The sequence below is a fragment of the Mugil cephalus genome, chromosome 10, assembly GCF_022458985.1.
Source record: "Mugil cephalus isolate CIBA_MC_2020 chromosome 10, CIBA_Mcephalus_1.1, whole genome shotgun sequence".
NCBI classification, from domain to species: domain Eukaryota; kingdom Metazoa; phylum Chordata; class Actinopteri; order Mugiliformes; family Mugilidae; genus Mugil; species Mugil cephalus.
The window spans coordinates 5,808,160-5,942,693 of NC_061779.1; the positions used below are offsets into that span (position 1 = coordinate 5,808,160).

Genomic DNA, 134,534 nt, shown 5'->3' on the forward strand with positions numbered 1-134,534 from the left:
TGCGAGCCCGCCGGACTGTGCGGCTATGCACATGTGGGCAGAATGTGTACGTGTGTGTCCTGATTGCTCATAAAAGCGTGAAGCCCTTTGAAGGCAGACCAAGGGATTGGAGGGGCCGCAGGGGCAGGGTTGGGTTACCAGGGGGTGGAGAAGGAGGAGAATGGCGATGATGTGAGGTGAGAAGCATGAAGGAGGGCCAGGGACAGCAACCAGGAAGAATGGATTAACACACTCGGATGAACCCCTCCCCTCCCCTCACACACACACACACACACTTGGACGCATACACACAAAAGTCAGTGGCCTGCAGGTAAAGCCGGCCAGGTATCAACTGCAAATCCCACTTTCCCCATCACTTACCTGCAAGTGCTGCAGTGAATAAGGCGCACAATGACATTTAGAACATGTGTGCGGAAGCCTTCATCATAAAAAGCGACTCAAGCCCCGAAAGCAGGATGCATTGATTTCCCTCAAATGTCAAGAGTGAACGTTACAATAAAATGACACACCCTATAAATTCCAGAGGCCGCATGTTTCTTTTAAACTGCACCGAGAGCCTACAAAAACACAAACCAAAGTTCATAGATTTTTTTTTTTTTTTTTTTTTAGAAACATAAATATCTTTTACCACATTTCACTTGGGCCCTACAGTAAAAACGTGACGTACTGCAAGAGTTTTATATTTTTCCTCTGAATGACTGAATCTAAATCTGGTAACATTTGGCAGGTTGTGATTTAGACTGATCCAACCACACATTATTTATTTATTTTTTTTTTTTGAGATTCACATGCTCCACAAATGAAATCTCGACCACTCTGTGTAGCGAAATAGATAAAATTTAAAAAGGGCATTTCCAATTTCTTTGAGGCCAAAGTTTGACAGATTAGTCCGCGTGTGTAAAAAGGATACAATTAAACTACCTGTCCGCTCCAGGCAAAGGTCAAACCTTGCAGCGCGGGACGACGTTGCGACGGCTCCAGGAAGACGCGGCTCATAAATGCTCAGTAAGCTCAGTTAAGTTCTCCCGCCTTCTCTGTGCCTCCAAAAAAATAAATAAATAAATAAAAAATCATAATTACATTTTTACATTTTCTTCTCCTCTGTGGCGTTTCCTCTGCTGCAGTTGGCTTTGAGGACGCCACTGGTGGACTGAATCTGACTTGGCATTTTTGCACATGTTTTCCACTGTGGCACAGTAATCACAAGAAATGTTGAACCGCTCTGAGTTGGAATGAGTTTATTTTGTGTTCTGTGCCAATGTTTGTACTCGGTTACGTTCAATATAATCAAACATTTCAGTCAAATGAAATGAAATGAGGGAATTTCTGTTTGGGGAGAAGATGAAGTTTTGGATTTGATGATATAATATGGTCGGGATATGTCACACTTGGCATCCAAACTCGTCAAATCGAACTGCAGTCATTGTTTATTTTAAACGAGATTTCTTGTCCCTTTAAAAGGTACTTTTCAGATTAAATTTCAATAGTTTTTCTCAATTTTATTCGCATGGCATCAGTAATAATATAGATTGCTCCGAGACGCTTTGCAGAACCCAGAGCCTGCAACCCCCAGGAGCAAGATGAAGACAAAAGGCCTATAAATCCCCGACCTTATCAGAACAAATTAAAATGTGAAAATGCCATAGCCACCACTCTCTGACTTCTCTGGTCACTGCGATCTGTAAAAAATTGATTAGCTTCATTTGTAAAGCAATTTCCTCCGAACGAGGGGCAAGAAATGAAAAAGCAGCACCGGCACGCACACATGCACTTAACAGCTTGAGAAAAAAAAGAACTGAAAGGATTGTTTGAATTATTTTATAGATGGGGCATGAATTTCCAGAGCAGACCGTTTGTAATCAATTCCAATTAGGTCTTCTGCTGCCGCTTTTGTGGGAAGAGTCGGCTCCGAGACGTGTCAGATGACGGAGCAGTACGATATTGAACTTGGCTGGGAATCCATTATCAACATGTGCAGGGCTGGAAATGTGACAAAACTGTGATTTGATTAGATTAAAAAGAAAGTAAGAGTGGTGAAAGCACACCAAAGTAGGACCTGTCAGTGATCAGAATATTTGCTGCTGCATTAGTCTACAAAAAGCTCTGACACCCGAAGCAGATTTCACTGCAGTTCGATCACATTGTCAACCGCTGCCTTTGTTAGCATGACACTTAATTAGACTCATTTGTACAATCGTTTTTAAATTAACCCCATGTTACACTTGACTTGTTCACCGTGTCTTTGTTTATTTACCCATAAAATTAATAAAAGATTTAACATCAGAAAGGTGCACAATTGATTCCTCCTCTGAATACCCTCCACTCCTGACATTTCATTGAAAGTGACCCGATTGGCCCCTTTTGTGTAAGTAAACACCATAGATTGTACAGTCTATGGAAAACACAATGACGTATTTTGTTTGGCAGGGTTTAGCTGGTTTAGCCCTTAATTATGTGGAATTTTAAATCTTAATAAAAACGTATTATTGAGTTCGAAAAAAATTCACCCCCTGTACATTTGTCATGAACAGTTAAATAAACTATTAAGACCAAAAGCCTTTTTTTGGTTTAATATTGTAGTACAGTTGCTTTTTAGCTTTTTAACATGGGGGTCTATGGGGATTTGCTCCCTTATGGAGCCTCAAGTGGCCACACGATGAACTGCAGTTTTTTGTACTTCCACGTGGGGCTATTACACAGGATAATGGCACAGAGGCCCATGCAAAAGCTAAATGTTGTTAGCTGTGTCGTGCTTACCAAAATATGAAGTAAATGAAGCTTGCTCTCAAACTGCTGGCGTAGCTCGTTTCTCTAATGTTAGCTAACTTTCTAGTGCGAGCTAGCAAATGCTATTTTTTCTACGCACACGGAGGCATTTTTGAGGAGCCCTATCCTCTTATTTTATTGCGCTTAACACCGTATTATTATTATATTTTTACTCAGAGTGACAGACGGCATGCGAGAAATTTTCACTTTTTTTTTTTTTTACAATCAAATTTTATTCAACCTTAAACTTATTACAGTGAACGGAGACAAAACAAAAAAGAAATATGCACATGTATCAACAGCAACTGTAAATACTAAATTTACAAAAACAAAACAAAAACACAGAAAATTACATTATGATATATTGTCAACATGTACTTCCTGGGTCTCTAGTGACACATTAAACACCAAGCCATGATATTTTTAGTTCAGTGAGACTGATTGCATTCTTTGGAAGTGAGAGATGACAGGTTGCCAACATCTGTAGAATTTGTCTGTTGAACCACGAGTGGTGTATTAGATTTTTTTCCAGTTTTAAAAATGATAACAGGTCCTGCAGCCAGGATGTGAGAACATGAGAACATTAAATTGTTTAGCAGTCATTTTAGCCCCCTCCTCAGTTATTCCAAAAATAGCAATTTGAGGTGATGGGACTAATGTTAGCTGTAGTACCTCTTACATAAGTACTCCACCAAGCTCGGGCACGACCAGAACATATGAACTAGGTCTGCTGGTGCCTGAGAGCGTCTATCATAAATGTCAGAAAGGTTCGGGTAAATCCTCGATAATCTGGTCTTGCAATAATGAACCGTATGAAGAACCTTAAACTGAATGAGGGTAAGCCTCGCACAGGAGGAAGATGAATTTATTGTGTGTAGTAATGTAATCGGTCAAGGTGATGCCCAGTTCAGTCTCCCAACTAGTCCTGATCCTATGAAGGGCTGGAGGTGGGGCTGTTGAAGATAAATGGTTATAGATAAAGGAAATGTGTCCCTTCGCTAAGCTACCAACCGGGAGAAGATGGTCGACGCCCAAGGCCGGTGGGACCTGTGGAAAAGTTGAGAAGTTGGATTTGACAAATTTTTGAGCTATTAACAGCACTTTCTCCAATTCTGGCTCCCCACAATATAGCATTTTTTTTTTTTTTCGCCTCCAGCTAGCTACCCGTCATGGTGTGGTTATAACTTCGACCGTAAATCTGATCTGACTTTTAAAAATCTAAAAGAAAAAAAAAAAAAAAAACGTAAAATAAAATAAACATCACTCATCATCATTATTCTCACTTCATTTATGAAATAGTTCCCAATTAAAAGCTGGGGGAATTTTTAAACCAGCTCACGGCTCCGTAGCCACTGCCATCGTCGGCATGGCAACCGGTTCCATATTGTCCGTCCGCCTCCATTGTCGGGAAGCCCTGCCACCCCACGGAACAAAAGAAATGCACGGGTGTCTCATTATTGAGCATCTCCGGAGACCCACGCTCGTCTCTCAAGGGCATCCTTTAAACAACTGTCCTTTTTATACTCCTTTACACTCCTCCCCGCTACTTCACAAGTGAAGACTATCAATCTAGCCATTTACTTTAACTTTATTTCTCACTCCATTAGTTTCTAGGACACACGGCGGCACGAAGAGAGAAAATGGTGGGGTGGGCGCGGGGGGGTATAAAGACGGAGAGTGTGAAAAAAATGAAAAGAAAGTTTGGCTCCTCTGAGAGATAAAATGTAATTTCACAGTCAACTTGCTGTGATATATTATTTCACAACAATGGGGTGTGGGCTGATATGAGCCCTGCTTGGCACCTGTATGGAGCAGTTAGAACATCAGCGATGGCTCTCTGGAGAGATTGGTCGTCTCTGTGTGTGTGTGTGTGTGTGTGTAAAGTCCAAATTATCCAAAAAATAAATAAATAAAATAAAATAAAATCACCTGAATGGAATTACCAGGAGGGTCCAGCCCAGTGGGTTAGCGTGAGCACAGTCAACTGTTAAATATAAGCAGCCACAATACATGTACAAGAAAAAGCAAAAGCAATTTTGTTTAGAGTTATTTAATATGAAGTAATATTTCCACCCTGTGATTTCACGCCTTTGTGTGTTGAGCTTTAGTGGGAATAAGCAGTGTAACAGCAGGTGGAGAGAGGAAAGAAAAAAAAAAAAGAGACCAAAATCCAATTCCCTCCCATTCTTCACGTGTTTGAAGCGAAACAGAGCAGTCAAATGAAAGAATCTAAACATCATTCACTCCTGTAGCTGCACTCTCTTACCAGTGCACACGCTGTTATCCACGAACGTGCACTGGCACTGATAGATGCCTTGTGCTTCATTAGCTGCAGTCTGTCCTGGGAATCGCTCACAAAATATCAAACAGCTACGGCCAGAAATCCAATGAGGCAAATAAGTAATAATCAGCTTACCCCTGCCTCCTGCTTTTTTTTTTTTTTTAAATCTTTCATTGGGCGAAACATGCCCAATATCAACAATCGATATCAGTAATATTAACAGTCAATTATCAACACCAGGTGCAACGTAACCTGCAGCCCAAACGACTAAGAGTGTTCCTGGTGTAATCTTATCTTCTTTTTACAGTTTGCTGTTCTTCTGAAATTGGGACACCAGCGCCAGCACCTGATCCGTCGCCGTGATGACCTTATTCTGCAGGTAAAGAGCGCTGTTCTTAGACGTCTCGTTGAGGAAGTAGCGATAGTTCACCATGATCCCGCAGGAGTTCGCCACGCCCCGGGGGCTGGTGTCCGCGTGCCAGTTGAGCCGCCACATGGTGGCGCCGTTTTGCAAGTGGAAGTTTGCCACCGGGTTGAGGGCGTAGCCCCGCCTCTTCTCGCCGTAGAGGTACCAGGCGCAGAGGCGCATCAGGGCGGGCTCCAGGACGCGGGTCAGCCTCTCCGAGCGCATCCACTCGCCGGTGCTGATGAGCTTGCGGAGGGAGTCGACGGTCGCGGCCCCCGGGCTGGAGTCGGTGGCCTGTTCCACCTCCTTCCACTCCTGCTCGGAGAGGAGGTCGAAGGCTCTGCCCTCCTTCCTGTACTGGCTGAGCAGGCCCTGGAGCCAGGAGGAGAAGCCTGGGATGGGTGACAGGCTGGAGAACTGGGCCATGTGAGGGAACTCACTCTGGAAGACATGAGGAGAGGAAGAGAAAGGTTAAATTCAACACATGGAAGAGGCTCTTTCTTATCTTGAATTTCCTTCTTTCCCAGAATCTGTAGGTGGTGTCAATGTTTTCATGGTTTTAGAGCACAACAGTTAATACATGTGACAATCAAGTAATGATGTTCAAATATTGTTAGGTGCTTTGTGTCCAATAAGTTGTGACACACTCAGGTATGCCCAATAGTTGTGGGGTAGTGGGAGGCTGGTCCATAGTGGTTTAGGGTTAGGCTTCATGTTTTTTGAGTTGTTTCTAAATCGTTTTTTTGTGTGTGTGCATCCTGTTGGGGGACGGCTGCCGCCATCAAGGTGGGTCATTGCTATGGGGGTGGATGTGTGTGTGGTCTGGTTCATGTCTAAGTAGCATCCGCACGGATAAATGCCAGGACCAAACGGCAGTGGTTTTAATGTTGTGGCTGATCAGTGTGGTTGTGCATGTTTGCAGTTTCTTTGACCAAAACAGTGAGGAGGAATGTTTGGGTGAAAAACTCAGCATTTAAGGTTTAAGAAAAAAAAAGTCCTTTTTTTCCATTTTCTGTTTTACAAACAGAACACTGAATCTTATTTATGAGATTTGTAAGACATGAACATAAATAAATCATAACCAGCTAGGACAGAAAAGAATATACAACTACAACAACAAAAGAAAAATAGACAGGGTAAGGCAGCAGAGATTTGATCTACAGTGGAATATAAAGGGCACCAGTTTTGCAACAGTGAGAATAGAATACAGAGATGAGCGCATAACCTCGACATCAAAGCGCGAACAGAAATTTCTCGTTGCGCAGGGCTCTCCTTGGACCTTTCGTACGTCAGGCAGGGGAGGCATTACAAATCCACTCCACCGCTTGACCGTCCTGCCCCGCTGACGGAGATGGATGATCCCTTCCCTCCCTCTTATTCTATCCTCCACCTCCTCCTCCTCCTCCGTCCGTTGCCTGCTCACATTTAATACCTGCCCTCTTTCCTAAACCCGGCTCCCTGTCCCGTTGCCCCGGCGTCGCCTCGGTCGCGCACAGGCCAGTCACCCACCCGGTCTCGTGAGCCCTCCTCCACCCCGCTACCCGTCTCTGTGCTCCCGCGTCTCGGCTGATAAGTGACGGAGCAACGTGGCAGGCGGAGGAGTGAAAGGCTGCCGATGAAAGTGGAAGCATCAGACAACCCCTGGAGGAACACGCTGTTGTCTGTCTGCCTCACTTTGCAACATTGTTTTCCTCCCCCCACCCCTTGATTTCACCCTCCTTTCACTTCAGAATCAAGCCCTCTCGCTTCACACGTCCTTCTGGTTCTCCCTTTGTGTTGCTCCTCACCACACTATATCACAATCTCGCCGTCCTCTCTCCATCCTCTGCTTTTAACTATTGTCTCTTCACATGTCGAGAGCGGACAAGGTTGGCAGAAAGAAAAAGAAACGGGGAGATGGAAATGAGGACAGAGGCAGTAATAAAAGGAGGGGGAAGGAACAGAATACAGAGGTGAAAAAAGGATACAGAGGGAAAGAAGCTGCCGCGCCGGAATTGCGCTCCAGGGTCCAATCTACAAAGACAAGCAAGACGTCCTCTTTTCACCTCAAATCACGACTGTGACCTTTTCTTTTCCACTCTATCATCCATCCATCATCGGAGTAGTCCCTGTGTGGCTGTGCTGTTCCTATCTTCACCTTTTATGTAAGGTAAAGCCCTGGGCTCTCTGCAGAATACGAGTCTGGTACGGCGTACTCTCCGAGGTAAAGCACTGCACTTACACCGTCAGGGACAACTCCCGCTGGGATCACACGAGTTTGCATTGATGGGATGTTTCGTGTGAGGTTTAAAAGTTGCGCAGAAGAGGTTTCTTTTTAAGACTTTATACTTGCCAAAATACAATGTTCATGGTCAAATAAAACGAGTTAAGGCTAGCAGTGTAGCCTTAACTGGACTCTCTACTACAGAGAGGCGGCTGAAACACAAAGTTCCCAGACCTCTTACAGATACAACATCATTTTTAAGGCTTTTCCAACCTTTGACGCAACCATGTTTGCAGAGCTCATTCAGTGGCTTGTTGCCATTAATGAAAATACCAATAAGTACACCGCTCACAGCAAACATCAAAACAGCCCTGTTACATGAATAAATAAAGTTAAGAAACAGCTTAAACCTGATTTTTATGAGGACATGCTTTAAAGAGCAGTCTCCCATCTGGTGAATAGAGTGACTTTTGATGTTACATTCAGCGTTCCAATCATTTAACGAGTGCTAGCTGGAGTGACTCGACATGAAGGGCTCTTTCGTTGTTATTGAGAGGGATTGACGAGATTTCATTACCGCGAGCACTGCTCCGTTTTTGTGTATGTGCACTTACGCCTGTGTAAGCACGACAAGCCAAAACAAGCATTTATGAAATTTATGATTTCGCTCCGGAAAGTAAACTAAAATTGTTCCCGTCTTAGCTTTATTTCTCATTAGAATAAGGCTTTCACCAGCCGAGCAACACCTGAGGATGAAAGCACTTCATCGCAGAAGAGGAGCTAAGGGAGCTGCAGAGGGGTTAATACCTGAAACTGTCAAAATAAGGTGTTATTATCGAGCCATAATGAATTAGTATTTCACAGTAAGCATTTTAGTTAGCGCCGAGTACGAAGCCCTCCCGCACACTTTCACCCACCTGCAGTTCTCGCACCACCCTCTTGATGAGGTAGTTGCCCAGCTCCACCCCTTGCAGACCGGCCTGGGTTGAGGAGATGGAGTAGAAGATGGCTGAGTTTATCTTATTCACATCCTCCTCTGAGTCAACGGTGGCGAACTCGCGGACAATGCTCTGGAAGTAAAAGAAAACACTTCTGCATTACTCATGCAGATGTAAACCTTCAGTATTCCAGACGGCCTTAGCTGAATATCTGCCGCAAGGAGACCCGTGAAAATAAAAAAAAAACTGTGGAAATCGCTGCACAATATGATGCCATAAAATAGTCTTTTTTTTTTTTTTTGATGAAACCACCTTTTCATCACTGCAACAAGCAAGAAGAAGATGAAGCGAGCACTGCAGAGGTGCTCCCAGAGGGACGTGTAGTTTAAAGGTCATGGCATTGTTTTTCCACACAGAAATAATCCATTTGTCGACTGAGAGGAGGAACAAAATGGTAAATCCCAGATGTGTATCTAACCTCTGAGTCGTGGTAAAGAGAAACAGTCCATTACAGCAGCCTACGGCTATTGGTTCTAACCTGTATGTTATCGGAGATGTCTTCCGTGAGGGCCACATGTAGTACAACCAGGGGCTCTCCCGGCATGGCGGCGTGGGTGAAGGCATAACAACGTCGGTACGGTCCCACTCTGCGCTTTAGGTCAGTCCAGTTCCTTACGGGGTGCACTGCCTCATACCTGGAACGGGATTTACATTCAGTGATATAGTTTTCATTCTTTTTGCAAAACTTTTTTTTTTTTTTTCATTTATTGATGTTAACATGCTTTGTACTGATAACGGCAGACTTCAAAATTCAGGGTTATTTCTCAAACAGTGCGTCTGTGCAGTACTATAAATTAGGCTTAACCCTGTTGACTGCCTAAGTACATGGACAAGTAAAATATAAGTAGCCTCATGCTTTTAACTTTACCTACGAAAGCGCCTCTTACATGACAAGTTTGATGGTTATAGTAGATTTCAGAGCGCCAGTTCCATTATAGATATAGACTACAATATAATAAACCATAGGTGAGTAGCATCCAGGACTGACTCCTATATAGTGGGAAAATTCTACACATTGGATCTGCTAAGCGCAAAATGCAGGTACAGCTAATGGTATTGTCCTTGGTCTTGATAGTTAGTAGCGATAAGTTAGTTTAATGTTGGCAAGGGTACGATTTTTGGAACTGGGAGCTTGGGAAGGTTCATGACTTCCCATTTGTAATCAGAGTAGTACTGACCATTTGACAGTTTGTCTGTAAGCAAGTTGTCACATTTGTCAAACAAACACTAGTCAGTGATAACTTAGTGTTAACTGTCCCATTGTAGATGTCATCCAACTCCATTCTTGTGTCTCACATGATATCCTGAGGCAACTAAACCATGACAGATTACCCTTTGCCCCTAGTCTTCGGACAATAGCGTAAGGATTCCCAGATTGGGTTAATGTTAGTACTATAGATATTATTCTACCTGGACGTCAGGGCATCTGAAGTTAGAGAAACTGAACACTGTGTTTGATGTATTCCCACTGATCTTGTGCTTTTGGTTCTGAGAGATCGAATAAAAAAGCCACAACCCTGCAAACTGTTTAGATGCTCAGTGTTGCCCTCGCTATAGCCGTGTGTACTGCATTTAAAGATGCGCAGGAATCTCTCGCTCGACAGGCCTGCTGCGTCTGCCACCGGTTACTAAGCTGTGAGCGGAGAGGGTTTTTAGCAAAAAGTCGATTTTCATGCTATGTTATATAAAGGACACGCAAGAAAGTGAAATGGGTGCAGAGAGAATGAGGAGAAACACAGCGTGGGGTGCACGATTGGCCTTACTGGCTGATCTTCTGCAGGATCTCGCAGGGTGACTGCCAAGTGATTCTCTCAAGCCGGAGCAGACCCACTGAAAACCACTCGGACAGCAAGCTCTTCAGCGTACCGTTCAGGTCCTGCCAGAGTTAAGAGGCGAGAGTTTAGAATTAACATCCACATCCAGCTGATAATCAAAAACTCAACACATTCTTTCCCCTTTTTTTGTGAACAGCTCAGCGGCCGCTCAGACTATGAAAGTAAGTCTCACAAGGAACAATAAGGCCACGGAACACGCTATACCCAGGTATGTAACCATTTGTACAGAATTTTACTGCAGCGATAGACAGATTTCTTTTATATCTTTTAAAGAGATAACACTATAAAATGTTCCCCAGAGATTGCACTTTTTATATAAAGAGCGACAGGGAAGTCACTTAAGTTTGTCTGTAGGCGATGAGCAGTGCCATGCCAATTCTTACACATTGTTCCAGCTTTTACTTGGGTGTCTGTATGTTGTTTGACTGCCTTCACATCATGAATAGTGATTTGTCCGTGTTTGCATTGGGTATGGACGGGGCACTTCAATAAACAACTTGCCATTTCAAAGCAGGCCTGTCCTCCAGCAAAGGTCAGACTTCATTTAAAGCAAATCTCTCGCAAACACACAAACAAGCGCAGACAATGCACACGCTCAAGCACATAAACATGCCTCATATTGGCTGTTCCATAGGATGGCTTCTCTTCGGGCTTACTTTAATGCCGGCTTGTCAATCATAATAACAGCTAATACAAACAAGCGCGACTACAGTCATGGTATAAAAGCCGCCGGACTGAATTTCTCGGCGAGCAGATATCAAACAACGTTTAAAAATTATTCCCCCATATACGGAATATGCGTAAGGCTCTGAATTATTCAGCTCAATGGCTGGGAGTGGAAAATGCTGCGGAGTGAAGAGCAAATCAAAAGTAACCGTATGGAGTTAAAAAGAAGTTGAGCAAACTTCCATCACTGCTTGTTTGTGTTCCTCAGACTTCCTCGGAAGCTGCCCGAGGGGAAATAATCTACGATGGCCGATAATCCCAGTTTGCCTTTTTTTTTGTGCGGCACATGAACAACACCGCGTGGGGGTAAAGCCGCCGCCGCCTTGGGTAGCCAATTCTCACCCGCACAAAAGGGGAGGTCAAACTGAGATGTGTATTCCATTGACCCAGCAGAAGATGAAGTCTTTAGAAATGGAAGGATCTAGCATTCAAAGCCCCGGGTTAGGAGAGAGACGGAGGAAAGGACGGAAGGGGCAGAGAAGAAAATCCTTCATTCCATTAGAAAGAAAATGAAGCAGCACTTTTTGACACAGAAGCCGTATCAATGTATTGAGGCGCCGATGCTGTGAGCTGATACGGACTGTGCTACAAGGCTGTCTGAGCTTGAGTTATTTTGTGATTATACAGAGGGACAGAGGCTGCAGTGCTGGGAAGGAACAGTCCGTCTACCCGAGGCCAAATTACCACTGACTGCCTCAGTGTTTATAGGTCACACTCAGACTCTGCCAGAACCTTTACTCCACTAGGCCACATGCCACTTGTCAGCCAGGCCATGTGTCACTGGGAAAAAATAGTCACACGGATGTTTTATGTAATCAACCACTGTAGCCAACTAAAATCCCTGTCCCTCGGTCAAAGCTGTTCTAGCTTTATGACTGAGAAAAAAAAAATAAAATGTTGCATGCAAACTACAATTATTATGGTAGAAAATGTTGTGAACATGTGATTATGCATGAAAAAAAAATATAGTGATACCTCCAAAAAAAAAAAAAACACCCAACCAAGAGAGACTAATCTAGTGTAAAGTCTAGAGACATTCTTGCAAGAACCTTGTGAATTTCAAACTTAATTCTCATATATTCTTTCCATTCTTAGCTGATGCTTTTTATCATCATGTTTTGATTGCCAGCTGTCCCTCCCCTGGCAGGCGCATACCATCAATTCAGGTGCTAAAAGCATCAAATTTACCATGACCTTTTCTCATTTTTAGCTCAATCAATTTTTGAAATAACAACAATCAAAGATTGCTGGACACCACCGACACCGAGGTGGTCAGCACAGAGTAGGAGTGAGAGCTCCGTAGGTAGCTTAGACCTTTCTACAAAAGCTCTCAGTGTGCCCCGGTTATTGAAATTAAATGTATCTGAACCACCTCACAGCAGGAAAAAAAAATAGATACTGTGCAGGAGAAGGGAGATGAGAAGTCCTCTGGCGATAGTGCAGTCACGGCCTTGGATAATCAAATTACACTACAGCACTTGACACTTGATATTACATGATAGCCAGGTCAAAGAAGGACATTCGTTTCTTTTACAAAAGTAAACTTTAAAAATGATCGGAAATGCGAGAAAAACTTTTCAATTTATCGTCAATCCGCCCCCAAAACGACACATAACAGGATTAAGCACTCTTACATTAAATCTCAAGCTGAGAGGACTCATACACTTCATATAGAGACCCAAGCAGAGGCAGACATTGCTTTAAATTAGACCATTAAACATTAACATTGTTCTTTTCCGATACAAAATGAAAGCTTTCATTCCTAATGGCGAGCCTTTGTATTTTGTATTATGCCTTCATCGTTACGCCACTGGGGCTTTCAGCTTGTAGTATGGATAAAAGAGCTGCTGGTGGCCTATGATACATAAAAAGCCATTCTCCAGAGCACAGCCTTACATAAAGCCAGTGGTCGATTTATAAATCCTGCTTCACATCATTTCAGTTTGACTTCAACTTTGAGCCGCGGCGAACACAAAGGAAGTCGGACCGACCAACGACAGACATCAAGCTCAGTGAAAAATTCAACCTGGAAATAAATTAGACCTGCATACTAATAAGAAAGAAAAATGAATAATGATAAATAATGAGGTTGTTAAGGGACACGTATTTGGCAACATCAGCAAGCTTAACGAGTTATTAATTCGAATTTTGAATAACTTCTGTTTTGTCTTGTGGACGATTAAGTAGTGCGGTTTGAATAACGATTGAGTAATGAAGACAGTCACTTGCTGCAGTTTATGCAATCCACCTCAGAAATATGCTCTCGGGTATCGATTTTTGGAACTTGCTGTGAGTCCAATTTTCTTCGCATTAAATGACTGGCTGTGTATTAAACTTGAAATTATTCGATATTTCTGTGGTTTGGGGAAAACAAACTAAACCACCAAGACACATAATTTGCATTTATTCTGTCAAACTAAGTGCACAGAATAAATTTGTGCTACCCTGAAAAAAAATACCCCACGCTTAATCTGTGGTCGGCATGAAAACTGTGATTATATCTCATAGATTTATCTATCTAGCTATCACAAAAAAAGTATTGGAAACTATTATTTGTGGTAACAGTGCTCCTGAAGTTAAAACAGAAAAAGGTAAAATGATTTTCAGTTTTTCGGCTCCTGCTGCTTGGAATATGTTGCTAAACGACATAAACTTGAGAATTATTTGATGTTTTTAAATCCATGATGAAGATATGAGAGGTATTCCTGTTGTATGTATGTTGTATGGACAGGTCTTTCTTAGAAACAAAACAGATTTGCAATCTTAATGGGACTTTTCCTGGTTAAATGAAGGCTAAATGAAAAAAAAAAATCAAATATGAGGTACATGAATACAGGCTTTTCTGGAAAAATAAGTCACTATAAAATGTGCAATTAAGGGGGCAAAGAGCAAGAGGGCCATGTCAGCGTGATTGATTTTTCTTTTCCTTTTTTTTTCTTTTTCACCTACGCCTTCAAAAGATTCATTCAAAATATTCATTACATGCCTGATTTATATTCCGCTCTTTTGCTTTGTCGGTGCAGTGGAGTGGCTCTTGCCTCTTTAGGTACAGAGGGGAAAATTGTTAAGGGGTCTATTTTTGTTAACACAAGCGCTTTCCAGTAAATGTGGAAGAAAGCTCTGATCAGGGCTGTAACTTGATCTGCTCACCCAAGACATGCCGGAAATACTAACGAAGCCTTACAGTGGTTAGTGTCAAGCTTTTTTGCTTAAGTGCCATAAATAATGAGGAAATAGAACGATTTAGTGCACCATTGAGGAACTGGGGCAAAGGTTCATGGCACTCCAGTCGTGTTGAAATGTGAACCATGCGACGTGTGTATGTGTGCGTCAGTCAGCGTTACGCTATACCCAGCTTGCAGGTTCTCTTAAATTACATCACATGAAGTGTCTATATTGGTTCCTGTAGCATAAACTCGAAGCGACTCCTTAAGCCATGCGGGCACCCGTAGCAAATGTAAACAAACGTATTACCCTGATATGCGGGCTCTCGCTTGCTTTGGACGAGATTATTTCGAGCACGTCGGCTCGGAGATCCACCAGAAACTTCACTCCCCCCTCGACTTTGCTTATATGACTGAGCAACTGTTTGTAACGGGGGGTCAGGTAGTACCGAAGCCTGTCCTCTACTTGTAGAATAGTCGCCAAGTCCCGAAGCTGAGTGTCCAACAGTTTCAGGGCGAGCTCCGAAGCGCCTTTATGGTCCACGCCGAAGTCCTGCGACAGCTTCGCCAGGAAATCCCGTTTGTCTTCCTTTTCGAGACTTTTGTAGAAATGCATGAACTCCAGGCTGTTGGACTCGGGAGGAGGGGGGGACTTGTCTCTCGTCTCGTATGAGGGTAAAGGTACAACGACTCTCGTCAGAATGTCATCCATACCCGAGTCACCGTTGCGAATTTTGGTAGAGTACCAGTGACAACCGTTGACGGCCGGGGCCTCCAGAGCCAGTTTGACGACAGTCCGGTGTCGCCAGCACCTCGTACTGCTGCGGAAAGCGCAGATTGCACGGAGGGATATCATCGCTCGGGAGGGAGCTCAGCTGTCCGTTTGGAACCCGCGACCAGTGAACACACGGAAAGGAACCACTTCCGGGTGCCTTAAAGAGACAGTGCACACAACAAGAAGGTTACACTGCCCTCAGTATAAAAATTGCAGTGATTGGAAAAAGCAAGGACATGAACTGGCCAAAAAAAGTCGCCATCTGTATTTAACTAAAATATAATTACTGCATAGTGAAAGTAAGAGCATTCCCACATGTACATTGCAAAGGGAACTCAAGGGATTGGGACTGTGTAGACCACTAATCAGTGAGGCTAACTGGGAAAAAGGCTTCAGTTTGTTAGGGAGCATAAAGATTGGACTTTAGAGGAAGAAATGGAAGAAGGTCATGTGGTATGGTGAGTCCAGATTTACACTGTTCCAGAGTGATGGGGCTTCAGGTTAAGAAGAGAGGCAGATGAAGTGATGCCCCCATCGTGCCTAGTGTTTACTGTACAAGACTGTAGGGGCAGTGCTATGATCTGGGGTTTTCTAGGATCAGCAACATTATGCCCGAAGAATGAGGTCAGCTGACTATCTGAATATACTGAATAACCAGGTTATTCCATCAGTGTATTTTTTCTTCCATGCTGGCACGGGATGACAATGCCAGAATCCTGACATTTTTTTCGTGGTGGCTTTTGTTTGGGTTAGGGTCTTTACACATAAACATGCCAATGTAAAGGGTATTTACAGTCGATGCAAAAGATCATGAAAAGTTTCAGTATTTACAGTGAGATGAAACATCTAAATATCTGTGGTCTGTAGGTGAACAATTGCTTTAAGATGTTGGATAAAACCTCCATAAGCTAAAGCTATCACTCCAACACATGATGAACAGAAAAGACACTTTTGTATAATTTATGGACAAAGAGGCTAATTTTGTAATAGGCCTATAACATAACTTATTTTGTGTAACAAATCCATAAGCAAATGTGAAAAATAAGTATTATTTCTTTTTGGTCATTTTGTAAATGTAAATGATCTTGCATTTATACAGCAGATTTCTACTTACTGGACAAAGACTCTTCGTTTCACTTCAGTGTCTTGCTCATGCTCATGCTTGGGTGCTCTGAGTACCAATCTATAGAAATACAAGCTCATCTACCATTTACATTCAGCTTGAGTGGCTTCAGTGTCTTGCCCAAGTAGATTTTGGCATATGGTCCATAAACTGGGGATCAAACTGCCTACCCTCTGGTTCACGGACAACCCTGACTACTGAGCCAAATCTATTCCAAATCAACTTGAGTAAAATCAGCTGATTTCTGATAATGTGCTCATACATGAATAGCTGATGATACAGTTTTTTTTACTCCGTCCTCATTGCCATGCTGATTTTCTATGTGTCCATGTGTCCTTAACCGACCCATGTATCAGTCAAATGGGATAGCGGGGTAAGTGTTGTAATTCTAGAACAAATTCTCTTGTGTTTATTTTGCCTGTGTATTTTATTTATCTTGAAGTTCCTTTTCTGTCTATGTGTAAAACAGCTGCCAAAACTGCTTATTGAGTTACATACAAGTGCATCCAAATTTTTTGAAAAACAATCTGCATCTCAAATATTAGCTTGGCAGGAAGATGATGATTTCCAAATGGAATATAGTGGAAACATTTTGAGAGCTCATTGTGTATTATCAGATCATTCATGATTCTTTATGGCTGGTAAATGCAAGAAAAGTAAGTGGCCACGTTGCAACACAGTTACATTCCTTTTACCACCCTTTGCTTTTGCAATCTGCAGACTGTTACATCTTTAACACGGGCTGTTCACCTTTTTGTTATTCAGCTACACCTTTAATTAAAGTGAACTGCCTTTAAGAGTTTCCGGCACATGGAGTGTGTTTTTAAGATCCACCCGACAGCTTGTCATGAATATTGTCTTTTGATTTCACAATGAATAAGCATGTCGCCTTGAGCACAACAAGGCCCTGAATCATATATCTTTATTTTAACATAGAAACTAGTGTAGGCTACATAAATCACAGTACTTGAGTTTCTATTACTATTATCAGCAAAGAGATGTAATTGAAAAAACATCCTCTCAACAGTGCAGGTAATGGATTTCTTCCTTTTGGATAAGTATCAAATAAATCCATTAGAAATATATGTCACTGTGTTTATTCTGTCACATTTGAGTATAAGGGAACTACCATTTGATGGGTCGCATTAACATGCAGAATAGCATTTAACAGATAAATGCATAAAGGGGAAATGATAGGGCAGACAATGATGCTCGTCAATTTGTTTCACCTGTATCTGATTTGGAAGCTGCAGGAGGCCGTTACAGGTACGGACGTCACTGAGCATTATATTACAATCTTTATCTGCCTGCAGAGTCTTACTTATAGAGTTTTTCATATCGCTGACACCTAGCAGCAGACATTTATTGATTGGAGTTTTTTTTTTTTTTTACCCTCCCTGAAACTATCTTAGTGTTAATGTAACATGACATGAGTTGTGTTTGCGTTCAACATTGAAATTTCTCCTCGGCAGCGATGGATCACATTAGCCTAAAGTGAGAACTAAGGATTGCTCTTCATCATCCACAATAAAAGTCTTTCTTGTTCCTATGTATTCATTCTTCTTGGCCTTGTTATGTCTCTTACAGTACAGTGTGCTTTGTCAAGGAAGAGCTCTGGCAACCTTCAGACGTCTACCTTAATGGGACGCTGTGGGCTACACACATCACGCGTATTATCACTTCTGCCCGCAACACATTTCCACTAAGATGAAGCCTCCTCCTCCTCTATTGGAAACCATCATCCAATTAAGAAGAGAACAGTGTAAAATAGCAGTTGTTTTTTGTTTTTTTTATCTGTAAATAATTTATATCCTGAAATGTCTGTTATTGTTTCCAGCAGAAGCAATAAACAAAAAATAATATTATGATCCTGTTTTTTGTATTAGTCCCATAAATGATGTATTAGGTTTCCATGTAAACAGAAATACAAATTCCAAGAAGTATGTCATACATTTTTAACTTCATTCCTGGGGAAATTAATATTTAAAATTTGACTTAATGTAGTCTCTCAAAGAGACATTTGTTTTGACAGGGATGTTACATTTCCAGGAATTCTTGGCAACCACCAAGTATTTAATGAAATATTCCCTCTTGGTGTTGATGGAAATGAATGTTTACCTCGGAAAAGGATGGGCTGAGAAAACAAAGAGGGCTGATTGCACTGTGGACTAGATTGCCCCTTTAGAGAGGATAAACGAAATGAGAATCAACATTGCAGACCTGAAGAGCTGAAATGATGACACTGCAAATATGCAAGCCAAATGATGATGCACATGTGTGTTGAGAGTAATCAGCTGCCAGAGTGAGGTCACCAAAGACAAGAACTTCTTGAACTTTTCTTGCTTCCTGAAAGGTGAAGCTGCAATGACACTACAGGATGCTTTATACCGGGTTCCATAAAACCAGATTTGACATGTGCATTTCTCAGGGTCTCCTGTGGTGTCTGGCAATACAGTGTTGTTAGTGGGGGCTTTTGGGTCTGGTAGGGGAGGGGCCTCTGTGGATCATTCTCACAGATACTTGATCAGTTTGGGATCTAGTGCAGGGGTCTTCAACATTCTTCATGCCAAAGACCCCCAAACTGATGGAGAGATTAAGTAGGGACCCCCTACCTATTATATATACTATATACCTATTATTATTATATATGCTCCACATCAAACTCTGCCTATACATTATTATTATCATTTTGCATTCAATATATATATATTCCATTAGATTTTAGATTTTGGAGAGTAATTAATATCCCGAGACCCTGTGTCCTCATATGGGGACATTAACTTTAAGGTTTTATTGCAGCTTATTCTGCTTCATTTAAACTCGTTGTCCTTGTTAGTGGACACTTTAGCCATCTAGCAGTAGCAAAGGGTCAATTCTCTAGTCGGTAAAAACATGATAGCCCCATCAAATTCTACAGTTAAAACTAGTTTCTTTACACTTTTTAATGATTCTAGTTCGATATGACCCACAAATTTAACTAATTTTAAAACGATAGCAAAAAGCTCGCTATGTAGCAATCACTTGTTTGAGGACATTTGACTTCATTGTTCGCAATTCTGGTTTTGCTCAGCCAGACTTTATTATAATATAAATATTTAAATAATCCCAGTGTCCACATATGAGGACCTTCAGCTTCCTGTTGAAAGGTCATGCTTAGTTTGTATACTTCTTAGGCCCAATTACCTCGGAGAAATTAAAACTGCATATCAAACAAAACCTGTGTGAGCAGAGTGAGGCGAAAAGTAGCAGAGTCATAACTAAGGATCGTAAATTTCAGTAAATCACAGTTTGTTTATGCCCTGCGAATGCGCCACATAAAACGCAGCCATCGGGGGTAATATCTGAATCACAGGACGTCCCACGTAAAACTAATCCCGTGAGAACGTCAATCAGAATTCAGCTGAGGTTGACGCATGCTCAGTTCAGCGCTAGCAAAAATCAGACCGGTGAGACTGCGCGCTGGTTCACCTGAATTTGGACCTCTTAAAAGGTTTGTATTTTCACACGAAAATTATTATTATTTTTTTTTTGCATGTTTTTAATTAAATTTTGTGTTTACTTTATATGCAAACTTAGGATAAGATATATGTGCCGTAAGCTGTTTAAGTTTTTAAGTCTGCTCGTGGAGTGCTGAAGCTTGCTAAGTATTTGGCTAGCTAGGAAGGCCAAGTTTTTTTCTTTAACAAGGCGGTTAGAATATAAATGCTGTGAACCGTGGTGACCATTTATTTATTGTTTATTCTCTTATATGGTTTGTGGTTGTTCACAGTTTTCAACCAAGGGACTTGAGAAATGGGAAGAGAGAAGGACGCTAAAGGAGACGCGAAGGCCAAGCACAAAGCGACCAAACTGAAAAAGCTGAGCGACTGTGAAAGCGCAGGTGCCGGGGGAGATAGCATCACGAACGGGTAAATTGAAACAGAAAGATGGATTTTGGAAAGTAAAAGGGGGGAAAAAAAAAAAAAAAAAATCTTTGGTGGACATCTGCAATTTAGCCAACATTTGATCATCGTCCCACTGTCGTGTTATCAAATGAGCTGCGTGAATTGATGCAGCTGAATTTGCTCTAATGATATTAATATATGCACATGACATCTGCTCAACATCCACACAGGGCTCACATCAAAGCTGTTTTTTTTTTTTAAATTTCTTTTTTGCATGAAACATAGCCTTTCATGTCGACGAGATGTAGAGACAAATTAATTTGAATTAAAACAAAACGTATACTCATAGGCTGCATAACACGTGGCAGTAGCTGTGTGCCAGTAAAAGAAAGAAAGAAAGAAAGGAAAGAAATAAACTAGTATTGCTGCGAGGAGGCTGTTGCTGCCTTAGGACCGTGCAACATTCAGTGTGTGCATTCATTTCAGCGGGTACTCCATCTTCGTATGAATAAATTAATTTACTTTGATATCTGATGCGTTTATTACCTTGCCTATGTGAGCAGACAAATGAATGCCGAGTGATCTGTCATTGGCTCCTGTAATTGATGAGAGCAGAGAGATGAATAGACACCTGTAAGCGCCACTGGCAGTAGAGCAGGCAGCTTTCTGTGACAGCTAGCCTCGTGTTATTTCATGGCACGCTGACTGGATTACTGATTAAGGACCAGCTTATCCTCCTCCAGCTGCAAGAATCGTGGAACTAATTTTCCCCGAGCAAGTGTCACCTGCTTTAACCGTTGTACTGCCGCAGTCGGATGTTCGAAATGTGCGATTTCCGAATTAAAAACAATTAACTCGCGCAGCTCCGTTTTTATGCTACGTTCAGCCCTGAAGGTTGGAAAGGTCAGACTAAAAAGAAACATGTTCAGAGCTCTTGGGGCGCGGGCGTCCTCTTGGGACACCGCTTGTCTGATTTGTGACATTTCAACATGCCAGACTTACACAATCCTAACTAGGCACAGACATGAGTCTAACATTCACCTAATACGCCTGAAAGCCTTCACTTGGTAACCGCGCAGCTTGAACTGTATCTTAGTGGCCAATTTAGTCATGTCAAAGGAGTAAAGGTGGAAGTGAAGTTCTCCTTGCAATTTTTTTTCCCGTTTTCTGTAACTGCCCATGTATTTCCGACAAGAATCCTGCATCACTAACAAGCCTTTTCTCTTCCCTCGCGATCATCCCCTTCCTGATGGGAAGCACAAAGCTGACTAAATCCAGAGAAAGGACTGAAAATGGAAAATCTCATAAGAAGGTAAATTAATTCAGTTCTTCTTTTTCTACTGTTGTGGCTCAAATGTGACCCCATATCCTATTTAGTGTGAACTTGAATCAGGACAGGACTCAATTGGAACTCAGCTTCATCGTGACCCGGGACGAGATGGTGATGATGGTCATGTGAGTCCATCCGGTGCTCGTCCCGTGTCTTGAATCAGTGTGCCAAATGCCAGGATGCAAATTCCATCCTTTGTCAGTCACCCAGTAACGCCCGAGCACTGATTGTGAAAACTACAGTATGTGAAACAGCTTGTCCTAGTAGGTCATGTCCATTCTATTTTAAACCAACAACATTGGTCAAGTGTGTTCACATGCATCTCTTTATGCAAACAATCATCATAAATCATCTTAGGGCAGCATTTTTACAATTAATCCTGCAACTGTTGATTTTTTATTTATTTATTTTTTTAAAGGTATTATCATAAAAATGTTTGAACTAAACACGTTTGCAGTGATGGGATTTTTCTGTTTGATCATTTTCTGTTTATTTCTGTATGTACGTCCCCTATGAAATAAAGAAATATGCTGGTTTAGATTTGTTCACTGGACTGCGCTTGTACCTTCTAATCAAGGGGCTCAAATAACAGATTTCTGACCTATAAGCTAAATATTGCCATAGTATGATGATGATTTCTTGCATTATGTTACTGTACGGCTATGCATAAAAACAATAAAAGAGCTATGTGAGTGTCCTTTCAGTGCAGATATACCATGCTGAATTTTAGTGTATGTCCTCCCCTTAGGTCAAGTCACCAAAGACGGAGACCCCGCAGTCGACCAGCAGTACCAGGTAGGGATGAGGTCCCAATGCCAGGAGATTATATACTAATAAAGGCTGAAATAATAACAGGCTGCTATGGTGCAATTGTGTTAGTACATCTTTCTTTTTTTTGCCTTCTCCCTCCTGAGGTGATGGAAATTAATTCTTGTGTTTTGATGTTCGGGGGGCCCCGGACAGAAGCATTCCCATTTTATACAATGTGTTAAGCTGTCGCACAGAAAATTAATTTGACTCTGCGCTGAGGACAAAGATCTGTGGCTTGTCAGGAAAGTAATAAATGAGGATGCATCGTTGGGAGTAGTTGGATTCTCAGCAGGGTCTTGCCGGGATGGCAGACTGTGGCTGAAGGCTCGCTGTGCGGAATCTGTCTCTCAGCGGCGTTTCTATAGACTTGTTAATGGATTATTTTCCCGATGTTGATTCAGCTCGGCCCAGCGTTGTGAGCGACATTTCAAAGGTGATGTCGGTAGGAAAAACAGTTTTGTTAAATTCTGCCTTTTAATGTTTCCCTCGAGAGCGTTTTTCTTTTTCTCCGGAAAGGGCTCAGGTGGCGACAGTGATAGTCGAGTGGGTTTCATGGAGGGAGGAAAGTTGAGGCCATGCAGCAGAGTTGGGAAACATAAGGCCATTAGAACCAGTGAGCGTAAATGTCAATGGACGCAGTGACCCACCCTCTTTTGTATAGCTTTTTATGGATTTTGCTCAGCGAGGCAGTGTACCAAAGAACATCACAATTTCTAAAAGTGGTCTTTTTATTTCCCTCCACATTCGGCACTTGAACACCAGCTTGAACTTGTCCTCGGTACACACTTAAAATTTGCAAAGCTTTCTAAAATAGCAGCGAGGAGAGAGCCGGATGCGAGCTTCTCCGCTGTGCTCGCTTTTTAGTGAAGCTCCTGAGGAATGGCTGTGAATGTGACTCACTGTGACACCTGCAGGCTGACACCGGGGTTGCTGCATGCAGTTGTCACATTAAAAAAAAAAATACATAACCTGATGGGTACTGATGCACAAAGCCTTATGCAAGGGGAACCTGTTGTAACGTATTTAATCAGGGTGGTTGTTTTCCCCTTGCTCTTAAATAAAAACACACAACATATAGATGTTTGTGACGTTTGACTTAACATCTAAACTAGCTTTCCACTAATAAACCAAATAATAATATCCCAATGAAGATCATCTGTTTATTAGCAAAATATTGCTGGATAGTAACTGGAATAAATAAATTAATTAATTAATAAATTCTTCCTGCTTACGTTTCTCTACAAGCATCTACACCTTGATGGTTGAAAGGTTTGAAACAATAAGTTGTTCAAAGAAGTGTTTTGGAAGGATGAATAAAACTCGACGAGGACATGGCCCTCCCCCGGGGTAAAAAAAAAAAACATTTCAAGTGCATACGTCTCATCAGGTCGTCTTATTCAGAGTCCACGTAAACAGTTTAATTGGAATCTGTAGCCAGTGATGTTGTTTTCTTCTAAGCTTCAGCACGAATCCGTCAGCAACAAAACTGCAAAAAGAATCTGTCATAGTCTTGAATAAAGCAGGTTCTACTTGACACCAAAATGCTAACAGCTTATTATTATTTATATTTCAGCAAACATTTCCCTTACAATAGAAGGAAAGGTGCGCATGTTAATACCACGAACCATCTCTTTGGTGGGGATGGGCGATATGGGCTAAAAAAAAAAAAAATCATGATAAATTTCCATTTTGCTATTCTGGCAATCAGGATAAAAATCATGATAAAAAATATTACAATTTACAATCCCTGTTTGACTCAATCTGTCGCTGCAGTCTGTCTATCGAGCTCCAAGATGATACGTACCAGTTGTAGTCAAATAAGCTGCTTAACTGCAGGTTTAGGTTGGAAGTTGTGGAGAAAAATGTAGCGAGTAATCAAACGAGTCTGAAATGTGAAAACAGCCACATGTCTTCCACCAGGCAAAATTAAATCCCTTTGTTTCTGTCTTTCCCTCAATTGTTCTGCTTATCATTCTGCTCATCATCGGCTGAGTTTTTTATTATTTTTTTTTTTTAAATTTACTGTGAGGTGACCAGATTTCTGAAATGATATCCGGGGAAATTTACAGCTTGGAGATGATAAATAAATAAATAAATAAATGAAATGAAGAAACGGGGACAATTGCGATTTCATTTATTTTAACATAGTCATTCATATTTAAAGTGCTTTGTCTGTAATGTCAACAGCAGCACAAAAAAAAAAAAAAAAAAAAAATAGCAGCACAACGACTACCGTAATAGCTGTAATCTGCCTGCAAAATGTTTTTTCCTCATTCATAAAATGCTGAAAACTGGGCCATTTTCGGGGTCGGCTTTAGCTGGGGGACGGGACATCCAAAACGGGGACTGTCCCCAGAAATCAGAGATGTCTGATTGGTCTGTCCGGAGGATGTGGCTGCTTTCTCCTGACGCATTTGCTGGCTCTTGTCGTACTCCGGCTTGTGGTTGCTCTTAAGGTGGTGGGATAAATTTACGCCATTATCTTTTTTTGCAAACCTTACATTTGGGGCAAGTTTGTTCCACACCCACCTTATGATATCTGAACCAGTTCCAAACAAGTACGTCATCAACTTTTATCACAATTATCACCAGATGGTAAATTGTCATCGTGGAGGTTGTTTTTTGCGTTTTTTTGTACGTTAAGTTATCGCCCATTCCTACTCTCTGGTATATGTCATGCAATTTAAGCCATGATATCTTGACAACTATCCAGCATATATATAGTACCTAAAGCAATACAGCCATTCTTTATTGTTATTTACACACATGCTTCCTCTGTTTTGTGTATAATGTTGAAAAGGCAAAGCTAAACGATGAAACCGTAACGAATGCTCCTTTAGTTTGAATCTATTGGAATCCACAAATGATTTAGTTGTAAAACAAACAGCTCCTATGAGCTTTGTTTTCAGCCTGTACTCTCATAACATTTGCAAACCCGGTGGAGTCTTCAGAACCTGAGGGAAGGGTCATTATGTTCAATCTGAAGCCATCGGGGGTCACGCTGTAGAAGTGCAGAGACGGTGCATTAGCTACGTAAATGTGTTCCGGGTATTTACAGCTTTTACCAAACCGTCTCCTAACTGGGACTAGCCAGTGTCGCAATTAGTTGCTTGCGTGTTCTCCATTTCCCTCCTTATGTGTGTGTTGTGAAGCTCTGTTATTTATTAGGACTCCAATTAGTTGATTTCTTAATTTGGGCTGTTTCTCTAACCATCAATTCTTGGCTCAGTGGGGAAATCCAAGCTTGCTGTTAAATAATTATTTTTTATTCCTGACTGCATCAATTATGTCATTACCATTGCTGTTTCGATAATGTCACTTAATTATAACAATTATGTGTGATTTCTTGTGGTCAGCGAGTCATCATTGTGCGCTTAAAGATTTTTTTTTTTTCTGTTCCACATGGAAGGGTAATTCCAGTGTGGCAGGCAGCTGTTAAAAAAAAAAAGAAAAGAAAGCTATTAAGCTTTTATCTTCCCTGGTTATTAGCCTTTTAAGTAGGGGACTAATTTAAAATCAACAGCTCCAGACAGATTATAGCTGATAAAAATATAGAACACTTAATAAGATTATACAAATGTCTTTATTGAATTGATAACATTACATACCATACAGGAATTGGTTATTAATAATGGTGTTTGCTGTTTTACCCTAAGCTCAAGATGGTAGCTGTGGTTGTGCATGTTCTTAGATAGCTGAGTTATGTTTAACTCAATTAGACTAAAAAAGATCGCAGACCTGTGATTAAAAAAAACAAATGAAATGAACCACTCTTCTTTTTTGTGTTTGTAGCGATCCTGTGAAAAAGCAGCCACAGGATGAGGACTTCACTGAAAAGAAGAAAGGGATGAAACGGAAAAGAATCAAAGATGAGCCCGTGGAAGGCTCTTCTCATTCCACCGCTTCACCTGCGTAAGTCTGACCAGGTGACTGAACGTTTGGATGAGCCTGAATTAAAAAGAGTTTCACGTTCCTTAGTGTGGCTGCTCCAATACCAGGAATGAAATGAGGAGACATGAAGTACCACAGGTGAATTATCCAGCTTAGGTTAGTTTTATTTATTCATATCATTTGCAGTATATAATTACATCATCAACACAAGGACATTTTTAAGAAAATAGAGGAAATATCTCCAACAAAATCCATTAACCAAACTCCATCCCCTCTCTTTTCCTTTTACTATTCATTCCTTCTTTGCTCTTTTACCTACTTACTAAGTTATTTTCATTTTTACTGATCTCAGAAAAGGTGTAGACTGAAGCCAAAGCTTATTTTGTCCCCTTTCAAAACCGATATAATTACCTGAAACCTGTAGCTTTGTTCCTCATCTTTTTCAAGAAGAGAAAAACAAACACAACAAAGGCTTTGTTTTCCTCAGTTGGTTCCCATAACAAAACAGAACCTAAATTCTCCAGACACCTGATCAAAATAGTTATGCACTTGTTTTGATTTTTAAATAATTTCTTGAATATACCCATATGTTTATCTTTTATTCCAATTCAGTCCATAATTTCACTGAATTGGTCAGAAAATCATTATTTATTTGCTGCACATAATTACTTTTTGTTGGCAGGCAGAACAATTAAATACTCTTCCACCAGAGGGCAGAATGTAAATAATTAACCTGTCTGTCTACCTGCTGCCATTCAAACAACAGAATAAGCTATAAGAATAAATGCTGGACAAGAAAAAGTGCTCAGTCTGAACTGGGTTCTGGAGAAAACTCTAACCCAGATGAAGGTTCTGGTATGAGTAGTGGTCGGTGAGCCCAAGATTATACAATGAAAATGATCTTTGCTCTGGATTTACTTTTACTTCAACTGAGCCGACTCCGTTCTGCTCGGTGTGAAGGGAACAGCTGTGTAACAGAGCCGTGGTTCCAAGCAAACTTAAAACGCCATCTCCAAACAAAACACCAGTCCCTTCAAAGCAAAACACAAAATACTTTGTTCAACTGTGTGAACAGACTGGGAAACATGCAGCTTTATTCAGGGAAACCACAGAGATGAATGAGAGAGCTCTCAAGGCCGGCTACCAATTTGCTGAACTCATCGCCAAATTAAAACAACCACACACCGTAGCAGAGACAATAAAACTACCTGCCTGGAAATAAGCTGAGCTTTTCAAGCATGACTGCCTTATAAAACTAAAAAAAAAGAAAAAAAAAGAAGACTTCTATGTGTGTTTCTTCAATTCCTGTGAGTATATCAGCTTAAACAAGCCCAGATTTCACACTGAGTAAGTAAATTAAGAGTAGATCGTCATTATCTCATTATTTATACTACTTGTGACATTATTATTTGGTGGTGTGACTGTGGGGTTTTCCTAGTGTAAAATATGTGCCGTTGGGATACACTGAAGCACCAACACTAACGAAAAAGATGAATATAACGCATGGAAGGTTTTCACGGCGCGTCACCAGTGCGTCATAAATCTGGAAGTCGCCATGTTGGAAGCACTCGGCGACGTAAACAAATCACATGGTCTGGAAGTGGATTGTAAAAAATGGTGAATTGTTGTCGTGTTTCTGGCTGTACCAATTGGGCAGATCGAGAAAAACATGACAAAAGTTATTACAAGTCAGGGAGAGCAATGCCAAAATCAGACTAAAGGGGGCGCTTGTGGTTAGCAAAGCTAAACCAGGCAAAACATATGAATTTCAGTCCATTTCTCGTCAGGTAATTGAAATGTTGATAGCAGCGAGTCTGAACTAATTTGCTAGTGTGCTGATAATATAATTCATATCAAGACTTATATCTGATTCTCATCACATTTAATAGCCTGTTACCATAGCTACACTGTTCTTAAAATGTAGAGCTAAAATCTGCTGTATTTCTAATTGTATTCCAGGTAAAAAGTCTGACCTTTATCTAAAGGATGACCCAGACTGGCTGCCATCTGTCTGAATGATGGGTCAGCAACGATCCCCTTTAGAACGAAGTAGCTTGATATTATTATATATTATTATCAGCACACCAGAAAATTGGTTAAGAGCCACTTTTCAATTTCACTTTTACCATTTCAACCATTTCAAATCCTGAAAACACGTTGCCTCTAACATGGCAACTTCCAGATTTATGACGCACTGATGACGCGCCATGAAAACCCTCTATATCATTTTTGACTGTTCGGGACCTTGAAAACTGTATCATCGCTCCAAATTATCCATTGAAACACTGATGAAAAAGTAATTGGCACAATCACACCAATTGCTAAAAGTGCTGGGAAAAGTCCATGATAAACAAAGAGGTAGCTATACTTTATTCAGTGGTTTATCCATACATATATTATTGCATCTCTGTTAGAGCGAGCACCTGTCCCACTAAACTGGCTCCTAAAGGCTCCTTCAGAAACGTGCATTAAGAATCATTTATTGTGTACATCAGACTCATTCCTCTTATCCTTCGTATTTAAGATCCGCCGCTGTATATCAGGTTAACCAACTTCAGACTGCTTTATTTTATATAACTCACTGAACAAGTTACTTCCTTCATTTCATCCTGAAATGTATTCCTGCTCATGTATTCCCGTCACCAGTTTCAAAAACATTCCACCTGCGATAACTTCAAACTCAGACCTCCCATCTGTCAAACATCTGAGCTACAATTTGGAATAACTCACAGAGGTTCAGTGATATGGAATGCATTACCATCTCAATTTTCAAAAGTCTCTCCTGCTAATTTAAAGTCGGCTATAAAAGGTTTGTTTTTCATCGCTGCAGTTTTATCCTTATGGTTTTTCTCTTGTAAACATTCCATAGATCCGATCTGTACAGAATACATGTAAAATTGTAAATACCGATCGGGGTATGCGTTATATCAAACCCCAGTGATATGCCACATATTGCCTGCTGCTGTTGGCTAGGCTAGTTAGCTGTTGTCTTCTAGTTGGTTGCTAGCTGGTAGCTGACTGCTAATCTGCTAAATGGTTTTTTACTTAGGATGGGCTTCTATATTTGTTTTTCCTCGGATCTTGGCACAAAGGATTGTAACATCCTATCCTGTGTAATAATGAATGTCATCTTTTGTCTTAACTTTCACTCTTTTTCCATTTTCCTTTTTTCAGACCTCCATTTAAAACTTTTCTCACTTTAAATAGTGTAATTCTCACACTAGAGAGCACCTAGAGTAACTCCTTTGAGGGTTTTTTCCCACTTCACCAATGCATCTTTTTGTTTTCTATGTCCTTATCTGAATTATTTATGTATAAACTAATAAAATAAAAAACAAAGGTGCACCCCCAAGTTGGAGCAGATTTGATGACAGTTAGTTGCTTTTTGATTCTAATTGTGGCTTTTTTTTTTAAGTACCATTTGAATGTGGTTTCCAGCACGTTTATTCTTGTTTTCTCCTTTGCCTTGGTGAGCTTATCCTACTCTTTCACCGACTGCTTCTTCAAATGCTTTAAAAAAATAAATCATTGAAATTGGCAGCACTTGTGCCACACCTTCAAACTGCTGATGCATAAGACGACGTGGCTGCTAATCCCTGAGCCTGAGTTTTAGGCAAGAGGAATTTTACGATGCTGGCATTGGAACAATTCCACAAGTCAATATTGTTATATGAATATAAATTTACACCTGGATCATAATTCTTTTCATACTGCTTAAGCCATTAGTGTTTTTTTCTCTCTGAATATCTTGAGCAGTGTAAAGAGAAAACACAAGCAACACGGCCACGAAGAAGAAAGTGATGGAGAAGTTGAGAAAAAGAAGTCAAAGAAGAGAACAGAAAAGGTAAACTCGGTTTCTCTTGATGTAATCTGCGTCCGCCAAAGATACATTCTACTCTGACGTTGTTTGCTGGGAACGTTCAGGGCAGGACTGTTTGAATCTTATGTCTTTCTCTGCACAGGCGGTTAAGAAAGAAGACGGCGAGCATCCAGTCTCGAAAAAAACGAAGAAGACAAAGGAGGAGATTGAGGAGGCAAGACTGCTGAAGATCAAAAAGAAGGAGGAAGAGGAGCAGAATCGCTGGAGATGGTGGGGGAAATGCTGCTCTTTTCATCTTGACCTGAACTCACGCCCCCACACATACAGCCAAACACAAATTGCACAGGGAAGCAGGAGAGCATCAATTTTCACTTTCTCAAATACATCCTTATACTTTTTTTTCTCCATCTTCCTTTTTGTCAGGTGGGAGGAAGAGAAGTATGAAAATGGGGTGAAATGGAAGTTCTTGGAACACAATGGACCCTACTTCCCCCCTGAGTACCAGCCTCTACCTGACAATGTTCACTTCTATTATAATGGTCAGTCGAGCATGGAAGTGGAGTGTGTAAGAATGGGTGATTGAAAGTCGATATTACTTGAACATGTGCCACGCACCTAGACCAGACCAGACCAGACCAGGCGCCCCCGTGCCAAAGCGATGACGCTTCTTTATGGCAGCAGCCTGACACAGACACACAAAAATAGTTTAGAAACAACTAAAAAAATCATTAAAAACAGCACTAGGTGTTAAACTGTCCTCCAAATTCACTAGATCCCAAACAGACCAAGTAACTGTGTGATGATCCACAGAGGCCCCTCCCCCTCCACCAACATGTTCCCAGACACCACAGGCACAAGGAAAACCTGCGCACCTATTAGAAAGGTGGTCATAATATTATGTCTGATCGATGTATGCGTGATTGGGTCCTTAGAAGGCCAGTCATGTACCGGATCAAACACTGATTGATGACTCGTAATTGTTTTTGCTTTGTTTAGCAGCCAAGCCACACACTTGTCCTATGGGGAGTTGGTTTGATCTGCTAATTCCTGTGCGTGCATGTTCTTGTAGCGGGTAGTGGGCTTGAATGTAGATCTCCGTCCTTGTGTCCAAACCTGCCTCTATTAATTCAGGCGCTGGCCTCACAGCCCTCTAGAGGAGCTGAGGTGGGCGGTGTTGCACGATAGATTTTGATCAAACTCTTCCAAAAGCTTGCTGGTGAATTGTAGAACTTGTTAGGTGTATAAGTAATGTAAATGTTTGGAAGCAAGAGCAGATTTGTACATAAAAGATTTTCAGGAGACATATCTGCTATAATTATCAGGTGTTTGAGTTTTTCTTTCTTCAGAGTGACCTCCTCTGGCTTTGACAACAGCATGGCATTCGTTCCACAAGACATTTGTATGCAGACTCTAAAAAGGCAAAGAGTTAAAGTGCAAACTGTGATTTGTTTTTTTGTTTTTTTTCTTACTTTTGCACTGAAGTTTCGACTCTTGTAAATCTTCTCGACCCTAAAACTAAGCACTTCTTTTCTTTTGCTGACATTTATTCAGCAGTAGTCTGGTAACAGAATTACGGGATAATCCAAGACTAGACTTTGATCAAAACACCTTTCAGTGGAAACACATAACGCAATTGTACTTTATCGGAATTTCAGAAGTATCGCTTTTATTTTGTGAAAAACTGTAATGGAAACGCAGCTACTGAAGCGCTGTGCTTGTGTTTTATGCTCAGGTAAAAAGGTGAAGCTGAGCTTGGCAGCAGAAGAGGTGGCGCTGTTTTTTGCCCAGATGTTGGACCATGAATACACCACGAAGACGGTGTTTCGGGAGAACTTCTTTAAGGACTGGAGGAAGGTAAAGCCATGCTTTGTGTTAAATTGCTTGCAGGTGTAATTAGTAGTGGGACTTGATGCGTCCACCTTGTTGCAGACCCGTGTTCTAGCATTAAAGTGGTGTTTTCTTTATAGCTTTGTGTTACAATATATGTGTGTTGTAAATAGTTGTGTGTAAGTACAGGACGTGTGTGCGAGTGTGACTCGTACATGCTTGCTGGTGTCCTCTGTATGGAGGAAACACCGTGCCGAGCCCCAAGGCATATCATGCAGAATTAATTTTGCGCTGCTTAGTGCTCAATGCACTTGAAAATACGATTTATGTGAAGGCATTGATATGCTAATCCAGACAACTAGCTCCCCTGCATATGAACAAATCCAATTAAACTGTTTTATTATAGCCGGAAAAAACTCTCCTCGCTCCACTGCCCTCGGTGCCCGCCCACTGTCGGGTGTCATTCATGCTTAGACACGCGGACTGACGCCGTGTCCACACTGCCAGTGTTTCTGGGAAGAGGTGTGTGCGCTCACCTAGCTGCTGGCATTCGTGTCTCATCTGTTATGACAAAAGTGGACTAGATCATTACTTCTCCGCGAAGGCTCATGAGTCATTTTCTTTGTTCTTCATATTTGTGTTCAAGCTTCATTTGTTCGTAAAATACTACTTGAAGCCTTCCCTACGCATTTTTATGATAACTATAGGGCTCACTATTGTGGACAAACACTGCTGTGGCAATGAGTGAGGGAAATGAGATCAAGATGCCCACCCAGTGCTGTTTTGTTCGGCTGCTGGAGATTGATATGATGTGAAAAAAGCTGTCTCTCAGGGGGAGCATTTAGGAGTGAGGACTGGGCATTATTAAAGGAAAGGCAAAGCCACAATTTTCTCTTTTCCCCCTACAATGCCTGTCAGCTCTCTCGTAAACAAGCTCCCTCTCCTACTTTTGGTCCGGGGGCGACCTGAAGCAACGAAATGTCAGTCGGAACAAACAACATCCAAAGTAAATGCAATTTCAAGGTAATGGAGGAATACCGTAATTTGGGAACGGGCTCCTGCAAAAACACACTCCTGATGATCCTCATTTGATACAATCATCTTATCACTTACCTGTTTGTTTGTGTGGTGAACCATCATCACTAATATAACACAAAAACTGTATTATTAACCATTTTTATATATATGCAGGTAGTGTATACTGATAAGCCACAACATTATGACCACTGCCAGGAGAAGTAAATAACTTTGACCAACTTGTGACAACTGAGTGTTCTGCTGGGAAACTTTTGGACCTGGCATTTGTGTGGATGTTAATTAGGCATGTACCACCTACCTGGATCAGACCAGGTACCCCCACCCCGTAGCAATGACACCCAGTGACACAGACACACAAACAAAACCACTTTAAGAATAACTAAAGAAAAACAACAGCGACAAAAAAAACTTGAACAGCACAAGGTGTTGACTTGGCTTCCAAATTCACTAGATCCCAAACTGAGGGACCCTCTGCTGGTACTGAGTTTTGCTGCTTCTCCGTTTTGTTTAAACTTTGCTTCTTTTCATGAAGTCTAGTATTAAACAAACGTGTAGTTTTATAGCTGGTCAGTTGCACTGCGCCAGAGGATATTTACATGTAGTTGAGCCTAAATTGACTTCTCACTGTAATGCAGCCTGTTGAACTCCACGTCTACAGAACTGCGATGACGGGCTGCATTCTCCATGAATTAAAAAAAAAAAAAAAAAAAAAAAAAAGCAGGAACAGCAACAGCTGCCAATCTGTATGCGTTCACGGTTCGTTAGAGGAAATATTCTACACTCTGGCCTTTCATGACAACACCGCTTTGGTTTTTTTCTTGTTTGTCTGCCTTGCCTCCATAAATATGAATGATTAAAAGAAAGGTCACTGATCTGTTTTCATTATGCTTGTTTAATTAGGTTTTATATGACATTATTGCTTTAATGTGTAATTTGAACAGACAAAGGTTATACCCTCTGTTTTTATAGCACCGAGTGTATTTTAATAAAGCTGCGTTACGTGCTGATGCTTTGTTTTGTTTTTTTAACCCGTCTTAAAGGAAGGCTTGTGCGTACTTTCTATTATTAATGGCCCATCACTGTGTAACAGGGTAAATCTAGACTCATCAGACCTTCTTTTATTGCTCCAGAGTCCAATCTTTATGCTTCCTAGGAAACTGAAGCCTTTTTTTTTTTTGGGTTAGCTTCACTGATAAGTGTTTTTCTTAAGTCTACACAGCTGTTCAGTCCCAGTCCCTTAAGTTCTCTTATTGCTCTTATTTTAACTATTAAACATAGCTCCGAGTTGTCCTGTTGTTTTTCTTCAGTTTGGTTTCATCAAACGTTTAAAAGGTTGCTGATCACAATCAATCAGGATTTTTTTCCGACCACATTTCTCCTTCGACGACAACGGTTCCCAACTATCCTTCCAGTTTGTCATATTGCGTTGCACAGTTCTTAACCCAGTTTTAGTAGTTTCTGCTTTAGTTTCCTTGGATGTTTTTTCCGTCTCTGATGCATGCCAGTGATTTGAAGCTTCTGAAACAGACTAACATCTTTTCCACGACCACGGGATTTATCTTTTGAAAAGGTTGTTTAAGAAATGAGAAGCTACTTGTTGCATCAGTTCAGGTTAAATAACTTGTTTCCAGCTGAAAGATATTCGTCCATGCAGTAATTATCCAACAGGAGGCTGGTACCTATTTGTTTAGTTAAATCCAGATGGTGACTTTTTTTTGGCCAGGCAGTATATTAGGATTTTGTATCTCATGCATTTGATTATATCAATGTTTCCCAGCTCTAACTGAACTCTGGGCTAATTGTGTGTGTTGTTGCCTTCATTTTTTTTTTAATTACTTATACTGCTATTTGGTAATACTTTGAATCCATCTAATCACTATTTTCATTATGGTTTGATAGATGACTAAAAGGAATAATTGATGTTTAATTGGTATGAAGTGGTATAATATGGAAAAATAAATAAAAATAAGACTGTACTTCAGAATAACACACTTTATGCCTTTTAAGGAAATGAACCAGGAGGAGAGGATGCTGATCAAAAATCTTGACAAGTGTGACTTCGGAGAAATGCACGCCATGCATAAAGCCAAGGTGGAGGCCCGGAAAAACCTCACCAAGGAGGAGAAACTGGTAAAGCGAAGACTTTTTTTTTTCCTTTGTGCGTTTGTATACTCTCGTAGTCATAAAGCGTAATGTTGCAGTTCTGTATGTGATTGTAGGCTATGAAAGAGGCCAACCAGAAGATAGTGGATGAATACGGCTACTGTCTGCTGGACCACCACAAAGAACGCATTGGGAACTTCAAGATTGAGCCTCCGGGGCTGTTCCGAGGTAGAGGGGAGCATCCCAAACAAGGCATGCTGAAGAAAAGGATCCAACCAGAGGATGTCATCATCAACTGCGCCAAGTGAGAAAGAGGATTATTACATTGTAGTGAAGTTACTAAAACACATTTCCTGGATGTGAACATCTGGCTGGAAGAAAACAGAATGGTTCCAATGCAGAAAGTATTTTAATTATACGTCTAAAAACAGGGCCTCTGTGACACCTAGGGGATCTGTGGAGGTACTGCAGGGAGGTCGTAAAGTCTTTGGATGATTATACAATTTTATACATTTTTTTTTAAATTGTCCCTCTTGTTGTACATGGTTGAAATATAAAAAAAAATATTTGAACTTAGGATGTCCCGATCAGTAATGGGGCAAATCCAGATGTCTTTAGCCAGTAATTATTTTAGGTCTGCCATAAACCAAACCACATTGCTATAGCTCCAAATATCCTCCTTTTTCTTTGTTATTAGCGGTTAGCTAGCATTAAAGCTGCCAAAAATCAGAGGTATGTTTCACATGGTCTTAGTAGGAGACTCATTTAATACTAAGAACTTGATTCGCCACCGACAAAAACAAAGGCAAAGACTGCGCTGAAAGGAAAGCTGCGTTCAAAAATATTCCAGAGAATGTTACGCAGGTTAACGCTTTTATTTAGTAGAGAACACAGGTTTTTGTCGTCTGTTGGAGCTCCTGGAGCCAAGGTACAAGCTACCCTCTCAACACTGTTAACTTAGACGGCTCTGTATTGTGCTTAATACAGTCGTAAGGTGCACATGTCACCAAGGAGTAAACAAGTAAAATGAGAAGAGTTGTTATACTTTGAAAAAATCATGTACATTTTGAAGTTATTTCACCCTGCTATAAAGAAAATATCCCCTGACGATTCATAACTGCTGCAGGCGTGTAAAAGCCCTAGAGTTTTAATGTTTGTGTTTTCTTTGCTTCTGAACTATAATGTGTTAAAGGAGTACATTAGTCAAGATTATGAATCAGTTGTTTACACACAGTGCTGTGGAAAAGAAAAAGGCACTCTTTGTACTTTTCATACAGATAAATGACTCCTGCACTACAAATGTAATCTGAGGCTTGAACCTTTGAAGGATGTGTTAGCGCAGAAAGGGGTTATTTATTTATTTATTTATTTTTATTATTTTTTGAACATTTTCTTGCTCTGGCAGAGAATCCCGTATCCCCGTGCCGCCCGCTGGCCACCACTGGAAGGAAGTTCGACACGACAACACCGTGACATGGCTGGCTAGCTGGACTGAAAACATCCAGGGGTCTATTAAATACATCATGCTCAACGCAAACTCAAAACTGAAGGTAAGATCTCTGCTGAAAACAGAGGACACATGCAAAGATTTGATTATGGCAGCAGTGACAAGTAAGGATGTAAAAGTCACTAACTTTGTACAGCCTGCTCACATTTGCCATTACAGCTCCTGTACAGAACGGCTTACCACTCAGCAGAAGTGTACATATATATATTTTTATTATTTTTGTACAGACCAGTTGTATAGTTTGCATTTAGATTTGGAGTCACTTACTTGAATTTCTGCTTTAATTGGTCATAACATCTGAAAATTTTCTTTCAAGTTTTGAAAAACACACTGTGTCAGAGCTAATGCCATAAAAATCCATAAAATACATGGTGAAATGTATCAGTAAATACAGCGAGACCAGAGAAAATGTGGATCATCAGATCAAATTAAGGACAATTGGACTCAACAATGATCCATACAAACTAGTATGGATTTGGAAAAGTGGATTAGCCTCAGTTTAGGTTAGTTTAAGTTAGTTTCAGGTCATTTCAGTTTCTGATAAATGTAACTAAATAAAAGATGCTAACGCTAAGAGCTTTACAGAGAAGTAACGTTAGCCATAAAATACTGTAGCGTCCGACCGAACTTTAAAAGGATGACGAGGAGTGTTCACAGATATTATGTTTATTGTTTTATTTATTGTTGGAACTGAAAAAGTTACTGTCACTTTTTGCCACTCGGTGGCCGCAGCCACAGAGACTTGTCTTGCTGTGACGTCACGTGCATAACCTCTATAAATGGATTAAGATTCACAGTGCTGGTGGAAACATAAGTGAACCCATCTCAAGGAGCTGAAAGTATTCTGGGCCGTTCTTCCCTTTCAAAGTGCTTCAGATCAGTCACTTTTATTTCCTGGAATGTCTGATGTGACTGCCTCTCTAGAGTTCATTCCACAGTATGTCTGAATTTATGTCTGAGTTTGAAGTCCCTCTGTTGTATATTTGTTTTGACGTCTAGAGTCGTTGACCTGCTGTGTCACTGAGCCTCACCAACCACACAACAGCCACCCTGACATTATCCCTTATGATACTTTGATAAACTTAGGAATTCAGTTTCTGAGGATGAGGAGCTGTCCAGACCCAGAGGCAGCAACGCAGCCTTTCAGAATAATTGAACTTTAGATTGAACAGTTCACTAAACATCCTCCTTGTAGTGTAATGGACGTTTCCAACCTGCACAGTGAACATGTCTTTTCTCTCTTTTCTACTTCTTTTTATTTTTTAAATTATACATAAAAGGTTTGACTATTTTGTGTCTTTCCTTTCTTGTCTCATGCAAAACCTTAGCAACACCATTTTAAAATAAAATCTTCAAGTGATTGTTTGTCAGATCCACAGTGCTATAAAAAGGTTTGAAAAATAAACAAACAAACTAGGCAAAGGCACAAAGCATTTGGATTTGCTCCGAATGTTGAGTTTCTAACTACTGTGAAAATTGGTTTCTAAAACCTTTTGGAGGCGCTACAAAAAAATCTGATAGGAAAAAAGTTAACTTAAGAACTTAAAAGTTCTTAAAAGTTAATTCCTCCTAGAGTCACATCCCTGCTTGAGGCTCTTGACTAGAAACATGTCTGAATCCTGAATTCTATTGAAACGCGTGTGGCCAAATTGCACTGTTGGTAATGAATGCAGTAGGTGGTAGGTGCCAGATTTTGACAAGGAATAAAAATGCAGAGGATTGAAGCTTCAGTATTTGTAGTTGTGCTTATTTTCTTATTTTGAGCTCAGAGTTTGACTTTTATTTTTGTTTAACTGATTTCATCAGTGCTGAGGAGATAAATGCTAAATTGGTGGAATACTCATAAGGCAATTCAAAGCGTCATTGAGATCAGCTTGATGTCTTAAAATTGCCTAACACTAATTGGCAGCGTGTCTCTTGCTTGGCACACACCAAACCGGCTTCCCAAACTATTTATATGCTGTGAGAGTAGTACAAACAGAATAAAACTTTCACAGCAAATTATGTAGATTTTAAAAGTGGGTCCTTTGGAAACGAAATGAATAGAAATTTCCTTTTAACAAAAAACGGCTAATTGCAATTTAATCACAAATAATCTTGAGTGACAGCTTGTCCTTTTCCTTCCTCTCATTTCTCTGCTCCATTCGCTCGTTCCTTCTTGCCATCTTTCATGTTGAAAGGTTAAGTTATTCCACTGTTAGTCTCCATGACAATATCTGCGCGTGTTGACTGATGGTGGGCTTAATTGCATCTTGGACTGGATATATAACCGGCAGCAAAGAACCGCCATCAAAGTTGCGTCTTTGTGTTAAACTAAAGCATGCTGCGTTTGTGCCATATTCAGTCAAGGCTTCTCAGGAAAAATAAGTTTAACTTCAGTTCTTTGGTACATGTTTACTTTTCTCCATCTTTGTCCTTCTTACTCACCTTCTCCATTTTGTCACTTTTACACAGTGATGCCGGTAACTCTGGCCACTTTTTTCCAGTACCAAGTAATTTAACGCATTACTATTTCCAAACCAGTCTTCAGATTGAAGTTATTAAACAACAATGGAGGGAGGAGAGAGATGAGTGTTTCCAAGCTTTCAAGTTACTGTGGTAGTCGTTAGAGGCGCAGCTTGAAGGCCGAAGGGTCAGAGGTTTTTATTCCCTGGAGGAAAAAAAAAAAACCCAAACAACCAAAAAATAAAAACCTTGAAGTCTCTAAGTCAAGACTTTGGAGCGAAGTAAAACCAGTAAGTTGGAGAGAGTTGAAGAACTTCGTATGTTGTACTACTTAGTATGTTGTAGAGTAGCGGTTTTCACAGCCTGAGGCATGCCTCCCTTGGGGGCGCCAGAGGACTTCAGGGGAGTTGGGAGTCCTTGTCCCAGTTAACGTACAATGGAGAAAATAGAATAACTGATGGGAACATGTCCTCCTCCTCCACACTAGGTGGCGATATGTGTCTTGTCAGCATGTGTCTGGCACCCTATCCGGTTGACCTAATACGTCAAATAACAAACAACTGGAGTCGTTATGTGTCAGACCGGCATTTCAAACAACAACCAGATGGATAATAGTGCAGCTTTTTAATGTCGTACTTAGTGTGCGCGATACTTTTGGTGCAGATAGGACAAATGCGAGCCCTCTGTTGGTTCTTCTATCGCCTCTGTTTGCCTTCTTCTGCGACTGGCTTTCTTGGATGTTTTTGTTCCGGGGTCATACGGCAGCGCATTGGTTGCAGAGCATGCACACACACGTTGTCCAGTTAAACTCTGATTAAGGCGTATACATGGCGGAGAAAATCAATTTCCAATTATCTGTCTTAATCTGTCTCTAAATGGGTCGGTTTTCCTTAACCGACCCGTTTAGAGACAGATTAAGGAAATAATAAATTTTTTTCACATGCATATAAATGTACTAAGTGTTATTTGCAAAGAGGTGCTAGTTGGCAACAGTATGCGACCATGTAAATTCCACCATCATATGAAACTAAAAGTTTAAAGACCAGCAGTAACAGTAATAACGAATATTAATAAGTAAGTAATCAAGGTAACGGTGGCAACACTGCTTTTACCTCTTCTTTATAATCTTGTTTCCCTTTTTATTTATACCCCTCTTCCTCCTCCTTTTCCTTTCTGCCATCTCACGAATGCAGGGAGAGAAGGACTGGGAGAAATATGAGGTTGCTCGGAAGCTGAAGTCGTGTGTGGACGGCATCCGCAACCAGTACCACCAGGACCTGAAGTCTAAACAGATGGGCACGCGGCAGAGAGCTGTGGCCCTTTACTTCATAGACAAGGTCCGGTCTCCAGTCATTGCACACACACACACATCACCCATCACACAAAAAACACAACACACACACACACACACACACACACACACACACACACACACACACACACACACACACAAAAAAAACAGCCCTAGAAGTAAACCACTGTTGGTTTCAGGCACCCCTTGGTGCGTTATACTTTTCCAAGAACCATGTGACCATATTGGAAATCAATGCAATGTATCTTGATTGCCTTTCTGTTTTCTCACATAGCTGGATGAAAGATCTTTCGCAGAGAGAAAATGGATTATATGTAGCCATTTTCTTCCAGTGACCCCCGAGCTAATTATCTAAGTCCACATGGAATGAAATGATAGATTGAGTATGTGATTACTTTTGGCTCATGCCACATACTATTTCAGTTCTGATTTGCCATGTTGCGTTTTCTGCGCTGTGTTTGTTTTATGTGTTTATGGATTTAATGGTCACCTGACTGGCGCGTGTTTTCTCTGTAAATAGAATTTCGTGCGTTTGAGTCGTGCCAATCTCTTGTATCTTTTGATCCACCTAAGCTGGCCCTGAGAGCTGGTAATGAGAAGGAGGAGGGGGAGACGGCAGACACCGTGGGTTGCTGCTCGCTTCGCGTCGAGCACATCACCCTGCACGAGAAACTGGAGGGCAATGAGTGTGTGGTGGAGTTTGACTTCCTGGGTAAAGACTGCATTCGCTACTACAACAAGGTCCCGGTCATCAAGAAGGTAAAGAAAGAAAAGATGCGCACACATTCACACTTACATATGGACCTTAAAACTACAAAGTAAATCGGTCCATTCTCTTCTCTAGGAGAAGACATCAGTAAATGACACTTCAGAAAGGCCAACTCACCCAGTATATCTTATTTTAGTATAATAACCTAGGTTTTGTCCGTTGGGTTCCAGTAGAAGTCTCAGCTGAGAAGGTCACTCGCTCACATATTGACGTGCACACAGACCCCGAAACCCGGGGGCGGCTGAGAGTTGTCCTCCGGTCGCAGTTGGAGATTGGATTCCCGTGGTTGTGTTAGTTTAATTTGTCTCTTTTTAAATTAGCTGAACTGTCCCTCTGCTCCTGTGTACCTCTCTGGGATTCAGTCTTAATCAAGGGGAATTCTTAACCCAAAAACTGACGTTTAACCAGAGCTGGTCTGTGTATCAAAAGAATAGCCTGGTGGTGTTTCTCTTACAGGGTAATCATGTGACGTCACTGCCACTAGGGCCACGCCCCCCTGAGTGGCAATTCGTGGTGAAATGTATCCGAAAATACAGCGAGACTGGGAAAATGTGGATTATCAGAACAAATTAAGGACTTGATAATGATGTCTGGAAAAGTGGAGTAGCCTCAGTTTCAGTTAGTTTTAATTAATTTTAGCTACAACGATAAGAAATGTAGCTAAATAGAAGATGCTAACGCTAAGAGCTTTACTGAGAAGTAACGTACAATATTCTACCGTCCGACCGGACGTTAAAAGGATGACGAGGAGTGATCACAAATATTCAGTTTATTATTTTATTGTTATTTGTTGATGGAACTGAAATAGTTACTGTCGGCCTTAATTACGCCAAAGCAACAATAAAATATATCTCTGGCTGTTCTTCAGATCTGCTGGTACAGTTAATCACACAACCATGCATCTCTTCACCTTTTCTTGTTCAGTTTTACAGTTTAGATGGTATTAGAGCCTATGATTCAAACTAATGCTGCTAATCTCCATGCTCATCTGTCACTTTTTGCCACTCGGTGGCCGTAACCATGGCGACTTGGCTAGCTGTGATGTCACGTGCGTACCCTCTATAGGAATCATCATTTCCTTTCCTTGGAGCGAAAACCCTGGTCAGTTTTTACTTAATATATTTCAACATGCATGTAAAATATCTGTGTTATGTAACACGTAGCACAAATTGGTTGGTCTATGAGCAGTGGACAGTCGTCTCACTTCATTGTAAAGTAAATTTAGCTAACAGCTATTGCGCTCTTATTATAAAAATTGGTTATTTTCAGCAGACAAAAAAAAACCTTGGTGAAAATGAAAGCAGTGGAGGAAAGAAATAACCCATATTGAAGCTACTAGCTTCACAATAGCCGCCTCTTACAGTTCCTATAATGCAGCTCAGTGGCATCTTTCAGTGGACTCTAATTATTATATCACGGTAACTCACGGTTATTTATTTATTTTTCCTGACTCTTTATCACCATTGCGAGTCGCATGTGCTCGTAATGACAAGTAGACTTTCAAAACCATTTAGGGGCCATTTTCACACCGTAAAGGCTGTTATGACCAGAAGCTCACTCCGAATTTCCCCAGTGCTTCATATTTTTCCACAGTTCACAGTACAACTTAATAGCTTGTTGCAGAGGTTCACAGCTACTTTGTGTGTTTTATTCTAAGCCATTCAGCCTGTTGGGTTTCTTATTTAGAAATAATTGAGCGGAGATCACTGCAGCAAAATCACTGAAATTGGTCATGTAAATAACAACTAATTTTGTAATTATTTCGTTAAAGATGTGTGATAAAAAAGTTTGCCATCTTTTTTTCGTAATGTGAGCTGTTTGTACAGGCCGGACTAATACGTAACTAGACAAAGAGGTGACATCAATACGTGCGACAACACTCATCAGTTGTTATCTGATACAGTAAGTGATGACTGTAAAGAGCAGTTTAGCCAAAACCACAAAAGCAGAAAACAAAACTTTCTTTTTCTTTCTTTCTTTAAAAAAAAAAATAAAAATGTTTTGAAATGTGTCAAACAGCTGTCACATTTGTGTGTGTGTGTGTGTGCGTGCATTTGTGCGTATGGAAATTTCCAACCCCTCCCCTGGTGTCAGCACATGCTATCTTATATTCCAGGGATAGAAAAGGAAATGTTAGCACCTGACAGCCAAAGTGTTCTGTTTCTTGGCAGAACATATAATTATTCAAATGAGCGCATTCAAAAGCATCACATTAGCTGGAATTAATTAGTCCCTGCATATTTTAGCATCATCAATTCCCTGGCAAATCTGGGAGATTGCTGCTAAATGTCACTTTGAATAAAACGGAACAAGAATGGAAGGAAGGATTTTCGGTTTTAACCCCTACAGTTGTTTGCAGTCATTGAATCTAATACTTGGGCGAACGCACTCGCCTTATAGTGGATACTGCATGTGCAGTTTTTCTGCAACGTTTCTGTGTTCAGATAAAGAATGCAAAATGGTCCTAATTTGTAAACATGAAAGCTGTTTACCACTGGCACTGTTTTGATTGTCCCATATGCATTTTTCTTTTCTTCTTTGTAAAGAGAAAGTTATTTTAGTAATTCTCAACAGAATAAAAGAGCAGCTGTTAAAAGCCATCCTTAAAAACACTGCTTTACCTTTCTTTCCTCATTCCTCCCATGAATGCCCACACAATATTGCTACGGTTATAATTGTACTTATCAAAGTATCTTCTTTACTTATTATTCAGTTTGAACGGCTGAATTACCCGAGAGATTCCACATGGAGAAATGTACAGTTTGTACTTAAAAACCGTGCAAACATTTGAAAATCCCAATTTAAGGCCTTTTTTAAGAATTTTTAGTCTTAAATATGAGCATATTTTGCATTTTAATACGTTTAGTCAAGTCTTAAATCTTTATGTCTGTCCTTATTGTATGGGGTCTCAGATTTTTCCTTACTTTTCGTATTTTGTGTAGGTCTTGAATTTAACCCATAATGGTCTTAAAAAGGTCTGAAACAGTCGTAAATTTCACTAGTTCACGAGTACTTACCGAGCATTTATCTCTGCACTTCCATTCTCCATAAATTCACCCCAAAGGCAGATTCACAAAAAACAATTAGGTGAACTCACTTTACTGACGCTGCTTTTCCGAGACCGATGCCGATTTACATTTTTATCACAAAGACACGAGGGGCACTTTTTTATATTTCCCTGCCGTTTTCCAAGCGGAAACAAAATTGGGACACGAATCAGCCGGCGAATACGTCGGTGTGTTTTCCTAAAGCAACACATCTGTTGCTATTAATTGGCGTCTTGCATATTTTACTCGTGTATTTTGGGGAGCGGGTGCATCTGTGGAAGCCGCCGAGTCACTGGAAATGTCAGATGTAATTGTTCCAGCTTTACTTCTCTGGCTGCACTCTGAGATGGACCGACACTCTACACCCACCACACACCCAAGTATGTGCTGTAAGTGCACTTTAATGTGTTGTGCACATTTATGTAATTTCAGACTATGCTACTTCATGCATGAATTCAGTTGGGATCCAGCATTTTTTTTTTTTTTTTTTTTTTTAAATCTCTTTCAAAATGTTTTCCCTGTTGCTTTACCAATTTATTTATGTATTTCAGCTTCAGCATTTAGTTTTGCTCCTGATGAAACTAAGTGCAACACATTTTTGATTCCCAGTTGAGTTAAGTTTGTACTGAGGCATCCTGGATAGTTAAAAGTTCTTTTATATTTATCACATATACCTGTAAAAGTCCTTTGATTCTTTTTTTTTTCTTTATCATATTTCAGGTTTTTAAGAATGTTAAACTTTTCATGGAGAACAAGCAGCCTGGAGACGACCTCTTTGACCGACTTACCGTGAGTGTCTCAACTGCATCTGCTTTTATCTTCTTCGACCCGCTATACGTTTTATAGGTGCAATATTTGAGGAAGTCGTAGAACAGCAGAGTGAAAGCAAAATAGAAAAATAGAATTACTTTTCTCCCTTTCTTTTCCTTGGGACAAAAAGGTGCGGGGGAGGAAAAGCGGGGACTAAATTGCGCGCTGTGAGAGATGAGATTGAATGAGGATGAGCCATTGGTGGGGAGAGATGAAAGGGGTAAAGTGAGGAGAAGGGGGGAGAATATTGGAAGCGCGGGGGTGTGGGAGGGAGGGAGGGGTGGCGACTGAAAGCAGAAAAAGGACTTTCAAAAGGGAGAAGGGATGGACTCTGGCAGATAAAAAAATGAAACTGCGCGAGCGAGAATGGACGGCGAACATGCTGGGCGGATGAATTTCCACACATAAAAGTCTGGCATCCTCTCAACCTCTTGCTCTTAGCTGCAGGCAGCAAGGCCGCACAGACTCCACCGGTCTCCTGTACGGTTCATCTACCTCAGGAGCATGTGAGGCTTCTTAGGCAGCAGCCAGTCTTAATGAAGCCACGCTGTTTGTCTGTTTGAGAAATATAACCGAGGGTAACAGGTTGTCCTTGTTGAGGAAGTGTATTCAGACTTACTTGATGTGTGTCTTCTTCTAGTGGCGGACAGGTTGGTACTCCAGCAGCTCAGGACCTTGGGTTAAGAGCCCAGACTGCAGTGAAATGCCTTCTTTTGTGATGAAGAGATACATGGTTTTACACGCACCATAAGAGTGTCCACCTTGGAGGAATGAATCTAATGAAAGGGAGGGAGAATATTAAAAGGGCCGGCCATGTGTTGGTAAATTAAGACTGACAATTTAGAGTAGTGGTGGGGTGGTGGTGGTGGTGGGGCAGATGAAGAGACAGAGCGATTGAAGGAAGGGAGCGTGGTGCCTCTGCTCTCTGGCGTGTAAGGAAATGTCAGTGTGTGTTGGAGGTGGAATGGTAATGGCTTCTCGGGGCAGGACTGATTGACACCTGGAAAGGCCAGGGCACCGAGAGTGTGGGGGGAGGGAGGGGGGGGGGGGCTGTGGAGAAGTAGATGGAGAGGTCGCAAAGTGACAACCGGTCCAGGTAAGGGGTGGTTAAGAGTGCGAAGGTGCGCGGCATGGCTAGAAAATGGTAGGGGTGGGGGTGTGCAGGCGAAACAAAAAAAAAAAGACATGAAGAAGAAAATGGGGAGGAAAGGGGGTGGCAGGTGAGTGGCAATTAGGATGTGCAGCTACTGTATTTGTACTTCAGCCGGTGGTGGAAGATGTTGAAAATTATTACTATTCTTATTATTAAGCAAGGTCCTGCAGTCTCCATGGTCTTAAGGTTTTCTTGAAACAGAATTATTCGGTATGCGATGTAGTTCAGGCAAATGAAAAGTTTAAGGTTGTTCCATATGGCCACATAAAAGGCTGCCCTTGGAGAGACGGCACAGAATTGATTTGAATTTATTTGATATGACATGTTGATGACTCGCCTTGTACTTGATCACCATCTCCATTTGGCTCTTGGCTCAAACATGTTTGTGTTGTGTTGCTCAGGACTTTGGAGCCGACTGATCGGAGCAGATTGGTCTTTTTGGGGGTGGGGCGTCCTCCCCAGCTCTGTTTTTACAAAAAGCACAAAAAAAAAGTAAGGGAAACAGAAAAGCACTCTGCAAGCTGTTCATGTGGAGTAGATGGGTCCAATACACCTGTTTACACTTGGCTGTGAACATCATGATGTTCATAAAGCACAAATCAGTCAGCCACAACATTAAAACCACTGACAGGAGAAGTGAAGAACATCTCGTGACAATTCAGCGTTCTTCTGGGAAACATCTGGACCGGGCATTAATTAAATGTTTTTCAGTGGTAAGATGAGTTGCACCTTAAATAAACCATCTCCTTCTTCACATAGATTACCTAAAAGTGAACAGTAATTAGTATTTGGATTTCTCTCTTTGTTTGTTTTTAGAGCTTAGAGAGTTCACTCCTTTCTATCTGGGCTCAGATCTACATCTGGCCACAAAGTGCCAGTGTGAAATACAGTCGGTGGAGATTTTATATTAGAGTGCACAAAACACAGAATGCTGGGTCAACATGGTACGAGTCTGAAACTTCTGGATCCAATTCAATGCTGTACGTTCATTGCACTGCATAACATTTCAGAAATGGTGAAGGAGAGATGGTGTCACGCTGATATGAAACTTCAAAATGTTTCCCTGTGTTTTCTGAGTGCGCACACAGACTCAACACAAACCTGAGGTTTGAGCTTCTGATCTGAGCTAAAAATGCAGGTATTCATCAGGCTTGTCTGGCAGAATCCTCCCCAGACTGCATATGATTAAAGCAACCGCGCGCGCAGTCTGAAGTTTCACATTAACCGTAACCTCTTAGTTATTTATTTAACTTCATCTTAGTCAAATAAATTAAATTACCACCTGCAGTGCAGCGTTATCCCTGTGAGCCGCTTTATTTGGCACATTTCATTATTTTCCCTCCCCTCTGTTCTATCCCTTCCTCCATCTACCAGAAGATTCTTTTTTTTTTTTTTTTTGTGACAGGGAACACACAAATTGGATCCAGTGAAAATGAAAACCAGATCATGATAGCTGGTTCAGAATGGCACCAGTCAGTACTTCCAGCATCCGTTTCCACTGCCACAAATAGCAGTATGTTAATGAGGAAGTCCAGTATGTTTGCGTCTCGTATTATGGAGAGGAAATTAGGGCTGCAATGATGGCAGATTGCAATAACGCCTTAGGAGATGACACGGAGGACGTACACAAACCCGCGCGGATTTGTGTGCACACAAACGCGCCACGCCAGGGGAGTTGGGGGGTGAGAGAGCCATCATACTTTCCCCTCAGACTTGCAGAGTCCTTCATTAACATTGCAGGGGCAGAGTTAGGTAGCTCATTAGCAAGGAAAGCACAGCGGCGACTGTGTACGTGTAAATGTGTATAGCTGCGTGCGCTCCGGCACTCGCATGCACACATACAGTACGTATACGTGGAGATGCGCCCCTCATTTTTGATTTTAATGGGCTCCTGCAGCTAGAGACGCATGCATATTGATGGTGGCCCCAGACAGCCGGGTCCTGACCCCCGCTCTGATTAAACTGGACATCAGAGTCGTTATTTTAGAATTCATCTGATTTATTTTCATCTCCAGGATCCTAGTCGCCGAGTTATATCACATCACACAGTAGTTAAAATCTACTTTTTGTGTCTTTCCGCATGTTTGCATCTCGTATTAGTGTGGGCACAGCCGGCATGTGTTTGTGTTTTTTTTTGTTTTTTTTTTGCTTTGCCACCAGTGTGTGTTTGTGTGTGTGACCTTAAGCTGTTAACACCGTTTTCATCTGGGATGTTCTATTGGAAATACTGTTATTTGACAGGAGCTAATGGCTGGCTAACCATCGCCTGTGACGACTCGTAACTTGTTGTAATATCTACAGAAATGTCAGAGGGGAAATGTGATCTTTTTAATCTCCCTGCTCAAACGGATGATGGTGATAATGACGGCAGGGATGATAGTTTGTGTTTTACTTGTTAAATTACGCTCTGGACTTTAAACGATGCGGTGCCACAATGCCACCTAGTGGCGGAGGACGTTTGGTGATTTTGTTGAGAGTGACGGTTTAGTGATTTGTGTCTTCCCGTCTCCCACTGCAGACAGCCCTTCTGAACAAACATCTCAGTTCCCTAATGCCCGGGTTGACTGCGAAGGTTTTCAGGACGTACAACGCCTCCATCACCCTGCAGGAGCAGCTCAAAAAGCTCACGAACAGTAAGACACGCACATTAAATTCCCAATTCTTTACTCATTACCTGGCTCCTTATGTGTCAAAGTCTCACGATAAATCTGTCACAGTTCAGACAATTTTATTTTTAGCTCGCTTGATTTAAGATACCCCGATGTCAGTCAGCTTTCTTCAGCTATGGCAGAGAGTACATTATCACTGTACCCAGCACTGTGCGCCTCCGCCTCACTCTTATCAGGGGCCCATTGGCTGCCTCTGCCGCCGTTTCTCATTCAGAGATAGAAGTGTCACGCTCCTTCTCATTTCTGGGTTACCACAGAGAGCCAATAATGCAATGCTGACATGTGGTTGCAGAGTGTGTGTGTGTGCGCTGAGTGAACCCCAGGAGGTGTAAATGAAGCTAATGGGTATCTGAAATGAAATGGAAAAATGTAATTGTCTGTGTTGAAGGTTAAGATTCTGCATTGTAGATGGCAAGTGCTCAGTAATAACACGGGGGACGCCGGCGTGATTTTATCTTTTAATTTTCTGCACATAATTTTCTGTGCTCGGTGGGATTTTTCTGTTTAGAATTAACATTCTGTCACCCCCCGACAGAGTCTGACAATGTGGCGGAGAAAATGCTGTCGTACAACAGGGCCAACAGAGCAGTTGCTATTCTCTGTAACCACCAGCGGGCGCCGCCAAAGACCTTTGAACAATCTATGGCTAACCTTCAGGCCAAGGTAAGGACGGCCTGGCTTAGTTCACTGCTCGTGATATATTAAAGGACGGTGTCGTATGTTTTCACTTTCTTGTCTCACATTGTGTTCACAAATGCCTCCTTTAAAAAGTAACATTTTGTCAGTAAAGTTGTTCCATTGTTTAAGAGCTGGTGTCGATATGTGCTCGTCCCAGATTGACGCCAGGAAGGAGCAGCTGGCCCTCGCTAATACTGAGCTGAAACAGGCCAAGAAGGAGGCCAAGACCAAAGGCAACTCAGACCCGAAGCTGCAGACGTACGTGAAGCAACTATAAGCAAGTGTCAGCAGACTGTATACACACGTGTCAGTTTCTGGATGAATCACAAGCTAAACATTTTGTCACTAACGTTCACTGTCAGCAATAAGCTGTGAGTTGATCTGTGAGAAATAAGATGTTGTAGATGCAGTTGTGTTAGTTGTGGCAAGAGTTCACAGAGAACACTTTCAGGTCAGTTTTACTAATTACAAAGTAAGACCATTTAACGTGATAATTTAAGTCTTGTATTTCAGTAGTAGTGCCAGTCCTTCAATAAGCATTTCTTATGAGATGTTTTATTTTCTGCAGAAAACGTTGTTTTCTCCAGGCTGCACTTTTTGTACTACGACTAGATACGTATCCATTCTTCTTCCACAGTTGTGCCTCGTATCTGTCAGAGTTGACTGTTTGGTGCTATATTATATATATATATATATATATATATATATATATATATATATGTGTGTGTGTTTTGTTTTCTGTCAGGCTGGTGGAGCGGAAGAAGGCAGCAGTGAAGCGCTGTGAAGAGCAGCTGCTGAAGATGGAGGTGCAGGCTACTGACAGGGAAGAGAACAAACAGATTGCTCTGAGTACCTCAAAGCTCAACTACCTGGATCCACGCATCAGCGTGGCCTGGTAAGGGAAAGCTAACATACACACAACAAACATGGTCAAACAAAAACACAGGCATATGTTCATAGTTAAAGTACATCCCAGATCAGGCCGGTCAGGCATAACATTATGACCACCTTCCTAATATTGTGTAGGTCTCCCTTGTGCCTCCAGAACAGTTGTGACTCATAAGAGAATGGACATGGGTCTTCTGAGGGTGTGGTGTCTGGAGACAGGATGTTGTTAGGTTGAGGGGAGGGGCCTCTGTGGATCAGTCCACAGATACTTGGTCTGGTTGAGTGGAACATGTCTAAGAAACATCCACACATGTCCAAAAGCTTCCCAGCAGAACATTGAAACTAAATGATCAATGTTATTTACTTCTCCTGTCAGTGGTTTTAATGTTGTGGCTGATCGGTGTATGTGTCAATAATGTAGACATTTTCTGTATAAACTCTCACAGTAGTCCGATCGGTTTCTTTTTATATTTTCATTTCATTTAATATTTTCTTCCATTTGCTCAGGTGTAAGAACATGGAGGTACCTGTAGAGAAAATCTACAATAAAACCCAACGGGATAAGTTTGCGTGGGCCATCGACATGACAGAGGCAGACTTTGAGTTCTAACTTTAAACCTGTGTAACCACCCCCCCCCCATCAGATGCAATTAAGGAACCATCAACTTTATATCAGATACAGTACTTTAATATTGCAAATATAGTATGTTTATAGGATTATCCGTATTTGTCCTTTGAGACTGTGTCACACGATCAAGCCCCTCCCTCTCGTTGTTTCGTTTACTGCTGTTCATTTCAGTTTCATACTGTTTTGGCACTTTATTTGAAAGATTGCTGTTAATTGGTTTGTACGTTTTGTTTGCATTAAAGGTTTGAATAAAGGTTCCTACTATGCAGTGGAGTGACGGGTGTGGTTACATTTATCGAGAAACTGTTTAAACTGTAAAGACAACATCAGACGTTGGTTTTAATTGACATTTTTGAAAATTATAGAAGATTAATGCCCGATTTCGCTGTGAGCTTAGTTTACCTTTAAGTATAATACTCAATACAGTATAACAACATGAAGCAGGAAAACCATGCAACAGTGAGACGTACCAAATCATATGAATCATAAAATACAATTGTGGCTTTGAGCACCTCTGAGTTGGTAATATGCACTTCCAGTCAAAAGTTTGGACACACCTTCTCATTGAATTCAATGATATCCGTATATATTTTTAAATCCACTCAGCACCTGGCCGAACATTATGCCATACATGACGAACAGCAGTGTATTAAATAACTTTAATAGAAGAAAATCAGAATTGGAATGCGTCCCACACCTCGGTAGTAACAGTGTCATTTATCAAACACTGCAAACTTCAAATCTTCGCTGTGCCCGTGTTGGGATGGTGGTTTTACTGAACCCGTCGGCCTGCGGGATGTACTTCTCAGCACAGGCCGGGGCGACGCCGTCCCCGTTGGCCACCACTGCCTCCAGGGGTCTAACTAATGTGATGCATGTACATAGTGGCAGCGCGACGACCTCCAGGCTGGTGCATCAACTCCATAAGCTGCACGTGAGCACGTCTGAAGGGCAAATCACACTATTCTAGCTTAGAAATAACGTTCAACTCTTCAAGTCATTACATAACTGTAACCGTTTCACAATATTCAATATATAAAAAAGCATTTCACACAACGACACACCAAATCAATAGAAGTCATTTTCGGTATGGAAAAGTCTGCTCCTCTTGCAAAAAAGACCGACTTCACACGTGGTTATTTATGAACCTGTGAGAAAAACAAAAACGAAAAAAATTGGTTGATTAGACATTTCTTATATATATCGTTTTAATTTTCCCCCTCAAACACCCTACTGTTGCACATGTTTGAAATAAAAAATGAATATCTGAACCTGTGTATTATTTGAAAAATGTAATATTACATGCAAAATGATAACGTATATTTATAAATAGGACTAGGCTGAGTTTAATACAGAACACAACATCAATTTGAAAAACGTTAAACCTCTGGTTTAGATTATCAAATCAAGCTTTGTCATTTTCTCATACATACAACATTCTTGAGGAATGTCGATATGAAACCCTAGATGGCTCTACCGCTTCCTTCTTACCTTCATTATGATCCTTGGCCTTCTTTAGCCTTCTCCGGTGGCGCCTCGATCTCTTCAACACCGGCCTGGGTCATCAGGTCAGCGATGTTTTTCTCCAGATCATCGATACGCGTGCTCATCTCGTCAAGTGGAGAATCGGTTAAGGCACATAATTAATTTACAAAACTCATCACGGTACAGAATATCTGTTCGGGTTAGTCCATTTGTCAACGCTTAGATATAAATGGAAATGAGAGAGAATGTGAAATGTACATCTGTTATTTCCTTAAAACCAGAAATGAATTTGAGCATTTTAAACGATTGTCAGGATATTCCTCCCGATGATCTGGTCTGACATGGTCTGGAACTTGTCCTGCATCTGTTGCAGCAGTGTCTGGACCTGTGGAAGAAAACATAAAACATGTAAGAGAGTAGCAGTATTTCAAATTTAATATGAAACTCTAAAGTATGAATTTAAATAATGACATCAGCTGAATGTTCAATGAAATTACATCTTCATCCCAACTCTTAAACCTGTGAGCTACTTTTATTTATTTTTCTAAAGAAAGCAGACGACTGGTAATCTGCTTGTTTCCTTGCCAACAATGAAAACGCTCAGCTGCAACACAGATGACTGAAGGCATCGGTGATTTACTTTAGATTCTGTGTCTTATCTTAGAAACATAAGTGTTACATTTAGTCAAGCTTTGTACTTTCAGTCATCTCTCAAGAAGCGATCTCAAATACAGCGGCACATCTTCACCACATCTATCACCTCTACACTGGCTTCTTATTAAATTAAGGATTGAATTTAGGTTACGGTTCCTCACAGTTAGAGCCCTCTGTGACCAGGCTCATGTGCAAACTGTCCTCAAAAAATCACATCTGTGGCTCTGACATTGATTAAAACATGATGTCCACTGACGCACACTGAAACACCTCACCAAATGCAGACTGTTTAATTGTAATCTTGTGTGTTTAGCTGTTCTGGAGGTTTTAGGCCGTTTTGTTTTTACTTTTGTGACACATTTTGCAAGTTTGCTCTGTGAAAGCTGCTGTCTTTTACTTACTTACATTTCTCCCACCTTGCTATTTCAGGTTTCACTACATGCAACTACGTGGTAGGGGTCAGATGCTAACAAACAAAAAGGTGCTCTAAGGAATGCCTTCCAGCAAATTTAGACATCAGATGCTACAAGAAATGGGAATTAAATCGGAATGAGCGTCATCGGTAGGGTTGAAAAGTTTCTGCTAATACAAAAATGTAAGACTATTCGAATGAATGAGATAAAAATAGATCATGGGAACAAGTAAAAGGTTTTAGGAGGCTGGGCGACGCTCATCTCCATGACAACACACCGCTACTAACCACCATATTATAATAACAAGTTCACATCATATACTATGGAACAATTCAGATTAGTAAAAGCGTCTCAACAAGAGCAGAATTATACTGGAGATTATGTTGGTTAATACTACGCTCGGTTACAATTTGGTGATGTCATTTTCATGAGCCATTGACCATTACATAACGTGATGCAGCTAAACAAAAGCCCGAGGGTCGCGGTTTGATTAAAACTGCTTCAATACACGTAGCTAGCGAACATATTATATAATACATTAAACAAATGGCACGAAACAACTGGGTAAACTCTGCTAGCCCACGATAGCTCGCTTCGTTTAGCATTCCTGTGGTCACTGCTAGCTAAAGCTAAGCTACTGCGGCTAGCGCTAGCCTGCATCTGGACCGCGGCTCACCACGTTAGTGAGGTCCTGCACCGACTTGGGATCCGTCTCAGCCATGTTCGGATGTAAAAGATTCTCTGTGGCGAAGTGGTGCTAAAATTCAAAATGCCGTGTTGATTTTGCTTTTGCTTTCAGTCCTGTGGCCACTCGACATAAACAGCAGCAGTTACTCGTCTTGTGCTGTGCCACCCACCGCACGGTCAGCTGTTCCAAAACGCGAAAAATCTCGCGAGAGTTGGCGATAAATCTTTTTTTTGAATCCCACAAACATCACACATACAACAACATTTTAGCTAAAATATTACCAAAACACAACACCAACTTCTTTTCAGCAGCGGAAGTTGAACAATTAAAATAAATAAAGACTTAAGAGAAAAAAGAAGATAAATAAATAAATACATAATACAATGGGTTTTTACAGCTCAAACGTTTGCAGTAAATTATATAATTTTGTCGTATGGACATTTCCACTTTTTTAAAAAAAAAAATCCACAACAAACAAAACAAAAACAACAACAACAAAAAACAGTTGAAATAAAGAAAGGGGGCCCTTGGCAGATCTGTGTATGTATATAATATGTTGTTATTATAATCAGGTTATTAAGCAAGAGTGGATGCATTTTATTCTTAAGAAATACTGATCATTTGAAAAATATTCAATTAGGCATTGAATATTTTTGAAATGATCAGAAATCAGTGTCTATGGATTTGGAGGACAAGATATCATGGAGACCTTCCCATAAAGTTTAAAATGTTCCACAGTCATAAAATAGGTGCTGCCTTGTTTCTTTATTTTTCTTACATAAATGAAAAATTTCCACAACCAGTTTAAATCTCTTTGCAATAAATTTGTTCGAATGATAAATGTAATTTAGAACTTTCAAGTGGATTTATATAAGTTTGTTCTGATAACTGAAATTTCTGATTTGTTGTAGTCTTTGAGAATAAGTGTACTTATTGCAACATAAGGATGCAGGACATTTACCAGTTATTGTCTCAGAAATTTATTGTTACACTTTTTGTCTAATGGGTCCACGTTATCTATTTTAATCTCATGCAATCTCGCCCAGGGCGTCATTCAAGATAGAACCGCCACTGCAAGTCCACACAGTTTTGTTTACCTCTTATGGTCTCAGGAACACTCTCAGTGGGTGGCTGCATCCCAGCAAACGTCCAGACCGCAGCGACTTAATGCTGCAGAGTGTAACAAAGATAACAATACAATACAATACAACACAAAAACAAAAGTTTGTATCAAACGATCAAATGCGCGTGCACGTGTGCGTGTCTGCGCGCGCAAGATCCTGCACTGAACGAGTTTGGATTTGAAAGTTGGAGCTGCAGGCGCCTGGAGAGTGTTTTTAAAGCTCAAAACACCGTCAGCGTGTGCGGGTTGCGGCTTTATAAACTGCGGGAAAGTGGATGAAAGCGACTGGTAAGTACAGCTGAAAGGTTTTAAACATATATATTTATAAAATATTCTGACATTTATTCGGGTACGTATCCTTCATGGACAGCGATAAACAGTCACAGCCCGTGCACGTAGTAATACGCTCATGAGCTTACTACTCTTGTAGTAAAACGCACAATTTGTCATATTTTTGCATAAATGTTTATCCCAGAGTGGCGGATTGGAGAATACCCATGTGAAACATACTCTGTCTTTTTTATGACAGTGTCACCAGACGTTGTTTCTTTTTGTGCTGCTGCTGTGAGTTGCTCTATCGCCGGGCTGGTAGCCCAAAAATTGATGTGTGAGAGGAAGTTCAGGCATGTTGGCCCAACCCCATGAAGCTATGTCTTGCTTACATAACAGATCTTGTTCTGTTACCAAAACTGGCCCAACGAATTCAGGCTACTATGATGGCTTACAGTCGCCACCAAGGAAGGAAGGAAGGCAGGCAATGTCTGCAGGCGTGTTGCATTGTTAAATCTCTGAATAATGTTTAACTTCTTGTAAAAAAATAAATAGTTATATGGAGTGTGTTAAAGGGCTTCTGCATTCTCTTTGCATTGTTAATAATCATCTACATGACCGAGAAGAGCTGATCTAAGTCATCTCCCTGCTTTACAGCTGAGTTTGTCTCATTTCATCTTCCAGTTGCCTCTGTGCGTCAATCACAACTTTGTCTTTTGTCGTGCTGTAAAATCCCACACGTGCAGCCATTCAACCAGGATTTATTTAGTCACAACTTAAATACCTGGCTGCCTAAGCTATACTGAGTGACCTGTCAGGTGACACGGGATACCAGTATGGAAACAAAGGAGTGCATACTTAAGATGGCCCTCAGCTTCTTTTTTTTTCTTTCCCAGATTTTATGATGAAAACGATACTGAAGTTACTCAATGTCGTACAGCGATTACTAAACGACGGCAACAAGTACGAACAGTCACACCTCATTTACTTCCTGTAATTTTCAGTGTTTGCTCTCAATGTGTAAGTCATGGTTTTGTGTACACACCAGCATATCAGCTGTATGCTGTAAATCAGAGGAGCCACATTCCAAGTCTTTTTTCCAAGGAAGTGTAGAAGATCACATTCTCTCAAAGGTACGCAGTTAAGGTAATCACTATGTTTTTTTAGATTAAGAAATAGAAACACTCAGCATGAAACGTCACTATTTCAAGGATTTGATTTAGAGACAGCATATCCGAGTGCCTCACCACCTTGATGCGATGCACACAGGACGGGCTAATAATAACATGTATTAACTGTGGTCAGTTAAGAAACTGTAGATTAGCTGCAGTATGGCTGATGTCAGTTAGGAGGAGGAGGCACAGTCTTGCATTTTGACTTGTTATCTATACGCTCTGGCAGTTAATCCTGGAGCCTCCCACCCAGGCCACCTCAGCAGTGCCCCCAATACACGCCTGTCATGTGGCGCCTTCACCGCCTGTTGAATGTTCGACCTTTCCCACCGTCCCACGTCATGCCTTGATACGCTACATTTCCACATCTTTCACTTCCTAATTCCCTTACTTGTCATCCCCGTCGTAATCTCACATTTTCTGCTTCTGCATTTAAATGTGTATAAAAGAGATTTGTCTGTCAGAATTATTCTACAGCGTAAATGTTTGCTAATTAAATTACAATGATTAATAAACCCACTGTTAATAAAATACTAAATCTACTTAATCCCTGCCTATGGGCTCCGTATAATCTGCTTGCTAAAACGTCTGACTGTAGTTAAAATATGTTTTTCAGGCAGAGCTTTACACTGTATGTGCATGAATAATATTACTGCATTTGATCATTAATTACATGCAAATGTGGGACACTGGTTAAGACTTTTTGAACACATCATCATCTTTGAACACTCATGGACAATTTCTACATGTGGGCGGGACTATTTCTGCACCTGCTTCATTTAAACCCGACGCTCTAGTCTGCCATCTAGTGGTAGCAAAGGGTTAATACCTTAGTCAGTAAAAATATGCTAGCGGGCATTTCATCGGATTCATTCTAGAGACGATCACAAGACAAAAGTGTACAAGGAACAAAACTCCATCAAATTCTACAGTTAAAACTTATTTATGCTTCTAGTGTCTAATCAGCAAATACTTGTTTGAGGGACTTCATTGTTCGCAATTCTGGTTTTCCTCAGCCATGTACAGATAATAAAACTGACAGTTTTATATTTTTTCACACATTGGTGACTTTATTATAATATAAATATTGAAATAATCCCAGTGTCCACATATGAGGACATTGTTTTTTGTTTTTTGTTCCAAAAACTACTACTTAGTTTTTATACTTCGTAGGTCCTACTGATTCCAAATACTTTGGAGAAATTAAACAACAACAACAACAACAAAAAAAAAACGGTAAAGAAAAGTCTGAATTAACAGTTTTTAATATGCGGAGCAAGAACAGTAACACACCGTCAAGGGATGTAGTGTATGTTAAATATTACCACGTTGTCATGTTACTGCGGTATTAATAGTGTCTCTATTGTAATGTTAACTTCCAGGCAGCCACCACAGTGTGACGGCATAGATAACACCAGCCCAGTTCATTGTCCTTGTGTTCCCCAACAAAATGTTTAAGTCTGACCAATGTAGCCATTGTGCCTGAGCTACTGGCTTGCTGTAATTGGATTTTTCCAGCCAAGAGAGTATTGTGAAGTAAAGAGGGGCAGCATTTTTGACTACACAAAACCCAGTAGGGCGATAATAATTGGGCTATTTAAATATAAATGTAATCAGCTTAATGTGTTTAGTGCTTTTAGGCGACTGGGCCAAGTTAATTTATGACCCAGTGACTTCTGGTTGCCTCATGACGCCCATTAGTCCATTCATCCGATCGCTCTGATTGACCTGTAATGTGTCCGCTCCCCAGCTGCCACAACAAGACCCCTTGGACACCACTGAGATTCTGTTGGTGTGATGGATGCAGAGGTGGTGCTGCAGGAGGAGGACATGGAGGGCTCCTGGACGCTGCTGTCCTGGCTGGCGTCCGTCGTCATGGTCCTTGGGGGAGCCCTGCCCTACGTGCCACAGTACCAGGAGATCCAGAGGAACAACAACACTGAGGGCTTCTCCACCAGAGTCTGTCTGGTGCTGCTCATAGCCAACATCCTGCGCATATTCTTCTGGTGAGGATGAGAGACAAAATATTGGGGCTATCATTCAGTTTAACCTCCTGAGACCCTGTGTTGTATTGCATCCCTGCTCCATTTAAACCCATCGTCCTCGTTAGTGGACGCTCTAGTCTGCCATCTAGTGGTAGCAAATGGTCAGTACACTAGTTGGTAAAGACATGATAGCTGGCAGTTCAGTGGATTCATTCTACAGACGACCACAGGGCAAAAGTGGATGAGGAACAAAACCCCATCAAATTCTATGGTTAAACGTATTTATTTATGCTTATTAATGTTTCCAGTTTGATATGACATGCAAATTTAACAAATTTTATCAATAACAACAAGCTACAACCTCGCTAATTAGCAAGTACTCGTTTGAGGACGCTACAACTTCATTGTTCACAATTCTGGTTTTGCTCAGTCATGTACAGGTATTAAAATAAACAGTTTTATATTTTGTCACGCATTAGTGACTTTATTATAATATAAATATTGAAATAATCCCAGTGTCCACATATGAGGACATTGTTTGTTTTTTTGTTTGTTTTTTCCAAAAACTACTACTTCCTGTTGAAAGATGATGCTTAGTTTTTATATTTCTTTGGTCCTACTGATCCCTTGGAGAAATTAAACAAAAGCCTGGGTCTCAGGAGGTTAATTCTGTTTTTTGTTTTTTTTGTTTTTTTCTGGCATTTTTCTGCTTCTCATTTTGGCTTTGCCCCATGCCTTGTTTATTGGAAAACCATATTAATGTCATAGTATCCAAAATGGTATAGTGTTCTTTGGTCTCTTTCTTGCAGGATAGGGAAGCAGTTTGAGCTGACTCTGCTGCTTCAGAGTGTGGTGATGATCCTCACCATGTTCGCCATGCTCCACCTCTGCTGCACGGTCCAAAACACCAACAGAGTGAGCACCAAGCAGCACCGACTTTCAGGTAACCAAAAATCACAGAAACTGACAACATTCGTACATAAGAACTCACCTACAACGGACAAAGCAACACAGTCACTGTCACATACGCATAACACGAATAATTTTGAGGAAGGAGATGACATATTCAGCTCTCTGTGGTAGTTTTTACTCCAAATGCATCAATTCCTATGCCTTGTCAAAAGGGGGAGCCATTGGAAAAGGTAAAATGAGAAGGCTGTCATTGTCAAAATACCGTACAACTGAAAGTTGCATTCTCGTTACCTTTTGTTTTCTCCTTTTTTTTTAATGAATAGTTGCATCTGACTCTTTTTTGTATATATGATAAAAACCAATTAATAGTGAAGCTTGAAGCCAAATAAAAATACTGATATCATAAACTGAACTGTTAGAAAATGCGAGGCAAAGCAGATCTGCCCTATGGATGTTGTAATGTTGCACTGTCACTCATGAGATGAGTCTGACTGTGTGTGTGTGTACTTGTATTACTTATGCTCTGGGGACCTAAGTCTGTTGACACGTTGTAGGGACCCAGCTCTCGTTTGGTGGGAAAAAAGCAGTGAAGAAAAAAAAGTCCTCTAAATCGTTGGAAACAGGATATATTTACATGGGAAGTGTTGAAGTGTGAGAGGAAATGAAGCCAAATAAGATTAAGTAGACCAATGTCAGCGTCCTCTGTGCATTATGTGTGTGCTTCTTTTGTCTTCAAGTGCTCAAGGAAGGGAAACCATTCTGTATTAACATGTTCATGGTCAGTCTTTTATGGGTAATTGTGGTTTTTACAGATGCTCCAGATGATTGTTTTTGCAAATGTGCTGACAGAAATCCAATCTAAGCAAGTTTTTATAGAAGAAGAAGTTAAATGAACGGCTCTTGAAATCATTCAGAGAACAGTTTGTAATTACAGCGACCGTTTCATTCTCCGATGACCGACATGTAAGAAGTAGACAATTCCTTGTCAGTGACAAAGCTTTTTAAACTTGTTATGATTAGAAACGAACAGAGATTGTGTGTGTTTTCACATGAGAATATTTCTCATCTTTATCTCAGGCATCTGTGCTTCTCTTGTGTCTCCAAAGACATGAGTTATTACTCATCATCAACACTCTTTTTTATTTATTTATTTATACATACTGTATGTTGCAGCCCACGCCAAACCATTTTCGTGGCAAATGAAATCATTTTGTGGTGGTGGATTTTCTCTGGGGGTGGACTCCATAGGCTTCATATCTATCTGTGCTCAGTGTTTGTGCACACATATCAGTGGACAGTGAGTCTGCCTGCAAGCAACTCAAGTGTATGCTCGATGCTAATGAGAGAGTGAAGAATCTTCATGCACTAGCTTGTTCTCTAGGACTTTGGTTTACGAAGACTTAGCGTGACCACTCTCTGAAGGGCGGTCCTGAGGTTTGGTATCGCGGAAAGCGGGTACGATGGTGGGGGGGGGGGGTGGCAGGGTCACGACGAGAATAGATCAGAACACCCTGAACTGTCTGCTCCTCCCTCCTTCCCTCCACTGCTAAGTCTTTCCAGCAGATCAGGGTCATCACTATGTAAAGCAGTTGCTACTCCCCAAGAAGCTTGTTGGCATCATACGAAGCTATTTTTGTGGATCTTACATTTCCTGTAATTTTCGTCTCTGTCCGCCCTAAGATTTGCTTCTAATTTTTTCCTCTTCTTTCATTCCGACATCCTCTGTCGTTTCACTTTTCTCCACCGTTAGTCCCTCTGTTGCTGCTTCATCAGTTCCCACCTCTTCTCCTCCTCTTGCTTCCCATAACTTCTACTTTGGGAACAGACATCCGAGACTGCCCAAGCCCATATTGGTGTCGCCCCTGCTCCAGTTGCTTCAGTGCCAACACCTGTCATCCACTCGCTAACCTCATTTCCACAACCTAAAACCACACACGACCACAACACAAACTGAAGGAAATGGAGACAAGTCGTATGTTTACCTTCTATTTGGTACTGATCATGCCTATTCATACGTTATATGCTGTGCCGAACACCCCCTCTTCCACCTGTTCTGGTTTTATTTTATTTTTCATACTCTTGCCATGCGTGTTGTGCGTATTCCAAATTTATTTGATGTCTGTCTGCTGCATTCTTTTCATGCGTCGTTTAGCCTTGCACACTGAAACACTTTTTTTCTGCCTAATGCCGCTGGCTGTGCATTGTTCTTGAGTGTTTTGAGGCAAGCTGAATATGCTTCACCTTTTGACCTCAGATAGGTTTGATTGTGTCACAATCTGAGTTAATTGTTCTTCTCTCCAGTACGTGCTGGCTTGCTCTCATACTTGCTTACTGTAGGTTTTTTTATGCTTAATGATTCCTTAACAATGTGTGGGTGTTAACCATTGTTGTCAGGAAGCAAGGCGTGCTTAAGCGTTTATTAATTGTTGTTTGCATGGTGTACGTGGTGCATGGTGTAAGTGAAAAAAAATTAATAATGGTAGGAAAACAAATATACCGGTACGTACCATTTTGAAACAAAGGGTTTTTGAAATTAAGGCCTCCCTCTAAGGCCTTCCTCCAGTAATGGCCGGGTATTCTGTGTAGCTGAGTAATAAATGAAGGCATCGGTCACTATTAGAGGAAATACAGTAGACACATGAGTGTCAGAGTTCTGAGTGTACGTACTTAAATAACTGTTCTCAGATAATATTGACTGGAGGGTTCAGGTTTCGTCTCCTGAGCCACACTTGACTTTCTAAAAATAGTCCAAACACATTTTTAAGACAAACCTCTGTTGGGTTTAAACTAAGCAGTCAATGTGAAATTACGTCACATACTTCTGTCCTCAGACACACGTACGATACATACCCTATGAGGCAACCCTGGTGATCTATTGTAATTGCATTTTAACAAGCTCTCGCTGCGGTCACTTGGGGACGAAGTTAATTACAAAAGGCAAAACTTAAAATTGAGTTTTTTAAAATATATATGTTCCGGGCTGACTCATGTAGCTCTGGAGCAACTACAGGTTAATCTAATAATCGAAACAGGCCAATCAGGCATAACATTCTGACCACCTTCCTAATGGTGTGCAGGTCTCCTTTATGCCTCCAAAACAGTTTGTGAGGCCTTCTGAGGGTGTCCTGTGGTGTCTGGTAACAGAATGTTGTTAGTGGGCTCTGTGGATCATCTCAAAGATATTTGAACTTGAATTGAATTTGGAGGCCAGGTCAGCACCTTGTGCTGCATTTCATGATTTTCAAATTGCTCCTTAACCATTTTTGTGTGTGAGCATTACTGGTATCAAGGATTGTTACGGGGTGGGGGGCATCTGGTCTGGTCTAGGTGGGTGGTACGTATCTTTATGTATCAGAATGAAAGGTCAGGGGTCTGCCTCCTGCACGCAATCTACTCAGATGTCTTCTCTCTGTTCTGTTCTCCTGTGATTTCAGTGAAACAAACAGTTGATCCACATTGACTTCAACTCCATCATGGGTCGCTCAGTTCCACTTGTCATTGTGTGAAGTACAGGGTAGTAGCAGCCTAGCTTTAAAGTGGTGTAATCAGAATAATGTCGATAACACCAGGGCACAGGCGTAAATGCTTTTTATCTGTGTGCAGTGATACGGCGTAGTCTCCTTTAGACCTGTTGGAGGAGTATTAACCAAGCTTCATGTTCTCTTCACATGATCAGCAAGAGGTAGATGGATGATTTGGCACCTTATTCACTAAAATTGGAGCCAGTACACCACAGCCAAGTCTTTGTAATGGTCTATGCCCGGAGTTGACTCAGCCGTGACTTTGCGGTGTCTTTTATCGGCCACCTCAGGGTGCCACATAAGCAGTCCTGACCTTTATTATATGTGGAGTGAGAGCCTGATGGGGGTAAGGGGAGAGAACACATTCAAAGGCAAATGTTGCCTCAGGGTAACAGTGAGGTTTTGTTCAATGAACATCACGAATAACCTTCAGGCCCGATAAGTTAAAAATAAATAAATAAATAAAAACTCTCAGCAAATTCTTAGTTGTCAAACTGTGCTGTTAATGTGAATTACTGTGCATTTATGAGAATTTAGATTTGGAATTGATTTAAAATGAAACAACATAAAAATGGAAAAACATCGCCCTCTACTGTCTGACACATGTGTTTGACATCATCTCTAGTAGCATGCTTTAGTCTGTAGAATGTGCACTCATATTATTCTACTTCATATGGCTAATATCTATTTTCATCAACCAGCCCACTCGTAAATCTATGACCCCTCTTTGTGAGTCACCTAGGAAACAGCCACCGTGGATATTTAGCATCCTGTTTGTGGGAGCCTTTGAGAGCGCACCAAGCCATAAATTGAAGAAGAGATGGGAGTCTTGATAGTCAATGTTGACCCTGTGGTTATCCTTAAAACCGTTGACTCGAACCGTTGAGCGCCACTTCAATTTATTCTAGATAACCTCTTCAGGAGAGGGTGAGACAATCAGACGCTGGAAACGTGACAGGAATTGTTTAAAGAACGTGCGCTCAGGCAATCGATTGCCTTTAATTCTGCAAAATGCTGCTGCCCTACAGAAGAGCTGTGCACGTGCTGAACGCTGTCTTCTACAAACATAAATTCACATAGTTTTCGAACACAGCCGCAGCTCATCCACCCGCCTAACAGGAAATTCACTGCGGATAAACTGATTTAATCTGGAATATACTTTTTAAATGGATGAGTGATTGATCAATAGGCACTTGGCCACGGCCTTGGGCTCAGTGAGTGCTCGTGTACAGCTGTGACTGTGTCACTCCTTTGATTCCATATAACATAGTTAACCAAGTGATAACCTTCAGGTGCTTTGAAGATGAAGCGGTGTACGGATAAATAAAATAAAATAAATTGCTTTAATTTCTAAGAGGATGTTCCCCCTTTGTGACAGGGTGTGCGCTGTCTGTGTCTTCTCTCTATAACTGATAATTAAAACTGCTTTTATTGGAGAGCTTTTCCTGGTTTTTACTTGAGTTTTAACCCTTTAAGGCAGGAGTGTCAAACATAAGCCCCAGGGGGCAAAACCGGCCCACCAGAGGGTCTAATCTGGCTCATTGGATGAATTTGCAAAAATTACACTGAAGCTATTAGCTGAAAATTTCTATAAAATAACAAATTGCACTCGCGTATCTTAAGAAATTTACAGTTGTTCATTACATGTAGCTGTACTTTTTTTACACTAAAGCAAAGGGAAACATTTGGAGTTGTCGTTATTTGCAAGTTTAGTCCTAAAATGAGTTTGACACCCCTGCTTTAAGACCTAAACCTCTGCCTACCCATAAAAAAAGGTTGCGCTATATGAATTATCGTAACTCACAGATGGACAAAATTCAGTGTGTGGCTGAACACTGGGAATTTGCACTTTCTTGAAAAAATGTTTTAAAAACTAAAAATAATCTACCATTAAATTTGTTGGTAAAAGCGAAGTTGAGATGTCACGAAGGTCTTCCAGACAAAAGCACAACTCCCCAGTGTTCAGCCACACTTTGAATATTGTCAATAGTGGAAACCATTGTGAGTTACAGTAATTTAAATACCGCGTGCTTTAACGGATCACCGGCGATCCTTTCAGTTTTAAAGAGATAAGTGAATTTTAATTGAGATGATTTTAATTAAGTTCTTCTCTGAGTTTTATTGTTTTTCTAATGTTTTTGTGAAACACACTTTCAAAAACAAAAGTGCTTACAAAGAAACGTTTATTCTCTTTCCTTTTAGCCAGTAAGATGTAATTGAGTGCTTTCATTACCTACAACTGAAAGAAGGTCCACACACCAAAATCAAATTCTGTCCCGTTATCTTGAACTCAGAAATCAATGAAACAACTCAATACCAAATCAATTAGGTGCATCGATAGAGCCTTACTTTTAACAGACAGAACATTAAGACATCACCTCTTTCCTTCTTCGCTCCTCTACTTGTTTGGGCTAGTTATCCTAGAAAGGTTCTATAATCCGTCAGAGTGAGACTTAAATGTACGACACATGCAGGATATTTAATTATTGCTGCTGTTTATTCAAATCCGTGCTCCTCGCTCAGTTTTTGTTTACAGTTAAAATGCAAACTGTCCCAGTCCCAGTGTGGCATCACAGTACTGTAGACACAGTGTGTGATGACTCTCATGCTTATCAGCACTGCAGCAGGAGGATTCAGGTCGAAATATCACAAGCGACACACGTACACATTCACAAACTTTGTGCAGCCCAATTTGCATTTACATATAAAACACACACACACACACACACACACACACACACACACACAAATGTCTTCTTACTTTCAACATACAGTGTTTTTAATGAAACGCCAGGATAACGGCAGTTTTTAATTAGCAAGTCAAATGAAGTATGGTAAGGTGAGAGGTCCTTTATTAACCCGTTACCGTATTAGATTACTTCTTTCTGCAGGATATTCAAAGAAGTGACATGAATTCATTCGTTTGCGACTTTTCTCAGAAGCTAAAAACAGAACATTTCTGGAAAACAGGTCCTGTAATTACTGTTTTTATCACAGATTTACTGGCAGTGTCACTATGGTGGCGTTTAGTGGGTCTTTAAATAAGAAGATAGAAGAGTCTTTATCTGATCACTGAGGTGACCATTCACCTCATCATTCAGGGGCTGTCTGTTGTTGGATTATTAAAATAGTGCAGCTGATATTCTCCAGACAAAGTGTGCACATGTTAGTCTTTTTTAAATAATCAAAAGACACAACATGGCACATTTTGATGAGTGATACTAGTAAAAGATAAAATTTATGGTGCATGACGGATAAAATACATTAAGCTTTTGCAGTTTTAGGTGCTTGATTAGATTGTGGTTTCCCTAGATGCAGAAAAAATATAAAGACTGAATTAGGTGGCTATCAACACAGAACTTACACCCATAAAACAGCCCAAACTGTGGTAAAGTTTGGTCAGTGATCCAAAGTAGTGTCCAAAGATGAATAAATAACTGTGTTTGTACTTCAAGGGAAGCACAATATTACAGAAACAAGCAGGTGCATATTCAGTGGTGGTGATGTAATAGGTGACGCAGCTTATAAGTCTCATTAAGTAGGCTATGCTACATAGAGCAACAACCATATGTTAATTTAAAAAATGTCACTTAAAAGAGCATACACCAGCATTATGACCACTGAAGTAAATAACGCTGATCATCTTGTGACAATTACATTGTTCTGCTGGGAAGCTTTTTGACCTGGTGTTCATTCATTCATGTAGATGTTACTTAGACATGTAGCACCCGCTTAGACCAGACCAGACACCCCCGCCCCATAGCAATGACACTCCTTGATGGCAGCATCCAGCAGGAGAAGAACAGCACAAGGTGTTGACCTGGCCTCCAAATTATTTGGCTATGGCTCAGTAGGTAGAGCGGATTGTCCATGAACCGAAGGGTTAGCGGTTCGATCCCCCGAGTGTGCCATATGCCGAAGTGTCCTTGAGCAAGATACTGAACCCCCAGTTGCTCCCAGTGCAACTGGCGCATGTGTGTGTGCTTGTGTGAGCGAATGGGTGGATGTGTCTCTGACTGTAAAAGCGCTTTGAGTACCTTTGAGTAGGTAGAAAAGCGCTATATAAGAGCAAGACCATTTACCATTTTTTTTTTGGACAATTTTTGCCCCCAACCAAAGGTCTAATGAAGTGAATAGACAGTGATTTTGCAGGAGCTTAAAAAAAAGTTATTAATATATGACACAAAAGAAAGGCTTATATTCTCTAAAACTCATTTGATGTCTTTTCTTCTTGACTTGACATAAATCTGATTTTCTTTGTCAGTTCTTAAGACACGGATGTGCTTGTTTTAGATTTTACTGACGACATACCGAAGGCACCTTTTGTGAAGAATCTCACGTGAATCTGCGTGAATGTGCTCTTAGTTGATCCGCCGTGTCACATCACACAGATATATGGATATTGAGCAAATTCTTCCCGGCCCCTGACTGACGGTCTGTGCTGATACGCGGTGGTTATTTATGGATGTGGGTTAGTAATTCATGAACTTGTCTTTGACCTTGTTGAACTGGTTGTGTGTCGCCTCATTAGTGCAGCAATAGAGAGAAGTCGTGACAAAACATACACCTCCATCAATATCCATCTCTGCCATATAACCTGTCAGGTGTCTGTCGGTGTGTGTGTGTGTGTGTGTGTGTGTGTGTGTGTGTGTGTGTGTGTGTGTGTGTGTGTGTGTGTTTGCACGTGAAGGGAGAGTGTTATTTGTTCCCATCTGTTATACCGTGTGTGGTTGAGTGTGTGCGTGTCTCAGGGTCTTGGGGCATGTTGCACATCTGTTTCAGTGTGTTACAGGGCGCCCGGTCAGCCTGTATTTTGCCTCACAAAAATTCTCACGGATCACTTGCAGTACCTCTAGGAAAACTCGTACCCAATTTTGAGAAATTTAAAGCTAACCACCTCTATAACCAACATCCAAGAGTTTTTTTATTAATAATAATAATAATAATAATGATAATAATAATAAGGCATTTGTTTTATATAGTGCTTTACCATAGACGCTCAAAGTGCTTTATAATTGCATTATTCATTCGCTCAAACAGTCACCAGTGCAGTACAAGGAACTGAGAAGAAAGTGTGCATGTGCTAGAATACATGAAACTTCCACTTGGAAAACAAAAAGCCTCACAATTTTACAGAATTGCTCATTTTTCTCTCAGCAATGACTCCAACCAAATAAAGACAATTTGGCAGAGGGACCTTGGAGAGATTGAAGATCATAAATGGGCAACAATTGTGGCTAGTTGTGGTAAATATGTGAGAGAGGCAAGGGGTAAACCTGCAGAATATAACGTATTACATATGTACTATTATACACTATCTAGATTGTATAATATATATTATTATATATATGTATAAGATAAAACTTTTGGGTTTCCTGTGTTGGACATGCAAAAAAGAAAATGGAACTTTCCTTCACTGTGTGTGTGGGAATGTGTTTTAATCAGACCCTTCTGGACTCAGATATTAAATATTTTAAGTAACTGGCTCGGAACAGAAATCTCCTAAAATCCAGAGCTCTGCCTACTGGGGGATAAATCTCAGTTACCCAATGTAACCAAATGTCCTTTTTCGGTAATCTCGGTGGGTACGACGACAGCTTGTCGAGTCATTTTGAGACATTGGAAGGCAACACAAATTGCACGGGTGAAAGAATGTGTGTGTGCGATGAAACAGCATCTTACGACTGTATGATTAGTAGATTAAATCACGACAAGGGGGAGGGGGCAACTCCTTGGGACAGGTTTTGGGATTATATAAAGGTAGATAATGACCCCCACTAGGATATTTTTGTGTTTTTTGTTGCCTGTATCTGTTGCCTAGGGTTACGTAATTGTGTCAATTGTTATCTGTCCCTGTATGGAGAATCTTGCTGCCATGTATCAAGCCTTTGAAAAACGTGATAAAAACTATGCAAGCGTATGCAGACAATACAAAACGGTGCAAACGGTGCCGACAGTGCAAAGATAAATAATACAATACAGACAGTACAAAACACTTGCAAGACATTTATAAAAGACAGTACACAAAAACAGAGAGCAGCACGGGCTATTGAGCAGACTAACCGAGTATGAGTGGGTGATTGACCGATCAGTCACATAGTGTGTGCAAAGGATGCAAAGGACTCAGTATAGGCTATGATATCATGGTGGCTGTGGGTGTGTGTGTCATGTATGTTCAGTGCCGTTTCAGTGAGTTCGAGAGATGCCTTGGGGGAAGAAACTCATATCACCGCGTTAACATTGATTGACCTGCTTCAGCAGTAAAATAAATGAAGTCCTGCTTTGTTATCTTTTTTTCCTCCTTATCGTTTTTCTCTCCATTATTCCTCCCAGTTAAGGCCCCTTTGTTTTTGGAGGCATCAGCTACACAATGCGAGCTGTAACTGTGGCCCAGCTGCACTGTGGCCTGACTCCTATGATCATCCAAAAAATATTGAGACCCATTTTCTTTAGATTTTAAACTTCTGTTTGGCTTAATTAGTGTAATCAGCATATAAAAGAAAAGTGTTAATTTCACATCTTTGTAACCCAACCCAGAAACATCCTTGGTCTCCCTGAGAAACAAACTTAACAGACCAATATCTAAATAATCTCTAAATTATTGTCCCTATGGAGGAGATTGTATTGGGATTTGGTTGTTTTTGTTTTTTTTTATTCACTTTCTGTCTGTTTTCCTTTTAATCCCTATTTCCTTTCTCTGACATTTGGAAAAAAAAATTATCCTATTTAAATAAGTTTTTCTCTTATCACAGCACTGTCATCTCTGGTGAGGACATATGGATTTGTTAGTTTTCAAGGTCTGATGCTTGTGTGTTGGGCCAGCTGTTCAAACCGACGGGAATCAAGCCACACTAATGATCACTAAAATACACAAGCCGCAAAAACTGCCGATAATAGACAAGTTGGTACCACACAGGAATTAAAATATAACGAATTCCTCCACCGATCAGGCATAACATTGTGACTCATATTGTGTAGGTACAGTATCTCTTGTGCTTCCAAAACAGTTGTGACTCATCAAAGAATGGACATGGGCCTTCTGAGGGCGTCCTGTGGTGTCCGGCAACAAAATGATGTGAGTGGGGGCCTTTGGGTCTTATGAGTTGAGGGGAGGCTCCTCTGTGGATCATCCCAAAGATACTTGATCAGTTTGGGATCAAGGTCAACACCTTGTGCTGCTTTCCTTGTTTTTTTTTAGTTGCTCCCAATCCGTTTTTGTGTGTCTGTGTCAGGCTGCATCCTGCTGGGGATGGCTGCTGCCATCAAAGAGTGTCATTGTTATGGGGTGGGGGAGTCTGGTCTGGTCTAGGTGGCCAGGTCCAAAAGCTTCCCAGCAGAACATTGTATTGTCACAGGATGTTCAATAGGGGTGGGGAAAAAATCTCGATATGGCAATATACCGCGTTTTTCTTCCGATACGGTATCGATTTTTAAACAAAAAAGAAAATGTCATGTTTTGGACCGAGCTTGAACAACTTCTGCACCTCCACCACCACTTTTTCTGTACAAATGCAGTAAATTGGAAATGGATCATTTTGATTAATATTGTTTTTTGACTTTTTATTGTCATCTGATTGTATTGTATTGTATTTTAAGCTGCGTTTAACATTTCTCAGTGAAATATGTAGAATATTGCAATATATCGCAAAATTGTGACTGAAGTATCGTATCGTATCCAGAATTTCCCCACTGTGGGGAAAAATAAAGGCATATCTTATCATGAAGAATACCAACCTATAATGGTCAATGTGATTTACTTCACCTGTCGGTAGTTTTAATGTTGTGGCTGATCAATCTTCTGCAGTGTCAGAGTGATGTGTGTAGAATGAACAAAAATATCCAGTTACTCCTACAGTGCTTGGAGGGTTAATGCACATTAGCCCTTGACTTCACAATGTCAAGGAGGTGGCAAGATAAACCGTGATTGCTGTCAGGTTTAAGCTCATTATTCCCTCAATGATTTGAACTGAAATGAGCAGTTCCTCCTCCTCCTTGCCTCTCTCATGACTCTGTGTGATGTTCTGATCAGACCCGATCAGAGGGAATATGATAGAGCCAAACTTTAAAAACCCTCCGGCTCACTCATTAAGAGAAAACTTTGCGTCTCATATTCTGACTCTTACGCACACAGACCTAGAGATGCCAATACCGCTGCCTCATAGGAAAGGATTTACCACTTTATTCTTAATTGGTATGTTTCCCTGTTTCAGTGGATCGCTCGCCAAATATACAGTGTTTGGGCTGTGAGGGAAGTTTGTGGCATGATGAAATCTGTGACACTTCATGACTCAAAAGTCACACGAAGAGTTTTTAAGATTCTAAACTTCGCAACAGTTCAGTACTGATTCATTTTGTAGAAGAGTAAGAACTTACATTTGTGTGTGTAGCGGATGGTGTTGCAGGGACTCTGCTTTCCTGCTGCCCTTATTGGTGAGGCGATGCTGTGCCCTGGGCACTCTGCAATCCATGAGACACTAGACTTGCACAGACTTCTCTGACTTGCCTCCAACACGTCACACTCTGCTTCCCGAGAACATCAGTGCCTGTAGGAGTATCCCCAAACACACACGCACACACACACATAAGTTTGTATCTTTGTGAGGACACTCAGTGGCATAATGCTTTCCCTAGCCCCTTACCCCAAGGATCTCAACTGAATGCCAAACCCTAAACGTTCTCCTAACAACATTCTGGGGGGAGCATTTTGGTCTCGACACCTAGGGAAATTTTCAAAATTGGTCACTCCATTAATTTCCTATGGGGAGATTTTGAACTTGAATAACTCCTGAATGGAAAGTCATAGAGACTTGGAAACGTGCTCAGTCGGACATAATTCGACCACGAGGAACACACTGGACTTGTCCTGTGTCTCTACGACCCTCCATTCCACAGGACAAGTCCAATGTGTTCAGCGTGGTTGAATTATGTCCGACTGAGCACGTTGGACTGGCGCAAAGCTCGTGGCCAAATTTAGGGGGTAGAACGTAGTTTCAAGGCTATCTGACCTGGGGTTCTTGAGATATCCGCATTTGTCGGAGTGCGACAAAGCCTTATTTACCCCTTACTCTAACCCTAACCATAACACAATTGTAACCTTTATCCTAAAACTGAGTCTTAACCCTCAAACAGCCTCATAAAAAAGTGAGGACCGGCCAAAATGTCCTCACTTGATGGTGTGAAGCTCAAACTGGTCCTCAGAAAGATAGCTGTACAAAAACACGCACACACACACCCACATCTATACAGTCAGACCATGACAAATCATAATGTCACTGAAAAAGTGAAAAAACAGACTGGCTGCAGCAGATCTTTGTATGACGACTGAAAGACTGGGACCTGGCGAGGGATCACAGGCTACACATCACACAAACGTCACATCAAGCTCTTGTGCAAACTCTCACAAGCGCGAAAGTTGTGATACGCACTTCAGCCAACATTATACAGGCACTCTTGCCACAACTGGACTAGTTCATTTTCCCTCTACTTCCTGTCATCTTATGATGTCACCTCCCTCTCTTTTTCATTGGCTCATTGACAGCATGTGGTTGCAGTTGGGTCGGTGATCACACCACCCAGTTGCGTCCAGAATCGTCTCAAAATATTCAAAGATTTGGGCTAACTACCCATGCCGACTTTGCCCAACTAGGAACTGTGGGTAAAATCTAGCAAAACAATCTTGTCAAGTGTCCTCAGCTTAACAGGCAGTGAAAGAACTACAGCTGCATCAGCTGCTGTGATACATAAAGGTAACACATTGTCCTCGGTGTTTCTAGGGACTATGAGTACTCTCTTCTTTTACTCTCATTCATCATTTCAGTTCGGTTCTGGGTGAGTTACTCCACCCAGGCTAGAGTTTTGCAGGCCAGATGTTGTTGTTATTTTATGTGCTAAAATCCTTCTTTTGATGCCTGATTCTCTGTAGATGTAGTTTTGAAATTGGAGTATCAAATTTAGACTTTAAATCAACTGGAGACTAACAAGCTGTTCTAAATAGTTTAACTTGGCTCCACAGTACTGTAAATACATGTCCCACTATAATAAACACCCTGACACTGGAACAATCTCAGCCAGAGAAAGAGCTAACGTCAATGTCTCTCCTCTTCTCTCTGTGCTGTTGAAGCAAACAAGTGGACACTGGTGCAACCTCACAGCAACAGCTCTGTTGTTGATACTTTTTTCCCCCCAATCTTTATCATGTCATGACAGGAAACACAAAAATAAAACACATGTAACTTGCTATGGGAGACTCATATTGATCCTGAAGAGGCTGGAGGTGTTTGTGAATATGTCCAGTCAGGCCCAGTCTACAGTAATCAGACATATTTGTGAAAATGATATTTGTTTCCAGAAGGTTTTAATGTTTTAATGTTTACATCCCATTGTGTTATCTGAGCTTATCCTGGAATCCAGTCCAGATTCCCCCTCAAATGTGTTTTTAGCAATTTTTACCAGGCAGTAAGTTTGCAATCTTACCACAGAAATAGATTTTCCTTTTTTTTTTTATGTTAAAATGAAGTCTTTGCCGCAATTTAATTAGCATATTCATTCAAATGCTTTCATTCCAGATGTTTGCTTTTCTGTGCCTGTTTCCACTGTCTGGAGATGGTGAAAAATACCAACAGACACAGATTCTGAAGACGTTATTTTTCCCCGGGGGGCAATTTAAGGCACATGTGAGCAGCATGACGTGCAAGAACAAGACACTTCATCTGTCTCTCTGATTGGTAACAGTGGTGCTGCAATCACGTGCTTCAGAGAGCAGAATCAAATATTTGCAATATATACTTAAAACTATGCATATTTTATCACGTCTTTATGTAAGTTCTTATGAATGCAATGAGGGAATTTCTTCTTCTAGCTCAAATCACTTGAACTCAACAATGAGATGGTTACAGTTTGATTGATTGAGGGCACTGTGGTGACCATAACCCAAGAATTCACACATGCGTGTGTGAATTTTGACAAAATAGGATAAAATGATGATATTGATGATAAACAATCCCATTTTAGTCCGGGGCCTTGGTTTACCACCTACAGTTTACCAGGGTCACGAACTACATCCTCCAGACTGATCATATGTTGTTTTAAGACTTAACTAAACATAACAAAAGCCACAATTGAATGAATTTAGTGAAATGTCATTAGATTACTAGACTAGTTTATTAAATTCTTCTTAAAGTTTTCAACACATACTGTACGTTATACACCGAGCAGCCACCACATTAAAACCCCTGAAGTAAATAACGTTTAAACCATCTTGTGACAGTTCAGTGTTCTGCTGGGAAACTTGTAGACCTGGCATTTGTGTGTTTGAGTAAAATGAGTATTATAGCTGCATGAAAAGCCAAAGGTGAAAACGCTCTCATTAAACTGCAATGGACATTGTGTTTGGGTGCACACACCGAGAGATGTGAACAGTGTAATGTAACCAATTGTGAGGGAAGGTCAATGGACATTCTATCTGAATAATGACTTTTAATGAGTCGCTGTAATGCTAATCACTGTGGACTCAGACTTCGTGATGAGGTAATTGTACCCTGAGGAAGAAGTGGTTGTGTGTGTGTGTGTGTGTGTGTGTGTGTGTGTGTGTGTGTGTGTGTGTGTGTGTGTGTGTGTGTGTGCGTGCGTGTGTGTCTGCGTTCCCCAGTGGACTGAAATGCTGTCCTGTGCATTCTGGGTGTCTTTCCCTGGATCACTTACAAATTTCACTTATTGCATCACATTCTGTGAATCTCTATAAATTGCTCAAGCAGGAAATGAAATAGCCATTGGTGTGTGGATATAAAGTGAGCGGCAATGATGTGTACGACACAGAGATTTGAGTTTTTCTCTTTTTTTAAAATGTTGATAAAAATGATAAAATGTCTTTATCAAGCAAATGTGAGCTACAGATTCTGCTGAGCTTAAACATTAGTTTATTGTAAGCGGTGTTGGATGAAGCACGTTTTCTACATCATCATCATCCTCCTCATGTCAGTGTGACTGAGCAGATGCGATGGTCTGCCCGTGGAACCACAGTGATAGTGTATCACACTCTGACGCAGACAGAGAACCGGAGCTGCTGCTGCTACTCTGCCAACACACTGCTCACCCTCTGTCTTCCTAGACATATAAAACCTCAGCACTGTGATTAAGTGGTAATGTGCAGGACTCTTCAAGTATTCACAACATTAACCACGCTGAAGCAGCATGAGGAAACGATCCAGCAGTCCACCTACATCTGAAGGACAAAGGACACTCCTTTGAAGACGACAACGTCACGTTTTTACCAGAGAAGACAGGCGGTTTGAGATAATGCTTTATTGATCCCCATTGAGGAAATTCGAATGCGTTTTGAGAGAAGAGTAAAGGAAGCTATAGCGCTGCATATTTTACAGATTGCTCTCTGGCTGACTTCATTGTGCAGAGTAAAGTACTTCTACGCAGTAGACATGATTAGCCACGTAATCTTGATTCTCCTTCTTCTTCTGTTTTAAAATTTTGGTTGCTTTGACGCCAGCCAACCGCCACTAAAACAGAAGATATATATATATATATTTTAAGTTTTAGCGAGCTTTGCCGCTAAGAGGAATGAGAAGGGTGTGGCTTTGATTCATAGCAGACTTTAAAAAATAACTGTGGACTTGGCAGCAGACCAACACAGATCAGGTCCCATCATTTTAAAAATGCCTGGACTAGCTAAATCAGGACATCCCTGCTGTTTGTACATGTTTGTAATGCTACTTGATATGCATTTCTGGTACATAGTATGTCTACTTTGAAAATTAATGTTCCATGTTCACATCTTTAGAGACACACACCTTTTTTTTTTTTAACAAAGGCCTTGGCCTCATACTAGTAACGACGCATCACACACTCTCCTCTGCTATGAAGGTCATGGTTTGATCTCGAAAGCCTTTGACACACACATCGTGATTATGGAGCTAATAATAGTGTCGCTGCCTCCCCCCGTCTTTATGTCCTGGACACGTTATCTTTGATTCACACCTGTTTATCTTTATAGGAAGAAAACCACCTATTGACAATGTTTATCCAACTACACCCCAATAAACAGTCCGGCCTCTTTTTGGGCCAATGTTTCTATGTTGTTATCTGCACTTCCCGACTCTTCCATGCGGTCGACGGCTGAGCATTATCAGACCGGATCACCTTCACACACAGCGAAGCTTAACTTTGACTCAGCGTGTGTGCACTAAACAGACAGTAAGTAGGGAGACAAAAGGTAAAACGGAGTGTTTATATCATAAGCTGCTGTAATAAGTACGGTATAACTACACCCACTTCACTGTGTGGTGTTTGTGTGTCTGTGTGAGAGAGCGCACGAAGGAGGCAGAGTGCGTCAAGAAAGGATGAGAGCCAAAGCGGAGTTAATTTGATCTCCTACCCCTCTGTCTCTGTCACGCTCTCCCAGCATGTGTCAGGATGGGCTCCAGCGATGCTTCAACTCCTCAGCTCCATCCACTCCACCCCTTCATCCTCAGCACCAAGGTCACCGTAGTTCAGGCTTCACTTCACTTCACTGTCCAGATATTATCCGTCAGACGCACAGCTCCACGGTCCACTGCTGTACTTTTCAACAGTTCAGTCTTTCTGGACCTTTTTATAGCAGCTGTAATCAGTCCAGCTGTAAAAGGTTCTCCTGCAGAAAGACTTTCACAGAGGGACTAATGGAAAGGGACAGTTCAAGTGATTTAAGACGTTTCAGCTTTACTATGGTGCTGATAGTCTGCCACTATTCACTTAAAGATATTGCACATGTATTGGGGTGATATTGCACATGTATACACTGATCAGCCACAACATTAAAACCACTGACAGGAGATGTAAAGATTATTGACCATCTTATAACACTTGAGTGTTCTGCTGGGAAACGTTTGGACCTGGCATTCATGTGGACATGTACCACCCACCTAGACCAGACCATACACCTCTACCCCATAGCAATGACACTCCCTGATGACACACACATAAAAATGGTTTAGGTTTAAACATGAAGAACAGCACAAGGTGTTGATCTGGCCTCCAAATTCCCTACCTCACAAACTGATCAAGTATCTGTGGGATGATCCACAGAGGCCCCTCCTCTCAACCCAACTCACAACATCGTGTTACCAGACACCACAGGACGTCCTCAGAAGGCCCATGTCCATTGTCTGATCATTCACAACTGTGTTGGAGGCACAAGGGAGACATACACAATATTAGGAAGGTGGTCATAATGTTATGCCTAATTGGTGTCATTAGAATTGACATTTGAGTGTCCAAGGATAACAGATTGTTTTGCTATTGTAAGCTTCTGTATTTCCTTCTGGAGGGTGGCGGCTTGAGTTTCTGGTGGTTTCCAGAGTGGTGGTGGTCACCGAGAATTTTCCTTGTAGTGGAGAGGCAACGAGAGGTGGCCATGTATGGCCTTTTTGGCTGACTGTATAAAACCCCCATCGTCCAGTGTGTTTTCGTGAAGGGGAGTGTTACAACCACTTCTTTTGCAACCATTTTCAAGTTTTATATCAGTGTATTATTACTACTATTTGTGCAGATGTGCATGTGCCATCCCTCATCGTTGATTAATGCAAAATACGATTGCTGTGATCTAAAATGAAAGAAAGAAATCAAAAATGGAAAAATATTTGTCACATGAATACGTTCGCTTCATCATTTTGGCTTGTCAGTTTACTGTTTGCTATAAGCCGATGGTTCTGATTAGTTATAAGCTTTCAGAAACACAAACTTTCCAATGAATAAATGACATTCATCAAGTTGAAATATGGTATTTTACAACTAATAAATCCAAATCTGACTCATGTGGTTGATGTGCTGCCAGACGATGTCTGCAAAAAAAGCAAGTCTGGCTGAATATTCAGTTACCAGATCCAATTATTTTACATTAAATCACCACCAGGGCTGAGAAAAGTCCTTGGTGCCCTAAAAAGAATTTAATTGTGGCGTGCCTTGTGCAGAAATTTGCAAGTCTGTTAAAACATAATAATAATCCAGCACTGTAAACTCTGGACGAATTCAAAGGCATTGTCTACTTTCCTGGACTTTCTTCCTCACTGTCAGCTCAGTGTCAGCTCTGTGCTCTGATGTTCTGCTATCAAACAAGCATTCACAACCTGAGCTCACTGTAGTCTAACAGCATGAATTGCCAGCGTGGATTCACCAGTTGAAAGCACTACTGTGTGTTAAAGAAAAACAAAAAAAAAAAAGTTAGGGCATGGATGATTTCCTCCTAAATCTCCTCATCTTTCTTTAGCCATTATTCTCGTCCTGATGAAAATAGATATTCAGATCAGCCTGTGGTTGCTTTTAAAGTTTGTGAAAACAAAATGATTAACAGATATTTGTCATAAATGATTTGAAGCCTGTTGTCAGAAATGATGCTAACTCCATGATGCTAACTCATCATGGCGTTAAAAACCTTCGAAAAACAAATATAAGACACTTCCTTTGAAATGTCAGACTTTCATATTCCCGTCTTCAGCAAATCCCAAACAAGCTGTGGACATCAAAGAGAGCGCACTCGAGTTTCTTCAGGCCAAACCACCCGCAGACACACACAGAACCTCTTGAAAAGATTTGAGACATTTGCAAATTTAACTGGCATGCCGTGCAAGATATCGAGGCTCACGCATTTGCTATCAGGACAACTGAAGGACGATGGCAGTGACGGGTTTCTTATCTCTCATTTTCTCTGCCTAATGGAACTTACAGCACTGCCACGATACAAAAGAATAACAATAAAGGATAGAAACAGATATGTCAGCGCGAGTGGAGGGAGTAGAGGTCTGCACAATACCCAGCAACTGAGCAACGAGCTGGGATCTGAGCCGAGGCTGGCTCCACGTTATATTCTGTGCTGTTGGGTTTGATAGGGCATCACTGTGTTGTTATATGCCCCGGATCTGTCTGTCAATATGTCTTACACCTGAGTTGATCCAAGGAGACTCGATATCGGCTCATGCAGGTTAACAATAACAGTAGAAAAACGAGTGTTTGAGGAGAGATGACAAGTGTGAGTTATGAAGTTCAAGGAAAAAATGACACGTACTGCAGCTCTTTGAAGACGTAGCTGCTTGTCAGCTGGTGACGCTGCTGTCAGTGTTTGTATCAGCTGTCTGTTGAGATCTGGGCCTGGGTCTTGGGTTCCTCCAGTCTTAGATCATTTTCACACCAGAGCTGTTTGGTCCACCTTAAACGGACCAGAGTTTGTTTCCTCCGATAGTCTGTTTTGTTTGAGTGGGTGTGAAAGCTCAACCTAACTCTGGTGCGGACCAAGCAAGTCCCACTTGGGGGACCAGACGGTGGTTTCGGTTCACTTTCAAGCAAACTATGGTGCGATTCGTAGGCAGCGTGAATGTGCAGCGGAGTAAACACACGACCAAATTCAGAAAGCGACGCAATATGCAGTTTATCTCATCGTTAACAACTGACAGCCGTTGTATTGAAGCTGCAACACGGCTTGCTTATGGCTAACGTCCACTCTAGAAAAGCCTCCACTTGTATTTTGTGAAGCACCAGTGTAACTTTTATTGGAAAGATGCGTATGTCGGACCGTGTCATGTTCACTTGTTGTTGTTTTATGCTGCTATTTAAAGCAGCATATTACTGCACATTTAGAAAAAAAAAATAAACCCCTTGTGGAAAAAAAGCATTTGTAACGATAACAAATACACTTTACAATACAAACACTTTAGACCGACTGTTTTTTCCAGTTGAGAGGGAGGGATTTCCCCTCCTACATCTTTCAACCACGTGATGTTGCTCAGAAATTGCAGTGTGAAAGCAGAAGCGAACCAAATGATAAATGAAAAAAACAAAAAACAAACAAAGCTCCCAAATCGAACAGAGTCCTCTTGGTCAGATGTGAAAGCGACCTTAGATCTCATTTACACACATCAGGCATAAAATTATCTCCTAATATTGTGTAGGTCTCCCTTGTGCCTCCAAACAGTTGTGAATCATCAGAGAATGGACATTCTGGGGGCCTTTGGGTCCTATCTTTGGGTCATCCCACAGTTTTTGATCAAGTATGGTATTACTATGAGGTGGGGGCACCTCTGGTCTCGGTGTGTGGTACGTGTCTAACATCAGGTCCAAAAGCTTCCCAGCAGAACATTGTATAGTCACAAGGTGGTCAATGTCAAGTCTCCTGTCAATGGTCATAATGTTATGGCTGATCGTGTATTTTGCTTGCACTCAACACAACACCACGATAAAACCTTTAATTTGAACGAAATACAGTCACAATTAAATTTGAATTGCCGTCCACCTGCCCCGTGCCTGACTGGATGAGAGCCTATTTTTCGGAGCTGACATACTCGCTCCCATTTATCTCCCTGCTGCAGGCGCCAGCCAGTGACTTTTAGGGCCGAAAGTGGACGGAGGCGCTAGAGCGAGAATGAATGTTAAAAGGTGGATTGGGCGGTGGAGGCGGATGTGGGAATTTGACAGACTATCAGAGAAGTCAGTGGACCTGAAGATGAAACACATGTTTTTAGTTGTGGAGATGTATTATACTCTGTCAGGATGTTTTCAAAGAGACACAGGAGTAGGTCATCAATCTTTTTGATGTGAAGCCGAACGTCTTCAGCAGCACATCTTCACACCAAAAAAGAATTGAAAAGACCTTTTCTAAAAGTTCGATACAGAGGTGTGTCCATTCATATGTATAACGTTGAAGTTATTCAGACCCTGTCGGAGAAGAAGCATGTGCTCTGACTTTGATATGGAGCACTTTAGCATCCCGGTATTATTCTTTTCTAAAGTGGGTACAAATGTGGAGTCCATTAGTGTATAACAGGGGTCGGGCGGTCACGGGATTGTTGTTGTGAGTTGCTGATGCCAAAAGAGCTCATTAGTTAAGCCTCGCCTCGGTCAAGAGACCAGAAAGAACACGCACATGCTCTCAGTGTGGAAGCAATCACTGGTGGAAAAACACTGTCACGGGTCACCAGCAAGGTCAAAGCTGCACACTTTCAGAAGTGCTAATGCAGCAGAAACTCAGAGGGAATACGTGCTCTTGACAAAAGATTGCCGACTGCAGACTCGTTTTTCTCTTCCTCTTTACCCCTCCTCTACACTCACAGTTGTGATCTTTTATTTTCTTACATGCTGTGAACAAGAGGGGATGTATGGAGCTTTGCAAGGTTCCCATACTGGTTAAATGAATAAGACATGGTTAATAGTTGAGTAGTTCACACATACTACATGCTTCATATATCCATATGTAAATGTAGTTGGATAGATACTTTATTTATCCCAAGGCTTAATGTGAAGAAATGTGTTTTTATTATGAGTCTCTGGGGTCCTTCTTTCAATGGAGCTCAAAATGAGCACGTAATGATGAAACTGTCAACAAATGCTTTATGTGCACCGATCAACCTCAACATTATGACCCCCTTCCTAATATTGTGTCACTTTTGTCTCCAAAACAGTTGTGACTCATCAGAGAATGGACATGGGTCTTCTGAGGGTCTTTTCCTCTGGGGCTTTGGGTCCTGTGAGTTGAGTTGAGTTTGTTTGAATGTCATTGCTGGGGTAGGGGTGTCTGGTCTGGTCTAGGTGGGTGTTACATGTCTAAGTAACATCCACACAAATGCCAGGTACAAAAGTTTCCCAACAGAATATTGTATTGTTACAAGACGATCAATGGTATTTACTTCTTCTTGTCAGTGGTTTTAATGTTGTGGCTGATCGGGGTGTGATGCTTTTGCTGGCTCAGCATCACAACCTAACTCCTGTTTGCTATTAACATTTACATTTCCCTGTGCTGGCAAAAAAATAGCTATTATTGCGGAGAATGTGTCGAGATATATTAACAGAGGAATCATGTTTTCTTTAATGGATAATCACCTGTGCATCATTGCGTTAGTTTAGAATGAGCCTTTTGTAAATACATAGCATCTACCATGATGAGCTGCTGTGTTTCTACAGTAGCCCAAATTGGGCTTAATCTAAATACTGAAACTAGAGAAACAGCCTTTCAGATTTTTATAATGCAATATCAGCTGACATTGGAATGGGTAAGGGGAGGACTGTTCAGTCAGAAAATAAACACAAAAAAGTGCAGATTTTATTTATTCTGCATGTTGCACTATAAATACTTGCAGCCTCATTTTGCTGACTCGTTATTCGTTTCAGTTTTTCTTTTCCTTAGAGTCTGCTGTTTTTTTATTTCACATTAGTCGTGGAGGAAGTCTGGCTTGGGTAAACTGACTGTTCTAGTGACATTATGTAATGAAATCCTTTGAAAGAGGGGTTTTATTGGGTTTGTTTCCATGTAACCTTGCAGCTAACGTTGCCGGGAGAAAACCTTTATCAAGAGGCCCGCAATGTCTCACTCACAGGCATTCAAGCAAGCCCCTATGAACCAGCAACTTCTGAATCCATTACTTGGATGTTTCAGCTTGAATGACTTCTGTAATATGCAGAGTAATATGCAAGTGGATATGCATGAGACGATGCACACAGGCTGTTTTCTGTTTTGGCAGATTTGACAGCGATGAGAGGGCCTACTGCTGCGCTGCCTTGCATGTGGTCCTCTGTCACAACTTAATTTATTTTGTTAATGCACTGCACACAGAAGATTAGACCGGAGGATGTGCTGAGGACAAATCGGTCACTGAAGCAAGAAATCCCAAACTGGATTAGACACATCAGCTGAAAATATTTTGCAGCAGAAACGAATTGAAGCTCAAACACACTATGCACACACGCAGAGATGCTACAAGAAATTAAAAGTCACACTAATTGCACTGGACGTTGAAAATCCCCCGGGTAAAGTGTGACCTTAAGTGCACTGTCACGACTTACTCTTTTTGGTCTTCACTGTCCTGACCATTTTCAAACCTTTCAGTTCTAATGTTTTTCTGACAGATAAGCTATTCATTTCTCTTTTAAGACCTTTTCTAAGACCATTTAACTTGGAGCTCTTTTTTTTGGCAGCCGACAAATCAAATTAAAAACGTATCCTTGTGGGTCAGATGTTTCCTTTTTTGCAGGAACCAAACACTTCCAGTAGCTGTCGTCTGCACTCAGTTAGAGAAGCACTGAAGAAAAAAGTTTTACAGAAATAGCGTGTGGCGTCACCACAAATAACCCCTGTAACACATGGCTGGTCCAGAGAGTATGTTCTACAAATGGTGCTGCTGTTCGTCCAGTTTGACATTGCATCTAAAAGAAAAAAAAAATCCAATGGGAAGAACGATCAATATAAAACATTCTTGGTCATTTCTAGACTCATAACAACATTTTTGGTTCATCATTTAGGTTTTTGTTGCTTTACTTCATTTGCATTGAGTCATTATTGCCTGGATCTTTGGAGAGATTCGGAGAGATTGCCGGGATTAATAGTTAAACTGCTCAGTCAGCATTTTCTCGCAATAAATTAACCAAATGTTTTACCAATTTAGGGAGAGGACATAATTTTAGAAGCTTTTGAATTAGTCAGAGAGCTGACTGCAAATGCGGTGGAGCCTTTTTCCGTCCGTCTTCCTGTCAGAGATATTGAGCCGATGAACCAAGTTGTGTTTCAACCCCACCCGACCCTTTTTTTCCCCCCTGGTTTGTCAGTCTGTTGGAAAGAGCTCAGAACGGCTCAGTGACTTCCCTTTGGTCCAGTGTGTCTGGGGTGTTCCTATTAAAGCTTGTCAAGGAGGAATTAGAGCTTTTTCTGACATGTCTGTGCTGTTGTTACTCTAAGGATCTGCGTTCATGGACTGAAAAAGCAAAGGCAGTCTGCAGGTTTGGTTTACAGATTCAATGACACAACCCCTTACCACGGTTTCTGGATTACGGTTGCTCACACTCTCTGACCAGTCTGTGGGCAAACCTAGGAAACAAATGGAGGTTTTACACACTGCAGTAATCTCAAAAGTCCGAGCTGAAGACGAGGCCGGTGGGCCGAAGCACCGAAGAGACAGTCTGCACAAGTCAAATGTCAAACAGCAACTTTCACACATCTTAAAATACACAGACTCAACAGAGCTGAGCCAGCACAGCTCACAGCTCTCTAGCTGTCAGTGTCAATCGCCGTCTCTGCCCTGGAGTCCCTTCTCGCCGTTCCGTATTGCAATCACAGTCTATCTGCTCGGCCTAATGGGAAAAGCCTTGAGTTTAGAACTGTATATCTCCTTGACTGACTCGGAGCGACTCTACCTCTGACTTACCCACCCCCTCCGTCCCTACATCCGCCTCTAATCACTTTTCTTCTTCTCTGTACGGCACGCAAATCCTGCTAATGCCGTCGCAACTCCAGACACACACCTGCACAAATTGATTGACTTTATCCTTCCTGAGCAACTTTGCTCCATCTCAGAGTAACGTCGCACACATATATCGACGTCCTCCGGGCTGAGTTTTTTTTTTTGTAATTGAATTGTTTGATCTTGAATGGGCTTTGTGTACACAAAGAGTGTGACTGAAGAACGAGCGCCTCGCCTCCTCCTGGCACTCCGGAGTCTCCGGGGGCCTTTGAAGTGGGGCCCTGGCCATGACACGTACCAGACAGGAAAATGCTGTTTGGAAAAGGCCAAGCCACCTGTCTTGTCTCAGGGGGATGAGAGAGAAGCCACAAATTTTTTACAACAGCGTGTGAAACAAGGACTGAAATACTGAGAGGAAAGAAGCTGGTCAGTCAGGGAAAGGACGATGGTGATAATGCTTGATATTTAATTCACTTCAATTCAGTTGTATTAATGTAGCGTCAATAACAGTACAAATTGTCTCAAGACGCTAAGCCTGAAGGCAACGGTGGCAAGAAAGAAAAGAAGAGCAGGAGAAACAAGATAGACGAACTACATCGGACTAAAGGAAACACGTAAAATCTAATAATCAAGATATAGCTGATGATGATATGTGACAGTTTGAGAGTATAAGAGGATTCATGGGCAAGTTGGAGAACTGGTTGGAGGTTAGATACACAGCACTCAGAAGAAGATGGAGGGGGAGGTGCAGCAATCAGTAATAGAGGAAGCCTCGGCCTATAGCAGCTCAACTAATGGCTGGTTAAGTCCAGTCCTAACTATAAGCTTTGTCAAAAAGGAAAAGTCTTGACCTTAAAAGAGCCGTTGTCTGCCTCCCGAACACAAACTGGGAGCTGGTTCCACAGGAGAGGAGCCTGATATGAGATGATGAAAGATGCATGGCTTTCTCTCTTCATTATATTCTCCCAACAAATTTGATTGTGTGGGTAAACATATAAGAGGGAGGGAGAGCGTAGATATGGGGAGGGGTTGTTTGTGTTGAGAGGTTTTCTACCTGAAAATCTCAGAGCAGTGTCGAAATAGCGTCGCTTTCATTATTGCTGCTGTCAGCGCCCGGCTTCCGGTGTGCAAAAGGAAATGAAACTGTGCTTCCATGTTCTTGATAAAGGGCAGCCTCCCCTGGTTCTCACGTCTCCCTCAGTTAGCTGCCGGTGGCTGCCGTGACTCAGGTTTGATGTTGTTTTGAAGTAAAGGGGCGTCCGGAGAGCGTAGGGATTTGTGAATAGCTTGTCAAGAGCTGAAGTGTGCCAGGTTGCCTGTCTGCAGGTCTTTGGCTTCTGTCCATGTCATTGTTTCTGACGGCAGACGTAGGCACCCCCCACCCCCAGGGAGGCCATATTTGTCATGTCACGTGTGAGTTAAGTGAGCTGAGGAGCACGTGTGTTTGTTGTGTTGTGCCTCTCTGTTGTCAGCTGTGGGCGGTGTGTCTTTTGTGGCTGTCGGTAATAAAGCCATTAATCATGTACGGCTGTTTGCCGCAAACATGCCACGCTGCTCTCGCTGCAAGATGTCTCACTCCCTCTGTCCCGACATTCAGCATCAGAAAGTGCCCGCTGGAGTGGAATGGGAAACGTACCCGCCTGGTGTTTGGTGTGTTTGCATATTACATACATCTTATCTTAAATGGATGAGTCCCTGTTGCAGATGGAGACTCACACACCTGGAAAAGCTCCAGGTTTTTTTTTTCCCTGCTTCCCGTGTGGCTCTTTAATGTATTCCCAGTACTGCATGTCCAGGGTCCTGTTCACAAGAAGACAGCTCTAAGAGCAGCTTGCGCCGAGGACGTATTAAGATCTAAGAGCTTTTATCTGTGAGAATGCCAATCTGTCCGGCTCCACATTGAAGAACCATCCACTCAACAGACTTCCTCTACATTTGTAAAACATTAAAATGTCCATAAGAAGTAAAAATACTCTTTTTCTGCAATGAAGAGATGCACCAGTAGTAAATGGTATCTGGTATTTAACACATCACCTAGTTGCTCGCAGCGCTGCTCTGAGTTTATTACTTGTATCCTTCACACGGCAGCAGGATTGATACCAGCACATCCACACTGAAAGAGTTGTGACAAGCAGAACTCCATTAATTACTTGTAATCGTAAATTATCCCCGACACGGAGACAGGAGCTGTCACAGTTTTATGACAAATTATATTGCGTACTTAACTTCACTTCAGACAAGCGCTCTGCCACAAAATCATTACTTTCATTGAACTGCATTCTGATGTCAGGTTATAACTTACAGCAGAGAAATGCTTTCTATTTGCGGCCGGAGTCACCAGGACACATGTTAGTGTCAGGACAACTGACACTCCATATAGTGATGAAAACCTTTTCTATCATTTTTTAATAACTCAGTGAATTTTGGGTGTCAGCAGTTCTAACCTAATTTCTTGTGGCAGGATTAACAATTTATAAAGTCGTAAACAACTTACTAAACTTGTAATATACCAAGTAATGTTCTGGTCTTATTACTTACAGTATATTACATGTTCACCCGATTCAAAGGGCAGTGTGTGTAGGCTGTAATTTTGGGCTTTATATAATAAAAAATATTTGTCTTGATTATGTTTTAGTTGACTACTCTAACCATAAATAAAAATTGTCTTAGCAGTGCAGCAAGTTTTTATCCCAAATCTAAATTCTGACCTCAAGCGGTCAGAAAAGTTCTTCCTCTTTTTTTTGTGCAAAATTTAAATGTGGTGTATCTTTGGGTTTTAAACTTAGCTGAACAAAAATGAACTTTGACACAGCTACATTCAAACCATTAACAGGTGAAGTAAATATCATTGACCATCTTGTGGCAGTAAAATGTTCTGCTGGGAAACTTTTGGACGTGGCATTTGTGTTGATGTTACGTAGACATGTAGCACCCAGACAAGTAAAAAAACATGAAGAACAGCATAAGGTGTCGACCTGGCCTCCAAATTCACTAGATCCCAAAATGATCAAGTATCTGTGAGATGATCCACAGAACCCAAAGGCCACATACACCACAGGACACCCTCAGAAGACCCATGTCCATTCTCTGTTGAGTCACAACTGCTTTGGAGGCACAAGGGAGAAATGCACAACATTAGGAAGGTGGTCGTAATGTTATGCCTGATTGGTGTTGTTCACATTATAGAGACCAGGAACATAAGAGACAGTTTTAATAGACATCCAATTCTGTTACAGGTTAAACCAAAAAAAATGTTTGTGTTGCTGATACTTGACTTGCAATACAGTCTCATGCACACATATGCACATGTTCATGTATTTTCTTCACAACGGTGCAGCCTGTGTGTTTGGGAATGTTAAACCTGACGGCAGCAGCACATGTGGAAGTCATGTACCATGCAGAGTCATGCTTGCATCTCCACACTAACTAATGTGCTCCTACTGTGTTAAGTCATCAATCCCCGCTAGCCGATGTCAGCTGATTTTCCACCACTCAATGCTCATACATAAGCAATGAGAGATTGTCCATCATCATGCATTATGGTCCAAAGAAGAGATGGCTGATGGGTAGCTTATTTTAAATATAGTCATCCTAATGTGTCCTCTGATACGCTTTCCTTGGCAGCCCCATACTGAACCATACTGTGGACTCACTGTCACTGACGCTGGCAAGAAATTCAAAGCTGGACCGCTGGGACTTTTCACGTTAATTTACTTCTGCTTTAAGATAACGCAATCATTTTTTTTACTACCTATATAAGCAAACAAATAAAACTTTGGTCATCCTGTCTTTCACTGTAATGTAAAGGCACACCTGATAAATAGAGCTCTGTCAGTGAATAGATAGCTTTAAACCAGAGGTAATAAACTTAAATGTATTGCCTGGCCTCTCCAAAGGCCAGGTTATTCCAAAGTAATAGAAATGTAAAAGCTTTCGAGTATCTCATTTATCTTTGTTCCTCTCACTTATGCATGTGCACAGTATTGATTTAAGAGTGCTGTCTTTGCAGAATTTCTATGTGTGTCCTTTAATAAAATGCCCTCATTCCTGCACTTTCCTCCTGCCTTCGTTTTCCTTCCAAATGGGCCCTCGTCACATCCCATCTCAATAGTCTGCCGCTTTTGCTTTTGTGTTTCCACGTATGCACATACTGCACACATTTTAAGTGTGTTCTCACCCTTACCTTGCTCCTTTGTTCGATAGTCATGTCAGGCTCCGTCACAATTCCTTGCTTTCTGTTTCCTTTCTCCTCCACCAGTCACCTATCCAGTTAATTTGACTGTTAATTCGACCCCCCCCCCTCTCTGCAGATTTGGACGTGCGCTACTTCTGGAAGTGGAACGCGTTCGAGGACTACCTCCTCTTCTGCTTCGGCTTCACCGTTCTGTGTGCGGTGGTGACCCTGCTGCTGCTGGACTCCGCCGTGTTCGTCGAGACCCTGGGCTCCCTGGCCGTGGTGTTTGAGGCCATGCTCGGCCTCCCTCAGCTGCTGCAAAACTTTCACAACCGCTCCACCAGAGGCATGAGGTACGATAACACTGGTTCCAAGGTCGAACGTAGCCCTGCGGTGCTCTTGCTGCTCTCACACTGGCTTAAAAAGGCACAATCCCAGTGACGCCTTAAAGGATCACCAACACAATTAACCTTAACGCTCGAGGAGCCCAAGTCATTTACACTCCCATGTGCAAAATAAGCTAATAAGATCATTTATAGTCAATAAAATCTATATAAAGAAGGAAGTTAATAGCATTCATTGGAGGTAATTCCAGCTATCACTGGATGAGAGAGACCCCTGATAGGTAGCCAGGGCAAACACAATGTGGCACAGCCTTTCTGTGCAGACCTAGCATGTTCTCCATGTGCCAGTGTGTATTTTCTCTGGAGACTTGTTCCTGTTTGAAGACACGTTTGTTCGGCCGTAGCTGGGGACCTGAGTGTGAATGGTTGTTTGTCTTTATGTGTTAGCCCTGTGATAGACTGGTGACACATTGATTTAACTTCAAACTAAAGGAATCCATTGTGCATTCAGTCCTTCATTTCATGCATTGCAAAGCAGAGAACTAAGAAAGAACAAAGGGTGATGATAAAAATGTTTTTTCTGCCCTGTTAAGAGAGTCAGTAGATTCCATCTAAGAAATGTAATTAATAGAATTACTAAAAACTACATTTGAAGATGATTCATGAGGTTTATCTTGCAGCTTGCACCCACTTCAAATTTAAGGTCACCTTGAATGAAGTGAGGGAGAAGAGGGTGACGGAGGGATGAAAACAAAGCCCTTAGCTTGCATTATCCCGTTGAGATTACATCAGAACCTGTAAAGGTCAATGAGTATAGTGATTAACCTTTCAGGTAAACGACTCGAAGATCAATTATGCCCCTAATGGCAGAGAACCACGTGTTAATTATGATCATTATTACCTCATCATGTCTCTTGTCTATTGTAGGAGCAAAAACCATGCATCGTGTGTGTTAGTGTGAGGGTTTGTCAATGCACAACTGGTCCTCTTTAGGGAAGAGTCACCATGTTTAGTTTTCAGTAGGACATACAGACGTTAGACCTGAGTTAACACGCATACCAGGGGGGCGTGCCGAGAAGAAGAAAAGCTAAAATTAGACATCTGCAGTGATGTCAGTGCAAACTCTCTAAGGGATTGGTTTCATTTTCCATATCTTGAGTCAGGGTTCCTTGTACACGAATGCCCGCCGACGATATGCGGCTTGTGTATCTGTGTGTGTTTCATTCTATCGATCTCAGTGACCTAGCTGAGCAGATGAATAAAACGCCACACTCAGCACTTGCCTATGATGTTGTGACCCTCGTGATGAGTACTTAAGGATGCTCCAGTTTGTTCAGTTGAGCTTGAACAAACTGTTTTCCAGATATGACGACGTGGCACGTAACCAGCACTTCATCTCCCGCGATCCCAAGTGAAATAGGCACTTGTTGTTGTGCAGTCAGGTTCCCCCGAGCCGTGTTACTGAGGCGCAATGCTGAGTGGATGAATCTTTTTTTTTTTTCTTCGAGGACTACTCACCTTTTCCAGGTCATCCCAATGGTCGATTTTAAACAGATGCATGTTGTGGAAAAACAGGGCAGAAAGAGGAGAGGAGGAGCGCGAGAGGCATAGACAGCTATGTTCAATCACACTCAGCGTAATTATACCGCCTGCCTGCTATCGACCTCCTTTCTGTGTGTGCGCGGCGTGCAAACACGTTCACACCCGTACCCCAACGCTCCAGGGAAATCGAGGAAGGTCTAGAGTAGTGATGGAAAGATGGCAATGGAAATAAAAGGAAGACTGGATGAGTTTAAAAAAAAGAAAAAAAAAACATGACTGCTGTGATGAAGAAATACGACGTGGCAGGAAAAAGTAAATGGACCCTGTCAAACTATTTTTTCGCACATCATCTTTGAACATAAATTCCAGCCAGATCTTCTTAAATTTAAAATTATAGACAAGCACGGTCTCTTTTTACTAACACAAAGATCAGTCCATTGTCATTAAAATGCATCATGTAATAGGTGGTTTACACTTCTGAGGTAAGCTGATTGTTTTGGATCAGTAAAGAATCAGTAAGGTTAAGTGAGGAGGTTTGGAGATACAGACATTTGTATGACTTGTGTTTGGCGAAAGTCGCCATTTTTTAAAGTGAAGCAGGAAGTGGAAGGTCATAATGTTCTGCCTGATCAGTGTGAATTAAAAGGGAACATGGAAGATGTGGTCTCCATCTGGGACTCATGTAAAGACTGATAGGGATCCTCTTTAGCAGCGCCTGGGTGTCCTGTATAAGTGTGACACATTGTGTTTCCAGTCACTACTTGACACAGACTTTTCTGTGAAATGATGTGAAAAGAGTGAGAGCTTAAGGCTAAAAGGAATAACTGGAATTTTTTTAACTGCCTGCTTAGCTTGGCCCACATATATCAACTTTGCAAGTATTTTGTGTGCACACCGTTGATACTACAAATCCCAGACTGCAGTAAAATAGCTGAACTTTTGACATCAACAATCAGCTTCTCCTCACAAATATATTGACAAACTCATCAGCTGAGACGCTGATATTCTGGCATCAGTTCAAAGTGTTGATAACGGCGAATTCATACAACATACAGATAATGTCAGGAAACCGTACTGTGGACTGTTAATCTCATAATGTCATATTAAAAATAGCATTGTATTGATCCCAGTTGTTAAAATAGTCCAGGAGAAAGTGTATAAACTCTATATAATGGTTTGGATAAAGTTACATTCATATTTCTTTATGAATGATTTCTGATAATACACTGAGAAAGACGAATTGTGCGTAAATATCCATTCTCGTTGGCCTGTTTCTGATTGAGTCTGACACCACTGGTCTAACCTAATCACTGACTGAGTAAACTTTATTATCCGGGGGGTGGGGTAATAAAGCTGAGGACTGCTGCTGCAAAAATGTTTTGTGGACTTCTACAGACTGAAATATTCCCTCGGTCTCAGTCTGAACTCTGGGGAAGTTTTATGACGTGATAAAAATCCACACCTCATCCTGTGGAATCAGTAGCTTCAGTCAACTCTGATAAGGACTGAACACGTTTAGATTTACGACATCCGTATCAGGAAATAGTCTCCTAATCGTCCTATACAATCAATTAAAATCCTGCTAGGTCATGCAACAGCCCAGTCATTGGTGAGTTACTGCCTGGTCACTTTCTCATTTGTGCTCAATAAATCAGCAGGAACGCAAAACAGAACACTGCTTCTTTGCTCTGGAACAAGTGAACCAATTAGCGGGTGTAAAAGCATGCCTTCATGTTATTCCAAGTATTTGTTTTTATAATATTAGTTTTTATATATAAATTTGTAGGATTTGCAAAACCAAGAGCCGTACGTGCTAAGAATAAAGCAGTTTCTCACAATTTGCTCAACACTGACTTCATCGAACTGCCAAGTTCACATCTGACAGCGTTTGGTTGTTGAACGCTGCACCACCTGACATCTGAAAGCGCTCATTACTCTGGTGGAAGCTACAGTAGAATGTGGAAGTTGCGAATTATTTATATAAACAGCGTGTCTGTGTGTGCAGGTGATTGTTGCTCCTCTGCTCCTCTGCTCGGTTGCCAGGGATGCCTGCTTGTTTTTTCCCTTTCCCCTCTCATTAAACTTTATCTATTTCGCTTCCCATCCCATTCTCTTCTTGCAGCTCTCCACCAGCGCTGCCAACTTTCGCAATGTCACTCGGTAAGAGTGGAGGACATCGAGGTTGGAGGTGTATCTGTCACACTGACAGTAAACTATGCAGATAGATACAGGACTGTGTCCTGTCCTTTGAAAGACTTTTCTGTGTAACTTTTTTCTCCTTTTTTCTTGAGTTTGTCATTCTCTATTGCAATATACACACCGATCAGGCATAGCATTATGACCACCTGCCTAATGTTGTCTAGGTTTCCCTTGTGCCTTCAAAACAATTGTGACTTGTTAGAGGATGGACATGGAGCTACTGAGGGTGTCCTGTCTAGGTAACATCCACATGAATGCCAGGTCCAAAAGTTTCCCAGCAGAACATTGTGTTGTCACAAGATGGCTGATGTTATTTACTTCTCCTGTCAGTGGTCATAATAATCCAAAAGAATATACATGTAAAAATCTATCGCATTTTGCTGCATACTCAGCTCCTGTTCCCTTTCTTTGTCAGTCCCTCTTCTGCACCTTCCCAGCTAGGATCTTGTTTACCGCTTTCGGTTCAGGGCGTCCCCCTTCAAGCATTAATGGCCGCCCTATTATCGTGTTTCTTTAACGGCAGCTTAATGGTGGTTTCACGTTTCTCCTGAGGCAGCCATTACCTTGAGGCCACTTCAGCCGGTATCTTTATATGTACAGCCTGACACGGTGGAGTATGATGTAGACACTGTTATGACCTCTGACCAGCTGTGACCTGTTTGCAAGCAGAGCCCACAGGTGTGAGGCTTTCAGTGGTACACAGTATGCTGTAGAAGATGATAATTATTTGACTTCATCATTGGATGAGCGCTATATTTGTATTCTGAAAAGAAAATCTGAAATCCTTTATATATGGATTTTTTTGATCATGTACTGTATGTGTCACCTCATACTCAAGTAGTTTTGACAGGTAACTAGTATCTAAATGTAAATATAGGTGAAGCCTCCTCTTTACTGGGGCTGAGAAGGGGACGTGTGATGGATGTGCAACGGGAAGGATGAATCTTTTGAATGCAATTGATTCCATTGTTATTTTTCATGAAGCAATTCTAAAATATAAATTGAATATTTCTGTACTCGAATAATGAAATGAAATTCCGTCCGCTATGTCCATTGCAGATCACAGGAGGCGGCTTCAGCGATCGTGTTGTAAAATTGAATGCATAATGCCACACCTTTGTTACCTTTCAACCTGTGTGAGACGATTGTCAAACTCTTTTTGGCAATTCATCACTATTTTGTGAATGAAACCACAGGTCGAGAAACGTAGCACTGATGGTACTAGTATGGTCTGAAGACTGACTTTAACCTTGGTTGCACACACTACACTATGGATGTGTGGTAACATTATTTGCAGTTGGAAAAAAAAAGATAATATATAACAAATATACCATAATGTCCATAGATTAAAACATGTTATCACAAGATTTCCAAAGTAATACGTGTTAATGATTCATCATACCATTTTGTACTTGCTTTAAATGTACCTTTAAATTTCTTTTGCTTTTATGATTTTAGTTTAACTTATATCAATAGTTAATATCAGTGTTGCCACAGTTACCTTGAAAAAGTAATTTGATTACAGATTACTCCAACTTTGTAGCAACTTTGTCTCACCTGTTTGTTGTCAGGTGCTGTGGTCCCCTCTCTCACTTGCTACAGTGTTTCTTTTTGTGAGGGTATTGATTACAATATTTCTCGATTGCATTGTCAGATTTTCCTGCATGGTCCCACCAGAATTTCCAAGTCAAAATCGCTACTGGTCAGATTCGAGTAATGCATTAATCTCTTCTTAATTTACCAAACTACAGGCCGGACCACTGTCATAATGATGCATGTGAAAATAATTAGTAATCAAAGGAATTAGTTTTAACAGTATTCAATGTTAGAATAAAATTGCTTTAATATGATGTTGTAATTTAGGTATTGTAATATCGTACTGTGGGACTCTTCCCATCTTCCATTCTCTTCCATCACTGACTTTGACTGCATATCTTCTTCTCCGAGTTGGAAACTACTAGTGCACATGCTTGGATTTGTGTCCCTCTTTTTGCACATGCCTGTAAACATGCATTTGAGTGTGCACAGAAGTACAGTATAATACATCTTATTTTCAATAACAAAAGACATATCAAGGTCGTGTTCTTCTGTACCTCAGGAGCAGTGACATGGAGTGGCTCTCTACCATTTATTTCTCTGGAAACCCTCTAATGTAATAGCAAACACCATCATTCTTAAGAGTGGTCCTGGTTTCTCAACTTTCATATCACTTCTCGTTGGGTTGTAGCAGCCTTTCTGCGGTTGTCATAGTGATGGAGATAAACTCATTGTTGCAGGATCTGGCTCTACAACCTAAAGCTCTTGTAAGAGTGAACCAGAGCTCGATGAAATAACCCATAGAAAATCCTGAACACCTACAAGTGACTTTCTTATTTTTTATGGAGAAGCAAGCGTGTTAGACTGCATAAGATTGCAAATGTGATAAATGCATTAAATAAATAGCAAATGAGATCACCAGCAGGCAATCTCATCTATTCTGTATTGTTTACATACTCCAAAGAGGCATGTAAAATGTCCTTAGGCAAACTCTATGTAATAGTCCTTCATCTCCAAGCCTCCCCTCTGCCTCATTTCGTGAAGCAGAATCCATCTTTTTCCTGGCAGGTTGGGAACTTTTCGGTGTTTGCCCGTGTGCGATCGATCAGCATGCATAATTCATAGTTAGTGGGTTAAGAGCAGCTCGGCTTCTCCCTCTCACTGGGTCCTTTGATTTTCATCCCCCCCTTCAGGGAGAACTGCTGCTAAATCAACTCACGTACACCTTTATGTGTGGGCGTACATATGTGTACTCGCCACACATAGCCAGCATGTGTGAACACACATCGCCCCCAAACACACATGCAGGGCACTGGAAATGCTGAACGGAGGAGGCTGCTGAAGCTTTTTGAAGTTTCAGCATAAACCCCTGCTTCTTAGTATGTGTATACTGTCTTAACCCCCCCTTCTCCCTCTGGAGACACATACAGGGTGCGACCACCCACTTGAAGCTCGTACTGGGTTTTCATTTGTGATGAGCTGCCTATTTATCTCCACAGCAGCAGTGGAACATGTGCCGTGTGTCCACTGAGGATAACGTTTTGGCATTTAGCCATAGAGAGTCTTTGCAAAGATTCTGACAAATAAGCGTATAGCCTAATTGTTCAGGCAACAGACAAGTGCACTCGACCACAAATGGAAAAGTGACTCATTCCAATTGTTTTACTGTTGCAGAATTTAGTCCACGTTGTTTCTGGTAAACTTGCAAGGAGCTTTAGCTTTGACTTCACTCTCACCTTCATATTTGAACTCAGGACTGCAGTCACAAAACAGCTGCAAAAATACTTAAAGCCTTCAGCTGGCTATTTCTCCATCCACCCATCCATCCAGTGCTCCCTTGGGCACTGGACAAGGTAAAAGCCAGCAGAGGATGCTGGGACAAGAAGATAACAAGACAGTAGTTGACAGGAGTCGAGGCAGAGGAGGGAATGAGGGCTGAGGATTCAGATGATTCAGAGGCAGGAGGCTGTGTGGTTATTGACAAAGAGAAACATGGCGGAGGACAAGGAATGACCATGTGGAGAAAGTTGTAAACAGATAAAGCAGCAGAGTGATGGGATTTGGAAAATGAGGACAGCGTGCAATTTGCAGACAAGTCAAAAGACATTAAATGGACATACATTCTAATAAATCTGGTCTAATGAAGAGGACCTGCTTCAGTAAATTATCCAGCTGCAGTAACAGAGGTCTTGTTAGCCTCCTGATCTGTGTTTTATAGGCGTTATTTGACTACAACAGTACATTAATCTGCACTTTTTTATGATGTTAGTTTGGAAACGCCAGATATTTCTATAATATAAAAATAGAGAGATCTATAGAGGTGGATACTGTGTGACTGATTTTATTGTAGGGCTGCAGATTCTGGGTATTCTGCTCATGGAGTAGTTTGGGATTCATAATGGTTTTGGGGAAACACCAGCCAATCCGGTGTCAGGTACAGCACACACCTATTAGCATATACAGATAGGAAAACAAATAGGGAGCACTCACTCCTACCAGAAAAATATTAATACAACATCAGTCGTAACAGCGAGTTGCAAGAGTTTTTGTCCTATCATCTCTGCAAATCTCTGGATTTGATTATCTGTTAGTTGCTCCCAAGCAAACATTTCGCACGTCAAATCTGTGAATTGCACAAAACACGTGCGTGCCCTTTTTTGTTCTCTCTCCCTCTCCCTAACCTTTTAAAGGCCACTCAGCCCTGCTTCCTGTAGTAGTGTTCCACTTGTCCACTCCAGCCGTTTAGAGGAGTTAATAGCTGGCCTGACAGCGCCCGTTCAATACGCCACACAATTACTGCCAGGCTCACATACTTCACAGCCATCGCACAATGCAATCAGACCCCCCCACCCTCTCTTTCTGTATCTCTCTTCCCTCTCCTGTCACCCTCCAACTCATCCCTCGTTTAGATTTGTCATCCTCCTGTCCGGTTTCATTCTCCTCTGTCTCTCTGCATTTTCCTTTCACAGCCATCCTGCCGTCCTCATGCGTGTGCACCTTTCCGTCCATCCTTGAACTACCCAGTTCACGTTCACACCCTCTCCTCCCTCATCTCTATCCTCTTAGCTTCAATGAAGGCGTCAGATCGGCAGTAATCAATGGAAGACTTGACCATGCGAGCTTAACTGAAATGCATGTGTGTGCGTCTGGTGGTATTTGTTTATGTGTGTGTGCTTGTGTGGTGAGGCTGTGAAGAAAAACCGTGAAGTTTCACGTTGCACAGTTCTGCATTGCTTTTGTGCAAATTGATGCAAACTGCTGATGTCGTTCGATGTGTGTGTACGTGTGCACGGGCAGAGATAGTTAGTTGCTGTTTTCAATCAATACCACAGTCACTCCTTGTCCCTGTTCTCACTGTTCAAAGCTGTTCTCATGTCTGAATCCACTTTTCTTTTTATCTGTGTCTTTTAATAATTTTCAGCTGAGCCACTAGCCCATCTCTGCTAGGTGGATCCACATGAAACAGTCAGTAAAATGTGGTAAATGTGTGTTTATATCTGGTGTGTGTTTGTGTGCCTACCAGAGATAGATGACCTTAAACTGGTGTCTTGCTTCCATTCCCCATCACTGCTGTAGAGACTTCTTTTGTGCCGATGGCCCACCCTCCCTTAATTACTTTGTTAATGACTCGTCCTCGTTAATGGTGTTTGCCGTCTCCTGAGCAAAGAAATTAGCCAAAGGGGGGTGCAGAAAATTTGGCAGGGGGAGAAAGGCACAATGAGGGAAGGGAAGGGAAGGGAAGGGAAGGTTAGGCAGAGGCAAAGAGGCTCGAATAATAATAATAAAAAAAAGAGCGAGCTGCTCAGAGTAGAATAAAGAACAGAGATTTAAAAGCTGCAGAGGACAAAAAAAATGCATTGTTTAAAAATAAATCTAGTGCGCTGTTAAAGGTGCAGAAGTCATTTATTTATGTAGTCTTCGTCATTTTCTTCTTCATCTACTTTATTTTTTTTTGCTCCTGCACCTACACCCAACTTTAATAGCTCATTCTGGTTAAACTTTATACAACTCATTGACTACAAATATAAAAGCACAATCAACGTTTTTAACAGAGTCACAATTCTTATTCTGCTTAATCCCATTTTGCCTGCACACATACTGCATAATGCAGAGTGCTATAAAGGACGACCTGTCTGTACGAAGTCCCATATTGACTAACCAGTTTGACGTCACATAAAGAAAAGTAGATTTTAGTCTTAGCAGAAGGTTAGAAGAACTTTGTGCAACTATGGATTTCCACAGTTTTAAAACTCTGCTCTCCTGCCTTGTATTATTTAGGAATCTTGAGCATGGCATATTGCAGAAAGGCCTCTGATAAATTGTTTTTGAATGCGGGTTATGTGGCCTAGTATTTGAACTTTTAATGCATTTACACCGCAGTCAACTGCAACATTAAAACCACCAACGGGAAAAGTGAATAACATTGACAGTCATTAACACTGACAATTAAATGTTCTGCTGGGAAACCTTTGTACCCGGCATTCATGTGGATGTTACTTAGACATCTAGCACTCACCTAGACCAGACCAGGCACTGAGTCTCGATTAAATGGCCACCCACCGTTGCGTTTTGTGTTTGAAAAGGATTAGTCTGAATCAGATGATTTACTGTGCTATAAAATGCAGCTATATTATCTGACTTCTCTGTGGTTCACTTTAGCAGTTGATAAAATAATAACAATCCAAAACTTTATTCCCTTTCATGAGGAAGGGAGGAGCAAAGTAAAGGCAATGAAAGTAAAGCTGAGCAGGATGGCAGAGAAAAGAAAAAAGTGATCCTGTGAAAGAAAAAGATGAGTAGTGAGAAAACAAGAAATCTCAAGTTCAACGAAGGGTAGTCTCTGAAGAGAAAGAACTTCAGTGGAACAAAAAGCAAGCATGTTCCCCGAGGAGCACAGGCAGCTTATAGAGCGTAATAAAAGCATGACGGCTTAAAATTCTTCAGCACATGTATCTTTGGAGCAGTTTAGTGAAACCCCAGAGTGTTTACCCTGAAAGTTTAAATTGACAGGAGATCAGATCAGTGAGACTCAGGTGTTGCTCTAAACAAGCATTCCTTGATCGGCCTTTGGAGGGGTGTGGCGTGAGACTCCTCATTCCCATTAAAGTCTGAGGTGGTAAGAGTGGACAGAGGAGGATCAGTTGGACCATATACAGAAAAAAGCACCGAGCTTTGTTTCTTATCTTGTTGGCTTTTGTTAATCTCACATTTGGACCTCTACTAGTTTTTCCTGAGATGCTCGGTCAACTTAGAGAAACACTCTGTAGCTTCTGCTGTCTGTAGGGGCAATTACAGGATATTGGTCCACAAGGGCATTAGCATATATTACTTTAGTAAGAATAAGAAGCCTCATATCCATGCAGCACAGTGTCCAGAGCTCATTACAGTGCAAAGCTCGGTTTATATTTATGCTATGGATCTACGACGATCCTGTACCGAAGCCTATGCTGCTGTAAACATTTACACCGATCAGACATAACATTATGACCACCTACCTAATATTGTGTAGCTCCAAAACAGTTCTGACTCATCAGAGAATGGACATGGGCCTTCTGAGGGTGTCTGGCACCAGGATGTTGTTAGTGGGGGGGTGCTTTGGGTCCTATGGGTAGACGGGAGGGGTCTCTGTGAGGACTTGAGTTGTTCCTAAACAGTTTTTGTGTGTCTGTTGTCTGTGTCAGCCTGCATCCTGCTGGGGATGGCTGCTGATGTCAATGAGTGTCCTTGCTATGGGGTGGTGGGGCCTGGTCCGGTCCAGGTTGGTGGTACATGTGTACATGTGAAAGGGTCGAATGATCCGGCTCGGCTTGGCTTTGATGTGAACAGGACTGCTGCATCGATTAATATAGTATACCTATACCTGTCAGACTGCATCATTGTAGAAGCTCCAGGGCTGTGAGCAGCTCAAAAACAGAGCAAAGTTTTGGTCTACTCCCATAAGAGACCAATCTAAAAATCTCGTGTCGACCCCGTATTTTTGATGTGAAAGGGGTATAAATAACATCCACATGAATGAATGGCAGATTGAAAGGTTTCTCAGCAGTACATTGAATTATCACAATATGGTCAGTGTTATTTGCGTCCATTGTCAGTGGTTTTAATGTTATGCCTGATCAGTGTGTACTTGTTTGCTAGTGTGTAATAGCACTAATAAAACGCTAGTTGGCTGCTCTGCTAGTCAGCTCAGTTGAGATTCTCTGTGTACTTTTAGAGTACTTTTAGAGTACTGCAGTCACTGGAGCTGCAAGTTCAGATTGGATCATTATGCATCCTGTAGCTCTCCAGTACAGCCTGTGTTTGCCATATGCATTCTCTACACATGGTAGAGAGAGTTTTAATGCTACGGCCCTCGTTGCCCCGTCACTTCCATGGCAGGGCTGTTTGCCACTAATGTTTTGCTCCCTCATCTCATCACGGCCTGAAGGGACGCCAGGCCAGAGTTTGATATAACTCTGCAAGGGGAGCTGAAGGATAGTGCAGGGCTGCTGTCCCCACAGTCATTAAACTGCCTCTGCTCCCCCTCGACCCCCCCCCTACACACACGCACACTCATCATCTTCAACCCCATCTCACAGAGGTCTCCTCCCCGTTCACAGAGGTCCCTGTCCTTCTCCCTGGTGGTTGTGTTTTTGTAGCCTTGTCTCTCTCTCTCGCTGCATGCTAGATAAATCCTGTCCTATGCATACTCTCTGTCTCTGTCTCTCTCCTTTCCCTTTCTCCCTCACCCTTGCTTGACCCTTACAGTATGTCTCACTGATGACGGATGGTCCTGCTCTGTCCCCAGGCCTAGTCAGCTCTAATAAAAAGAATAAAGTCGCATTCGCATTAGTGCCTATGGGACTTCACTGTCCAGAGAGCAGCCGCAGAGAATTGAGGAGGGTACAGAGAGAATAGGTTGAAGGAGGAGTGAAATAAGAAGATGAGTCAGGAAGGGTGAGCATTAAAGGAGAAGTACAGTTTATTCATAAACACTGAAACTCAACATTTCGAATGATGATGATCTTATAAATCTGATTTTCATAAATGATAATGGCCGATGTTCCTGCTGTTCTGTGCGACTCTTTATTTCTGCATGTGTCTTCTGCAAATAGAAGCACAATAATCAGTCAAACTAAAGACGCTCTCTGTAAATCCTCCGAGGACTGTTTTCGGTTACTGTGTTTGGGCCAAACTGCTCGATAGATTGATGACAAGCTTCTCCAAAGTGTTTCTTCTCTGAGTGTTTCCTAGCTTTTTCTAACTTTGTCGAATAATCAACAGTTCAGACCAAACTTCTCTCTCTTTATTGATTTTCCTCTTCCTCCCCTGCTGAGTCCTGGGCAGCAGGCATTTAATCAAGCCCAAGCAACTATTACGGATCTGTTGTCATTTTTTACTGTCCCTATTTTTATTTGGGTTTTTTTTTTTAGAAGAGGGTTGTAATCAACAAGGAAAACAAATCTGTGACATGAAAAAGAAATGGTAAAAACCATGAATTGTACAAAAAAAAAACAGCTTCTTGGCTGGGAAAGGAAAGTCTTTGAAACTTTCTGGAGTCTTGCTCAGAATTCTCTGTAAATACGCAATCATTTTTTCACATTTATTGATTAAAGTTCAAGTTGAGGATAACATATAGCACAGCATATAGCAACATAACCGTGGTATCAGTCTTATCATCTCATCCTACAATAAGAAAGCAGCTCACACTTTGACAATGTTCCTCTTTTTGTGTCTCCATTGCTTCAGTGTGAAGATGGTGCTGCTGTGGACGGCCGGCGACGTCTTCAAGACCGCCTACTACGTGATGAACGAAAGCCCCGCTCAGTTCTGGGCGTGCGGTTCGGTCCAGATCCTGATCGATGTGGCCATCCTGCTCCAGGTGCTGTTTTACAGCCAAGACACCCGGGCCAAGCTTGGCTGAATGGGACTGTTGCTGTGGGTAACAGAAAAGCTGCTGGCTTTTTGTGTTAACTTCAGTGACTCTGGTAACTGGAGGCCCTTCAATATTGCAGTTTTAGTAGAATTGTCAGGGGAGACGCTGAGAGTCAGAATATGAAAACAAAGTATAGATTGTCTTTTCTTTTTTTTTTTTTTTTATAGAATTCAGCCTTGTCTTACACTACGTTGTCATAAATATCAGGCTCACCCAGCCAAGTACCTCCAAGTGCCTTAAGCCACAAATTTATCTTTGAACAAACTCATATCATCTTCAACTAAGGCCTAGACACCAAATGTATTTGCTTTAAGTTTAATGAGGCAGCTTTTGCATTTTTCGCCTTTTTTTTTTTTTTTTTTTTTTCTACTATTTATTTGCTGTTTGTGGATTGTTATGTGGACACCTGAGGTGTAGTGGACGTGGAAACTGTAACTGCAAGAGGAAAACGTGACTTGTTTTGGCAGCTCACTCACAGCCGATGCTGCTCTGACGGCAGCTGTAACAACCGGTCCTGGACTGGTTACCTTGCACTGGAATGAACTACCTGACTGATGAGTCTCCCACTTCACACGCCGCACTTCACCGGCCTGTTTGAATGATTCACAGTGCTTGGATGTGTGTGTGTGTGTGTGTGTGTGTGTGTGTGTGTGTGTGTGTGTGTGTGTATGTGTGGGTGTGTGGTGGCACTTTCGCTTGCGTCTCTGTTTAGCTGAGATTGATTTTTGCCGTTGGCATCGAGCAGCCAAGCCCAGGCCACAGAATGTGCATCAAGTAACGGTAACTACACAGTAACTACATCGGTCTGGGTTGTGACTCTTGCTTAGTGGTTTGATTGACAATCATTGCAGGTCTCCAGCAACACAAAGAACAGTGGGAAAACTGTGGGAACGCCACAATGCTTTGCACTAACTACAGTACAGGTCAGTTTAAATTTGGTTATTCTCTCTGTGACAGCACTACTGAGTATATATGCTCTCTTTGCTTGTTTCTACTATCTCACTTGTGCTGTTTTTATGGCCCTATTTACTAATTGCAAACAGCACCAGTGAAAGAAAGACGAGTCATAATTGAGCTCATAATTTAGTCTAAATCTGCGCAGTTGGTAGAAATATTATTGCTAATGTTTTAACCTTATCTTTTACTTACGTTTTAGTATGATAGCAGGTGCTCTATTTAATAATATATGAACAAATTGTCCTATTTTTTCAATTTCATTAGCTTAAGTTGAACTTTTAGAGAACTAAATGTAAATTATTTGTTTGTGGCTGAGTCTGCTTTTATTTGAATCTTTCCCTCTCTATGAAAATGTGTAAAAGTTTGGATATTTGCCAAACACGTGATTTCAGATCCAGACTTGACGAATTCCCTGACTCTTCAAACCTGATGGTAACGCTCAGCTAAACCCTTTCAACAATTGACTGATATCTGTTTATTGCTTTTACCCGTTCAGCAGACATCAGTTGGCTTCATTTCCAGACCCTCAGAGTGTTCCCATCTTGCCTTGGTCGCTCTCTGAAATGTCAGGAAGGTTTTAGAAAATGTCTTAACTGAAGAGAGACGTGTTCCCTTGATAGGTAATGGGCCAGAGCACAGATCAAAATCACACTGAGCCTCTTCGGTTAATACAAACTAAAGCTTTTGGAATTGTTCAGTAGTAGCCTGATCAAATTAAAATCTCTCAGAATTTCAAGTGATCTAAGAAAAAGTCTTAGCTTGCCAGACTTTTTAATACGACCCTATTTCAGTGTTTCTGTTGGCAGAGCATTTTCTGCTATCATAAAGAAAGAGAATATAAAATGTTACAGATTACCTATCTATGTAAAGTAAAAGATTTTTCACGCTACAATCCATTTAGCTGAATCGTAACTGTTAAAACTGTTCATTAAATCATGTTTGTCATCCAAAATTAATTCTTTCCTCACACTTTAACAGCAAGAGAAAACTCAGAAACACAGATGTATACCAGTGCACAGCTACAATGTAAACTACCTTTACTGTATATAGCATGTTAAATAATTCCTAGAGGTGTTATCCAAAGCGTCAATCAAACTTAAAAGTGTCTCCATTCAGCCAGAAATGCTCTGTCAGACAGAAGACATGTTTAATTCCTGGATGCAGCTTCAAAAAATTAAAAAATAAAATAAAATAAAATTACATCCATTATAGAAACATCATCCTCTCCAAAAAGCAAACGCTCTCTCAAATATATTATTCAGAGGCTCTGTTTATAACCGCAGCACTAATTTACCAATGTACCCCTTAGGTGAGTTGGGGTTCTTTCACCTGAAAGTTTCCTCTAAGAAAAAAACACTAGAGGGGGGGAAGCAAATCAGCACAAGGAGCTGATCAGTAGTCAGCGCAGGTCTCCTTTTCCTTTCCACCCTATGTGGTTTAATTAAGTAATAATTTGTGTTTACTAGGTCTCTCAGTCGCCTTTTTACTTCCCCAATTTATGTCAGTCTGTTAATCTTGATGTTTCTGCTTCCCCTCGCTGAATATCATATTTAAATTACACACTGCAGTGGTTCTAGTTTGTCTCATACATGCAGCTGGTGGCATTTTAGGACAGGTGCCATAACGGACTGTTTGGCTGCCAGTTTTGTGTCCTTCCATCATTGTGGCATTCACATTGTGTGGGCGGGTGGTTATATACTGTATGCATTCTACAAATCCATCTATCTTACATCTTCTGTCCATACTGTAAGCTGTATGTGTCTCCTTATCTCCGCTACCGCAGTTACATTACATTATTTCTGCATTCTGTGCGCTCTTATCACCAGATGTGTATCTTTATATTGTTTTCCCTCAGCTCAGGACACTTTACTTACCATTTGGGCGCCCTGTGGCCTTTTCTTCTCAAGGACAGTCGGACAGATTAACACATACACACGCACACGTTTGTATGGGTGAGGACATTAATTGACACAGTGCATTCCTTAGCCCCTTCACCGGAAGGTAACTTTTACCCTCAAAACAAATCCTAACCCTCAACAGCCTTGTAAAGCGGTGAGGCCAGAATGTTCTCACTTTGCACAAATGTTAAACTGGTCCTCAGAAAGAGTTATACAACTGTACATACACACACAAACCACCTGGTTGTGATAATCCGACGAGGAGCCTTATCACCATTTATATAAAAAGAAAAAACGAGTGGTTAAATTTTCTTCAAAAATGAATTTATGCAGATTTTAGTAACTTTTGTCTTTTTTCTGTGTTGTACAACCAATAATAATTATTGCCTTGAAAACAAACCCAAAGAATGCCATTAAATATCATGGTTATCACAAGATGCTAAGATGTTACATTATGTAAATGAAAAAAAAAGAACATACTGTCTGACTGTATGTATGTGAAATATTTATGGTTTTATTTTCTCACATATAAAGTATTTATATTGCAGAACGCAGTGCTGTGTCGTTCCTGTGAAATGAATGACTGTTATCGAGGAAACGTCTGCCACTTAAAAGGAGAAACTTGCTGTTCTGAGGACAGTCATTCTGTAACTTACAGCGAGATTTATAAAAATCTGACCTGAAGCCTCATGTGAACTCTTCCCTTCAGTCAGACCTGATTCACACGAGGATCAGAATACACTTTCATATGCATTCATTCATTTTCCGTAACAGCTTGTCCTCTCGAGCAGTGGTTCCCAACCTGGGGTCCGTGTCCTGATCTGAGCTCACCATCACCTGTTTCACCAGTTTTTAACCAGTATTGTGTGTGTCTCCCTACATGTACGGTATACAGGGCTAAATGTATCCCGGCAATGGGCTGGATCTCCAGCATGTGACATTCGATCGTGATTAAAAAAAAATCAATATTGAGGGGGAAAAAAAGTGTTGATGCGGGATATTGTCAGGTTTGAGCAGTCGATTAACTTTTTCTATCAATGGAATGGGAGTAACGCAGTTTTACCTCTCCAAACTAACATCGCCAGCCAATCAAAAGTAGGGTGGGGGTGGAAAGCTTGGTTGAGATCCAGCTGCATCTGATGCTGCATTCAAGACAACTTGGGAAAAAATGAGCCCTGAATTGTCAAACTCGGAAATTAGTGCTTCCAAAAAAAAAATAAATAGCTGCTGCACATATTTAATGTTCAGCAAATGGTGACAATATACCAAACTTTACTTTGCTTTGCTCTAAGCCAGCATTTTACAGCATTTCTGACAAAGTCAGAAAGGTGCATAGTAAATTTATGAAGCTAGGAGAATGTGTCCTAACTACAAACAAAGGATGTATCTATAGTATATAGTAAAAAATAATAATAATAACTAATATTAAATGATACGATGTAAGTTTAGCAATTTAGAGTTACAAGTAGTGGGGGGCTCCAAGGAGAAATGGTTGGGAACACCATGGACAGGTCTCCAGTCTATTTCAGGGCTAATACAGAGAGACAGACAACCATTGACACTCACACCTACGGCCAGTTTAGAATCACCAATGAACCTAACGAGCATGTTCTCTGACGGTGGGAGGAAGCTGGAATACCTGGAGAAACACAGGGAGAAAATGCAAACTCAGCCCATGGATTGGAACCTAGAGCCTTCTTGCTGTGAGACATCAGTGCTAACCACAACACCACTGTGCTGCCCTACGCTTTTATATATTCCTGCATATAACTCCGTCCTGTAGTCGACTGTAGCTTTAATTCAAACACTTGGATAAAACCTTGAACTCCGCCATTTGAAAGGACAGAAATAATAAATACAATATGAAAAACATTGGGTTTGGACTGTTCTGGTGCTGGACACGCATGCACAGGATATTAATTCAGAATTCCCCCAAGTCCTAATCCCCTCTAGTTAATTCAGAATCACACCCAGATGCACACAGCCTGTCAAGGTGAGACCACTGAAAGTACAGAAAAGCACCTCGGTATGGACAGTAAAATATTAAACTGGATTCAGTAGATAATGGGAAGCGCTCTATGGTTTATAGATGAGTCAGCCAAGGACGGGCTGTGTGCTGCACCTATTCTGTTGGTGCTTTTACTGCACTCGTCATGGCATCTTCATCCATTAATAATAGGTTCACTTTAAGTCAGGCTGGAGTGCACCTGATAGTAACACCTTGTACCTGTATCATACACTCTGTCTGATTGGTATCACTTGTCTGTTCGGCTGACAAGAATGAATGACTTGGCCCGTGACGTATTTTAAGATATTTCTGAGTAAATCTTATTCGTAATGGACCGGTCTGGCTGCATGTCATTATCTGCCTTCCTGCCTTTCTGCTGTCCACCCATCCATCAACTGATCATCCCACATGTCTGTCTATACAGTGGCTTGTTTTAATGATAGATGAGATGGGCTAAAATAGTCCACCTGCACACGCCGTGTCTGCGATGTGCTGCTCCGCGCCCTGTCCTGCTCCATTTATTAATGATGGTGTGTGTCGTCACCTTGTGAAAGATAGGAATGTGCACTTCTCCTTCCCATCCAGCGCTCCAGACTTTTATTCATAAGCATGGTCATTTTTAGCTAACGGCGCCTTCAGTGCTCCCCTGAAGGATACTGCTAAGGAAAATAATGCTTGAGCAAACTCTTTGCAATGTTGCCAGTGAACTTTTATGCTCTTAAAATAATTATGCAATTCACACTTCAGACCTCAGACTTAAGCAATTGTAGACAAAAACGGCAACATCTTTACTTTTTGCGCTGAAAATGAACATGAGTCAGGTGATCTTTTTCAGCCCAGAGTCTATTGTACTCCTCCTCTATAGACCCCTTCATGGCTTACGTCACTGTGACGTCACAGTGTTAGCTGGAGGCAAAACGGAGGGAAGCTTGAGGCGAACGCTGTCACTGTCAACCGTGAAAATATGGTCTTGCTGTATTTTTGGTGCCAAAACCAAAAAATCAAAGACACTAACTTTTTATTACATACCAGCCACTGCCAGTCGTACACAACTTTGGTTTGGGTTTGGCGATTAAAAGAAAGGACTGAGACAATCATCAACAATGCGCGCACTTCATATCAGATAAGATTAATATATAATACATCATCAGTTTCAGCCTGGATAATGTTATGGGTTAGAATAAATTGTGACATAAATTACATTAAATTAATCATTATTTGAGGGATTCTTGTTACACATTAATGCTAATGCTAACAACTTCCTAACGCAACATTAGCAAAAGTTTCATTTACTACGTTACCTTCCACAGTGGTTCCACTTACTTCTTATAATATCATTATAGAAGAGGCTTCATTTGATAAAGATAGGCTAGACTTCGTCCCCTCTGTGTCCTCCTTTGGTCAAATCGTCCATCCAGCGAGTGAGAGTGTAGGGGTCAGTGAATGTAGTCCCATCAGTCAATTTTTTAAAATAACACTCTGTCTTGTGATGAATGCATTCACTGGGAGTGAGTGTATTCTCCAAAATATGCATTTCCCTCGTCCATTCTTGCCAAACCACTTACCATTAAAATGTGCTAACCGGCGTTTACAGGCTGTAGTGTTTGAGGTCTTTTTCCTCCAGCTAAGCCCCGCCCCTTGAAAAATGTCACACTGTTTACAAACTGGGAAGGGGTCTATAGGATACATAGCTTCGCTGTTACCAGAGTAGACTGCAGCTCACTGCTGCTTTTCAAGCTTAAATGGTCTAAATAAATGGTTATGCCCTTTGGTGGGGGAGTATTTTTTACATTTGGATCCAATAAGAGCTCCTCCAATATGTACTTATTTATGGTTTAGTGAAATTCTAACAAATTGGGAAAAAAATGGAATTTCAAACATTTGCATACCCCATTCTCAGTGGAATTGGAGTTCATATTTTATAGCTGTTGAATTGAGTGCTACACTATACTGTAATGAACACTAAACCACAACTATTCAGTTTTATAGTTTCTAAATCTTTATTGTGATGATGTCATCTCGCCATTTGGCTGAACGGCGCTCACAGGTTCCACTGTTGATCGAAGCACTTCAGCAAACTGATTTACTTCCAAGCTGCAATCCACTTTGTATCCAATGTGTATAACCTTTTACACCAGAATCAACAACATCCAGATGTGTATGTCCTTATACGGACAAGTTGGAAAGAGGATCTTGTCCGCCTATTAATGTGTGAGATGATGTGGGAAAAATAGTCGGTGATGAAAGACAGAGTGAACAGCAGCGAGAGAGAGAGACTTAAAAAGAGATCAAACACATTTTATTTCTGAGAATTCAGGCTCAAAGCAGGTGCAGATGGTGGGATATTAATGGGCACAGGTAAGCAGCAGAGCGGCTCCGAGAGCTCTTCACCCAGAGAAAGTGAGGGAAAAAAATTACCCTCTTTTTGTGTGACCAAGTCTAATAAAAAGCTTTATGCTGCTCATTTCAAGCACTTCTTAAAATGGCCTTTCACCATTTTTTTTTTTCTTTTTTAATTTTCTGCTCAAAATGCACATGGCGGAGCACAGACAAGATGAGGGGAGGTGTTGATGACAGATTAAAAATATCCTAGTAATTTTGGAATCTGATAACAAGACAGGGGATGGAGCACTAAATGGAGGAAGAGGACACAGTGGTAGAAGTGGAAACAAATTCTGCACACGATACGTTATTACAGAAAACATAGATGTTGGGATTGACATTAAAACATGAGAAAAGCAGAGAATGCACCAGAGGGAGAGACAAAGCGCAAGTGGAACTGTGTGCTAGTGGAAAGTGCAGCTTAGCCAGATGGCCCTGAGTTTAGCGTAGCCTCACGGTCCCAGAGTCCAGAAGAGTCAGGGCCCCCCAGGCAAGAGATGACAGGCCTGGCACCGAGGGACAAGATCTTTCAGAATGAGTGAGTTTTTTCCTAGGTTACAGACTGAGGAAGAAGAGAAGAGGAGTCAGGAGGAAGACAGAAGATACAGAAGCACAAAGTGTAAAGAACGCTCATTTATATCTGTATATAAAAAAAAATCATCTGGAGGGGAAACAAATGGTCCTCCATGCGTTTCTATATCTCCTCTCCACATTACAAAAACAATGTCACGCTGTTAAATTCCATTACTTTATGTTACAGCCCTGAAGCTTCTCAATGGAGAGACCCTGTGCATCCATCATGCACCGTATGGGGAATGTAGAATAGATTTCTCCTGATATGGAACAACAACATTGAGCGGAAAGCAGGGAATCCATCAGAGAGTGAATGATTGTGCGCAGCCCTGCAGGAAAACCCCGCATTCTCACACAGTTCCATAACTTTTTTCATTTCTTTTTTCATCATTGCAGAAAGAAGTCTGTCTCGTGACTAAACCAGTGTTGTTCACAGTTTTTACTTGTTGTCGTTACATATGTGCTCATTTTTTCTTTCCATATATGTTCCCTCAAAACCATATATCCAACCCCTGCACTTCTTTTCTGTGAAGCATTTTCTTACTGCTTTGGTTTAACAGCCCTCAGCAGCAACAAGCCACTGCACTGCGATAAAAGGCTGGATAAAAGTAGCATTCAACTTAACCATCAAATGAATGGTTGAGTTGGTCCATGTATTGTAGGGTTATCCAGTTGTATAGAGAGGTATTTTTCTCTCTGTTGGTTGAATCCCAGTGGCGGGTTCATATTGTTTTTCCTATTAGTTTAAGTTTTCTATTAGTAAAAATGGTAAAATATTGAGTTATTGTACAGATGAGATGCATGACAACGTTTTAACCTTTTTTATTGGGCCTTGCTTCACCAAGCGCTCTCCTGTGGGAGTACATGTTTTCCTATGCTTTCACTGACATTTCTCCATCTGAAGCACACAGATGGCCAAAAAGCTCATCTGCCTCTCATTCAGATTTATTTTGGAACCATTAGCTCACTGAAGGAGACGTGCTCTTCTGTTTGTTTCAGACAGATTTGTTTTGTTTTTTTCTTCTTCTTCTTCACTCGGTGCTTGTTTGAGTTTCTGTGCCCCTGAGCCACACATTGTCGTTCGAGTGTGTAAACGGGCGTCTATCGGCGTGCAGCAGGTGTCGTGTTACCTGGAAGCACCGTTAGTTACTGTTGTTATAGTGGAGCCAGACGACACGCCGGCCGGGCGGGCAAACAGACGAGCACAGACTCCAAAGAAGGGGAAGGCGACAGATGAAGTAAAAGCATTCGATGTAGCCCTTAGACTATCGAATGAGTCACGTCTTCTGTGTGAGAGCAATGCAAAACTTGAACTTGTGGAAAGTCTTCGCGCAAGAATGCATGGCATTTACTTTAAAATGTGGTACTGAGGGTGAAATTTCACACATCCCACATTGTGAATGATTCAGGCACCTAAACGGAGCGTCGACAGCTCGGAAAGACACAACTGAAGAAAATGAAAAGAATAAATCCTCAGGTGCAGAATCAGTAGCAAGTCTTTTCCTTTAAAACAGAGGAAAAGGCATCGGCATTGCGATGTATTCAGGGTTGTGCAGGATGTTTCATTATTGATTTAAATACCGTCTGTCCTGAAAGTCCATTATAGGTTGTGTGTGTTGTACGTTAACCTCTTGGTGTGGTCTTCAAAGGTTAAGAAAAGGTTAAATGAAGCTTTTTGTGGTTTCAGAAGGAGCTCAGTCTGATAAATCAGTCAGCAGAACAATTATGCAGATTAACATTGGAATCTCTGTGCGTCTGCCATTCAGATGCATTTAGTTAATGTGGAAGATTAAGTTCAAGAAGGAAGAAGAGAAGCTTTGAATCAAATGTGTCCAAACCACTTATTCCACCGCATTAATTCTGACCCTCGATCCCTTAAGTTCATCACTACTCTGACAGTGTCATTGACTTGTCATCAGTTATCAGCACATTACACTGATTGATGACCCTAACCTTAACCACGCGTCCTGGGAACCAGTCTGAGAGCACATTTCATTCTTCTCTGGCGGAGTTCGCCTGGCCTCCTCTTCACCTTCAGATATCCACGCAGCCTCACTCATGCCCTGACAATTAACAACCATTCAGCTAATATGAGGTGGATTTGATCTAATTAGTGTACAGTGCAGTTAGATTGACGCTGACCTGAGAGGGTCCAAATTAATTCCAGGATATTAACAACTGAGTAGATGTCACATGCAGATATTGTTGAATGTTTTTTTTTTTTTTGTTTAACCAGTATTGCCAGATGAATTTCCTCACCCACAATTTTTTGGGGGGCGTCGACAGAAGGACCTCCAGGGCCAATCATGCTGTGTGAGTAAGCTTTATGCAGTGATGGAGAGATATGACACTAGAATGGACTTGAATTTGGACTTGAAATTAATTGGAGGACTGTCCACCTGTATCCGTCCAATGATGAAATTCAAATGGGGTATTACCAGAATATGAATCTGGCTACACTGGGCATGTTTGTCTTGAAATTGATTTTCAAGTGCCAAAGCAAACAGCAACACCAAGTATTTGCTTTATCAATTTTTTTTCCCCTGTCAAAGTTATGAATTTTCTGCTTTTCTCTGGTGTATATCGGTATAAATTCAACATTGTTTCTCTGTCTCACTCTGCTTTCTGCTTGAGTTCCAGTACGGTAAACGACTCCATAAGTTGGTTTAATGGAGGGGAGGGCAGGCCCACGGTGAAATATCCACCTTGTCACTTTGCCACAGCTGGCCCTCGATTTGAGACGGAATAGCCAGCATTTAGTGTTGTTTGCCCATATGTTCTCTGGGCTGGCTCACAGCAGTGTGTGTGTGTGTGTGTGTGTGTGTGTGTGTGTGTGTGTGTCTGTCTCTCTCTCTGTGTATATGTGTGTGTTTGCAGCCCATGGCCCCTTCTGCCTCATGATTGCTTCAGCGGCACTCTGCTCTCTCCCCTCCGTTCGCTTGTTGGCAAGTAAGGTCACGCACGCAGTGCACACTCGTATGAACACATCATCTGATAGCACACACACACACACATATACACACACACACACACATCCACGCAGGCCAGCTGTTTTCTCTTCACAAAGACAAACTGCTGCACCAACAGCAGCTGACAGCAAAGCTTCCCTGAAATCTTCAGCTGCATTCTCAACATACCTTCCTCCATCCTCGCACTCTGGTCTGGTGGTTACATGAAGACTCCACACTCCTTCTTCCCTCCATTCCCAGAGCAATTAGCTCAGGAATAGATTGAGGTCAATACCCTGACTCCCTATGCGTTCCTATTTTGTGGAACATTTCCATCAATACAAGCACCCCCTTTTCCCCCGTTTTTACACGAAAATAGGTTTCCCTTTTATACCGTCCTCCCTCTGTTTTTATGCCTCAATTTAGATTCAAATTAAGCCGCCGCTGATCTGGCTGTTAAACCGAAGGCTGGGACTCTAACATAGCTTCTCGGACTATTAATCTTCAAGTGAAAGCTATTTTCTGCTCTCAGGTGAGGTAATTGTAAAGTCTTTTTATATGGAAAGTAGTTTATGACACAAAGGAGCACCACGTACTATATCAGTGAACACCATCGCCGCCCCCCAGGCGGTCATTTTAGACAGGTGATGTAAGCAGGAGTAGCCGACAATTACGACAATGATGCAGACAAGGATAGACTTGACATTGATGAAGATGATGATATGGACCACAACCTTCATTGCCTATTACCTCCCACCATTACGCGAGAAGGAGGCTGTCCGCCATATTTCACAGTCCGAAGGGTTTACGTGTCATTACTGACTATCACTGATGGGTATTGAACCCAGAGTCATTTGCATGTTACAGTACTGCATTAGCTTGATGATGTCAGGCTTTAAAGCACATCGCAGAGCGTGCTGCACGATGGGGATTAATCCAGAGGTCATCTGTGTCGTGTGCATGCCAAGATTACATCAACTTCTGTGGAGCCTCTTGGCTTAAAAGATAATTGTTAGCTGCGATGCTGGAAGTAGATACAAACTCCTCTTATGAAGTTCTCTCGAAGATAATGAGCTGTTAAAAGGCACAGCTGGAAAATGTCACCGCCAATCTCATAAAGCACTGGATTCACGATATCATCTGCTCGGACAAGTGTCGGGGACAAAGCCTTTAATCCTTTAGTGTCAGTCTGTGTTGTTTTTTAAACACTTTGCTTCTGACGGCCATTGACCTCCATTTTAAAGGGAAACTAAAGCCTGATGATATTTACTGGAATACTCATTCATACTCTTTACAGTGTCACAAAGGTTTTCTTAGCAAACATAACCATTGTAATGTGTATAGAAGGTATGTACTGACATCACTATGCACCCGCTGAGTGGCAAAAACATAGTGAAATGTTTCAGTAAATATAGGGAGACTAGGAAAATGTGGATTATCAGATAAAATGAATGACAATTGGACTTGACAATGATCCATACGAACTACCAAATGGTCCACGAACATTGACATATAGCCAGAAATCTGTCATCCCGATATTTATATGGACCTGATTTTACTGGGAAATTCTATACTTATACTAAATTATTAGGGGTGTAACGATTCATCCACTACATCGATGAATCGATTTATTTTCCTACGATCCAACTACATCGATCTGTGCTCGGCAAGTTGGCCTTCCGGACGACATACATCTAACTAATGTCGATTTAAAAGGTAATCAATCGATTGTATCGATACTAGGAAATAACTCATTGGACTTAAGCACGTCAGTCATGATGTGTGTTTTTTTAGCACTTGTAATGATAGAGGCGTTAAACTTTACCCAATCCAGCCTGACTAAGAACTGGCGGTGTTAGTCCATGTGGTAGTCAGGTGGTAGGGGACTATTACCTGAAGATCTAACGCGACGGAGCGTTCTACACGGACTCTACTGCAAAGAGGAGAAGGTTGGAAAACGATTCACTTTCGGATCTTCAGTGATGACATAACGTCACATATTCTTGTTTTACTGTTATTCACTACAGTGATAAAAATCCGTTTTTACTGCGCTTAGTCACGGCTTGATCTTATTATGTTTGTGAATAAGCAAAGCTATTGAAGTCAGTAAACATGATGTAATGTTGGGAAATGGGTGAAATAACCAACAGCATGAAGCTACTTGTTTAATGAAAAACTTGAATGGCCTTCTGAGAGTAGATGCTACAATCCTCTCCATTTTATTTTTAGTACACTATCAACATGAAACGGAGCAAGGAGGACATTACGTCCTTTTTTCTTTTTTATTTCTATTTTTCCTTACTGTACATGAAGAAAGAGTGAGATGATAAGTGTGGTTTAGATAAAGATAGCGTGATTGTACATTTAAGTCTCATGCTGCGAAAAATAACTGCGTGTAGCTAAATGCTTAGATTAAACAAAAGTCTCATTGTGCAGATAAAAGTTTTATTTTATGCAAAAACAGAAATCTTATTTTACAAAAAAGACAAACATGGTTTCAAGGTTTATTGAGCACATTTTATTTTATGTTTACTGAGACCAAGAATGTTTGTCTTGTATTAATACTAGTGTATTTTGTTTTGGTTTTAAAAAAAAACTAGACTAAACATTTTGAACGCCTAAATATTGCCCTGTTTTGTCCTTATATGTTCCCCCCTGAAAAAACACTGGCCCCACCTCGGCCCCCCTGGTAATTTTGATCTAGAACCACAACTGCTGAGTAGGTATTTATGGCTAAAAAGTTACTGAATCGATTTCAAGTCACTAAGTCGTTTGGGATCATATCGTTCTAAATGAACCAAAATCGTCCTTGAATCATATCGGCAAGCACGAATCGATGATTCAATCGAATCGTTGTTACAACAACAGAAGACATTCCTCTAAGTTCAGATGCCTGAAGTCTGAGTCTGAGGTCCCAAACACAGAAGAGCCCCAGAAAGATTGTTATTTAATAAGCAACACAGGGCTCAGAGTTGCTAAGTGTCCTGGGTAGTTGTTCTATTCAATAATATGTCAGAATAACTTTTTTTTTTTTTTTTATGTTTCGTGGTGCATTGAGTTTACTGCATGTGTCGTCGTCCTCTGTGGGAAAAAGTGAAAATCTAGACAGATGTTGACGGTGCTCTTGAGATCCAAGGGCAAAGGTGCCATCCCCTGCCTCACCCTGAGGGAGATAACTGATGACCAGAGGGTGAGAGGACAGGGGAGGAGATGAGGACGAGGAGGAGGAGGAGGAGGATGCGTCGAGAGAGGCGAAACTGGCTGTGAAGAAAATCACTTGGAAGGAGAGGTGAGAGTACGTGACGGGGATGGGAAGACAAAAAGGTCGGAAGAGACAACAAACAGAGACGAGTACGAAGGGCGTAGGGACATTTACGATGCACGCTGCAGCTGTCTGCTGCTCCCCTCGGACATAGCTAGGATGTAAACAAAAATGATGAAAGGAAGAACATTGGCATATCCATCACAGTTAATGTTCAGACCGGCGGTATGGGGATAAATTAACAAATGCCTTTTATAGGACTATTTCATGCCTAATCACAGCTTTCCTTCAAACAGAAGTATATACGTCTGTCATACTTTATGTTTCCATCCTTACATCAGTATGTGCCACGGCCTGAAATGATTTATCACAGTATATGCGTAGGTAAGATTACTTCTCATCAGTCACATGCAAGTATCTGTTTCTCTATTTGTTTTGCTGATTTATGAACAATATCTACATTATCTCTAGAGAAGTTCTACCTGTGCCTTGTTTCCACAGAGTAGTCGCGATGTGTTTTACTGATGTGACTTTGATCCATGGACAAGCCACGTGTCCACTGATTGAGAATGAGGGAGGTGTTTAGCTGTTGTTCTCTTGCTTTGGTTTTGTACTCGATGCATTTTTACTGTTCTGCTTCCGTTCCATCTCACCAACTTTATTTCCCATGGCTTTAAAAATCCACTACACGCATCCTGCCCAGGGCAAAGTGGATCTGATTGTAGCATCAAGTGAATGTAGCAGAACATGCAGCAGCTAAAGAGATAGATATTTCCCTCGGGGGTGGGTGGAGAACTAGCAGCAGCCTCCTGGAGTGAAAAGCTAAGCCAACGGCCAAAAACTATTGTTTTTTTTTGTCATTGCATCGAGTATTTCTCCATAAATGTGCCAAACTGCATCTAGTTGTAGAAAGGCTGTAGAACATATCCCAGGCCTATGCATGGCGCTGTTTCTACTAGAAACCTCAGACAAAAAAAGCAGAAGAAGAGGCAGAGCATGTGTATCAACCCTGCACGAAGTACAGTCCGTAATCCTTTTTAGCTCATGGGAGTGGTAAAGCAACAGGTTATATTGGACCTAGCCACCCAACAATGGTTCATATCTGGTGCAGCACCGTCACAAGCCTGTAGTCCGACATTGATGTTGTTGCTATGAGGCGTCGGGGGCTAGAGGGCGAGGGTCAAGAGTGGGGTGAGACATCTTCGTGTTCGTATGAGGCTGTTCACACGAATGAAAAAAAGAACATATGTTTCTTTTTCACCCTGGGACCTGGATTCAAAAAGGTGCGGTTCCAGTCTCAGGAAGATCTGAAATCGCTACTGGCGGCAAACAAGACTGTGCAAGATTGTTGTGGTTTCACCCAAAAAACAGATTTGTATAAACCTGGCCCAAGTCAGCCCCCATCTTAATACATCCAACTTTACAGCAGGCAACCCTCCAAAGGCTAAACCTAGTGCTGCTAATGTCATAAAAATGGTTCCAGGCCCCATCACATACACTGTCAATTATGTCCAAACAGCCATGAGATGACAAATTGAAAGGGAGGCGAATATATGGGGATGGACTTGGATGTGACCCACTTGCAAGTCTACATTTGATTGCTCATTTTGGCAGGAGGGTGCAGGTCACAGGAAGAAACAATAAGAGCAGGGGGTGATTAGCATTTAAGGTTCTTGGTTTTATTGGTTCTTGGATTCCCTCCAGGTACGTGGGCTTACTGCCACCAGTAATTGGTGATTCTAAATTGGCTGTAGGTGTGAGTGTGGTTGTCTGTCTTTCTGTGTTAACCCTGAGATAGAGATTATGAGCGAGGGCTTTTGGGTGACAGGTGGCTGCCCTCACAGTTTATTGATTGGAATTGGTCGGCCCCATTGGAGTGACACTTCTTAGTGAGTTGCCAAGGTGGCCACGGACTTAGCCGCCACTCTGAGCTTCAAAGCTGCTCTTCAGGAATTTCTGTGTATCAGAGAGTTCCTTCATTGTTATATAGACGGAGGTAGAGACCAAAATAGAGTGAAAAGAGGTTCAATATTGGACTTCAATTATTAGAATGACAGAAAACAAGAGTTAAAATGAAAGCTTCCTGTGTGTCTGTTGAATGTGTAAGTAATCCACTGTTAGCCAGATCAATAGCCAAGTTAACAGACAATCAATCGATAAACGGGAAAGAACTAAGCAGATCAACTGGATTAGTTCAGGCTAACGCTCGTTAACAGACCCTGCTGCTGGATGAATATACATGAGCACATACTGTACCACTCCTAATAAAAAAGCTGATACATTGTAGTTTTATGTTACAAAGCTGTATTGGAGCTTTTAACCCCATAAATGCATCGCGCAGTGCAATTTTAAGCCTCTTAACTCTCTAGTGTTATTTGAGAGGGGCTGCCTAAATGGATCTAATCGTCACAAAATCCAATAGTATTTTTTCCAATCCATTAGATTCCCTACCTGAGACACGACGATGAATGAGAAGGTAAGCTGATAATGCTTCTATTTGTAATGGCAACATGAGATCTGGAGCAGAGACTCTCAAACCAGGAGGAGAAGCCCAGGAGAGATGGATGAGCGGATGTCACGGATCAAGGCGTACAAGCAGCAGGGAAATGGAAAGAGAAAGATGGTTAAGTGAAAACATGTGAAAAAACAGATAAGCATTGGGAGGAAATTACAAGAGCACGCTGACAAAACATTTTGCATAATGGGGCCCGTCTTTTTCTTCTTTAGGGATGAAAATATCTGCCGTCATGTGAATCACTGGACGTGTTTGAAAGGAGATGAGGACTAAAAGGTAGAAGAAAGCCGAGATGGAAAGATAACTATTAAATTAACTGACTATTTACATCCACACCAATCAGGCATAACATTATGACCACCTTCCTAATATTGTGTAGATTCTCCAAAACATCAGAGTGATGCATCAGAGAATGGACTTGTTTTTTGTCTGAATTTGTCTGCCTAGTTAAACACCACAGGGTGTCAACATTATATGAAATTGATGCAGCTTATTGAGTGGAGTGACCTTGTGTGACAGGGAGGGCAGTGCTACAGCTCAGTGAACAGAGGGGAAGAAGGATGGACAGAGGAAGGGAGGCACGTGGCGCTGGTAGGAACAGATGGAGTGAATTATCCTGTGCTTTCCAAGTCACCTCACTCAGGATTGAGGGAGTTTCTGTGTAGATCTCTGGAGAGATGGGAGAGTCTAGCGGGGTAAAGGTGTCCCACTAGAGGAGCTAACTCAAAGATAGGGCACATCATGACAGAGTGAAAAAGCAGTCCAGCACTTACTAAGCGGAACTCATCAGTTCTTCTTGATGTGAACCCACACATTCCCTAAATATGAGTGAGACCACCACCAGGACCTGGGAACCCATCGAATTGTCACAAGATGGTCTTCTCCTGTCACTGGTCGTAATGTTGTGGCTGATCGGTGCACAAGGGAGGCCGTATTTCACATTTTACTATCGCCCTCAACTTAACTCACTAGGATGTTGCCTTCATGTCTCCGCGGGAAGCTAAAATATGATCGAAGTGAAAAGCTATCAGCAGGACCTTGTTCTTCATTGACCAAGCCATTACCTGGATTTATGTAGAGAGCACAACAAAGTGGCTCCTCTAACCGGTATGCTCTCAGTCTCAGCTGGACCATAAAGAAAGAAGTCTCCTCAGATAGCAACATGTCACCATTAGCTGGTCTGTTTACGATCTTCTTAATGTTTTTCAGCTATGTAACCTGTGCATTGACTGCCGTACTTTACTTTTTAAGATCAGGTCCTGTCGTTATGAGCGTAAGCTAACGAGGACGAAAAAATAAGGAAATGCAAATTAGTGGCAAACACAAGATTCTCTACCAAAAAAAAAATTAATTATTTAGATTGCAGTGTTTGTATGTGTATTAAATATTTAAACACACACACGCTTCTTTTAAAAGTAATAATAATGACTCCCGTATGAATGACTGTTAGGTCAGATGTTGGAATAAATGTTCCGGATGAGACGGGATGCCCACTGCGTCTCATCTCGTCTGGTAAACAACTCCTTGACCTTTCACCAGACTCCCATCCTCTGTGTGGCTTACTTTCCCACGTGGAGCGCCTGCATGGCCGCATCCCGTGCGCAGACACATGCAGACACGCGATCAATCCCTTTCTTTTCTTTTGTTTTCTCTCAGTCACTGTATCCGCTCATCTCAAGATACTTGGCACGCAGAAGGAAAGAAAGAAAGAACGAGAGGACGATGGAGAGAAGACTTTTCTCCTCCCACACACCCGACATTCTATTACAGGCTCCCCTCTCTCCCTCTTCTGTGCTGTATCACTGCGAGCCTTTATGGACCTCTTGTTCCCGGAGTGAATTATTAACCATGCCGTGGAGTGGAGATATTTCTCAAACACTCAGCTTAAAAGAAGGGACCTTGTCTGTTTTGTGCAAGGCTTCCCTCTCACTTTCCAGTCAGCTATGGAAACACTTGTGGAAAATCTATCAGTCATGCGTTGTTTGGTGGAGTTAGTTTGGAATCCTTCACTGTCTCCGTAAACTACGCAATTTACATGTGAGGGGAAATTTTCTTGGGCAGCCTTCTCGGCTTTTTGAAGTCAATAATGAAAGCTGTGCAAAGCGAAATCGGATATTAGCGATGGAAGAGATAGAAATCAATAAGATTCACATACTGTACATGTGAACCACACACTTAGATACAGTATGTGTGCAGAGTAGTTAGGATTATCCTGTTACTGCTTCAGAGTGTCAGATTTGATTAAGCCTCTCCAGCCAGAGACTCAACATACTGAGGAAGAGGCTGAATAGGTTTGTGATCTTCTTTACTATTCTCTGTCCTGCTGCGTTCAACTTCATAGCGCTTCATGACACAAACCCAAGTCCATGGTAGCTCTATAGCTCGACTGCAGGTGATTAACTGAGGATAGGGTTAAGGTCTTCATCGTATGCAGAAGCATCACCGTGCAAAGAAATGTATGAGGAGGCTAAATAAAACCAGTGACGTACACGCGTATGAGGGGGAAACCGGCCTCAAGGCCAACAAAGTGCAAACGCTGCATTTACTGTATGTCACAGAGAACCAGTGAATCACAGAGCGGAAATCATTCGATCATTTGATTATTATGGTTTCCCCGGCTTCCTTTTAATATATCATTTCAAGCGTGTGAAACGTGACTCTTTGCCTTTTCACTGATGCAGAGAGGGATGTGTGAGCTATATATATGCAGTACTCTACTACACATACACTGTACTACTACACAGTACTTTAAATTAAATTAATTCAGTATTTGGTGACCACACTTAAGACAGCATAAATTGTTCTAGGACCACTTGCACACAGTTTTTGAAGGAACTCGTCTGGTAGGTTGTTCCAAACATCTTGGAGAACTAACCACAGATCTTCTGTGGATGTAGCCTTCCAAATCAAATCCTTCTATCTCTTCATGTAATTCCAGACATACTCAGGCCTCTATGGGGGCCATCCATCACTTCCAGGACTTCTTGTTCTTTACACTGAAGATAGTTCTTAATGACGTTGGCTGTATGTTTTGAGTACTGCCACAGAATAAATTTGGGGCCAATCATAAGCCTCCCTGATGGTACTGATATTGGATAAGTATCTGCTGGTATTTCTCAGCATTGAGAACACCATTAATCTTGACCAAATCGCCAACTCCATTTGCAGAAATGCAGCCCCAAACTTTCAAGGAACCTCCCCCGTGCTTCACTGTTGCTGCAGACGCTCATTACTGTACCGCTCACCAGCCCTTCAATGAATAAACTGGCTTCTGCTATGGCCAAATATTTCAAAATTTCTGTTTCAGTGCATGTCTCTTGGCCTTGTTTCCATGTTGAATTTATGGATTTTTGGCTGCAACTCTTCCATGAAGACCACTTCTGGCCAGACTTCTCTAACTGAGTGGACCTGGGTCCCACTGGTTTCTGCCAGTTCTAATCTCATGGCTCTGCTGGACATCTGATTTCGAAGGTAAATAAGCTTGATTTGTTTTCCATGTGCTGCACTAAGTTTCGTTGGGCAACCACTGCATTTACAAATTACAAAAATCCCTGACTTTGTGAAAGTGTATCTATAGGGGTTGATGCTGGTTTGTGACACCAAATATTGTTTTAATCTTTGTTGTTTTGTTGCTAAAACAGGTTAAAGATTGTTACTGCTCCATCTGGTACCACTTGAGGTAAGTGAGAAGAGCTTTGTTGACTTTATTGAGTAATGCATGTAAAAATCACATCCCAGTTGGTAAACCTTCACCGCTCCTTCTCATTTCTTTAAAACTGAGGTGAGTAATTTTTGGTTTGGACTAACAATATGATACATGATATATGACTGTGCGGTAGATTGAATAAAAAAAAATCTTCATTCAAGACATTAATTCTAGGGCTGGGAATGCAAATTCCTTTTCAACACATTCTGTGACATCACCCTCGGCCTGACCCATAGTTTGGGAAATCAGATAAATACACCTGTGTGCTGGAGTCTAAGCATTGCTATTTGAAATTACATCACTAAAACACTGGGCAGTGATTAGTCTCCAGCGAATAGTTACATTTTTGTATGTGTAGCTGATTTACGTTTTTGACAAACTATTTGAACAAAAGTTCTGTTCAAGAGCGACAGAACCAATCGCCCAGTAGCACCGGTTCCACAACTCTGGTGGCTAATGTTTGGCTAAACGCTGTATTTATATATCCTGTGATGATGACGCACGCAGTTTAAATGCAATTATCAATCAAACCCTTTCAAAACACAGCGGACATTCGCTTTTGTTCTTACAGTTTCTTATTCCCCGTGTTTGTGGCTTTTTTTTTTTTTATTCTGTCGTTCCCATGGACGCTGGTTTACTTCCGCCTCCGGCTACATATTTATTCAAGGCAGACAGCTTATCATGATGAGTGACAAATGCTGGGGCAGAAACTTGACCATGCGAGGGGGTGGAGGCCAGGACTGTATATTTATGTCCCTTTTCAAAGTGAAAAGTTGCGAATCACACGTCGAGAGGAAGTCCGCCGGCGTTCAGGCAGCTTGTTTATCATTTGTATAACATGCTCCAAAATAACCGCTCAGAAAAATAAAAAAAATAGATTAATCAGTGGACTTTCCTTTTTTTTTAAACTAGAGCATCACAGACGCATTTTTTTGGATTTGCATGTTTTGATTGGCCGCAGGGTAGCGAGGGTTGTTTTCCAGAGGGTTGTAACTCACACACAAAGTGTAAAAATGCAGATGTGAACCAGAAAGTTACAAATGGGCCAATTACTGGTCTGCAGATTCTACTCCAAGACATTGTTTACTTGTGCCTGCTAAAAAATAACAAGAGCTAATTTGTTTTGTGAATAAGAATGAAGAGATTAGAAATTAGGAAAAGCGGACGGAGAAAGCTTCTTAAAAGTCAATGAGAGATTAAAACTTCTCGTGCTAGTTGTGCGTTATCCCCTTCTCCCAAGAACTCGCCAGGTCGCCTGCAGCACCGCGTTCCCTTGTCTGCACGAGTCTTGCGTGACTGAGTCAGAACAGTTGGCCTTCTTCTGCCTCCCAGAACAGCTCTGCCCACCCATATGTTGATGCACTGCACAACATCACGGCGCCGTTTAACTGTGAACATTGATTTTGGTTGATTGTATTTTAATATGCCCCCATCGCTATGTGCATAATTTGAGCAAATGAGAACAAGAAGAGAGTGGAAGGTGGTTAAAGATAAAGGTGTGTGTGCTGACGATAAAGCGAATGGAAAACCCCCTGATCAAAGGATTAAGTGTGGACACGCTACTGTATATATTTCTTTGTTGGCTTTTCTTTAAGCCGCTAAGGAAGTTAAGTGAATTCAAGTCATGTTTCATTCCTTTTTTTCCTCCCCACACACACACACAGACACACATATCTCTGACATCTCTGGCAAGCTTTGAACATTGTTTCCTCTATGGTTTCTACTGCCAGGGGTCAAAAGCGCGTGCTTCAGAAAGGAAAAAGTACTGTCACGTTACTTGCAGGCTACCCTGCTGCAATTAAAAACACGCACATGGAATATACAGTACGTGTCAAACTCTCCAGGCTATACTTGTACTTGTGCTTTTCTGGATTGCAGCCAAGGTAGAGTAACACACATCTTCTTTAAGGATCATGAAAACCTTTTTAAAAAATGATTTGATAATCCATTTTTGGAAATATGAAAGTGGCAGCTAGATTGGGGGAAACAGCTAACCTCACCCTGTGCATAAACAAATAATGCCCCTCTTTTGACAAAATAAATTCAGATCTGTAAGTCCAAGCCTTGCATTAGAGGAGCTTTTTAACTTCCTCAGACCCGGCGTCCACATATGGGGTCATAACGCTTTAGGTTTGCGGCAGCTTATTCTGCTTCATTTAGACCTGTTCATTAGGAGACACTTTTGTCTTGTTAGCGAAGGGTCAGTGCACTTGTTTATTTATGCTTATTAACTTTTCTAATTTGATATGACATGCAAATTTAACAAATTTGCAACTACTCGTTTGAGGACGTTGGGATTTCATCGTTTCCAGTTTAATATTTTGGTACACATCGTGACTTAAATTATAAACATTCCCGAAAACTCCTTCCAGTTCAAGGATGAACTTCTTAGGTCCTAGTAATCCCAAATACATAAACATCTTAATCTTATGTTAAAGAAATTAAGATGAATTCCAAACAAATGCTCGGGTCTCAGGAGGTTAAAGGAATCACCTGTGTGCTCAGGTGGATTCTGCACATAGGCAACGCTGGGATCAAATGTTTCCGCTCTCCAGTTTCCTCTCGTGACTCTCTGTTTGTTCCGTCTATCTGAATCATCTGAGTAGCAGACGGTAAAGATGCAAGGTATGAATGATACATTATTGATGACTGATTCATGAGGGACCTGAACATACATTTCACTCGTGCAGAAACCGATTATACTCAGTGAAGATTCCTGGTATTGCTGCTGCAATGTTTAATGGTCGTCCAGGAAGCTGAAGTTGATACGAGGGCCAACGGGGGCCACAAGAGAAGCTCAAGGATAATGGAGAGAGAGTCCTCTTTGTATTTCCCCCCTCACTTTCCTTTTCTTTTCTTCTCACGTCTATTATTCTGCTCGCGGCTGACACCGCTCTCCCTGCTCGCTGCACTCCTCTCCTCACGTCGTGCTCTGTGAGGGGAATTAATTAGTGGTGTGCTTTGAGCTCAGCGTTGGGGCGAGGATGCAGAGGGATGTGCAGTTGCAAAGTGGAATTTTATGACGGTGTGTTGATGTGGTTGCGTGTGAGCGTCTTTGCACTGGAGAACACACACCGCCAGATAGGTGACAAACACTCACCGACATGATTAGAGTCAGGTTTAATTAATCTAAAACAGTCATTTTTACTTAACTTCTGTTTTCCCTTTGCTTTGACTTTAGAGGGAAAGTTCAGCATTTCGGGAATAGTTTTGTTGCATGAGCAGGAATTTGACTGTACGACATTACGTTGATGCTGAACATGTTGTGTCCACTTGAAAACCCCAACAATGTGCTGCATACTGCCTACTGCCGTTGGCTAGTCTAGTTAGCTGGTGTCTGCCTGCTGGTCGGTTTTCAGTTGGACTGGGTGACTAAATGTGTTTTGCCAGAGATCTTGGCACAATGGGTTGTAACATCTTATCCTGTGTAGTAATGAATGTTAATCAGAAAGCACTCTGTGTTGCCCAGAAAACAAGCATTGCATCAAGGTGAAATACTGAGTTGAGTGAGTTGAAAGGACAGTTTTACTCCAAGTGAGATCTGTTAGTCCAGTGAGCAATCCATAGACTGTGTATAAGGTATAAGGTGTTCCCACTTCTTTGTGTTGGCCAAACAGCAGCTATACAGGCACCATCTTGCGAGTTTGGAACCAGAGTCTGCACAGTACAGTTTAAAAGTGGAACCACATTGATACAGCGCTGTGATCTACCTCCACCAGATACAAGGAAATTTGGAATTATACACAGTACTTATTTAGTTGTGTATTTTTTCCAACTGTCACGGTCCTGCGAGACCGCTTCACAGAGCAAATGTCATGGCAACTTCTAATGGTCATGTTGTCACATACTGTTTCTGTAGCGTAAAATAACGAACTAGAATGAATCTTATCAGAAAAATGGACACTGGAGTATGCATCAGTATTATATTAACTACCCAAAATGACTGAAACTATCCAAGAATAAAAAAATATATGACTAATTTAATTAGGCCCATACACTAACACGGAAGAGGTGGAGCTTATTATCTACAGAGGGTTTTCATGGTGATGTCACACCAAGCGAAGTCTCCATGGTTAAAGCCACTGAGTGGCAAAAAGTGACAGTAGAGCATGGGGATTAGCAGCATTAGTTTGAATCATATAGCGTCTAAATTGTAAAATTAATTAAAAAAAAAAAAAGTTGAAGAGCTATTGTGCGATTGACTGTGCAAGCAGACTTGAAAAGCAGTTGGAGATATCTGTAATCTCCCAAAGAAAAGAGCAGTAAATGGATCGCTTGTGGATCACATTTTGTGTCAGGTAATGTTAATTTATGCTGTATTTTTTTTAATGAAGTCATACCTTAAGTTAAGTTCTGGAGGGCTGTCAGATAAGTTTGTGGATGTTGTTGTTTTGCTGCAGTTAGGGCCGGCAGTAACTATTTCAGTTCCAACGATAAATAACAATAAACAATAATATCTGTGATCACTTCTCGTCATCCTTTTAACGTCCAGTCGGATGCTACAGTATTATATGGCTAACGGTACTTATCAGTAAAGCTCTTAGCATCTTTTATTTAGCTACATTTATCATAACCGAAAAGAACTAAAACTAACTTAAACTAACTGAAACTGAAGCTAATCCGCTTTTCCAAATACATATTAGTTCATATGGATCATTGTCAAGTCCAATTGTCCTTATTTCGACCTGTTAATCCCCTTTTTTCCCAGTCACGCTGTATTTACTGCTACATTTCACCATGTTTTTGCCACTTAAAAGGCGTGGCCCTGGGTGGCAGTGAAGTCAATGCATACCCTCTATACTGCAGTCAGTCACCAGGGGGAGCTCTACTTGGTTCACCTTTAAGTAGCTGTTCCACCGTCTTTACAGTCTATAGAGCCAACACTGGAGTTTTCTGGAGTTTTGACAACCAGGCATAGAAACAGACTGTTAGCACAACGTGACCCTGTTTCAGTGGCATCATGCTTGACTAGATGAGAAATTTATCCCTTGTTGGCAATGGAGGTGGATGATGATAAAGGTTACGGTCTCAACTTAGTCTTAGGAGTTTTAGATGTTGTGCAGAGCTCCAAATAACCTTCATTCAAAGTGACGCATTTTTCTCTCGCTTTGTTCTCTGAAGGTATTTTGTATTCATTACTCCATCGCTTTCTCACGCTTCATACGCCGCCTTCATCCTCTGAGAGCAGCAACAGTCTGAAAATCAAACACAAGTCCAACGCTCCATGAGCTTCAATCTACACGCTTTGTATTTCTAGAGTTTTTACAGCACACCTGAGGTTCAGAAAGAGCTTTTTTCCTTTCATTTCCATTTCATTTTTTTTTTATATATAATTTTTGCAACAACTCCACTCTAGAGACGTTCAGTTGCCCAACTGAGACTCCTGTTGTTTCTGTTGTCACCAGGCCCAAGAAGCAGTGGGCTGTCCAGGTTGAGCCGAAATGAGTGACAAGCTGCACAAGCTGCAACACATTTGGAGAAACATCCGAACTGTGAGAGGATCACGCTCCAGATCCCCTCCCAGCTTTTATCTAACAACACTTCAAGAACATAAAAATCCTAACAATGTTTATAGCCAGGTGTGACAGTAGAGATAGCCGAGTATCATCACCTTCATGGTAAGTCTGGCGGCGTTGGATCCTCTGATGACTCACTTGTTTTATCTCTGTCACGTCCTCAGACAATGTGGGTGTTTTAACACTATTAAAAGCAGAACGCACAAGTGTTAGAGACAGGCCGTTCAGTAACAATAAAATACAATTTTTTTGTGCATGGTGTCGGAGCAAATGAGAGAAAGAGGAGCGTGAGTGGAGGGAGAGACTGATAAGGCTGTCAGAAATAATAACAGACACTGTTGTCACAGTGAGGCAGACTGCAGGCCTGCTAATGCATCTCAGACTCAAACATCAAATGACTGAGAACTAACGAGCTGGTGTTTGTGTGATCAGTCTCGTGCTAACCAGCAGCGAGCATATGCTTCGCTGTTGGCCGTTTTGCCGCGACGGAGGGGACTCGATAAACCAAAACCCGCCTGTGCTCGCCTCCTGTTGGCGCCCATCTTCTCCGCGTCTCCCCTCTGTCACGGAGACGGATCGCCTGTGTGCCTCCGGGCGGCTGAGGACACGGCTATATTTCGTCTCCTTTCAAAAGCCCCGGGGCAAGTTAGGTTAACAAATTACTGCCCGACCTGCGTTTTTAACATGCTGACATGTTTAGAGGGGACGCTCTGATTATCAATGAGGGTGGCGAATGTTCACACAACCGGGCTGTCCACATCAAACAGGGAAAAGAGCAAACACGCCACTGGCAAGAGGCGGTGGAACGCACTGCAGTCACGATGCTGGCATAAGAAACGTGTGCGGAGCGGTGAACATTTCACACGATGTGGATACAGCAGAAGACAAATGTTTTCTTTAACTGATTGTTATGAAAAAAGGGAAAAAAAGAACAAGAATCTGGGGCTTATTTCATAGACATCAGCCATAACATTATAACCAACTTTTTAATGTTGTGCCTCCAAAACAGTTGTGACTCATCAGAGAATGGAGACGGGCCTTCTGCAGGTGTCCTGTGGTGTCTGGTGACAGGTTGTTGTTAGTGGGGGCCAATGGGTTCTGTGGATCATCCCACAGATACTTGATCAGTTTGGGATCTAGTGAATTTGGAGGCCAGGTCAACACCTTGTACTGTTCTCCATGTTTTTGTTCCTAAAACGTTTTTTCTGTGTGTCTGTGTCAGGCTGCATCCTGCTCCTATGGGGTGGGGGTGACGGGTCTGGTCTGGGTGGGTGCTACATGTCTAAGTAACATCCACACGAATGCCAGGTCCAAAGGTTTCCCAGCAGAACCTTGGATTGTCACAAGATGCTCAATGTTGTTTACTTCCGTCCATGGTTTTAATGTTGTGTAATGTTTTCTCTGACGATTGGTTTGAGAAATGATCAGGAAGAGTTCAGCCTCAGAAGAGTGTTTTCTCTGCTCGTATATGTAAATGTGCAATCACGTTCCCGACAGCCCATCTGCCCATGTGCACGTGTAAAGAGAAGTTTCCCGGCAAAATGTTTACATGTACCATAGAGCAGTTTGTGAGGAACCGGGCTACCGCATCATCTGAAAGAACACGCGTTCTGATTTCCACATTACATGTAGTAAATAATAGATCTGAAGTTACTGAAGAGAAGTTAAAACTCGTGTGTGTGTGTGTGTGTGTGTGTGTGTGTGTGTGTGTGTGTGTGATAGAGAGAGAGAGTGAGAGAGCGCGCGCATGCTCTACTGGCTTGTTTTGTGCTACGTTTATAGAAATAAACAGAACTTGTACACCAAAGGACTTTTTATGAAGGAACAAAAATGTCCCTTCAGGCTATTGTGCAGATGATTATACAGCAACAACAAAGCCACATAGAGACGGATACGCAACAGAAATGGAGAATTATGCTCCATGCTGACTATTGTGAATTACAGTACAGGTTCAAGAGATGGAAAACAAACTAGCAACTGTAACAAAAAATTAAATGTTAGAAAGAAATTTTTACTAAGGTGGTCAGAAAAAATGCTGCAAGTACTTGACCAATCAGAAACGTTCCGTGCCGCAAGCCACACCCCCATATTTTCTGTACAGGGAATTTTTGTCGTCTTTATGTTTTGTTTTGTTTTTTGTTTTTTCCCCCTGGCACACTTGCTTTTTAGGGTTACCCAACATGTGGATTTTTTTTTTTTTTTTAAAGAGCCCAAAGTTGGGCCTTAGCACAACTAGGCTTAAACTGAAAACACCAGAGAGTAAAAGATCAAATCAGATTTCAATAATTTATCACATCTTCACAAAATTACGAGTTTTTGTATCAGATAGAGGACCACACACACACACACACACGCCCCTGACAAACACGGTACACACAGTTCCACGAACACACTCTCAGATAGAAGGAATGTTAAGTAATAGCCACAACCTGCTGCCCTGCAGAGCTGTGAAACCAACTAAATGAAAGTCCAGCCCTTCAGCTGTAATCAATACCCATCCAATTAGCATAATGCTGATGAATAGCTTGCCACCGCTGATCACCTGACGAGATACCTCTCCTTCTTCTTCTCTTCCTTGGCAGCGCCATTACCACTCTATCAAGAAGTCTGTTTTGATCCCAGGGTGTGATACCGTGCATTCAGTTACCTGTAATAAGATAGAGGGGAAACGCTAAATGAGAACTTGAGAGTGTAATGAGAGTCAGCAAAGCGTTGTGTTTCCAGCCGTATGGCTGCGGTTTCTTTTGTTTCCCTGACTTGACTTCAAGCACCACAGAAATCACAGCTATGGCTATTGAAGTGATCTGAAATATAGCATATGAACTATAGTATGTAACACTGGGTCAAGATTGGAAGAAAGGGTCAAAAGTTATTTATATCTCCTGAATTGGATGATTTACTGTATCTGAAATGACCGAGTACAGAAAGTTCTTTGCGGTTTTACATCTCCTCCTTTGGGTGATAGCACTAAAGAGCTCCTATCGTCTTTGTGCTCCTACAAAATGCAGCAGCAAAGCTTTCAGCTAACAGCTAAGACGGCGTTGAGTGTTCTTCCAGCAGTGGCGTGATTGCTCTGAAACAGTCCTCTTAAAGATACCTGGACGCTGAGAGGAGATGAAGGGGAGCGGAGCCTTCTAAAGGACTTCTTGTTCCATTTCCATTTAGTTCATTAAACTGAGTGAAACAGGCCACTGTTCAGATAAGTTAAATTGGAGGTGAACTGCAAATCTGATTCCTTCCATGAAGAACCCGACTTTAATAAATAAGATAAAAGTATACATAGACAGACGGACAAAACCGCAAACTTGACATGAGTAAGATCAAACGAGGTGATGAAAATAAAAGACAAATATGGACTCATTGCCAAGGCGGAGACAGCGGTCTGCCTTTCCCACCTGGTAACCTGCTGTATAGGATTCCTTATTATGCTGAAAGGGATTTTGAAGCCAGTAGGGAGCCTCGTTGATAAGCTGTGAACCTGGTTTGAATATCAATTATTTCACCCCGAGCAGAGTATACAACATTGGCTCATTCTGAGTGATTTGGCCCACTGGAGGGTGTACGCGTTTGAATACATTTACATTAACAATACCCATTTGGATTTTACAAATCAGCCTTCAGTCATTATTATTAGGAGTGCGGTTACTAGTTATTACTGGATTTACGCAACAATTCCATTGATGCTCCAGCGCCTGGTACTAATTTATACAGTTTGAACAGAACCAAGAAGTTACACAATCGCTGCTGATACATTGAAGCATGTGATATTTGAATTACCATAACTCACAGTGGTTTGCTCTATTGACTAAATTCAAAGTGTGGCTGAACACTTTGAAGTTGTGCTTTTGTCTGGAAGACCTTCATGACATCTTAAGGGTATAACTACTTTCGTTTTTACCAACAATTTCCTTACAAACTCTCTCTTCCTGGGGCTCTCCGGTCTTCCATCGCTTTCCAACCTGCAGCTGACAGCAGTGGTGCATCAGTTACCATAATGGCAGCTTTTTTTTCCCCAGAAAGCGCAACTTCCCAGTGTTCAGCCACACTTTGAACTTTGTCCATTGTTGAGTTACGCTAACTAAAATAACACAAGCTTCTTTTTTTGTTATGTGCAGACAGATGTTCAGGTCTTAAAGGGCAAATATTGTGTAGGTCCCACTTGTGCTGCTAAAACAGGCCTGACCCTTCAAGAGTCCACTAGACCTCTGAAGGTGTGCTGTTTGTATCTGAAGCCAAGGGATCAGACATGTTTGCGCAGCACGTTCGAGTCTTGAACTCGTTGTGTTCCTCAAACCTTTCCTGATCTCCACATGCATCTTTTCCTTCCTTGGACCACTGTTGATTATACTGACCACGTCACAGTCTTGTCAAAGTCAAATCCTTCCACTTCTTCCACGTCCATTTTTCCTGCTTCAACATCGACTTTGACGTTCACTTGCTGACTAATATTTCCCAACTACTGACAGGTACCATGACGACAAGAAAATCAGTGTTATTCACTTTATCTGTCATAATGTTATGGCTGATCAGTGCATGGCCTTTGTCTTGCCAAGATCTGATTGTGAACCATAAATCTGGCTTCCGTCTTTCATTACATGAACCAACGAAATAAGGAGCTGAAGCATCCTGAGAGGTCGCCCCTGGATTCCTCCATACTTGAAGCCATTCTTCCATCCCCACACTTAACCCTGTTGATCCCTTCATTTTGATCCGCCTCATTCTGTGCCTGTCAACCCCTCTCACCCCCCGTCTCGTTTCTCTTGGCTCAGGTCAGTTAATGGTGTCTTTTAGATCAGTTAAGGTGAGCTCTTTGTTAGTGAATCTCTCATTTCTCCAGCCTGAGGTATGCATGATGCATGGTATGTGCTTAATTTTCCTTTTGCAGTTTGGCCTGACGAATACAACACGAATCCTAAACTACAGGATCCGATTTTTGCTCCTAAATCTTTTCTCCACACTGACAGTGTCCTTCAACATACAGCAGATCAGCCATTGTTGGGGTGTTTAATTCATACGAAAAGATAAAATACAGCAATATTATTTTAACGTTATACAAAGCCTGATGTTACACTAACTGGAACAGACCTGATGTAAATGCTGTCTTCCCATATCAGCCGTGGATTTTGGCATGCCTGTCCTCTCCATTTACATCCACTCTTGAGTTTCCACTTGTCTCCTCGCCATCTCTTTCCCTGCGCTTCCTCGGCAATATTTCTCCACCTCTCTTTTCCACCTCAAACATATTCGCTCATCTCCTTTACCTCCTCCTCTATTACATTTTATACATACATCTAGATCCTGTCCCCTTTTTCTCTTCGATTTTCACTCAGACAATTAACCTGATCAAAAACTCGCTGGAACGGAGATCAAACAGCGGGGGAGAGATGTAAAAGAAGCATCAGAGGGAGAGTGAGAGAATCAGAGGCGACGCAGAAAAGAGATAGGTGGAAAAGTTGGACAGGACCACAGAGAGGGGCCTTCAGGAGTCCACAGGCGGGAAAGTGTGCGGTGAAACTGTTCTTAAATACCTAAGTAACTCATTGGTGCTCTCCTGCCCGCACCCCCCGCTGCTACTCATCGGACCCCCGCACGGCGACTGCTGCGATCTCATCTCGACCACTCTCACCCGTGAGGGATTAAAGTCCTAATCCGCCCGGCTGAGGGCTGGCTATTAGTACCGACAGAGCTGCAGCTATCTGTGTTTTCTGATGCATGTCTCTGCTAGCTTCTGGCGTATTGCATTGTGGTGTTGGTGCAGTGGAGGGTGGACAGCTGCAGGTATGGGCATGTTTGTGAGAGAGATTAATAAAAAAAAAACAAAAAAACAAACAAACACTACGACAGGGGAAGGGAAGAAGCGATGCAGCCGGAGGCGGTGCAACACATAAACAAGTTAGCCAGTTTAGTGTTGGAGGGCTCGTGTGTTCCCTATCTGCCACCTGTGCTGAATCCAGACAGAAAAAACGCTGTGTGCCTGTCTGTCTGTCGGTATGTGTGTGATAGAGCACAATAAAAATGACAGTGAATTAAAAGGCATATTGCATTACTGTCAATCCGAGGCGCCTAATCCATTTGCCTGCGACTGAAACATCGTCTCCTCTGTGAGAATGAGAAAAGCTGATTGAGAACTAATATCCCAGCGTGTGTGATCGGTTACACTAGCAGCTACACCAGCCCTCCTGCTCACTGTGGTTAATGAATAGATGAACGAGATTCAATGTTTCTGTTCTCGGCACACACACACGCAGAACTCCACCTGTCTTCCCCCTCAGTTTCCATCTCTGCTCTCGCTAATGTGTTGTATGGTCCGTTAGCAGCCATAAAGGCCTGGACAAAGTGTTTGTTTGTTTTAGTAGTTCCCTCAGGCACATGCTACCTAATGAGCTGCTTCTCAAGGACAAAGTGGGCGTGCGTGAGGCGGGCCATGCGGACAAATAAGGCAGGCGCAGTGATATTTTGTTCCCTGAACTTTCACCTCTGTTGAAGATTTGGTTGCACGTGTCGCAGAGGTTAGAATGACTTGGAAGAAGAGTCAAGTCAGTCTAATTTTTTTGATGCAGCCTAAAGTTTGAAAGAAGTTTGGAAAGACACGCGCATCCAAACAGGCTCAGGGTGCTGGATCATGAAAGGTATGACAATGGAAAGCAGGAGAAAAGATCCACACACCTGCAGAAGCTTCCATTTAGACTTTTACTGTCATTCAGCTGAAAGTTTTGCCAGCTGTTCAGTGTCGCTCAGGTTTATCAAAAC

General features: G+C 41.5%; 4 protein-coding genes and 1 long non-coding RNA gene across 7 annotated transcripts; 3 read left to right on the forward strand and 2 right to left on the reverse strand.

Annotated features, from left to right (window-relative positions):
* Positions 1-3,914: 3,914 nt before the first annotated feature.
* mlycd (malonyl-CoA decarboxylase) lies at positions 3,915-15,478 on the reverse strand. Its single transcript, XM_047596897.1, has 5 exons — positions 14,690-15,478; positions 10,418-10,530; positions 9,133-9,289; positions 8,574-8,726; positions 3,915-5,894 (listed from the first exon to the last, which is right to left on the reverse strand). Exons 1-5 carry the CDS (start codon positions 15,233-15,235, stop codon positions 5,349-5,351), a joined length of 1,515 nt encoding a protein of 504 aa, XP_047452853.1. The 5' UTR covers positions 15,236-15,478; the 3' UTR covers positions 3,915-5,348.
* Positions 10,539-18,145, forward strand: LOC125015199. 2 transcript variants are annotated; one of them, XR_007113565.1, is made up of 2 exons: positions 10,539-10,697; positions 17,865-18,145. It is a non-coding gene; the product is annotated as an uncharacterized LOC125015199 (long non-coding RNA). The 2 variants fall into 2 exon arrangements; XR_007113566.1 differs by lacking the exon at positions 10,539-10,697 and adding an exon at positions 15,558-17,771.
* Positions 18,146-19,616: 1,471 nt separating this feature from the next.
* Positions 19,617-51,159, forward strand: zgc:173742 (DNA topoisomerase I, mitochondrial). Its single transcript, XM_047596895.1, has 20 exons — positions 19,617-19,767; positions 20,047-20,185; positions 21,419-21,473; positions 22,240-22,286; positions 26,094-26,213; positions 29,949-30,036; positions 30,155-30,282; positions 30,436-30,551; positions 31,745-31,866; positions 34,885-35,007; positions 35,097-35,284; positions 36,386-36,530; positions 40,126-40,269; positions 40,818-41,003; positions 44,781-44,849; positions 48,542-48,656; positions 49,228-49,355; positions 49,528-49,628; positions 50,116-50,265; positions 50,766-51,159. Exons 2-20 carry the CDS (start codon positions 20,070-20,072, stop codon positions 50,866-50,868), a joined length of 2,244 nt encoding a protein of 747 aa, XP_047452851.1. The 5' UTR covers positions 19,617-19,767; positions 20,047-20,069; the 3' UTR covers positions 50,869-51,159.
* Positions 51,160-51,530: 371 nt separating this feature from the next.
* hsbp1b (heat shock factor binding protein 1b) lies at positions 51,531-54,320 on the reverse strand. The gene is made up of 4 exons (XM_047596896.1): positions 54,115-54,320; positions 52,690-52,756; positions 52,378-52,504; positions 51,531-52,034 (listed from the first exon to the last, which is right to left on the reverse strand). The coding sequence occupies exons 1-3, from the start codon at positions 54,157-54,159 to the stop codon at positions 52,383-52,385; spliced, it is 234 nt and encodes a 77-aa protein (XP_047452852.1). The 5' UTR covers positions 54,160-54,320; the 3' UTR covers positions 51,531-52,034; positions 52,378-52,382.
* A 916-nt stretch (positions 54,321-55,236) lies between these two features.
* Positions 55,237-105,421, forward strand: si:dkey-246g23.2 (solute carrier family 66 member 2). 2 transcript variants are annotated; one of them, XM_047597184.1, is made up of 7 exons: positions 55,237-55,537; positions 56,416-56,482; positions 56,568-56,652; positions 58,442-58,697; positions 59,486-59,619; positions 88,623-88,839; positions 101,833-105,421. In XM_047597184.1, exons 4-7 carry the CDS (start codon positions 58,489-58,491, stop codon positions 102,005-102,007), a joined length of 735 nt encoding a protein of 244 aa, XP_047453140.1. In that variant the 5' UTR covers positions 55,237-55,537; positions 56,416-56,482; positions 56,568-56,652; positions 58,442-58,488; the 3' UTR covers positions 102,008-105,421. The 2 variants fall into 2 exon arrangements, with proteins under 2 accessions (XP_047453140.1, XP_047453139.1); XM_047597183.1 differs by lacking the exons at positions 56,416-56,482; positions 56,568-56,652 and having other exon boundaries at positions 55,239-55,537.
* Positions 105,422-134,534: the final 29,113 nt, after the last annotated feature.

Bases quoted from the DNA above. Each gene is read 5' to 3' on its own strand.
- mlycd (XM_047596897.1), bottom strand. From the start codon at position 15,235: ATGATATCCCTCCGTGCAATCTGCGCTTTCCGCAGCAGTACGAGGTGC. The intron at 10,531-14,689 runs GTAATACGTTTG...TAACTCTGGCAG, and splicing joins GCGAGAGCCCGCATATCAGG to GACCTGAACGGTACGCTGAA. The intron at 8,727-9,132 runs GTTAGAACCAAT...TTTTACTTCCAG, and splicing joins ACATCTCCGATAACATACAG to AGCATTGTCCGCGAGTTCGC.
- zgc:173742 (XM_047596895.1), top strand. From the start codon at position 20,070: ATGGGAAGAGAGAAGGACGCTAAAGGAGACGCGAAGGCCAAGCACAAA. The intron at 21,474-22,239 runs GTAAATTAATTC...TCCTCCCCTTAG, and splicing joins ATGGAAAATCTCATAAGAAG to GTCAAGTCACCAAAGACGGA. The intron at 30,037-30,154 runs GTAAACTCGGTT...TTCTCTGCACAG, and splicing joins CAAAGAAGAGAACAGAAAAG to GCGGTTAAGAAAGAAGACGG.
- hsbp1b (XM_047596896.1), bottom strand. From the start codon at position 54,159: ATGGCTGAGACGGATCCCAAGTCGGTGCAGGACCTCACTAACGTG. The intron at 52,757-54,114 runs GTGAGCCGCGGT...TTTCTTCCACAG, and splicing joins TGCAGGACCTCACTAACGTG to GTCCAGACACTGCTGCAACA. The intron at 52,505-52,689 runs ATATCCTGACAA...CCGATTCTCCAC, and splicing joins AGACCAGATCATCGGGAGGA to TTGACGAGATGAGCACGCGT.
- si:dkey-246g23.2 (XM_047597184.1), top strand. From the start codon at position 58,489: ATGGATGCAGAGGTGGTGCTGCAGGAGGAGGACATGGAGGGCTCCTGG. The intron at 58,698-59,485 runs GTGAGGATGAGA...TCTTTCTTGCAG, and splicing joins ATCCTGCGCATATTCTTCTG to GATAGGGAAGCAGTTTGAGC. The intron at 59,620-88,622 runs GTAACCAAAAAT...CCCTCTCTGCAG, and splicing joins CAAGCAGCACCGACTTTCAG to ATTTGGACGTGCGCTACTTC.